The sequence below is a fragment of the Paramisgurnus dabryanus genome, chromosome 3 (genome assembly GCF_030506205.2).
Source record: "Paramisgurnus dabryanus chromosome 3, PD_genome_1.1, whole genome shotgun sequence".
NCBI lineage: Eukaryota > Metazoa > Chordata > Actinopteri > Cypriniformes > Cobitidae > Paramisgurnus > Paramisgurnus dabryanus.
The window spans coordinates 46,481,103-46,625,281 of record NC_133339.1 but is presented as its reverse complement, the minus strand read 5'-3'; the positions used below and the strand labels follow the sequence as shown (position 1 = coordinate 46,625,281).

Here is a 144,179-nt window from a genome sequence, read left to right as displayed (position 1 = left end):
TGAGTCAATAATGCCCGTGACTGTGGCAGTATTTTACCACCACGGTGGCTATTGAATGTGTGTGTAATGTATGTGTGTGGAAGCGTATGTGCATGCGATCACTGATCCATATAGGCTTATATATTATGCATACATATGTTTTAAAATATACAAATGTAAATGAGAAACATATGTACATTTCATAAATAAAAATGCATGTTCATAGGCGCCAATTTCTTTTTACATCGGTGGGTGCTCATCACAATGTCAAGCAATTCTTAGTTTATTTAGCAATGACAGACGCTATGGAGCACCCAATGCTTAGTTTACTTGGAGCACCCAATCGCTTTTTCCACGTGGTTTTAGATGGGAAATGTGAAGCAATTGAGCATATGTGCTTGGCCATTTCAGTGGGTGCTCAATCCAAGCCTCGGAGCACCAATGGGATCGGCCCCTATGTGTGTGTTAATTGTAGCACTTCCAACCATGAAACAACAAACAGTTTAAGTGAGGGTTATAATGTTTCCAGTTGCGCTAAAAACACGTTCCGATGATTGCAGATTGATACTTTTTTGCAAACTTGAGTGACCAAGAGGGAATATCTACCACTGCGATGGTGCTGCGGTGGTTATGACAACCGTCACAGCCCTAGAGCCAAAAACTGTGACTGAAATCTGAGCTCCACAGCAAAATTTATTATAGAATTATATGTACAGAATACATTACTTTTGTCGTGCTATCGTTGTCCTCTTATGATCTTTGAACTCCCTATTTATTTCCATGAATTTGCGCCTTTATATTATTTGCTCTTTCACTTTTATTGAAGTGCAGCCTTTTCCGAGTAAAGCCGGACTACTTGGATTTTCAGCAATGGATTTACTTACAGTAAATGATTGACTGGTTGCCTACCTTGGAATTTTTTAGTAACGCAGCTTTTTCCACGTGAGGGTGTGTTTGTGAACACTAAACAATATTCTTCATGCTTCAAAGTGATGGATTTTCTTTTCATCGCATTTAAGTGCTGTAGCATAGATGACCTTTCCTTGACCTACTCTTTGGAGGGCCGTAACATTTGGACATTGCCTTAGAGGTTGTTAACACAATGCCCTTCCTATCCGTAGGCGATAAGAGCAGAAACTGCCTCTGTTTAGGCAGATAACGTCCAAGCACGGTCCTTAGGTTCCACATCACTGCCTGATTTTCAGCCAGTCGAGCCTCTTGAGTTCTGAGTGCTCAGCTGGGCTGAAACCAGAGCCGACTTCAGGTGGATGAGCTGACATCGGATAGTCTTGAGAGTCACGGACAGATTGACACACATGAACCCCCCCTTCCTTCAGCTACGAGGTCAGGTGTCAGTGTTACGGAGATCCTTTCATTTTTATTTCAGGTGTCCCCCATTTTTAGGATCTAGCATTGGTTTCTTGTGTCTCTTTCAGCCCACACATATGTGACGTCACTTTCTCGTCTCTTTAAAGGTGCATTGTGGCATTGGATTTCTTAGTCTTAGTAATGGCAGAGCATCAGATTACACTCGTTCATTGGATTATCATACATTCAAATACCTGCGACTACTGCCGTTGAGTCGTGCTTGTACCGTGGAAGTGCTGAGCAATGCAGAAATGCATGAGCCACACCTTGAGGAACCGTGCATCTTATTGGACGATGCAGGTGTCATCGCCTCACAAAAGTCATGGCCAGATAAGATAAGGTCATGCAGGTTTAGTCGGCATTTGTGTTCGATTGTGATTGTTATCTTGTCACCATACCAGTGCAGGAACAAATGGCACTAAAAATGTGGTAGTGAATAATGCAAGTCACTTTAAAACAGGTTTGAATGAAACTCGGCCTGTTAATGCAGTCGACATTTAACAAGTGACTGCATGAAACGAAATGCTTTTTTTGACTACAAGTGTTGCCTTGAATCTCTAACTTTTCATTGAAAATTAACTGAGTTTGATCGCTTTGTTGCTTGGCTACAAACGGTTGGCCAGAAATGACACTGTAGCCAGATGTTAAAGCAGCCATTTAGGATTGTGATCAGAACGATAGCACCCTGTTCAGAGGTGGTCTGGAAATGTTACCACATTATAAATCATAGTTATTTTTTGGATTATGCCATTTCTCCTTTGCTGGTGTGTGAGCAGATGACAATGGAGATTTATTGGAAGCGTCAATGCAGTTTAGTTTAAGATATCTAGATACTATCCAGATACAATGTGAATTTTATTGCACAATGTACAGAGGGTCAAAGTGGAAGATCTGAACAATGAGTTTCTGATGTGACTTCAGGACACTTCATCCAAGCATGTTTTTAGGTATCAGATCGCACCTGCAGTTTTCACCTTTCGGATTAAAAATATTTTTGCACTTAAATTTTAGAGTTTGATAATCTAGGGTTTACAAGTCATTTCAACTATCTTGATAAGTGATGAGTTGCTATAACTTCAAGTTGAATTTGCTTTAGTTATGTCTTTATTTATGTATTTTTCACGCCATTCCAGCATCTATGGTTATATTAATTTCGAGAACTGGTTAAGGTTGGGGAAGGGGCCATTTGGTATCCCCAATTCACCTAACTAGTGATAGACTGATATATCGGGCCGATTTTTGCGAGTTTTATGTGTATCGGCAGTTTATTGACAGTCTACGGTACTTAAAACATCTCGATCAATTAATTGCATCAAATGTTGTTACCAAGCATCTTTTTTCATCTTTTATGGAGACAGACATTCTCCCCTTTTCTATACACATATTTAGACTGTTTCAGCAGTAACAACATAAACAAGCAGCTTTCGTGGTATCATGTAACTTCTGGTTAACTCCGCTAAAAATAAATAACAAGTAGTTTATTTATAAAAAAAAACAAAATAAACAACACGTAGATTACCTAGGAAAACCAAAACATTAGTTATTTTCGACAAGGTATTTGTTTTAGAGTTCAGTTTAGCAACTAGTTAGCCCAATAAACAAAATTTGCTTTAGTTATGTCTTTATTTATTTATTTATGTATTTTTCACGCCATTCCAGCATCTATGGTTATATTAATTTCGAGAACTGGTTAATCCATACACAGGTTGGGGAAGGGGCCATTTGGTATCCCCTATTCACCTAACTAGTGATAGACCGATATATTGGCCGGCCGATATATCGGGCGGATTTTTGCGAGTTGTATGTGTATCGACATCGGCCGATCATAGCTGATCATAGCTGGACAAAGCAGGTTTTTATTTCTCATCTCTCAGTATATATTTGTAGTAGTAAAGTGATATCGGCTCAAGAAAATCGTCAGCCTGTATCGGTCATCGGCTAAGACTGATGAAACAAAAATCGGCATTGGCACTAAAAAAATCCACATCGGTCGACCCCTACACCTAACTTGCATGTTTTTGGCCTGTGGGAGGAAACTGGAGTACCCGGACTAAACCCAAGTTGACACGGGGAGAACATGCAAACTCCACACGGAAGGGCCACCTGACCTAGCCGGGACTTGAACCAGGGACCTTCTTGCTGTGAGACAACAGTGCTACCCACTGAAGCGCCCTCCTTTAGTTGTCATCTTAATTTTACATCTTAAGTTACAGCAACTCATCACTAGTCAGTACAGTAAAACTTACTTGTAAATCCAAGTTGATTAAACTAAAAAATGTAGGTGCAAAAAGATTTTTTTGATAAGTGTATAGTGTGTTCTGTTTTTTCTTTTGTGTTTTCTGAATTCCCTCTGGCTGCTTTTGTCCCAATAAACTCCCTAGAGATGTATGGCGACATAACTCAGCGTTCCTATTAATGAATTTATACAAAGACATTTTTCCCATGAGTTTTATGTCTAAATTTGAGCCATTAAAACTTAAAAATGCTGCTACCGTCTGCAGCACAAACACAAAGAGCCTTTTCTTTATTAGAGGATGTTATGCGTCATTAATGCTGGATCCACACTGTTTATTGACAGTCTACGGTACTTAAAACATTTCAATCAATTCATTGCATCAAATGTTTTTACCAAGCATCATTTTTCATCTTTTATGGAGACAGACATTCTCCCCTTTTCTATACACATATATAGACGGTTTCAGCAGTAACAACATAAACAAGCGGCTTTCGTGGTATCACGTAACTTCCGGGGGAACTCCGCTAAGAATAAATAACAACAAGTAGTTTATTTATATAAAAAAACAAAATAAACAACACGTAGATTACCTAGGGAAACCAAAACATTAGTTATTTGTTTAAGAGTTAGGTATTTCTTTAAGAGTTCAGTTTAGCAACTAGTTAGCCCAATAAACAAACAGAATCCGGAAGTAAAGTTCGGACCAGACGCGCAATCGCGTGACCGTACGATGAAACCGTCCGATTTTATTTTTAAGGCACTGAAGTGTTCCTTGAAATGTGCAGCCATGTTTCATGTGGTGAAGTCTGTTAACTGAAACTGGAAGTCAGAACAGAACTATCGATAAGACCCACCCACCTTGAAAAATTATCTATAGCGTTTCATTTATGGCACAGTCCAGCCAAGACGTACTATAACCTGGAGGGCGGGATGCTTCAGCATCTAAAGAGCATTTTATTGGACAGGAAATTAGATGAGAAGCTAAAGTGTAGTTTGATGTCATAAAAAAATCTACACATCTGTAGGTTTGAATGCTTATATCTTCTGTATAAGAATTTTGTCAGTGTTTTGATACCAGTTTATATTTATTCTTAAGCCTAACACATTTATACTAAAAGAAAAGAAGTTTAATTTTAATATCATGTGGGCTTTAAGTTTAAAGTGTGTCAGACCATTTTCACTTTCTCATGAGCATTTGGTTTAGTTCACTCCACCTGTTGCCAGGAATCATGTTGTTCTGTGGGAAGAACACAATAAACAAAGCAGGAGTGAACCACAGCCAGAGAAGATGCAAATCAACCTCTGTGTTTTTCTGGAGTGACGGGTATCATCATTGTGCAGCAGCGCTCTTAGCATTAGCATTAGACTTTAAGCCAGTTCAATGTTTCAGGCTCGTATTAATAACTGGAGTTGGGAGTTAAGATTCATTTCTTTCACAGTTTGATTCGGTTGAATTTTCTTGATTATATTGTATATTGTCACTCCAGTGAGTAATAGGGTGTGCCAGGCATAGAGGCAATGAAATATATCAAAGCCCAGGTCCAGCTCATTGTGCAAAAATCCTTATAACAATGTGAAGTATAAACGCTGTAATTATTGCTACATAATGAGCAGAATTTCAACTGACGCTCGCTCATCATAAATGTTTGATAATCCTGTATTGTATTAAATTTTTCCCTGTTTTTCTAAAGACGGTGTCTGTCAATATGAATTCAGCAGTCAAAAATGGTTATGTAAACAGACTGTAGACAATGATCATACTCCATATGCAATCATGCAATACTAATATTAGTCAATAAACAATGCTCCAATGCCCTACATGAAAGTATTTGCCGTTATCATTGTTTGTTTTTGTTTGTTTTATATGCAGGGTACATTTCCATATTATTTATGGAATTATTTTTTTTGTGGTATGTTTCCAACTAATATTTATTTTAGCATCTTGTTGAATGTCTAATTAAGCATAAGAGTAAAATAGGTGTATAGAAAAGATATGTAATTAATAAAGAGTTGATATTTATGTGGTCATACTCCAGATATCTCTAGCACCACCCACAGTGAAACCTCACTTAGCATAAAATATTGCTGATATCACATAAAAGCCAAAACTAACAAATTATTCCTCATACTTTTTATGTTAAAACTTGTTTTTGAATCATTACACAAGCCAATATACAGTATGTTCTCTTTTCAACTTGTTGATTTTCTTTTATACATGTTGTTGTGCTTCCTGCATTAGTGCCGACTGTCCACACCCCTGTTGCTTGATTTGTGTAACTGTGGCTGCCCCCCCACACACGTACACTCCCTCACTGGTGTTACAAAGAAAGCTTTAGTTTTTACCAGGACGTTCTGGTGACCTTTATTCTCCGGTGTTGTTTGAATTATGCTTGGCAATGCTGGCCACAGAACGGCAATCAAAACATACAAGCGTTGCCAGCCAGATCAGCCTGTGGTTGAAGAGTGTGAGAAGGATTGAATGTTGCTATCAGTAGCCTGTTTTCATTACAAAAGTTGGTTAACAAAACTATTGCAAAATTTTCATTAACCAATGTTGTGTGACTTAAAAGTCTTTTTTAATAAGTCCATAAGACAATGGCGAAGGATGTTCAGGGCTCAACGCAAATATTTTTTTATACCGGCCCGGTCGGGCAAGTGGTTCAGGTTTTCACTTGCCCTGCCAAAATTTTTACTGGCCCCAATAAAAAAAAATGTCAGTGTCACATATTTAAGAATAATGATTCAAAAGTCAAATATAATTGTATACATATACAACAGACTTGTTCCAACGAAAAAAGGCTCCCAACCTTTCTGCTTTACTTTATTTATTTATTTATTTATTTATTTATTTATTTAAGGATAGCCCCTTGAGATGATCCATCTCTTTTTCGAGGGGGTCCTAAAGCACAGAGATAGCTGTGTCATATACAACATCACAATACGTCCCACAATATACAACAAACTCATAACAATAACACATACACAATAAACGAATAACAATTGTCCTGCTTAACACGTCCCCCAGCCCTGTTCCCTCAGAATCCTCACCTTTTAATGGTGACATTATATTTTACATTAGATACATTTACATTAGATAAACATTAAGTCACTATCCTTTGTGAAAATTTGACATAAAAAAAAAAAAAAAACATGACATTTATAATATAATATAATATAATATAATATAATACATCAGTAACAAGTACAAGGCATATTTAAATAAAAATATAATGAAGATTTATACAATTTTTGTGTCGTTATAGAGCGAAGAGCAGCTGGCAAATTATTCCAGTCTGACGCAGCCTTAAAACAAAAGGCCTTCTTTCCCGTTTCTCTTTTAACTGAGGGAACTTGAAAGAAAGGAGATGTTAAATTTCTGAGAGCATATGATGATCTATGTGGTACCAGGTATTGTTTCAGATAATAAGGGAAATCATTATAAATGCACTTAAAAATTAAAATTAGCCAATGGAATATTCTCCTTTCTTTCGGCTGCAGCCAATTAAGAGAATTATACATTAAGCAGTGATGAGTATTGTAATGACACTTTAAAACAAATCTGCATAGTGAGTTAGTTAATATAGTTATAGGTTTAAGGGCAGACTCTGTTGCATTTTGGTAAATTACATCCCCATAATCAATTATTGGCAGAATAAGTTGCTGTACTATTCTTTTCCTAATCAGTTGTGTAAAGCTATTGATTGATCTATAAAGCTGACCGAGACATGCATAAACTTTTTTAGTTATATAATCAATGTGTGGTTTAAATGTAAGTTCTGGGTCAACCCACACCCCCAAATATTTAAAAGAGTTTGTACTTTCAAGTTGTTTTCCATCTGATAAATATATGGTCATGCTCTGCAAATTTAGATCCAAGCACTTTGAAAAAAGCATACTGAAAGATTTTTTATTATTTAAAATAAGATTATGCTGAGTGAGCCAAGATTGTATTTGATTAAAATCAAACTGAAGTGACTCTTGTATATTGTATATATTTTTGTTTGAGCTATAAATAACAGTGTCGTCAGCATATAAATGGATTTTACATTTTTCTATTATTTTAGACATATCATTTATATAAATTGAAAATAGTAAGGGCCCCAAAGATGAGCCTTGTGGAACACCTTTCGTAATTATATTAGTCTCTGAAGATTTACCCTGTATCGTAACAAATTGTTTTCGACAATGTAGATATGAATTGAACCAGAGTAATACATCTCTAGATGCACCAACTGAATAAAGCTTGTCCAGCAAAAGATAATGGTCAACAGTATCAAAAGCTTTAGTGAAATCTATAAAAATTGCCCCAGTAGACTCTTGCTTATCAAAACCTGTATATATATCATTGGTAAGATTAAGTAAAGCTGTTGTTGTTGAATAATTATGTCTAAACCCTGATTGACAGGGAGATAGAATATTATTATTGTTAACATATAATGATAATTGATTAAAAATTAATTTTTCAAATATTTTTTGGACAGCACATATAATTGAGATAGGTCTATAATTGTTAATGTCTGTAGAATCCCCCCCTTTAAACACTGGTGTTACTCTGGCACATTTCCAGATAGATGGCAGTGAATTGGTTATCAGAGACAAGTTAAAGAGCTCTGCCAAGGGATACATAAGAATATAATCAGCATATTTTATAAATTTTGCTTCAATGCCGTCAGGCCCAGCACTCGTATCGGTTTTCAACCTACGTATAACTTTAAGCACTTCCTGTGGTGAAGTCAATTTAAAATAAAAAGAATGTAAGGGTGTTTCATTTTGGTAAGTTGCATTCCAATACGGTGTTGGTCGGGACTGACTAATATTTAAGAAATGTTCATTAAAAATATGGGATATTTCTTCTGGTTTAGAGACAAAATCATCATTTACACAAATCTGTTTAATCAGATTTTTGTTGTTGCGATTAAGAACTGCATTTAGCTTTTTCCAAAATTGCCTTGGGTTATTGGTTTCTTGGGACAGGCTATTTTTATAATAATTGGATTGAGCATTTCTAGTCTTAGTTTTGCAGTCATTACGTAAGCACCTATAGATCTCCCAGTCATCAGGGTGTCTACTGTTATGATATTTATCCCATGCTTTATCTCTTAGTTTATACTGGCTCAGTAAATCAGAGCTCAACCAAGGCAGAGTCCTTCCCTTAACCCTTTGAATTTTATATGGAGCATGTTTATCAATCACATTCATTACTTCAGAATAAAAAAATTCCCAGGCATCTTCAATTGAAGGAATTAATAACATACGATCCCAATGTATATTGAGCAAGTCATTTCTAAAGTGGTTTAAATTAAATCTTTTACATTGCCTAAATTTTATAAATTTAGGCAGTAATTTTGGTACTCTAATTTTCCATACACAGTATACAATGGAATGGTCACTCATACAATCCGACATTACCCCCGATGTGATTATTCGTTCTGGATTGGTGACCAAAATCCAGTCCAAAAGTGATGACGATTGGCCATTAACCCTGGTAGGCTCATTAATTAGCTGTGATAGATTTACACTTTTAATTAAATTTTCAATGCCGTCATTTTCCTGTAAACTGACAGCAAACTGTGCAAAAGATTGCATAGTTTCTTTTGTCATGTTTTACCCAAGTAAATGTCTGCTTCCAAGATGTTAAATTATATACATTGATGAAAATATATTTTAGTGACTGAGGGTAAAGCACTGGCCCGATCGGGCAAGTGACAATACTTTTTACTGGCCCGAACGTCTCTCACGCTTGCCCCGGGCCACCGGGCAGTCCTTTATGTTGAGCCCTGAATGTTTGTTTGTTTACGTATATCAACCCCCTGCACTAGCGATTTTTTTTTTTATTATTTATTGAATAAATTCCGGCATGATATTCAAGCACGTATTTGGTGTTTCTGGGAGGTTATAGACCTAGTATGCGATTTTGCAACTAAAGAATGATTATGTGACTTTTACGAACAATTTGAAGGGTAATCGTAACACAACTAGTGACTTCTAAGAAGCACATCTATGCATTCATTCCTAATTTCTTCAAAAAAAAAATTTTTACCACCGCAATGGTAACGCACCAGTTCACTGCGGTGGTTATAGATTGTGTGTGTGGGGGGTGCATGCATGCGTGTATGTGCATGGGCACATTGATGCATATAGGTATTATATATAATGCGTACATATATTTTGAAATATAAAAATGTAAACAAGCATCAGATATACAGTTCTTAACAAACGTGCATGTTCGAAGGTGCCGAATTCTTTCTCTGCCGGTGAGTGCTCATCACAGCATCAAGCAATGCTTAGGTTACTTAGCAATGAAAGACGCTCCGAAGTGCCAAAGCGCTTTGAACTGGAGGAAAGCAGCGTGGTCACGTTTTTCACATGGATTTAGACGTGAAATGTGAAGTCAATGTGAAGCAATTGTGCTTGGCCATTTTGGTGGGTGCTCGAGCTGAGCCCACCCATGGGTTTTATGCATTTTACAAATGCGAACTCCATAGGCTGCAGCCTTCGGATTGAGAAACGACCAATATCTTGCTTGATTGTTCCGCCCCAAATCCAGCGGGTCATCACTGATTTCAGTTTCCTTCCCTTGCAAATAGCGCATTAACTCCATGTCTGCTGGTCATTTGCTTAAACACAAACTTGAAGACACCTCACCTGGCGAGAGTCTACTTTATATTTTTTATAGTTTTTGAGGTGCACACCACCACAGAGCACACTTCCGCACTGCGGGTCGCACTTCACCACACACAACCATCACAGCCCTAATGCACAGTAGGAGTGGGTATCGCTTACCTTCTCGAATTAAAATGCTCACAGTGATACCATGTTTCGATTAAATGTATCACAATATCATAGTTGAAATGAAAAACTTCAACAAAAGACCCAAAGCTGTTTCACAGCTAGGACTGCACTGATAAATAATTTGTGCTTAAATTGATGACCTGCTTCATTACTGGACTGTGTCATATGACAAAAATTGCACAAATTATTTTCGTTTTTGAATATTAAGTGTGGATAAAATAATGGGAAAAGTATTGCAGTATTTTTTTTTTAAGAAACAGGATTAGTTGATTGTATTGCCACATAGCCTGTACATAAATAGTATATCTAAATGTAAGCATTGCTCTGTGCTTAAATAAGTGCAGCACCCATTCTGGAAAATCTATCTAGAAATGAATCTAGCAGTGAGCTTTCATTCATCGCAGATACACCAGATCTCCATTTCATGCTCATTGTAGTCGGTATGTTTGCTGTTGTGGTCTTTGATAATACAGAAGCGTTGGGCAATCTATTGTATCAGGGAGAGTAACTGTCTACTGTAGAGCTCTGCTAATGTCTCTGTAGTCATTGTCTACCCCACCCAGCCCACAGCTTTTGTTCTTAACAGTGGAAGTTTCTGTGACTGACTGGGTCGCAGCTGTGATCAAAGACTCTACTGTACATCACCCATCCAATCACATCTCAGTCTTAGTTTAACTTCAATAACTGCAACACGATTTAAGGAATAGATTTTTCTCTTGTGGTCATTTGTAGCTTTTTTTCTGGTTGTCCAAGGTCACATGACTTAAATGTTTCGTATGACCCTAAAAAAACTTTCTTTTGTCAGTATATAGCCAGGTACACACCAAGCCGATGGATGGCGGTCAAGCAGGTTTTGAGTGTCATTTGACTTGGGGCACGCTCATGTTATACTTAACCGAACCAAACCATACCCAAGTGCGATTGTCCCCCCCATTGATCTGCGCTCACACTACACTTTATGAACCATACCCGAATACGTTTACATCATTAAAATGTCATTGTTACGAAGAAACAAAGATATGTGTTATGGAGCTCATTGTTATTCTGAGTTAATGGCTTATTAGGTATGTTTGAAATCATGTGCGCTGCGTTTAGCATATGACATTAAACCAACACAAGAGCAATTGTAGAGCAAACTGCTCCTAATATGCTTGTTAAATGTTTGTTTAATGTCGTAAACTAATCGGTCCACACAAGGGGAGCGTTTGAGATGCGGTGACACGCAGCTGCATGTATTTGTGCTGCGCGTATCAGAATGTTTTACACTGGCGGCTAACGATCAAATCTTTCTGATCATTCTGATTGGCTGTTCGGTACAGTATAGCCAACCAGTGTACAAGAAGATAAACAAAATGTACATGAGGTCAGACGTAAGCTTTCCAACCAGCTTGCATGTTTTGCAGTTGTATATTTTTAAATATGGGGGATTTTTTAATCATATGCTATTTTAATAAAGGTGATTGTGACATCTCACGTGAGGCTTTGATTTGCATGCTAACATTTATTCCACTTTGTAGAAAATACTGAGATATTTATCATTGACCGAAATAAAGGTTAGTCAGTATCGCCCAGCCCTATCACAGATTTGTGTGAAACAGGTAAGCGAGCACTGCTTTGTTTATGTTATTTTTATCCCAGAAGTTTCCTGTTTTGAGTAATGAACACCAACTACTGCCACCTGCTGGTACGGAAAGTTGCGTCCTTTTGATGTGCCAACTTATTATAGTTTGTTGGCCGGAATTAATTATAGAAGTAGTTGTCTTAACTCAAAATAATTGATGCAAACTGTTGCGTTAATTTTTTTGTTGAGTCCAAGCAATATTTTTTAGAGTGCACAAAGCAATGACCCAACCATAACTATTTTACTTTTAAGATTTTTTGTAGGGAAATGCCTTCTGACAGGGTTCTGTACATGATGATTTATGCTTTAAATGCCGTGATCTTTATGGTGTTGCCATAGGCACACACAAACAAACAAACAACTTTAAACATGTATGGATCGAAGTTGTTGATAATGAATCAGGGTCAGAGAGCAGATAATGTTTAAGTAGGTCAGCTGAGGTAGACAACTCAAACCTGCTGTTCTCAGCTGGCCTTGTGACACATGTGACTTAAGGCAATATTTGCCCACTTGTACCCTTGAGTTGATTTTTAGGTGCATGTTTTTCTTTCAAGCACATTTATTTATAACCATACTGTATAAATCATGGAGAGTCACCCTGTACCTCTTCGTCACAATTTGTTTTGGCTAAAGAAAGATTTTAGACTTGTGTGAATTTAAATGAATTTCTTTCTTTTTGTAATTTGTATAATGTTTATTAAATGTTTTGTAGATGTTCATAATAAAATAAAATGTCTAAAAGAAGTAAGAATTACTAAAATGTTCCTAATTAACAAGAAATCTATTAAGTTTTTTTGCCTTTGCTATTTAAATATCTAGAACATTTTGGTTTTATTTATGTGGCTTTACCTTGACTTTATATTGTTCAGAAGCTAAACTTTGCAACACAGTGTGTTTAGTACCACATGTTCATAAACTTTGATAAAGATTTGTGTCTAAGGGGATTTGTGCGTTGCGATTAGCAAATCGTGAATGGATGCGATATGATTCGATTTGAGAAATATGCTTTGTGACCGTCTAACCAATTGAGCGAGCGCAAGTATGGCTGTGCTTTTTCCGTGAGATGCACGTCAACCAAAACACAGCTTCTCCTAAACTGACGAGGGGTTTCAATTTAAAGCATGCGCGCAGCCTGTGTCTCTCAATGCTTGTTAAATACTCCCGCCTGTTTCCGCATTGCAAGACTTTGCGCGCGCGTCTTCCACAACAACCAAGGTGTTTTAACTTCACGCACATGCGCAGCCTGTGTCTCTATGCTTATTAAATACTCACGCCTGTCTCCGCAAGTCCGCATTGCAAGACTTCACGCCCGCGTCTCCCAAAACGGATGATGCGTTAAAACTTTACACACACACACACGACCCCTTATTTAAAGGTGCAGTGTGTAATTTTTTGAAAGATCTCTTGACAGAAATGCAAAATAATATACAAAACTATATTATCAGGGGTGTGTAAAGACCTTTCATAATGAACCCTTATGTTTTTATTACCTTAGAATGAGACGTTTTATCTACATACACCGAGGGTCCCCTTACGTGGAAGTCGCCATTTTGTGCCGCCATGTTTCTACAGAAGCCCTTAACGGACAAACTTTTGTTACTAAGTTGTCTCCGACGATACATGTTTTTCCGGCGTTGACTACCGTAGCTTCTCTATACGTTTTAAAAGCGAGGGTTGAACAGTGGACTGAGCCATTGGTTGCAATTCGCATCCTCACCACTAGATGTTGCTAAAATTTACACACTGCACCTTTAACTGGGTTGCAAATGTCACTTGAATGAAATGACATGAGATTGAACGCATTTGGATTTTATATTCATTTTAAAAATCCCAAATGTAGCTATTTAACATTTTGATAGTTATGAAGTTGAGTATTACAGTTCTTTGTTTACAAAAAAAAAAAAACATGCATACAAATCTTTCCAGTCACCCATTTAAATATTTTAACTTGTTGTTAAAGTTTCAGCTGTAATGAACCCACTTATTTAAATATTGTTACAGTGTTAGTCCAAGCTAAAGACCATTTTACATTTCATACAATAAGAAGTGTTAATTATATTCTTAATTTCTTTGTATTTGTTTCCTTATTTTCACAAAAAAACTAAAAAAAAAAAAAAACATAAAAAATGCAGTTAAATCACCAGACCCATAAGCAGTATCAGTAAGATCTAACCATCTAAAGAGGCAGATGCAAATTAAATTTAATCGCAAATCAAATCACAATTCCTGGCAGAAAAAGCGCAATTAGATATTTTCCCTAAATCGCACAGCCTTACTACTGGTACAATAATATGTGCAATGGACAAAACATAATTATTTATTTGATTAACAAAAACTGTTGCCGTGTGTAATAAAGATGCACCAAACGATTAGTTTGTTATTCGATTAATCTATGGGTTATTAGGTCGATTAATCTATTGATCATTAGACAGACTAATTATCTAACGACTAATCAGTACATTTTGAAAGATTATTCAGCTTTTTTAATTAGTTAAAACACCAAGTTATACATATTCTAGCTAATCAATAAAAAAGAAAATCGCTTCAGCTTTTAAATTAGTTGTTTAATGAACTTTGAGCAGGGCTGCGTTCTCCGATAACGTTGTCTCTTAGCGCGCTACGAAGAGTCTTAAGGTAAACCTTAACTACAGGTATACCTTTCCTACGTGTGTTCTCCGAACTATACCTTAGGATGTTGCTTAAGGTAAACCTTCTTAAGTTCGACCTTAGCGGGTGCTGTCCATGATGGAGGTGCTGAATAGGTTGATATCGATCGCTCGACAATCAATTATTCACTTTATGTAATAAGTTTCGCTGCGTTGTGAGATAGCGGTGTTATTTAAACATTTTAGAAATAGTTAAAGTTAAATTCATTAGCAATATCTGGTAAAAAATATTTCAAATTGCAAACAACTAAATTCAACCTTCTATATTTTATATCAAACCCGTGCAAAACCCGCAACTTTATTTCCAAACGTATCATGTTTAAAGTGCTCCAATTCATCCGCTATGCCTTGAAAGGATTATTTATTTTAGGGGTTCCCAATAAGTGCGTTGCACAGGGGAAGGTGGGTCATGCAAGTACTTGGCTGTGCATTACACTTAAAATATAAAGTACAAACTGTTGTTGTTCATTAGTTCACGCGTTTATTGTGCTTGGACACTGGATGCGCAAGCAGCATGGTTACAATGCGGATAAAGCTTAACGGACGCATTTCTGGAGCCTCTCTGTCTAAATATAACATATAAAATATTATATAATAGCCTATATAAATATATAGTATGATTGCTGTAGATTTTAGCTTTGATTAGTTTTAATGTGGAAATTTTGTTGACCTTAGGAGACTATACAAGCAGTAATCAAGTGCGCAGTTTATTTTGAATGTTTATAAAGAATATGGCATGCAGTTGCCTCAAAGTTATAAAACATTAAAAAACTTCGATGCAAAGTCGAATTAACATTAATAATCATAATTAGTTTTTTTTGGAATTTTTCCCGATTTATTTATGCAGCTAAAATAGCCGGTAGACTAAGATTTAACGGATATGAAATGCACAAATGAAATAGTAGGATTCGCTGTATAGCTGCCAGTATCACCCAAAATATATATTTTAAATAGTTTAATCCTGTAGCATTTAATAGTTCGCAGCTGATGACGTCCCTTTGGAAAACATAATGAAAAATCTAACAACCATCAATGTAATGATGTCTAATTATTTAAATGTTTTATTCTTTAAATATAAAAATATTTGCCTAATTAAACACGAAGTGTATTGCAACTTTTTTAACACATATTTAGTCGTATTACATAGACTGCAATGTAAGCTTTTATGAAAGTGATGGCCCCTAGTGGAGTCATGTGGGATAAGGTATAGCTAAGAGTGCTCCAGACCAACCTTACGAACGTATGACTTACAGAAGGTATACGTAACTAAGAACGTTTCGGCAAACACGTATTAGCGATAAGGTACAGCTTAAGGTACAACTTAAGAACGACGTAGCGTTAAGGTAGTTTCGGAGAACGCAGCCCAGGTCATTCTCTAAGTTTTCGGATTTCTGTCCAACCTAAATTACACACAAATGTGCATTGTTTAAATATTCTGTTCTCTTTCAATAGAAAAAACTAAGTAGAATTACAAACAATTTTTAACACAAACATTTCTTGTCAGCAGTATTAAGAGCTTCTATTCTAAAACAGACTATAAGACCTAAAAGTGTTACTATAATCACACTATTTACTATCACTATCCTGACTCCTGATTAGGGATGCATAACGATTAATCGCGATTAATCTATAGCAGAATACAAGTTTCTGTTTACATCTATATGTATTTGTGTGTACTGTGTATAATAATTATGTATATATAAATATGCACACATGCACATATAATAAAAAAACATATTTATATATGATATGAAGTATTTATATATAATATAAATTAAACATAAATATACAAATGTATATACGCATGTAAACATTTCATAAATGTATACATGCATGTGTGTGCATTTATTTATACAAAGTTATTATACACAGTACACACACATATATGATGTCAACAAAAACTTTTATTCTGCTATAGATTAATCGCGATTAATCGTTATGCATCCCTACTCCCGGCTTTATTCTATGAAAAATAAATCATCACATAATCACTGTAATTATATGGGTAACACTGTATAATAAGGGTCCATGAACCATCTCAATGAATTCTGATCTAAATGAATTCTTACTTAAATATGAAGTAATGCTGAGTTAAGGCATGTACTAATCATAAACTAATGAAGAGTCATCATTAACTACAACATGACTCATGACTCAACACATGAATTCATTGTTTATTAATACATTAAATAACAACTAAAAAACATGTCATGTTGTACTTAATAATGACTCTTCGTTAGTTTATGATTAGTACATGCCTTAACTCAGCATTAGTTCAGGCTGAAGTAAAAATAAAATCTTGAGGCTGAAATCTTTTCACCGATGTCAAAGTAAATCAACTCCCCTTTGAAACATCAATTTCTTAAAGTTTGTTTAAAGTGTCGACCAAATGCTTTGTGGGCTGGTCCTTTATACAAAGTGCTGTGATTTTAATCCCTGTTTGATTGTAGTGGGAAGGATCATGCTGGGAGAAATATCACTGATGGGTTTTTTAATTACAGTAGCCGCTCTGAGGGACCATCGTTCATGGAAAACAAGGCTGGGGAGTTTTATTAGTCGGGGGAATTCTGTGCGCTATTAAAATAAAAACAAGGCACGTGTTAATGTCATGTGTTAGCGTGTGAGATGTTAATAAGCGTTTCTCTCTCTCTCTCTCTCCTCAGGGGTTGTTCTGATGGAGATCTCGGACGTCCACAGAAAAGTGAATGTAGAGCTGGAGGAGAACGTGAGTTTGTCCCTGTTCAATGACGAGTGTTTGTTTGTTTGTTTGTTTGTTTCCGTTCTGTAAACATAACCTCAGGCTGCCTGAACACAGGCTTGCACACACCCAAACAAGTAATCCCCGTCCACACAATCTCATAATCATATATCAAACATCTCATTTCCCATAAACTTCATGGAGACTGATCTCATTCCTGTTGACTCACATGCGGTATAATGTTGAAGTACACAGAGAACTAGTGTAGGAATAAGCCAGACACACCTACTGTGTGTTGGACTGTGTTTTTTATCAGCGCAGGTTTGAACATGCCCGCTCATGCACCTGAGCCCTGCGCATAATTATGTTCCTGCAACACCACATCAACCGCATCCAACATTGCCGACTAGGAACTAGATGGCAGATAATAGACAGGAAAAGGACACTGATGAAATCAACTTTTTCTCATGTTCTTCCAAACTCTGACCTCATGCACACGTGAACATGTGATTGAAAAATATAGTCCGGCTTAAAAAGTGTGCAGTGATTTCTAGCTTCAGTCTTAGTAGATTGCGTTGGTCATTATGGAAATCAGATGTTGCATCTGTGTTATTTAATTTGCGCTTTTTTTGTAAATAACCTGCAGGTACAATCCCCTAAACTCATTTTTGGAATTGCGCTTGCATGCTTATTTGCCCCGTTTAGTAAATCTGGCCCTATATACAGACTGATGCCTTACCTCACGCAGTTATTCCTGTTAGATGTTTTATTTTTCAAAGACAATGATGATGCATTATTAATCAAGCAAGCAGTGTTTATCTTCCCATCATAGTTTCATCAACATTAATTTCCGTAATGGTGTTTTAATTAAAATATTTTCATTAATGCACTTTTATATCCTTTTCTTCACAATAGGTGCATTTGGCAAATGCTTTTATGCAAAGTGACTAACAGTACATTACAACTAGGGCTGGGTATCGATTCAGATGTTGCAGATCGATTCAATTTCGATTCACAAGTAGAGAACGACCAATATGGATTTTTCAGTGCCGATGCTGATACCGATTCTTGTTTCATCAGCCTTAGCCGATGACCGATACAGGCACATGACACAATGATGATGCAAAATGTTAAAATTAAAAAAAAAGTAAAATTTATTGAAAAATCGGCAAACACGGCAGCCACATATCGGCCGATACACATAAACCTCGCAAATATCGGCCGGCCGATAAATCGGTCTATCACTATTCACAAGCTATCAAATCGATTCGATTTCGATTCTCGATTAAATTTTCGATTCTGGTTCTCGGGTCGTTTTTTTTTTCTCGATTCTCGATTCAACTCAATGAATACAGATTTAATACAAATACTGTATTAATAAAAAAGAACAGTGAACATAAGTTTACAAGTGGGTAATTAATAAAAAAAAATTAAAAGCCACAACACTATCGTCATCGTCTTGCTTGCGAAATCTAAAATGTTTCCATACCTCTGACTTTTTATGTGAAGGTGGCATCAATGTTGATGAAGCACCTAAAGCCGCCATTTTAAGCACTGAATGAAAGAATGGCAGGCTCGCCTCGTGCAAGGCAAAAAAGAGGGTGACATCTAGTGAAGAAGACTAGTAATTTGATTAACATTAATCTTATGTTCAATGTTTGCAGAAAAATATAGGGGGGAAAAATCGATTCTGCTCTTTGAGAATCGATTCTGAATCGGCCATGTTTAACCCTCAGAAACCTAATCAATCGTCGACGATTGAAAACGGCACCTCTGATTCATATTTAAATAACTTAATAACCGTAAAACATAGCTTCTTACCGTTTTTTTCTGCTAATAGCTGAGGAGTTAGGCATCACGGGGATATATTTGGTGTCTTTCTAGCTTTTACAGAAAGTTTTTTATCCAGCCTGAAACTTGTCCCTCTTTTCGGAGTTGTTCAGCAATGCATCCAAACTCTTACATCCTAGATGTATCCACTTGATGTCCATAATTTATCGATTTTTCTATCGGGTTTACCGCTAGCTAAATGCTACAATGTCCACTGATGCTTTTTGTTTGTGTACGTCATCACGCATGTGTGCGTCATGACGCATGTGTGCGTCATCACGCATGTGGCTTGAGGCTTTGCATCAATAAATGTAATGAAAGCGCCTGGACTTTTTTTGTAAAAATTTAAATAATTTTTGATCTGTATAATTTATAATGTTCATTTCTGTGCTCAAGGACTCCAAAGACATGAGACAACTGTTTTACAGGGGAAAAATGCTTAGCTTTTATTATTTTGTGTGTGATTACAATAAATATATAATTGATTCAATTTCTGTTTTATTTTTTTATTTGTCTTTATGGTCCCATAACTTATTTTACATTCATGTGACATCAATACAACACACATATTCTGACAGTCCAACTTGTCCTGAAAAAAAAGATGTTTGTAGATTGTCTGTGCACTACAGGGTTGATGTTTTACAAGCTTTTTAAGAAAATAAAACCAGACGGACAATACATTGTAAAAATGACCTTAGGGCTCTTAGGGTTAAAAAAAAAACACGATTAATCGAAAAATCGACTAAAACAACTATACATTTGATCAGTGTTTGTATTCCCTAGGAATCAAACCCATAACCTTTCTGTACCAATTCACCTATGGCTAAGCCATGCCCCCAAACACGATAAGCAAATCACAGTGCGCTAGCTAACCCAATACACTCGGACATTCTCTTCTTCCACGTCCATTGAAATGCATTGCACTTAGTCTGTTTTCATTCATTTTTTCTTGTCATTTTAAGTTTGATTCGGTCAAACGGTATGCATGGGGTACATGTAACTCCAACATTAGGTATCCTGAGAGGCTGTGCGACGTTGTGTATTTTTTACCCTTTCCCAAGCCAAATCTCAATTGAGATAAGTGTCTGCTCTGGATTAAGTTATGTGGTAGACCACAACACCAACTAAATGTGGATAAATTAAAGGATTAGTCAATTTTCTTAAAAACAAATCAATTTACTTACCACCATGTCATCCAAAATGTTGATGTCTTTCTTTGTTCAATCGAGAAGAGATTATGTTTTTTTGAGGAAAACATTGCAGGATTTTTCTAATTTTAATGGACTTTAATAGACCCCAACACTTAACACTTAACAGTTTTTATCAACGGAGTTTCAAAGGACTCTAAACGATCCCAAACGAGGCATAAGGGTCTTATCTAGCGAAACGATTGTCATGTTTGACAAGAAAAATTAAAAATGTGCACTTTTAAACCACAAATTCTCGTCTATCTCCTGTCCTGAAAAGTGCCAGCGCGACCTCACGTAAATGCGTAGTGACGTAGGGAGGTCACGTGTTACATAAATGAAAACGCACATTTGCGGACCATTTTAAACAATAAACTGACACAAAGACATTAATTATTATCATTCGACATACAACAACGTCGGAACGGTCCTCTTTCTCCACACTTGTAAACACTGGGGCGTAGTTTCGCGTTCGTCCTCTGTGACCTCTTGATGTGATGACATATTGCATAAGGTCGCGCTGGCGCATCACAGGACCGAGAAGTTGTGGTTTAAAAGTGCATATTTTTATTTTTCTTGTCAAAAATGACAATCGTTTCACTAGATAAGACCCTTATGCCTCCTTTGGGATCGTCCTTTGAAACTCTTAACTTGAAAAATTGTTAAATGTTGAGTTAAATGTTAAGTTTTGGGGTCCATTAAAGTCCATTAAAATGAGAAAAATCCTGGAATGTTTTCCTCAAAAAACATAATTTCTTCTCGACTGAAAAAAGAAAGACATCAAACTTTTTTGATGACATGGTGGTGAGTAAATTATCTGAATTTTTCTTTTAAGAAAAAGGACTAATCCTTTAAACAAGGATGTCTACATCTGTTCTAATCTAAGTCAACAACGTATTTGAATGTTATCTTTAACATCGCTAATGTTAGCGTTAGCCTAACATTAGACAACGTTAACGTTAGCTTCTAGCTGCATCATGTCACTTAGCTTTATTAACTTATCTGTAAATAACCGAGATAACAAATTGTTATTTGTAATAGCAATGTTGTACTGAATGATTCATGTAAATACTAACACTGAGCTACTCTTGGTAAAAAGGCTTGTCCTGGAAACGTATGCAACTAAGACCTGTACATATTTAATTTGATCATGATGGCAACAAGATGCAGTTTATCTTGTTAACACTGTGACCTGTACATTTTTGTCTGGAGCTGAAGCTTTTCATCGACCTTCTCAACAATAAAATTTATAAAATAGCCCTCCAATGCATAGTTAAGGCCTTTGAGATGATATATAGTCTTTCTGTCTCCAAAAATCATCAATTGCCTCCTGTGAAATGTGCCTTTACTGTGACAGCTGCCATAGCGCCTGTCACCGAATGTTGATCGTTTGTCCGAGTGAGTGGAGGGGGCGTGGCTTAACCATAGGTCAATTGAGCCACACAACCAATAATCCACATATAATAATCATTTATCAAACATCTCTTGAACTTTATGCATGCCAATCTAAAGTTGCTTTGTTTTGTTGTAGATACAAACTAAAAATATATCAATACTTGTTATATTTATAAGTCGCATCTGAATTCTTTCAGTATTCAGATTCCTGCGGATTCATCTGGCCGAGTGATTTCTCTCTAGGAATATTTTTTTTTTCTTGAATAAAGACATGCATTAATTATCTGTAGGCCAACACAAAGTGTGGGATCTCACAGATTCCCTCTAAAAACAGATTACTGGAGCATAAAGATAAAGACAGGGGTGAGTGGGTGGGTGCACTTATACCCTGATGAGGTGTGTTGATGTAAGCACTCTCGTTCATTAGGTTGATGGGTTCGTCTGCGTGTGTGTTTGGGTATCCCACGGTTTGTCACTGACTCATCTCCTCTAATAGCACTTTAGGCTTATTCAACAACAGTAAACAAAATACCGCCTCATTCAAGTGTCTTATATGTTGTGTGTGCGTGTGTGTGTAGGTCATCCACCAGTGATATTTCACACTTTAATTATTTGTTTTATTTTATTCGTTTACTTACTGTCTTCATTTTCTGTCTCTACAGTTTAAACGCTTTCATCGGGAAGTTATTGCGGAGTTGGAGAAGAAAACAGACATGGATGTGAAATACATGACGGTGAGCTGCCGTGCATTTTCTGCTTTGAATATAAACTGGCTTGGCAAGCTAGTTTAAAGTGATTAAAGTTAATGTGACATTGAACTTCTTTATTTATACAAGGCAAGTTTTTGCGGTTGTTGTGCGTGTTATTTTCAAAGAAAACAGCATGCTTGTTTTTGTAATTTCTAATCGGTTATGAAGGATGAGAAGATGTCATATGCAACCTGTCCATGCTGGCATTTGCTTACTGTAATTTGGCTAATTTTAACTGAGTAACAGATAAACCTGTGCCAAAATACCAGAGACATCTCAGCGACATCTAGATATGAAAAGCATTTTCTCTTCTATTATGAACTTTTTTATGTATGTAAAAGCTTATGCTTTCATAGCTAGGCAAAGATATTTTTTTGCATTGATCACAAGTGTGCTGGTTTAAAAAATACTAAGATAAATGTCAGTTTGTAACAAAATATTTAATCATGATGCTTTTAGTTGCCAAACATTGCTTGTTCCTGCAAGCTTTATCCTCAATGCTGCCTATTGAAAATGTGTGCATAAAATGTCAGACATGCTTATATAACACCATCTTATTTTCATGTCTGCACCAGCACAGTGGTCAATCAACCCGCTGCCACACTGCGTGCATGGACACGTCTTCATCTCCTTGAGGGACACTGATCCAATGTTGTCTGTCCACAGGCCACGTTTAAGCGATACCAGACGGAGCACAGAATGAAACAGGACTCGCTGGAGAGATCACAGTCAGACCTGAAGAAGCTCAAGAGGAAAAGTCAGGGAAAGAACGCCTCAAAATACGAGAGCAAAGAGAACGAGGTATGTGTGATTGTGGGCACTGTTCAAATCCAATATAATTTTGTATCATTCATATCAGGTGTGTGTGTGTGATATTTTGCAGTTGAGTTGCATGCCCACACCCTGCAATAGTCTGTCACTTCACAATATCGAAATTAAGATTGTGTTTTTATTTGCAACAATTCATCAGGGAGGTGAACGCCCTCAAACGCCCACTGCCGCCATCATACACTCAATACGATTCAGTGTTATCACGGTGGATGATATAAAGATATGATTTACTACCAAATATATGCACTTGAAATCTGATCCCAGTCTTTCTGTTTGAAAACAACAAGCCATTGTCACCATCTTTATAGTACAAGCCCTGCGTTTAGCCCTGATCCAATGATATGTTGTTCATCAGGGTTACCTACAGAGATTAATTGCTTTTCTCTGCAGTCTGTACACTGATGGCTAAACTTTGAAAGATTGCTCTCTCTCTCTCTCTCTCTCTCTCTCTCTCTCTCTCTCTCTCTCTCTCTCTCTCTCTCTCTCTCTCTCTCTCTCTCTCTCTCTCTCTCTCTAACCTGTTGTTGATGGATGGATGTGTCTGCAACACTGTTGTCTGTGATGAGACATAACTCTTCTCTTTCATCCCGACGGCTCATCATTGGCAGCTTGACATTTTACAGCTCTTCTGCTTTTTTTAACCTCCCCGTTCATCTCCACAAGCTTTTGTAGTGGTTGTCACCAAATAAACTTTGCTTGTAATATAGAAAATGGCTTTATAAAAATCTATATTTTAAAGTATTATTTTACCTTACAATAATTCAATATCAATATATAATTTAAATGTTTGTTCATTATTATACTTAAATAAAAAAAAACTCAACAACAAAAAAATAATACAATGACAAACAGATTATATTAATTGTAATTTTATTAATAACACAAATTTGACGGATGATATGGTATTCGCAATGTTACACAAATGAATAAAGACATAATTCTCCATTACTATGGATGCTTAATATTTGTTTATTATTATTATTTGGATTAAAACAGAACAACAATAAATTAGTAAAATCAAATGACTTTCTTATATTAAACAAAAATATTTTGATAAAAATAATAGATGGATAACATTCTACCCACAGTAGGGCTGTCACGATTATGAAATTTGACTGTTAATTGCCTAATAAATTGAGACAGTTATGGCGATAAATTGCCTCTTTTTTTGCGGCGACATTTAATTCTCATACTTTTTGTTTGTTTGTTCATGAAATAATTTTCACACATTGTTGTAATTATTTAAATTAAATATTAAAAATATAAAAATATATATATTGCAAGGTTTACCTGGAGTTAATATTAACACACACAACACATATTTAAAAGTAATTATTTAATGAATTTATCTTTCAAAAACTGTTTTTTTTTTTAGAAATAAACACAATAAAGTATCTGAAAAATAACTTAAAATAAAAATGCAATCAAAATACACCGACTATATCAGAACAGGCCTTAGATAGTAGTCAATCCTACTAAGGCCATATTAGTACCGGACCAAAAAAATCTATTCCTTACAGATCCTTAAGAAAAGCGTCTTTCATTTCCCTAAATTTGGAATTGCTGTTTTGGAAATGTATGTTTTACCTGGCAGTTCATACTACTCAAAGTTTTGCAGCGTTTCTTTAAAAAGTTGTTTTTCCACTGTATTGAATGGCTTTGCAATGTATCGCGTTACACACCCTATACTGTCTCATTCATACAGGCGCTGCAGCTCCCCCTTGTGTTATTTAAAGAAATCTGCAATCATTGTGGTGATTTGAAATCATCGCGATGAGGTCAAACAATTGCGATGAGACTAGAGCCCGACCGATATGCATTTTATTTTGGGCCGGTGCCGATATTAGGGAGTAAAAAAACACCGATAACGATATATCGGCCGATATTCGTGGTGTATATTATAGTACAGTACACATATACTTAAGCAATATCGCTCGAGTAGGAGTGTGATATAGCTCTATATCATCACGGCTGTGATTAGGCCAGAGGCACGAGGCCGTAGGCTTCGCGCGGGTCCTGATCACACTGTCGGGGCTTATTTCCCGATAACTACCGGCTGACTCTACATTATCCCTTACTTAATTTACACTATCACCCCCAATTTTTTATATGATTTAATATTCACATATTTCATGTTTTTCAAGTTTGACAAATATGGGCCAGTCATATATCAAATGAAAGCTAGGTGTTTACTGTCTGCAGTCTGCTAGAGCACCCAGAACCAGAGTTATTCACTTTCAAAGACAGTGTTTACAACACAAAAAAAGAAAATTTGGTGTTTCATCATATGAAAAACAACCTAAATAACTAAATTTGTCACAAACAGCAGCTTTTTATGTAACTTCAATGGGTTTTCTACAAAATGATATAAAGATATTGCATTTATTCCACTATATGTGGTTATGGGGAGACTTCAAATATTTAGGGCAGAAATTGAATACAAAAAGGGTATTATTCCTCCCTTCAGTTGGATTAAAATACATTTTGCTTAGATTATGATAGAAAAAAATCCTTTTTCCTCTGTCAGCTAACAATAGCTAGAATTAAACAAAACTGTCTGCAGGTTGCTGGAGCACCCAGGGCCAGAGTTATAAAAAACATCCAAAAGCACCTATTTATTTTTGTACTGACAAGCATGTTAAGCACTTTCTACAGTGTTTTATGTAATTTCAAAGGGGTAAAATGATACCAAACTTTTGTATATGCACCTCTGCATGTGAGTATGGGAAGCTTTTGAAATCGGGCAGGCCAAATCCAGGCAAAAATCCCCAAAATAGCCTCAGGGTGTAAGAGGTTAAGCAAAGAAATTAAATATTAATTATTAACCCCATCCTATGTATTAACAAAGCTTTTTGACATTCCAAACAATTACACCGTATGAACGTAGTATAATGTAACTTTTTCAGTCGAAATCTGTGATTCGGCACAATACATACCGACCATATTGCACCAGGATTTGGTACGTAACTGTAAGCACTGAGTCTACCTGTTGACCATACATCACCGTTTAAAATAACTAAACAGTAAGAATAGCAATACTGTTATAACTACTCAGTTATTGATATAATGTTATAATATCCCCATTAGATATCATTGTGCAGTTTTGCTAGTTTATTTTGCTTAAATAATATATAATATTTATTTTTATTCACACACACTTTGCTAGACATCAGGATCGGCTTTTCTGAATCTTCGTGTTTGTTTTTAAGTAATAAGAATGAGCAGATTTATTAGGTGGCATTCCCTGTATACTTAACAGCGAAGCAATTCCAGATAAGTCGCTTATGAGGTGTCATGATGATTTGGATGTTATCCTAAAAGACAGCGAAGCAGCTCACACCTTTGGTGTGTGTGTGTGTGTGTGTGTCTTTTTGAGGTTTCCCATTTAGGTTTGTCTTCACCCTCTTGTCGACGTCCTCTATATCTTTTACTATTCTCCACGGGGAGGAATGAAGGTGTCCATAGCAACAGGCTTTAGCCTAGCAGACGTCTGTGATGAGTAACAGGACATAAAAGCTCTCTCGCACCACTCTCCATCACAGCACCTAAATGACACGTTTTACTGTTTTAAACTCTGTATGTGTTACAGAAATGTCTCTGTTATCACAGCTGAACAGACTGTTTGTCTATACACGTGTCTGTGTACATGTGTTCAAGAGAGTGGCTTTCAAAGCCATTGACTTCACACACAAACAATTTAACTAGTGGACTAGGTAGTGCAGTAGTCGTCGTAGTGTTGAGTCTGGATAAGGGTCATGTAATCAATGTGTGAGTTTGTTTTATTATGTCGGATCATCTCTTAAACTGTGGTCCACACAGGAAGTAGATGAAATAAAGTCATATACTACCCTCCCTATTGATGAAGAGGGGCTGCCCCTGAACCCAGCCGTCACCCAGCCCTTCCTGCACCACCAGCCATTGTTTTCATTTGCCATTAATAGCCTGTACCTGTGCTTAAAAACAACTGAATAACAGACAGGACCTTTCACTTCACAAACAATCCATCTAGAGGTTCTGATGGAGACAGGAAATGCAGTGCCGGGTGTGATGTATAGATTACAAAGTTGTATTTAAACAAAGTATGGACTACAAGGTGTGACTATAAATAAATATACTGCATATACTGCAATAACTGAATTGGGTCACTTTTCAATTTAAGAAAAATAGGAGCTTGTTTGCCTATTACTCATTTGTACTATAATTCCCATTTAAATGTGTAACACCTTTGGGATGTTTTAAACACGTTGTCAAAACAAAAAAGTTTTGTAGGAACATGAAGTAAATTGAGTCATACTCTACCTGTCTCTTCAGCCTAAGGGTGGGAGGGGTAAAACAGAGACACAGACAGACAGAAAACACTAAAGGCTCAGTAAAAGCAAAGCCATTGCAACTTAGTGCACCAAACCGGCAAATCTCCTTTTTCCATGACAACCAGCGAGAGGAGGAGGGGAAGCAGCGATCCGAGAGATCAGAGTGAAGACTATAGACATAATAAAACCTGCCGTCTTACATCACCTGTATTATTTTGTAGGTGTGTCACCTGTATAAATACACCTGCATAATGCAGCTACCACTGACCACATGTTTAACATGTGCACCACAATGCGCCTGCCAGAGCTTTCGAATCGTATTCAAGGGAAAGTTCATTCTAAACTGAACAATCTTTAATCTGTTGAATATTAAAGGTGCCGAAGAATGCATTGAAAAAAACTTAAATGACTTTGTGCCAACTTTGCATAAAAATTGTCTCATTTACAAATGCACTACAACCTGAGTAGTCTCACATTTGATGTCGATGTAATCCTACTGTTTCAGTCAATGTTTTATTACGTTTGGTCATGTTTAATCAGCAGTATATGTCCAGTATAGTACATGATGAACAGCTGGTTAACTGATATAAATTCAGCTGGCTTTGACACTTGTTTCAAACACAATGTAAAACAATCAAGCTGGACTATCTTGACTTGGTCACCTCTCAATGCCTTTACGTCTTTACACAAGAAAGCACAATGATCTCTGCCTTTACAATGTTCTTCTTGAATGTTGAGAACACGTCGCCTGTTGGACCGCTGATAAGGCCATTGTGCCCTCTCTCTCTTTGTTTTTTTTGGTTTTCTGCAGTGTATAGAGACTCTCACTCACCGTCAGATGGACATGCAGAAGTTCATCGCTGATGGCTGCCGTGAAGCTCTCCTGGAGGAGAAGAGACGCTTCTGTTTCCTGGTGGACAAGCACTGCAACTTCTCTTTTCAGATTTCAGCTTTCCATGACAAGGTTTATTACATTATTTTAATACTGTTATAATTATCCAGGATTCATTTTAGTGGATTCTCTTTTATTGTTTACATCAAGATGGTGTATGTACAAAATATGCTATGTATTAAAATCCTCAGAGTAGACACCATATTTCATTTATCGTGAATGGACATACAGTTCATCCAATATGCTGAACCGTCTCAGGTGGTTGGTCACGTGCTATTTTTTGCAGAAAATTTTTGAAAGTTTCATAAGCTGAGTGATCATGAGTGGCATATTAAATATACTGTACTTATCCCTCACTGCCTCAATCATGTCAATTAAATGTCTACTCTTATTCATGAGAGAGAGATTGCTGGTCTCTTTCTTAGTGATTGGACAATGGAAAACCTTTTAATATGATGATTAAATGTTTTATGAATATGTAAAAAGCATACGAAAAAGATGAAATTACAAGAGAGTTTACAACAAAAGTCACACTGTCTGTGGGTCTGTGTACTGTTTACGCATGATGCAATTTTCATCATCGGAAGAGTGTGCGCATACTCCTAATTTTTCAAACCCCACGTACATTGTATGCATAGGTGGCGCATGCACCTTCAAGAGAATGTAGTATGTAGCCTAGGAGTGCACAGTGCGCATGCATCGAACATATGTGTACACGTATGAGTCAAATAAACTGTCGACTGTGCGTACACGTAAAATAAAACAGACTATACTCCGGGCTAAAGAATCAACTTAAAATTTTACATCTTAAATCATGTTTAAAATAACATCTTAAGGTCAGGATATCCTCACAGGTGTGTTAAATCTCAGAATATAAGATGTTTTATAAGTTAATTTAGTTAAAAATATACCAATTTTGTCGCAGTTTTGACTGTTAACTTCCCATAGATAGCAAATTGCAACCAACGGCTCAGTCCACTCTCTCTTTTGAAGCATAAAGAGAAGCTACGGTAGCCACGACAGGACAAACGCATCATTGACTACTTAAACATGTACACCAATAATGCGATTATTTCCCAATAACCAGAGTAAGGACTTAATCACAGTAAGATGTTTACATGACTGGAGGTAACCTCTTAACTCCTGTTTACATGCAGTTTTATGTTCTGATTATTCACACAAAGCCCAATAACAAAGTGATGAAACGCTCTGTAGAACAGTTTGTTCGTTTAGGGCTAACATGACAGCGCAAAATGGCACCTTCCTTTGGTGTATATAGATTAAAACGTCTCATCTGAGGTACTAAAACAATACAGTTTATAAAATAGAGAATTGCACTTGTGAATATTCTTATAAACTTATAATTAGGGCTGCAAATAACGATTATTTTCATAATCGGTTAATCGGGCGATTATTATTTTATTAATCGACTAATCTGAGAAAAAACTAAATATTTACTCAATTAGAATTTTTCACTTATTATAGCTAAATAAAGCACTAAATTAGGGTATTCATGTGTAGATGTGTATTTTTAAAGTGCAACAGCCACACATTACTACACAATTTTACTAATATAATTTGATATTTTAATAAAAGTAGCCCAATTCAGAACTCAGCCAAAAGGCCGCAGACCTGGCAACACTGGCTTATTAACCAAGCTGGTCGTGTGGTGAGAGAAACCCAGCAAACATTTGGACGTCCGATTACCTTTGAAAATACGTCACGTCATGGTTGAAAAATAGTTCCAAAATGAAAATCCAACTGACGTCTTTGATGTCATCTGACCATGAATCACACGTCTTTTCTGCACGGTCCCTGCACGTCTAAAAATGTCATCTTCTGGACGTTAATACATAAAACCTGTACATAAAATTTTTAATACACACAATCTCAGACACATATAGACATATACAAATGTATACAAGCGTATATAAATGCATTTTAGGACATGTTGTGCATTTGTGCCGTCCAGCCGCGACTAATTTTGGACGGGGAGACGACGTTGATTTCAGACCAATAGTACAACATTTGTGCCGTCCTGCGGCGACCCCTTTTGGCTGGGGAGACGACGTTGCTGTCCGATCTATGTTTGCTGGGAAGAAGCGCCTGATTAAGGTGCATTTTGCGCTTTATGAAGCAGACGTGTGTCCACGCTGTCTGACGGATGGTGCGGGAGCATGTGACGTCACAGACCAATGAAATTCATTGACAACTAAATAATTTTAGTTTTGTTTGTTGTTGCTGTTATGTTATTATTTCTTGTCCTAAGAATATTTTTGTAAATCCGGACCCTGCAAATATCAGCCTCAAGTTGCTGTCTTATAAAAAACAGAAACTAGGGATGCACCGAAATGAAAATTCTTGGCCGAAACCGAAAACCGAAAATGAGGAAACCAAGGCCGAAAAACCGAAACCGAAACACCGAAATAAATTATTATGCCAGTTATTAGTACAAGTGCATTTATGGCTATCACTGTGTACTAACTTTACTAGGGGTGTGTGACAGATCACAAAACTCACGGTTCAGATCACATTACAGTTTTTGAGGCACGGATCGGATTATTTTTCAGATCAGCAAAAAGGGGGTGGGGAAAATCTAATAACAAATAAAGAAATTACAAACATTTATAAAAAAGAACAAAGCTGCACATTAATAAGGGCTAACATTAGCATTAGGTACAGAAATCGAATTAAATGAGTCTTAACACTGTCTTTATTGTATAAATTAGATATATTATTATTTTTAGAGCTATCTGTCTCTTTAAATAAGCAGAGACTGGTTTATGACTGTAATCTATACATACACTTAAGACATAAACAAATGTTTTTATTAGAAAAAGAATATTTTGGAGATAATTTTGTTTATATGTGCCCTGTCAATATCAGAAAGATTTTACGTTCGCTTGTTTGCGTCTTACTCGTGTGTGCACTATTGAGGGCACTTAAACGCCCGCCTTAACGCACAGAGAACGAAGGCGAATCCCCAACAGCGCAGCATAAAAACGTTACGTTGTTTTTCATTGCTTTATTCGGCACATGTATGTTAATGGACTATACAGTATGAGACACATTAGCGTGACTCTCTCTAAAGTTTACACATCAAGAGTTCTGATCTTTGAAGGGCGTACTCACTGTGGTGATCACGTCTGGACCGGACACAACCGCATGTGCCTCTGTGCGTACTTTAGCGCCTTTTGCGGTTAAATACATCCACGCCGCATACATGTTGCTTCAGACAAGCACGTGCAGGTCGCGGTTTCTGTTTGCGTCATCACAACATTTCGGCCGTATTGTTTCGGTGATAAAAGTCTTTCGGCCGAAAATTTTCGGTGGCCAAATATTCGGTGCATCCCTACCAGAAACTAAAATAAACAGTAAGAGGGTGCTATCTTGGTTGTGGGGCATTTTAAATGAAGCCCTTTGCTCAGACGATAGCTGTTTATATGAAGGTGTTAAATACAGATGTATTGGCCAATCCGAAAGGCAAAAACCCAGAAGTGTGAAAAAGTCTAAAACTGAAGTCTTTTGGTTTCTTGAAGGCTCGAGAGCTGATGATGGAGAACCTGAACACCTGGCAGGACAAATGTTGTGATGCAACCAATGTCCCAGATAGCGTGATATCCATGATCGAAGGTCTACGCACTCCAGTCTTCAACACTCCTCAGGCATCTCCAGCCCCCCAGCGCCACAGCAGGGTAAAGACACTGCCTCCTATATCAAATGACTTTCAGTGTGCTTATCTGAGTGGTGAGATTTTACCTGTGGTTATTTTTCTATACGTGTGCAGCTAAACCCAGAAGCAATGATTCCACCTCCAGCACCTCCTCAGACGAGTCCACTGGCCAACATGTTTAATCAAGAAACCCCCAGACAGGAAAGAGAGTCAGGTGATAACCATTACATGCCATATTATGTCTTATCACGGTCAAATTTAAATTCTGTTCCTATAGCTAAACTGTAGAGCATTGCGTTAGCAGCGTAAAGGCCATGGGTCCAATCCATACAAACTGATAAAAATGTATAGCTTAAATGATAACATTACAGTCGTGTTTGAGTTCATTTGACAAATGCCTGTCTTTTCTTTTCTAGACCGCAACAATGAGGACAATTTATTGTCCAGATCTGTGTCGATGGCCACTGGTCTCAATCACATAGACAAAAGACCTAAAGTGCGCACCATTTTCCCCCACAAGTCTGGAAATAACAGCACGCTGCTGAGCTTTGATGAGGGTGACATTATCACGCTGCTGATCCTGGACGAGAAGGACGGCTGGCTATATGGAGAACTGCAAAAAAATAAGCAGTGAGTATAACTCTTACCGTGGGTTCACACCAGCCTCGTTTGAGGTGTCAAATTCACGTTTGCCGCTTGAACAGTTTAGTTTACTCTCCTCAATCTTGCGTGAAAGCGGACGAAAAAGATGAAATTTTTCCGCCATTGTTCAAAATGTTCAACTCGCGCACGAACTAGACGCACGAATGAGGCAGAATTGCATCTACCGCACCATGCTAAACGCCTCATTCACGCCGTGAGACTCCAGACGTGCGTCAACGTGTATTCAAATTGACTTAAAGCAACACTATGTAGTTTTTCAACCTTTAAATAATGTCTCTAAAATTATTTCAGTGATAGAACAACTCTTAACTGGACAAATTCTACTGCTGCTGCAACCTGAGCAGCCTCCTAGCTGCTACAAGCACACTCTGAAAGTCGAGGTGGAGGGTAGAGCACACAGCCCCGCCCCTCCCCCTGCCTGCAAAAGAGTGTCTGATACCAGGCACTGTTGCACTTTTCAACCACATGGGGGAGCCGTAAGTCAATTTTACATGGAAACTACATAGTGTTGCTTTAACATTGAAATCACCCGCGCTTGACACCTCTACCGCGGCTGGTGTGAACGCAGCATTATTGGGCATACACACCAAACATGAGTTCAGCAAGTAGATTACATACAAAGTCAATGCAAAGAAACGTTAAGACGTGTCCTCGCGAATTGGGCAGCGTGATTGCCGCGAAAACACACGCTATTCGCCTTGAAAATATTCAACAAAATATGACAAAGTTAAATCCTGTGAGTAATCTAGAGCGAGCAACGTGATGCTACGTGTTTGGTGTGTATGTAGCATAAAGCCATCTTTCCACTGTACACGACTGTCGCAGTTTGGCCCCATGTGTCAGTTGTAATTAAGTTTTAGTTTAATCGTAACTAGGGAGAAGGGAGAAAAGCTCTTTCCAGCACAAGAGGCTTCATTCATAAGGGAGTCACACACCGGATGAGAAGAGCCGCACAATGAATCTAAAAACAGAACACATTTTTTTCGAAGAAATGTACGCCTGGTGGCGGCTGTCCACTGTAACTTTGAACACTGCTCAAATCCCTGTCACGCCACAGAGCGCCACTCACATAGTTTAACATTAAATAACATCATATTTGTCCAAAAAATCGTTACCAATTAACATTGGCTGCTAACGTATATTTTGCATTTTGAAATAGACGTTATCTTACTAAGCTCGCGCTATTTAATGTGCACTTCCGGTGTACGATACCTCCGAGTTGTCCTAGACGCGACAAGACGTGGCGCAGCGCTTCTCGTCCGGTGTGCGACCCTCTTTATATTCATCATAGTGGAATGAATAAATTAATGCAAATTAATAAAACAATAAACAGCTATGCATATATGACAAAGACTGCCAATATTTTTGGAGAAAACATATTTTGCGACTCTCAATAGAGATTGAATGACTTTTGGCTTATCGGCCATCATTTGCCATGAACTGCTGTTGAATGTGCGGTTTTGTACTATTGATTGTACAACCAAAATATAAAAATTTTAAGCTATATCCTCCGAAGTGTCCTGGTAACCATAGTGGTAAACACCCGATATTACTGCATTACATATGTTGATGCAAATATACAGTGGTTTAAAGGCAAATACTAGTTTGAAATAAACAAGCTGTAGGTGAAACTCTGGTTCAGACCAAGCAGTCGAGTCAGAATTGAATGAGTTTTTGTTTAATTTTTGAATAGACCTGTGATTTGCATACTAAATTGTAATAAAAGACATAACACTGAGGTAAAGTGGTTTGGCTAGCCAACACGCAACACCACAATCATCCAGCTTAAATACACAGAAGTAGCTCAGAAGCTGGAGAGCCCTCGTGTGTACACAGCTGTTGGTGCCGTTTCCCAGACCAGCTGTGAAGATCTCTCACTTCATCGCGTGTCGATCAAAGCGACGTGAAGCCCTGTTAAAGACAACAGCTTATCTAAGATGAAAAACCCTCCACGAGGGTTTGAGGTATTTCAGCAGGTGCAGAAGCTGTAATCAGAATAGCACAGTTATGATGAAGAAACGCTCTGAACACAGTGACATTCCTGCCAAAAAATGGATGATGTTGATTTAAATGAATCCTACCAGATCAGACAGGATTCATTATGTGAGCTCATAGGGAGCACTGAGGTTTGTTGGTCTGGACTGCTGAAGTGATGATTTGATTGCGTTTCTCTGTTCCTCTTTTAAAATCAATGCGCTGTCGATATCTTCTAGAACAGACTCAATGGCAGAATCTTCACAACTCAATTCTCCAGTGGCAGCTGTCTTTGCTGTAAACTGATTAAACACAAGCGCTCTTTGGTGATGTGGTTGATTATGTTACTGTTGATAATCTGTCCATCATCATATAACCCCCCCCCCCCCCCCCGACAATTTGGTTTGTTCCACCAGTTTTGGGTCGAGCAAAGTTGCGCCACAACGGAGCAACACCAGACCGAACTTCCTAACCTAAAATGTTGTGGGCCTGGCTAAGTTCAGCTGGCATAAGCGCTGATTACCTGAGGTCATTTTATGCTATGGACCTCAGCAATGAGCTTCTTCACAGTGTTATCTGTCTTTTCTAATGTGTGTGCACTAGATTTGATTTGCTGTCAATGGTTTATCATCAAGTGGAAAAAATCGCTCAAAGTGATCCCAAAGATATTTTTAGTCCCCGCCTCCACTCATTAACTTCAGCTTGGACCATCGATATAAATATGTGAATTAGTCCATGTCTCTACTCTATCACATAAGCTCAGACCATAGGTTTAAATATGCGAATGAGTCCCCACCTCCACTCAGTTGCTTCAACTCGGACTATAGATATAAATCTGCGAATTGATCTCTGCCTCCACTCAATTGCATAAGCTCAGACCATAGAAATAAATATGCAAATTTGTCCTTCCTCCACTCAATTGCTTCAGCTCAGGCTATAGATATATATATGTGAATTAGTTCATGTCTCCATTCTATTGCATAAGCTTGGACCATAGGTTTGAATATGCGAACTAGTCCCCGCCTCCACTTATTTGCTTTGGATCAGACTATAGATATGAATATGCTAATAAGTCCCCACCTCCACTCGTTTGCTTCAGCTCGGACCATAGATATAAATATGTAAATTAGTCTCCGCCTCCACTCTTTGCTTCAGCTCGGACTATAGATATAAATATGCGAATTAGTCCCCACCTTCACTCGTTTGCTTCAGCTCGGACCATAGTTATGAATATGCTAATTAGTCCCCACCTCCACTCGGTTGCTTCAGCTCGGACTATAGATATAAATTTGCGAATTGGTCTCCGCCTCCACTCAATTGCATAAGCTCAGACCATATATATAAATATGCGAATTAGTCCCCACCTCCACTCTTTTGCGCCCGCTCGGACTATAGATATATATATGCAAATTAGTCCCCACCTCCATTCATTTGCTTCAGCTCGGACCATAGATATAAATATGTAAATTAGTCTCCGCCTCCACTCTTTGCTTCAGCTCGGACTATAAATATAAATATACGAATTAGTCCCCACCTTCACTCGTTTGCTTCAGCTCAGACCATAGATATAAATATACAAATTAGTCCCCAGCTTCACTCTTTTGCTCCAGCTCGGACTATATATATGCAAATTAGTCCATGTCCCCACTCTATTGCATAAGTTGGACCATAGGTTTGAATATGCGAATTAATCCCTGCCTCCACTCATTTTCTTTGGATCAGACTATAGATATGAATATGCTAATAAGTCCCCACCTCCAATCGTTTGCTTCAGCTCGGACCCTAGATATAAATATGTAAATTAGTCTCCGCCTCCACTCTTTGCTTCAGCTCGGACTATAGATATAAATATGCGAATTAGTCCCCACCTTCACTCGTTTGCTTCAGCTCGGACCATAGTTATGAATATGCGAATATATGAATATATATATATATATATATATATATATATATATATATATATATATATATATATATATATATATATATATATATATATATATATATATATGCGAATTAGTCCATAAGTTCGGTTTCACACAATGCATAAGTGAACTGTGCGGCATAAATGTTAACATGTTAGAGCTTTCACAATGCACGTGTTAGCATCACAGAAGTAAAGCTGAGGCAACTGTGCTGTGATCGTTTCAGCGCAGAGTCACATTATGAATCATCCAGACATAATGTCTATGGCACAAAAAACTGATCCACTAGTTCAACTGTATTGATGTGGTTTCATGTTTATGACGTAGGAAACCAAAGTGATTTCACACTATTGGAATGAGACTTTCTTTGGAAAACTTTTTGTGTTAAACCATATATAAAAAAACACGTAAACCTAAATAAATATAAAAACAACAATTAAATGAATTGATTTTCATAATATTCAATCTCTATTTAACTTCAGCACAATTATCTCAATAATATCTAATATCATCCATCTCTTCAATTGCTATGTTCTGCTGAAGTTGTATAGGTTTGTGTGAGGAACAGATGAAAAATGAATGATTATTTTCATTTTTAAATGTGTTTTGTGGCCGTATGGTCTACATTTAGGGTCCTTTTATGGCGTTATTTTGAGCTTGGAAGCATATGTCCACCACACACTGCCATGGCATAGAAAGAGCAGCGTGAATGTTTTTCAGACTGTCTGCTTTTGTGCCGTAATGGACTGTGAAGTGACATGAGGGTTAATAAATGATTGTGAAATGTCATTTCTTTAATCTCTAGGTTATATGCCTGACATATTTTTATATTGGTATCGACATCAAACCCATTTCAATTCTATTGGGAACGTTATAGTCAGATCTGTCACCTAGCAACACACTAATATGTACCCGAATTATGTGCAAGCACTTTTTGCTACAAGGAGCATTTAAGTGCACTACATCAAGCTGTTCAGACAGGCCGAGTTTCTCTTTTTAAAGCGAATCTCAGACTCCTTGACCGTTATTAATATTAATACATAGCAAGGTCAGTGAATGACCAGACATTGGCATAAAACTTTCCAGTCTGTGGGTTCTGATCCCTGACTATAACAGCTCCTCAATGGTTTCTTACACCGGTTGATTTAAAGTAAATAGTTAATCACAGATAGGCAAATATTAACATTTCTTTACATGCTTATTAAACATGTACTGGAACAAAGGGCAAATATGTAAAACATATTTTTTAAGTGTGCATAGTCCAGACATAGTTTAAACAGGCGGATGCGCTAAATGAAATGCAAAACACAATGTTTTTGTCTTTCCTTGTTCCTTATGTGCCGGAGTTGATATAAGTAACCAAATATGCCATTAATATTCACATTCCTGTGGATTTTAAGAACATAAAGTCTTGAGGGAAATGTCACACCAAGACAAACACTGTCATTGTGTTTCATGTAATGACAGCCTGTCCTGTGTGGATTTGATGTAATGTTAACATCACACCGCTCCAGGTGACAGATGCGGCAGGTGGAGAAATCCTCCACTAGCATTGGCTTTCTAAGAATACAACGCAATACATTAATGTTCAAATTGCTCTTAAAATGCAGTCCTGCAATTTCAAAAAATGACTCCGCAGACATTACTGTGAGGTTTTAGCCCTGATAAAAGCTTCTGGTCCTTTATTTCTCAGTGTAATTGACTTGTTCGCTCTGTATTTCCTCAGGCGCGGCTGGTTTCCATCCTCTTACTGTCGTGCATACACGGAGCCAGCAGTAAATAACAGGTAAGCAGACACCACACGCACATTAACACGGCCTTTTGTTGTCCTGATTAGCTGCGATAGCGCTCGCTGTGAAGCTGAAGGAAGCTTAAGGAAGGCGAAGCTCAGTCACGCCTTATTTTAGGACTATTACTATCTTTATAACACCACATTAAATCAGCATAAGACATCAAAATGTAGTATAACAAAGCCTGGTTTATTAAAATGCGGTCTGATGAGGACGAGGCAGGCCTGATTATAAAGGCTCTGCTTCTGAAATATAAACTTACACCTTTACATGAACTGCGACAACCGCAGCTTATTAACCGAACATTAACCGTTAACTTATACGATTTTAATATTAAATTGTCATTGAGTAGAAATACGGTTGACCTGGTAAAAACAAAACATTTTATTTCATTTGAACGTGCAAACAGCAACAACAGTTCAACAACAGAACCAGGATTCATACATTATCAGATATTCACGCAACATTACCTTATCAAAGAGCATGTGATCAGTTCAGATGATTAATATCCAAAAAGGGCAGATTGTCTCTTTTTCATCTTCCACAGTGGCCATTTCTAAAGCAGGACGCATTTCAAAAAGTTTGTGCAAAAAGAGAGATGTTTATGATCAGCGAAGGTCTGTCCAATTGCAACCAACCGCTCCGTCCACAGCTAACCCCTCCCTTTCAAAACACATAGAGAAGCTACGGTAGCCGCCACAGGACAAAAAAGTCATCTTCTGAGACAACGTTATGACAAAACCAACTCTATAGAGCAGTTTGTCTGTTTTGGGTTACTGTACTGACATGACGGTGACTTCCATGTAAGAGGACGCGCGGTGTATGTAGATAAAACTGGTCATTCTAAGATAATAAAGATATATCTGTTTATTATGTAAGGTCTTTACGCAAAACTAAAAACACGGTTATGAATCTCATATTGCATTTCTGTCCTACGATATCTTAAACTGAAGTCAAGTTTCCACTGACATAGCCGAACATCATAAACTATGTGGTTTTAGGGCTTAGTGCATAAGTTTAAATACTAGGGGCCAGATTTACTAGACAGGGAAAATAAGCTTGGGAGCGCAATTCGAAAGCGCTAATGGGAGTAGTAATATCTGTAGGTTATTTACAAAGAAAAACGCAAATTAAATAACACCAGCGCAACAGCTAATATACATAATGACCAATGCAGAGCTGATGAGGTGCAGGTGATCTACCAACGCATGATGCGCTTGAGTTCAGCACCACGGACATCGCAGCTGAAAATTCAGGGTGTGTAATCTCAGCCAACGAAACCATTGTAAACCGAAAAGAACTGGAGGACAAAAAATGAATGTTTACAAGAAGTTTTAACACTTGGTATTGTGTAACTCCTCTATCATTTCCTCCAGCAAATAAAAAACATGGCTTGGCAAACAATATTTTTGAATAATATGTTCCTCTGACATTCCAAATAAACTGTTACCTTCAAGTGCAAAATTATTTAAGACATGATTTTTTCTGTGTTAAATAATAGCGCAACTACCATTTATATCACACACGTAAACATTAGTAAATGAATCATTTAAATAATCTCCTTCCATAAATTTTGCGTCTTAAAGGGAGACTCCAAGAAATGCATATGCAATAAGGTCAGTTGCAAAAATAACTAGACCACATCTTTTCAGCACTAATCCTTCACTGCACGTCTTTAGTAAATCCCGACAGTTGTTATTTAACACCAAAATGAGTTAGCACTGGCGCAAGCTGTTTGTAAATCTGGCTTTATATATATTTTTACTATTAATAAATCTTTTTTTTTTTTTTTTTTTTTTTGGCTTTTCATAAACAGGGAAACATTAACAAACACAACCTGTTCAATTATATGTGTCAGAAATAATAAATAACTGAAATAAAAAAATAAAAATTACACAAAATGTATATATACATATTATACATACATATTTAAATAGAAAATATATAATATAAAAAAAAAATTAATAATGCATGAATATTTAAACATAGGAGGAAAGAGATATAGATATAAATGACTTTGATAGTGTATACAAATGTTATATACCTTTGTATATATCATACCTGAATATACTCCTACCTTTAAAAAACAATGCATATACCTACATAATAAATCTGTGTTTTTAATTTAAAGATTTTATTTAATGTTGAAATTAAAATATCTCTTAAATGTTTTGTGTTTGTGTAAAACTGACTATATACGAATTGAACAGCATTCAGTTAGTGTCACGGTAGTCCCCATTTTTTTCCTTAATGCCTTTAATTCATTCTTTATCAATATTTTTATGCTTTACACCAAGAATTTGTTGAACTGACTAAACTGTAGACCAAATACAATAACACTAGCAGAGAGAGATCCTTTCAGTATGGCGGCGCCACCTCACCAAACAGTAAAACATGCATGATGTCAGCTCTTATAATGATTTATCAGTTGATCTGAGTAATCGATTTAGTGGAAAATGTCAGTTTGACGTCATTTAACCAATGTAAAGATAAGTATGTAAAGTTACCTGCAAATTTAAATTTCAAACAGAGCTGGCGATAAGCAAAAGTAACAGCTTTCTGTCTGTAGTTTCGGTTATATAATGTCTTATAGACCCCTTAAAAGTTTGTAAACATTGTAAGGTCTCCAGGTGGGCGGGGCTTAGCTGGAGGCAAAAAGAGCAGTGGAGGAAATGTTGACAAGCGTAAGCTAGCACGTTTTAGGATAGATTTATTAAACATGGATGCAAAAGGTTCGGAATTGGCCGAATATGTACAGTCACTGATTCTGCGGGACCGTGACAGCTATTTTTGTAAATTAACTCTTGCGATTTTAACCAGGTTTGGGATATTTCCTAGACAACATATAAATTACTTTCGGGTGGTTTGGGAATTTTGTCAAGGCTTATTGTCTACTGTAACCTATCGCTGGGCTAACTATGATTAGCAATGTGGGTTATTTTAGGAGACCATTCAAAGAATGGCACACACATCTATCGCTGTATGTTTGTTTGCCTTTTAAGCTAAACAATAGCACTGAATTCAGGTTGGCAACTTTTTAGATAAAACAAAAACACCAGTACATTTGCATAGATTATTTGACCTGATATGAAGTGTGCACTGCAAACACAAGCATTATTTATGATCGTCTCTGTCCAGTCTGTAGCCCGTATTGCTTTTAAACACAAATGTCTTCTTGATTTCTGTGAAGGAATGTCTGCCGGGATCCAGTAAAACTTTAGTTTTGAACCAAAAGTGCTGTTCCTTCTATTCTGGCAGGCAAAAACACAACAAGATGACATTTTAAAGTCAAAACCTCAAACTTTAAGCACCCTGCAATGGGTTCCTACTAATTTTTTGCCTCCAGCTAGAGCGGTGACATCACAGTGACGTAGGCGATTAAGGGGTCTATATGATGTATTATTTGACACTAAGGGCCTGCTCTGAACCGTACCGGAGTACGATCGTACCCCCCGCTCGTCTGCACTCACACTACACTTTATGATCTGTACCCGTGCTCGATTACGTCATTAAAAAATGAGATTGTTTTGAGGAAACTTGAAAGATATGCACGATGAGTTCATTATAATTATGAGTTTATGGATTATTAGGTGTGTTTGAAATCATGCGTGCTGCGCAGATCATTTGGTGTATGACATTAATAACCACAAAAGAGATTTAAAAGCATATTAGGGAGCAGTCGGCTATCCAATCACTCTCGTGCTGCTTTAATGAATGCGTTAACATGCACAGAATAAGATTTGTTATACAAGGTTTGTTTTGCTGGATATAGTTGATGTTTGAGGGTGATGTGATTTGTGCGTTGTAGTATGGATAGCAATCCTCCCATGCGCAGTAAGAGTGTGGTCAACCTCATGCAGTACAACACAGAAGATGAGATGATGGTTCTGCCTCCAGCCGACTACAGCGACTCTCCTGCCAGAAGAAATTCCACCGCGAGTCTGAATCCAATGTACACACCTTCACATAAAAAAACAGTAAGTCTTTGTCATCTGACTCTCCTCCCACTATAAACAATCCAAAACTTGACTCCTTGAACAGTCTCGACTCTTTGCATTGTGTCCTTAAATTCATGTAAAGATCGGATTTTGATAGAAGCTCTGTGGGTTACAATACAGGTAGAGCAAGGATGTGGGAAATTATCTTACAACTTATGTGTGATTATAGTCCTCCCTACTAGTTAACAAAAGTTGTTGGAACATATTGTTCATACTTTGCATGAGGGTTTTAAATAAATAAAAAAGTATTAGCTGAACTCAAAGACTTTTTGTATGTACACTAAAGGCCTATTTCTCTCAAATATTGTTCGCAAATCTGTCTAAATCTGTGTTAGTGTTAGTGAGCACTTTTCCTTTGCCGAGATAATACATCCACCTTACAGGTGTGGCATATTAATATGCTTATTAGACAGCATGATTATTGCACAGGTGTGCCTTAGGCTGGCCACAATAAAAGGCCACTCTAAAATGTGCAGTTTGACTGTATTGGGGAACTGGAACACACGGTCGTACACGCCGATCCAGAGCAACCCAAACATGCTCAATGGATGACATGTCCTGTGAGTATGATGGCTATGCAAAAACTGGGAAGTTTTCAGCTTCCAGGATTTGTGTGCAGATCCTTGCAACATGAGGCCATGCATTATCATGATGCAACTGCCTAAGGCCAAATTACAGCTGCTTTGTTATTAGTACAACAGGACAGACAGATCATCGATATAGAGTATGGTGTTCGTAACTTCACAGCTCAAGCTATCTGTATATTGTCGAACATCCCAGCCTTCTTCCTGCGTTCTTTATTTACATGCATGCAAAAGCATGAGACAAAACTGTGGGCAGTGACTTATAACTATCGATGCATGTAAATGATGGGATTTTGTTTATTCCCACAACCTGCATTATGTCGCACGTACAGGGATCGGCGTTTTATAAAGCCTGTCTCGTCATGCAACGCAATACCAAAACTCTGTAACGTCATTGTATTATACCCATGTTCATTTTAAAAAGTAGGACTAGTCGGATGTGATACATGATCTCACTCCAAGCCCTCTTTTTAGGTTAATGAGCTCTAATGATGTTGATAGAGCCACCTGGCTATCTAGGTTTAGCACGAGCACGCACGTTGTTTGGAGGGAGCCCTGATTTGTGGGGTTGAAGCTTTGAATGGCCGGCTGTGAAAGAGGATACGCCTCTCTAGACACTGTGAAATATTCATTGCTCACCAAATACCCGGACGAGCCTCCGCCTCCCGCACATCCGGGCTACGGCTCAATCTTTCTGATGGAATTCAACACGGATTTTAACCTGAAACCCGCACCGTGCATGTCAGAAATACCGCCCGTTTGTCATATTTTGCACACAATAGAAGTACTCGAGCCAAATACTGTTGATGTAAAACCCTGTTGTTTGGCACCTGTCTTCTCCACTGAGGGTTGGCTCATCGCGGTGGTGAGCGAGGGACCTGTGCCATGCAATTACTCAAGCAAAGCTTGGCTCTCTGCAACGAAAAGCCCTGGAAAGCCGGGGTAAACATGGTAACTCTTCATAAAAGCCACCTGTGTTAGAAGCCGTCGAGCAGGAAGGGTGTTCGAAAAAAGCAGAGGCTGTATTTTTCCCTAAACAACATGTTTTATCAGTGAAGGTCAGCGGTGGGGGAGGACGAATTTTGAATGCTCGCAGTGTGAAAAATGCTCCCTGTCTGATTTTTGTTTGCACAGAACCAAGACAGATAACAAATCTCGTATATGTTTATCTCAAAAGAATGCAGTAATGATGAATGGCTGCAGAGGTTTGACATTCAGTTTAGAAATATAAAGCTATAAGCCTAAATGGCGTTTTCTTTGGTGTGAATGTGAACAGCTGCCCACCGCATGAATTCAAAGTTCATTTAGTTGTCTGTCTGTGTCTCCTACAGTATGTACTACAGTATGTTACTTCCCTCTAGTGGAGAGACCGAGTGCTAAACAATATTCAGTAGTGCAAGCATCACAATTATAAAAAAAATCCAGATAATTTACTCACCACCATGTCATCCAAAATGTTGATGTCTTTCTTTGATCAGTCGAGAAGAAATAATGTTTTTTGAGGAAAACATTCCAAGATTTTTCTCATTTTAATGGACTTTAATGGACCCCAACACTTAACACTTAGCTCAACACATAACAGTTTTTTTCAACGGAGTTTCAAAGGACTCTAAACGATCCCAAATGAGGTCTTATCTAGCCAAACAATTGTCATTTTTGACAAGAAAAATAAAAAATATGCACTTTTAAACCACAACTTCTCGTCTATCTTCAAAACGTCATCACGTCAATAGGTCACGGATGATGTATGCGAAACTATGCCCCAGTGTTTACAAGTGTGGAGAAAGAGGACCGTTCAGACGTTGTTGTATGTGGAATGATACGAATTAATGTCTTTGTGTCAGTTTATTGTTTAAAATTGTTTCATATAAGTAACACGTGACTTTCTACGTCACAACGCAATTACGTGAGGTCACGCTCGTGCATCACAGGACCGGAGATAGACAAGAAGTTGTGGTTTAAAAGTGCATATTTTTTATTTATTTTTTGTCAAAAATGACAATCGTTTTGCTAGATAAGACCCTTATGCCTCTTTGGGATCGTTTAGAGTCCTTTGAAACTGCGTTGAAAAAAACTGTTAAGTGTTGAGTTAAGTGTTACATGTTGGGGTCCATTAAAGTCCATTAAAATGAGAAAAATCCTGCAATGTTTTCCTCAAAAAACATAATTTCTTCTCGACTGAACAAAAAAAGACATCAACATTTTGGATGACATGGTGGTGATTAAATTATCTGGATTTTTTATTAAGAAAGTTGACTAATCCTTTAAGTTGAATCAAGTTATATTTCACTTTTCTTGGAAAATGCACAAGCAGTACCGTGATATACTGTGACTTGTGTGGAGAACAGATTAAATGTCACATGCACATGAACGCATTCGCCAGGTATGTTTACCCTGCAGTCTGGAATGTAGTTTAGATAGACAATGAGGTTAAAGGTCATTCCAGCACTATTTATGCAATCCTGTATCCTTTTAAGAGGTGTGCTATCATCATCCTCTATTTGGTTTTCAAGAATGGCGAACAAGAAAAATTATTAAATAAATCCAAATGCTTTACCTCAAAGATTAAAATATTGGGGCCTGCACCTTCACACTTTAATAACACCCAAAACTCCATTGCTTCATGAGCCAAAAGCCATAAACTGTTAAGTGTCACAACGGTATGCAAGAACAAAAAAGACGAGGACCTGGCAACAAGACGGAGGTTTATTGCCAAACATAACGCTGTAAATTTATTTTGGTCAAAGCTGTGAATGATAAGCACGCAGGACTGTGTCAATCATGGAACGATCATTAAGGGGATTCACTCCTGCATTTAGGCCCCAATCCCCGTCTTACCCCTACCCCTTAGTTTTGCACGTTCACGTGAGAGTAAGGACCAATTGGGATAGCCCTTTCGCTCTCATGAACGTGCAAAACTAAGGGGTAGGGGTAAGGGTAAGGGGTAAGACAGAGAAATGGGATTGGGCCTTAATTGCAGTTGTCACTCCTGAAAATATGCAGTGTTAATGGGGTCTATGTGATCAGTATGAGGTTTTGCATTGAAGACAGAGTCAGATGTTTGATTGTTATTTCAGCTTGGACACAATAAGATAATAATATAAACTTTACAGGTGTCTAATTTAAAAGTATAAATGTGTATTCAAGTGGTAAATTATGTTTACACTAAGAGAAAAGATAGAAAGTGAAAGTGTTACATACAAGATTAACCTGCATTATTACTTATTTTACGTCACAAACACCTTACATCGTTGCATAACTACCACAGTAAAAATATGCAGTTTAAAATGCTGTTGTGTTATTAACATATCAATGAAGCACAGCCATCTGATGCTGTTTTACCATGGTAAAATGAGTAAAATCTTTCAAAAGCGACTGCAAGTAAACGTACCATAAAATAAATGTTCAATAACAGCTAAAGCTGAACTTTTATAAATATGTTTAAAAAACAAGTTACTAAACAAAACTCCATGATGGTTTATTTGTATATATCATGTTGCCATTACAAAGTCTTCCATTTAAATTAATATTTTAAAAAGTGTTTCATACATACCTGTTATTCACTTTGTGGTTTGAGTTTGCAGATACATTACTGGTCAAAAGTTGACTGAATGTTTCACTGTGCTTAAAATTATATTTGTAGAGAAAATATACTTGTGCCAAACATTCATTTTTTTTCATTGGAATTTTTTTATTTATTTTAAATCGATGAATTGAATATTAAAGAAAAGGCAGCATACAGGCCTTATTCAGCCTGCTGCCATGTTTATTTTAAAACAGGCTGTGAGGGTGTACTAAACCTATTGTTTTGTAACGGGATACTTTTCAGGAAAGAAAAGTAAAGAAATAAGATATTAGCCAACAGGCTACAGATATGTACACAATGCGCTATTCTCATCTCAAATTGGGTCATATGTTAAGGTAACCAGATGTTACAGTTTTTTCCCTGGAAAGTCCCCATATTACAGCACGTCCTGAACAACCAGCAAATACACTGAAAAAGCCCAGTAAACATTTAGCCTGCAGAGAACCAGACCGGAGCAATCATGTGATGATTATTTTCACCAGCAGAGGGGGCTGCGAGCTACACCCATTACTTGATGGTGCATCACTGCTTTAGCGATGAAGAATTTATTACGAGACACATGAGAAAGCGTCATCAAGTTATCATCAATCAAGTTATCAAAACATATAAAAAGAGTCAAAGTTATTGGGTTAAAGGTACTAAAGATTCCAAACTTTGGACCGGTAGTGTAGTGAACATTTCTAAGAGTCTGCAAATAAAACATATTGTCAAACATCTACACATAAACATATGAAACACTTCCTGTTTCCTGCAGTCATATTTGACAGAATCACATGGTGTTGGCTTTCATACTCAATGTCTTTAACATGAGCCGACATTTCCTGTTGGACAACATTTAGTGCCATGATACAGCATCTCTGATGTTCCCTTCATAGTTCAATGCTAAACGTGTTGAAACATTGTGAGATCAGTGATATATTTGCATCAGGGTCATTCTACGGAAATGTCCAATTTTCTGTCCCTAGCCTTTACAGAAATATTACACTTGAAACACCCTTTAGGGTTACAATTTTTTATATTTTAAAATGAATCAATCTGTTATTTGAACAATTACACCTTCTTGAGCCATCAATGTAGCAATATTTGATTTTTATTAATTAATTAGAATTCCAAGCACCACAGAAGTGCTCGTCCCCACAGTCATGTACAGAGGAAAAATACTTTATTTTCTTCCATTTAAAATACAATAATGTGTCCTTAACTATCAAATATATGATGTAAATTACATTAAAAGACAAAATCTCAAATAAATATTATGAAATATATAATGGTTGTCACTGGTGTTACAGTTTAACAAAAAAGCTCTTATTTTTAAATAAAATTCATACTGATGATATCACTTGACTTCCTTCTTTCAATTTCCTGGAGATCTATGAAGAGACGCTCATATAAGTCCACTGTCTCTTTTCAGTTATCAGAAATCTTTTCATTTATCTCGCATGATTTCATATGAAGCTTTTAGTTTAAGTCACTGGTATGACCTCCTTTATTGTTCGGGAATTGCAAAAAATTTGAATACGAATGGATTAAACTACTTAATTTAGTGAGTATACAATGATTGACAACATGTGGTTTGATACATTTTGTAAAATGCAGTTTTCATGAAAATTGTCACTGGTGTTACCTTCCTTATGGGTAACAGCAGTGAAGATCTGTAACACCAGTGACTGGTGATTTTTTTGTGTCACTGGTGTTACTGTGTTTTGTTTTTTTCGCATTAAATAAAATCTTTCACATGTGACATGATGATAAATTTTAATTAATTGAATGCTGATATAATTAAGAATTAAGCTTTAAATCTAAAAAAATTAAAAAATAATATTTCATAAACACCTTTAATATTGCTAAAGAAGTAAGGTAACACCAGTGACAAAAAAAGGTCTATGCAGTCTTGAAGTACATGCACACAAAAAATTATAAATCATTAAGCTGTCATTTATGTGTACTTATAAAGTCAAAGAGTAATCTAATAATGTGGTCTAAGTTTAAATGTTAGAAAAATAAATACATTTTAAGACATCTTGCCATACCAAAAGTGGACGTTTCTGTAGAATGACCCATCACTATCATCAAAAAATAAGAGGCGGGAATTTGTTTTTAAATATTTTATTTATGAAAAAATATGAACCACTTATATTGGTTATTCAGGGTATTACACATTTTTTGTAACTGTTAAAGTAAGATATTTATCAAAAATGTAACCAGTCCTGAGCGAGATTTAAACTCGGACACTTTTCCTTGGAGTTCCCCTTGATCCTAACGGCTGGTCTCATCCTCAATGGTAATATTTCTTGAATTTGTTTTGTGATGGTCCTATAAAATACGATGATATCCTGCGCAATCCCTCTCATTTATTATTTGGTTTTCGCGCTGAAATAAACTATTGGTGCTAGGCGACATTTGGAAAATCTGCGCATGGATTAAAAACGGATCATGACACGCTGTCAATTATTGTCACAGGAGTGGAAGTGCTGACAGTAATACTTGTTTGATTATCATTACTCATGGGGGGGTACATTTTGTCCCCACCGTGGATATAAAAATTTACGCATGGATATAAAAACGAGAGGGGGGATAATCCTCCCTATCCCCCCACCAAATCTCACCCTGACTATCAAGTAAACAACATCTACTGTGCTTGTTTTTTTCTAGTCTAACCACTGATAGAAAGGTTATGAGTACTAGAGAAACTAGGGCGGTGTGCTATTTACAGCTCTTAAATATTTTATGTGTATTCACCCGTGCACTGAACCGAACACATTCCTAATGTAAACAGCATTTCCTAAATATTTGCTTCAGTCGCTGCTCTTTATTTCCAATAGGTGCCTCAGTCAAACGGGCTGCCAAAGCATCCAATATTAGGGTGAGTAGTATTATTCAGTGAATCATTTGTCCTGTTACATATTGATCGGATTTACGAGATGATGAAGCAGCAGCTGGAATAACTGAATATTTTGTCTCCTTAGGGGAGGGAATCCATTTACTACGGTAAAACTTCGACCCACAGTCACAAATGACAGATCCGCCCCCCTCATCTAACCAGAGTTAGGCCTTAATGCATTCACAATGCAGTTAACAATGAACTGGGCTCCCTTAAACATGCATTTCTACAGGGATGGTATTGGACGGAGAGAGCGCACCATATGCACACATGCACCATATACTGTTGAACCACTTTATTTATGTTTATTGCTTTTAGTACTTGGCCTAAGAGAGACTCTGAGAGGTGATCCAGGTACATTTGGTCGTAAGTAGTTGTTGACTTCCAGTTGTTGGGAGTATCGTCATGTAAATAACACAATAGTGGCTGTGATCTTAAAAATAATAATAATGTCCTCGTATAGTTCCAAAACCATACAATGGTGGCCATTCACTTTTAATGTATGGCATTGAGCAGCCATTTTGCTAGATATCTCTGAAAGTTTGAGGGCGAGTAAATGATGACGAGATTTCAACACGTGCACGACTTGACGGGAATGCAGAAAATTCCTGATGATGGTGATGTGAAGTACTGAATATTAACCTGGACTCTGCTCTTTAACTCTTGAGCTTCATTATCATGGGCTTGGCTTGACCTGATGGACTCTCTAGAATGATAAAGAAAGTATTATGAAGCTTATAGATTGGAGACAGTAGGATGAAAAAGCACATGCTTGTTTACTAGAGTTAGCTGGCTAACTCGGTCAGCTGGCCCATTGAAATAAAAGCTCTTTTATTTGAGCTTTTTAGCTAAAACTGTCTTTAACAAGTCAAGTGATCACGTTCTTTTAGAAAAAAAAATTAGCTTTTATCACCCTAGTTTTAAAACTCAATTATGATTGTTGGTTAATATACAGTACTTTATTTATCTTAATGCTTATGGGAAACTCTTATTTTGGTTTTGATTGTAGCAATGCACCTTCATGTTGACAGTGGCCTGAGATCTCAATCACTGCTGTATGAAAATAAAAATATTTTATTTCTAAACGTGTTGTTGTTAAAAAACATATTTTTGTCATAACAGAGAACAAATTATTTAAGCCATTTAAAGTTATATTAAAATAATAGCTGCAAGTATTTCTGTAAACAAGTGGTCAATATTTAGACACCCCTACATATGCTTAACTTCTGATCAAGAGCAAACCAAGCTGTACAAATATCAAGTTTAAAGCATTAGTCCATTTTCTTATAAAAATCCAGATAATTTACTCACCACCATGTCATCCAAAATATTGATGTCTCTCTTTGTTCAGTCTTGAAGAAATTATGTTTTTGAGGAAAACATTCCAGGATTTTTCTCATTTTAATGGACCCCAACACTAAACACTTAACAGTTTTTTTTTCAACAGAGTTTCAAAGGACTCTAAAAGATCCCAAACGAGGCATAAGGGTCTTATCTAGCGAAACGATTGTCATATTTAGCAAGAAAAATAAAAAATATGCAATTCTAAACCACAACTTCTGGTCTATCTCCGCTCCTGTAATGCGCCATGGAACATCACGTATACGTCATCACGTCAAGAGGTCACGGACGATGTTTATCGAAACTACGCCCACAAGTGTTGAGAAAGAGGACTGTTCCGACGTTGTTGTATGTGGAATGATACTAATTAATGTCTTTGTGTCAGTTTATTGTTTAAAATGGTCCGCAAATGTGCGTTTTCATTTATGTAACACGTGACCTTTCTACGTCACGCAATTACGTGATGTCGCGCTGGCGCATCACAGGACCGGAGGAAGAAGAGAAGTTGTGGATTAAAAGTGCTTTTTTTATTTTTCTTGCCAAAAATGACAATAGTTTCTCTAGATAAGACCCTTATGCTTTGTTTGGGATTGTTTAGAGTCCTTTGAAACTGCAATTTTAAACTGCATTAAAACTGTTAAGTGTTGGGGTCCATTAAAGTCCATTAAAATGAGAAAAATCCTGGAATGTCTTCCCAACTGAACAAAGAAAGACATCAACATTTTAGATGACATGGTGGTGATGAGTAAATTACCTTTTTTTTTTAAGAAAATAGACTAATCCGTTAACATGTACAGTAACCTAGTTTTTTTTAAAGTAACAGAGGCTTCAGTTTTAAGTAAATTCCCAGCGATGCAGTTCCTGTTTATGACGCACTTTATCTGAGTTCACATCATGTGCCCTGCCTGTGTAAACCCATCTAAAGACATTTTTTTTTTTTTCATTTTACTGTTGTCTATAAAATCATCCTAGAACATTTAAAGATCGTTTTATGTAAATATAACCTTGATTTCTTGACTAACTAAAGCTTTAAAGGAGCAGGGAATCAAGGAATCAATTTGAACTTTTGTTATATATGAGGTCATAATACTTGAAAGAACTTCAGAACTGAAAACATCCTTGTTACCGAAATATCAATGTTATTGACACCAAGCCCAGAAAACACCAACATGTGCCAAGTTATGACGTAGTCGTCGATTTTTAAACACTGTCTCCAATTAACGTCTACTTCGGAAGCCCCACCCACTGGTTCCTGCAAACCGGATATCGTCTTGAGCAACAAACGTGTCGTTAAAGACTGCAAAATATTGTTGTGGAAGAACACAGTCGTTTATGTGTATCATGTCTTGTGAATTGCATAATTTGACATTTTTCCACATCGGAAATTCCGCATGTAATGATGCAGGATTGAAAGCTAGTTCGCTACAAAAAACCGTATCCGTAGCAGTGGGCATTTGCTTCCAAGTCTTCAATGCGGCCTGACGATCAATACAGAGCCTTTCTCCAGCCAGCCTTAAAACGAGGGTACAAAGTAGCTATTACAATTTTTTTTTAATGTAAAAACCACGTAGACGTCAGATGACAGTATAAACAATAAAAACGACAGATTCGCTGCACCTTTAACACTACCAGTAAACCATCAGGAAATGTAAGGAGGAGCATCTATACACTTATTTTTAGCCCAGCTTTGGTTTAAAGAGACACACCCAACCTGTTTCTTTGTAATTTAACCTATGCTGGGTCAAATAAACATTTAACCCAACAGCTGGGTTCGTCCCGTTCACATTTTCTTTCATCGCTCCGTGGTCCAGTTCTGATGCTCACAAGCCCATTGTAGATTGGGCAGAGGTCATCATGGTCATCTCTCCAGAGTCCATACGCAGCAAATGCACATTTTAAAAGGGCTTTTTGAGCTCTTCTGTGTGATCACCCTAAATGGACAAGCTTTCATTACCCACATTTATCAGGAAACTTTGGGTGTCCATGACCCTGACTTGTCTGTCCAGTGTCCACCATGCGCAACTTTTGGTAGATACTAGCAAATGCATACCGAGAAGTTACAATAAAGGAAGTACAGTACAATTAACAATGAGACAAAAGACAACACTTGTAGGATTTACTTACAATCTCATAATGTATAAAAGTTAGATGCGATTATAACAGCATGCACATACAGTATGACTGAACAAACATCACAAATAAAAGACACGCTCAAGACTGATTGTCAATCACTGGAAGAATAAAGGATTTCATTGTCAAGAGTCAAAAGTAACAGCGTGTCTTATATTTTTTAGGTGCCAACTATCTTGGTTATTGCAGGTCCGTTTTCAACCTGACGGAGTAAAACAACTGCACAACTTTCAGAAGACGTCGACATTGATAATCAGTGCAGTACAAGAAAAAAAAACATGGCCCCCATATAACAGACCTCGTCAAGAAAAATCAAGATATACAAAAATATCGCCGTGTGTACTGAAATAAATCACAAAGATAAATAGTCGAGAAAATAAATGTGACGCATTTTGATCTTGTCCAGACTAAGACAGATGATTGAAGAGCACGTTACTGTCAGCGAGTCCACGCTTATTCAGTTTATGGTTTCTCTGCCATCATAAAGGCACTAGTGAATAATGACAAAAAAGTTTATATAAAATAACAAAAATGAGCAAATAGTGCTTGCGAGGCATGTCAAAATTAAAAATATGAATAACTTGACTACTTCTTTCGATTATAATAGTACTGTATGTAAGCGACATTTGGCATTATTGATGTGCAGTGATTACAAATGACTTAAAACTGGGCTAAAACAAAAAATGACAGGGTTTTTGGTCCCTCTAGCCAAACGTGGCTCCACAGTTTGGACATCTTCTCTGACGCAGGGCCAGGCAGAAGAGAATTCCCAGAGGAAAGAAGAATATGGCACACATGATTCCCAAACAGGTGAAATCATCCTCCAGCACACCGACCCTGCAGAAACCACAACACGGTTATCAGTCATTTATCAGCATTAGTTCATGTTTGTTTCAGACTATTAAGTTTTAATCTGGAAGTTGCCAGTTGACGAGTTATCTCGTCAAGTGATAAAAACGTTTGCATGAAAAAAAAACGTGTCCCTGATGAGGCTAATAAAGCGACTCAAAAAAATGATTCATTGGATTAACTCAAAATTGTGGGCAGGATTTCCATCCAATGTGAATGTGTACCCCTAACTCGTTAAAAACTGCTTTACACAATAAAAATATATTGAGTTAGTCCAACTCAATTTAAAGTAAATGGCAATAATCAATTAGTTGCCTCAACTCAATTAAGTGTAGTCTGAAGAACTCGATTTAGCATAGTTTGAATAACTCAATGTAGTGTAGTCTGAATAACTCAATTCTGTTATTTTATATAAAACGTTTTTATGTCATACTAATTAGCATAAGCACATGTTAGCATGCTAATAATAATAACATATCATACTTTGGATGAGCATGTGTGAAGAGACTGATCTCCAAACAGGCATTAACACAGTTAGTGCTCATTGAGAAAAATATGTCACATCCACAACCTAACCACAAGCGCAAACCTATAACACAAACGCTTCTAAATCAATAAGATAAACGGACATTAAAGACTATTAAGTCTTTCTCTTTACCTAAAAATGCATAAAATAACACTTAATTATAAAAATTACTTTTCAAAAGCAGTTGCATGCAAAGCATGCTGGGAAATTATTTTTCCAGAACCCAAACTCAAACTAATTGTGTTAACGCAATTAAAAAGAAATCAATAAATTATAGTACATATTCATTTTGTGTTAGACTAATTAAATATATATACTTATTGCTCTTAATGAGGTATTTTAAATTAATTGAACACAATTTTAATGTGTCATTTCTAAGAAGGGCTTAAATAATTTTTTTGAGTGTAGATTACCCAATTTATAGAAAAAGAACTGAAGCAAAAAAAAATATTTACTAATTTTAAGTGTATGTTTTGATAATCGTTCTGAATCTGAACTCTAACAAAATTCCTTCACAAAAATGCAATTATTTCACATTATTATTATTTTTAAGAAAAATACCCATATTTAAGAGTTTATAAGCAGATAAAAAAGTATAAATAGGATGAAACATTTTTCCCCCATTTTGTTTGTTTGGTTGGTCGTCGAAAGCAGAGGGTTGTTTCTTTCATTTGATATATTTGTACGTTTATATATTTTTAGAAGAAAATTTTCCTGGAGGGAATTTTGTGAAAATCACAAAAAATGCTGGTAGGCAACTTTTCCAAAAAAAAGCTGACGGGGAATCAGTTAATTACTTACCTTTTTAAAAATTAACTAAAATATTTTGACCCTGTCTGTGATGTCATCCATGCTAAAGTATTAGAGTTTTTGATGATCTTACTCAGTCAATATTAAAAATATCAAGGTTAGATTTTCACAAAGATTGTTCTTTACATTTTGTGAGATGAGTTTATATAGGAGTAAATCACCTAAGATCGATTTATACAGACTGGGTCACATTTATTGATTAACTAAAACTGATACCATTACTGAAAAAAATATTTAAAACTCCAACACATTGACAAAAATTATAAAACTAGATAACAAATATTTTGCAGGAGATTTGACCCTGGCTTTTTTCTCAAAGCATGTGAACATTACACACTTGGTTATACCTTGAAATGAGACATTAAAAGGGAACAGTGTGTTGTTTTTAATGGAGATGTTTGTGGTTATGTTTGCTGTAAGGGGTCATGCAACACTGGACTGCACTGACGAATGAGGCAAAGTTCAGAGTCATGACAGTCATGTGCTTTTCTGATGTCACCTCACTCACAAGCTGCGTTTCCATTACAGATTTGCGCAAAACTTTTGTGTTATTTTCTTAATGGCGACAAAAGACTATTGCAAAATGACAGCATTTCATTAATCAATGAAAGCAGACACGTATTGAGGTGCTTCTGGGAGGTTTTAGCTGCACATACAGCTTTATCTTTAAATAATGATTAGACGACTTATTTGCATCAGGTGACCTGAAAATGTGAATAAACTGATTCTATTGAAGTTTTGCGAAATTCACCTTTTACGAAATTCCTAAAAAAAAAAAAACACCTCATGCGCCGAGCATAAAAACAGTTTGGTTTTGCAAAATTGGCGTGTTTCCATTTTCAATTTGCGCACTTTAAAGGGTAATGGAGACGCAGTTACTGACTCTCTCTCTCCCTCACAAAAGCAGGAACTGGTTGTAGATTAAAACATGGTCAACAACTAGCTGATCAAAGTCCAATTTAAGACCAAAAACACATTCGTCCTGTACGGTTTTAATATATAACACTGTCTGTGTATATCATTTGATATCTTTAATAAGAAGTGAAGATTAAAACCTAACTTTGATGCTCCCCATCATCACATTGTTAGATTATGAGACTTCAACCTGAATTTCTGGTTTTCTATATATATATATTAAAGGTAAATGAAACTGAAAGGTTTTGGTTTTTTCATCTATATGGCCCCTATTTGTGGCAAATGATTACTGAAACTAATGCAAAACAATGCCTTAAAGAAGACTTGCAGAAGTAAAGTTATGCCTCAGTCATGTGCTTACAGGAAAACACCAAAAGCAAGGCGGATATAGACACCACTGAGGTCACTATGAATTCTCTAGAAACTGTTTCTGCTTTATTCATTTCCCTTCATACACACACAAACCCATTTTATGTAACGTTACACTGCCACATATTATTGGCATATATGTCTTATATAATAAATACTGACCTTGTGATGCTGTTTTTAAGCTGATGACATCACTGTGACAAACCTAATGATCCCATCATGACTTGTAGGTGTTATCATAATGATTTGCGAAACAGAGAGAAACTTAAGTCTCACCTGCATGCCGGACATCCGCCCACCACCACCACAGATGGTTGGACGATGGTGTAGGTGCTGGTGTAGGCTGGCTGACCTGCTACTGCAGCAGGGTGACCAGGCACTGCTGGATAACCTGGTGATGATGCTGGATAGCCTGGTGATGATGCTGGAAAACCTGGTGATGATGCTGGAAAACCTGGGAGACACAACACACACCTATTTATCACTCCTCTTTTTGCACTCGCTCGCTTCAGGTGCTGTATGATGAGCAAAAGTGTGATTTTAAGAGCTTTCACAACTGTAAATATATATGCAAGCAAACATCTGGAAGGATTTAAAGGGATAGTTCGCCCAAAAATGAAAATTTGTCATCATTTACTCACTCTCATGTTGTTAAAAGTTTCTTTGTTCTTATGAACACGAAGGAAGATATTTTGAGGAATGTTTGTAACCAAATCGTTTGTGAGCCCCGTTTACTTCAATAATAGGAAAAAGGAATCCTATGGAAGTGAATGGGGCTCACGAACGGTTTAATTATGAGTAAATTATGACAGAATTATTATTTTGGGGTGAACTAACCCTTTAAGTTGTGGGTCAGGCTAAAACATTTGCGAATATATACTTAAGGTTCCCAAAAGTTTACGTCACGTTTATAATCACGGTGTGCACGTGACTAAACCTTTGTGAACATATGACGTGTTTATGTATTGTATACGATCTAATGTATTGACTTACAAAAAAATAAGTTAAGGAAGAAAAACACAATTAAATTACAATTCATAAAAAACTAATTTTCTTGTTATTTTAAGAATTAGGTTGAAATATGTATCTTGCAATAGATGTTTTTAAGTTATTAAAATATTTTGATGTCATTGAATATACATTTATATTTACATATTTATATATACACTTAATGAATATAGATTTAATATATATACATTTAATGAATATACATTTAAAGAACATTTATATATGTATATAGGATGGTACTTGCACCGTAAAAAGACCATCAGTGAAACTTTACAGTGATCATAACATCACCTGTACATTATAAGACAACACTGTAAGAGAGTTACTGATGGTTATTAACAGGTTAAATAAACTAAGGTCTTGCCTTGATAGGGCGGCGGGGCTGGTTGAGGCTGAAAGCCCGCCGCGGGTGGAGCGGCCGCGGGGATCGCGCCGTACTCATACGTTCCCGGGACCGCGTTATACGCTGGAGGTCTGTCCTGAAGAAGAGGTTTATTATCCATGTCCGATCTCGGTCGTCCTGATCACTTCACCAAACTGACATTAAATCCTCGTCGGCACTTTTTACACGAACCGTCAGCGGAGTTTAGACACAAACCAAAACAAAGATGAGATGAAAGTTCTGCGCTCTCTCCATGCGACAACTTCAGCTCGCTCCCAAAGCGATAATAAGAGTTATTTATCCGTTTATAGATCCGCCGTCGCCATCTCTACCTGAGTTCTCTCGTTTATAAGAGAGAAATCTGCATTAGTTAGCGAATGAAACTCTTTATGAAACTAAAAACGACGTTTTTCCTGCTGGTAGCTGCACTATCACGAGACTCGAGTCACGTGATTGAGTGGGACGCACCTGCGGGACGCGAGGGGGCGGGGCGACGTCTTAAAGAAACAGGTGCTCATTTAAGGATTTTCCATACAATGTAGTTTTGGTTATGTATGATAGCTTCATGGGCATATGCTAGTGCAGTGTTTCTCAAACTGGGGCCTGGTTGACGCCAGTTTAATGACATTTTATAAAATACATTTATTTATCATAAATTCTGTGTAAATAAATCTCAGCAAAATAAGGCTACTAGCCAAGAGCACCATATTGTATAATCATTGTATAAATATATGTTTTGTTTAAATAAAATTGTAAGTTTTGAAATGTTTTATGTAATTTTTTAGGGGGGCTATGAAGGGATGCACCGTACAAATAGGGGCTCATGTCAAAAACGTTTGAGAACCACTGTGCTAGTGTACTCACTTGACAATGCTACAACACATGGGGATTATTACAGAGGGTCCTCCAAATATTGTTGGAAATCAAATAATTGTTATTTATTTTATTTATTATTATTATCATTATTATTATTATTATTATTATTTTATTTTATTTTATTTTATTTATTTTTTATTTTATTTTATTTTATTTTATTTTATTTTATTTTATTTTTTAAAATTAATTTTAGGCATCAAAAAAACAGAACTTCCATTATGCTATTAAGACCACATTTTCCAGTGTTGGGAATTTGCAGAGACGAGCGGGAGAATCGGAAACATCAGTCTACAACACAGTCACGTTGTATTCATTCAGTGAAGTCTTTTAGGATGTATGTTGACATACAGTGGTAGCATAAAGTTACCTGAACAAAGATTTTCAGATGGAAGAGTAGGGGGAGCGGGGCACAAAGTAACGCTTTTTGACATTGGCTCTATCATTAAAAAATATTTAAGTTAGATGACTCATTTTTTTACACAAGCAACTCTCTGCTACAAATGAACACTTAAAGTTTGTTTGTGGGACCTACCGTTATAATAATTAGTTACATTTATATAGCGCTTTTCCAGTGCTCAAAGCGCTTTACATATGAATGGGGGAATCTCCTCAACCACCACCAATGTGCAGCATCCACCTGGATGATGCGACGGCAGCCATATTGCGCCAGAACCAAACAAGAGAAAACGCTTCTAAAACCTGTTGCATTCCGTTGCACACCGTTTCCAGGAAACATGTCGTTCAACCCGGAAACCGTAGCAAAACGTGTGTCAGAAATGTCAGCCCAATCAGCGGCAAGATGTATAAAACCACGCGATAGTAAAGAGACAGCTCTCTCAATGGGTTCAAGTTGGAATGTTGTCTTTCATTTTGGACAGCAAGGTCAGTGATTGTAACATCGAGGGTATTTTACAGTATTAAACACACATTTATAACGATTTCATCAGGCTTTAGAAACATTTAAAAAAGAACACAAAGAATGCCCTCTCAGCTACCGTAGTTGCAACTCTTGCGTCATCACAACAGGGTGTTCAATGCATCACCGTTTCTGTTTAATAAACGTTGTGCAACGTTTTGTCGGGGCTGAACGCAGCCCAGCTTATTAGTGGAGAGGATACAGAGTGATATAGCCCAGTGGTTTTCAAACTGGGGGCCGGGGCCCCCAGGGGGGCCGCGAGATGGTGCCAGGGGGGCCCCAGTTTTATGACATTTTATGAAATACATTAATTTATCATGAATTAATTAAACCTAAAAAATAAGGCTACTAACCAAAAGCACTACTTTTTTGTATAATTTTATGTTTTTTTTTTTTTTTCATTAAAATGTTGAGTTTTAGAACAGTTTTTTGTCACAAATTTTCTTTGGGGGGCCGCGAAGGAATGCACCGTACACAAGGGGGGCCGCATGCTGAAAAAGTTTGGGAACCACTGATATAGCCAATTAGTATGAGGGATGATTAGTAGGCCAATGGGCAAGTTTGGCCAGGATGCCGGGGCACACCCCTACTCTTTTTCGAAGGACATCCTGGGATTTTTAATGACCACAGAGAGTCAGGACCTCGGTTTAACGTCTCATCCGAAGGACGGGATATCGTACAATTACACCGAAAGTCACAGGAGTGCAAATGTTACAACTTACCCAATAGGATGCATTTATTGTAACTAACAGAGGGTTTGATGTAACACCCACCAGAAAAATTTGCACAAATCATTCAAGAAAATTTGGTCTATATAATAAAGGTGGATACTGTTTATATATTTTCCTATAATCCACACATTCATCTATCCATGATCCTTCATCTAAACCATCCTTGTTTTAAGCATCAATGTGTTTTGAGTGGTCAGATCAACCAAGATGTTACTACCAGGTGTAAACAGGGTTGACAAAAAGCGATGTCTGCGTTTTTTGTGAGATTCACAGTGATCAAAGCAATAGGCAAAATCAGTTAAGTTTAAACACTCTCTTTAATCTAATCATGTGCTGCTTTCATTCAATGCTCACATATTCAGCAACACTCACATTATATGAAACACAGAAGACCAACTGATCCTAAAGGGATAGTTCACCTATCATTTTCTCAAAAGAAGATATTTTAATAGATGACTTCCATGACTTCCATAGTAGGAAATCAAAGATTATGGAAGTATTGTAATAAATGATGAAGATGATATTTTAATAAACGATGGATGCCGTTAACGGTACCCATTGAATTCCATTGTATTTGTTTTTCCTTCTATGGAAGTCAATGGTTACAATCAGCTGTGTGCTTATCATCATTTATTAAAACATCGTCTTTTGTGTTCATCAGAAAAAAATTAATTCATACAGGCTTAGAGCATGTTTAATTGGTCCAGATGTTCTGCATCAATACTGTAACTGTCAAAGAGCCCAATTTTGACTACTCATCAGTTCACAGTGGAATTTGATATCGACCACATTTAAAAGAATAATGTGAACGGCATAAAAAAACCGGATATGAGTTATAATTCCGTTTTGAGGATTAAGGCTTGCAGTGTGAACGAAGTCTTTGAGGGAGTGCAAGCCAATATCGTAGCTAGTAATTTATCGCCACCTATTGGTTTAGCGATGTAACATCAGCCTGCAGACACACAAGGGTCACTGAACGAAATGCTTTTAAATCATTATTGTTAGCATGCAAATTATTCAAGTGACCGAAATGATTTGGTATTCATCACTAATTCTCAAATGCTCAGAAGCACAACTGGTTTACTACCGCACATGCTGCTATTATTGTTCTTTAATTTTACTTTCCAGACGGTTGGGATGCTGATCTTTATTAAGCACAGGGGTATTAAATATAACCTTAATAACAATAAATGTCACTCAGCGGCCTCATAGTGCAGCATGCAGGGCATCTGATTGTCATAACATGTGAATTATTTACCTGAATGGCATCACGTGAATGTACTTAGTTATACGGGCTGTTTCTCAATCCGAAGGCTGCAGCCTCTGGAGGTCGCATGGCTCCATACGTCATCAAGCCTAGTTTATTTAAGTTATCTGAGCATTACATTCGCAAGTCATAAGCATATTACAACAATTTATGTTTAACTAAATAACAGTCAAGTTTAAAATTGTTAATATTCTGGAATAAGACAGTCTTGATGACGTATGCAGCCTGCGAACGCGACCTCTGAAGGCTGCAGTTTTCGGACTGAGAAGCGGCCTTGGTAACGCGACTAGGATGGTGAAAGCACTACTAACGACTATTAACGACGAAAGAAAAACAGCTGATGCCCTGTATATTTAAGCACTAAAGCCATAATTCAACATATATGGGTGTAACGTAATTACTACAGCTTTATTATAGAAATACAGAGTTGCGAGGTGATATAAAAGAATAATTATTAAGTGTGAATAATTTATAACAGCGATAATATTGTTATTTAACATTGCTAACATGCACAAATAAATAAATAAAAACATTCGTAAAACTGCATTTCTGCATCTGAAAAAAAATACTGTAAGTTATTCTGAGATTTTAAGACTCACTAGCATAAAGTAAGTCAAGTTAACAAGTTAATTATAAAACTTAATACTCGTGTATCACCCTTAAGTTTCAATCATTTAAAGCGTAATGAATAATAAATCACGTAAACTAAGATTTCTGTCCGACGGAAAAACATACGAGAGCACAAAGTTTGTCCAATCAGAAGCTTGGATCACTGCACTTCCGTGAGCACTGACCAATCAGAGCGCAAAAACCCCGAACTTCCTGCTTTGAGTCTCCGAGTCCTGCGACGCTGACTGAATAATGTTGACAATAATAATAAACGCTTGAGTGATGTTTATAATGTCCGAAATATATGAAGACTACAAACACAAGACAATATAGACGGTGAGTTTTTATTATACGTGATTTACGTGCAGCACATTTCAGCAGAATCTGTGTTGGAATGTATATTCGTTATGTTTTTGACCATCATAGTTTTTTATTTAATTTACATGACCCAAAACAATGCGCACAAATAATTTGCAATATTTTTTTGTGTTTGTTATTTTTTTATTTTGTTTAAATGAATTGGAGGATAATGCAGCAGCAATAAAAAGTGTTAACGTTATTGAGACTGGTGCAGGTGGACCATCGAGGTGTCCAATTACACTCAACCGTTTCATCTCCCACTTTACAAAAATGCTGTTTAAAATGCTTTTGAGTCATAACATATCAGTTAACCTCATATAAGGTTACAGGGAATTTAGATTATTAGCAAACTTAATTTAATCGTGAATTTTTAATATTGATCTATTTTATTTGCCTATATATTGCATTACTATGTACTGCATAAGTATATACAATGTACAGTGCATGTAATTATATTGTAGCTATATTGTGTATATTTCACAGGGCCCATGATGGCCGTGTCTCTGCTGTGGGCAGTGGATGTGTACGGCCGCGTCTTCAGTGTGTCTGCCGCCAGAGGGCGCTGGACACGCGCTGCGGATCTGCTGCTCGAGCTGAAGCGCGTGACGGCCTCTCAGCAGTGTTGCTGGGGTGTTGGATGCGATCATCTGCTTTATCTCAATGTCTGTCCCACTGATGTACCTATACGCCACCAGGAAGAGACCTATGAAAACCAGGTGTGTTTCAAATGTCTTTATATGCAATAGTGAAAAAATAAATGGCAAAGTAAAATATTTAGTAAATAACACATCAATAAATAAAGGAAAAATTAACAGTTAATGTGTTATTATTAAATAACATAACAATATTATTAATATTAAATAAGTAAAATAACATTCACAAAGCAGTGCAACTAAATAAACTTATTTAAAGTCCCCATGAGTTAAAAATAGAGTTTTTAGTGTAAATATGTTAACCTTAAAGGGGACATTTCCCAAGACTTTTTAAAGATGTAAAATAAATCTTTGGAGAACATATGTGAAGTTCGAGCTCGAAATACCACATAGATAATTTATCATAGCATGTTAAAATTGCCACTTTGTAGGTTTGAGTAAAAATTTGCTTTTTATTTTTATTATAAGATCCCCTTCTGACATCACAAGGGGAGCCAAATTTCAATGACCTATTTTTTCACATGCTTGCAGAGAATGGTTTACCAAAACTAAGTTACTGTGTTGATCTTTTTCACATTTTCTAGGTTGATAGAAGCAATGGGGACCCAATTATAGCACTTAAACATGGAAAAGTCAGATTTGTATGATTTTATGTTCCCTTTAAGGATATTTATAAACTAGTGCGCTCCAAAACTTAAGATATAAGCATTTAAAACACTTTAAATGTGAATAAAATAATTAATTTTAAAGTAGTTTATTCATAATAACAATATGAATAAACTACTTTTATGACGTCATTTTTGAATCTTCGGGTTATTGTCAGATTCCAGGCTGTAGGGTAAACTAAATGCTTTTGACTATTTTAAAAGGGGGAGGAGCCACCCAATATGCCCCACCCTAAATTCTGTTTCAGTGGAAATAAAAACTGCATGTTGTGTTCACTTGTGTCATCTTTGACTAATATTCAAGTTTGTTTGGTGATCTGAAACGTTAAAGTGTTACAAATATGCAAAAAAAAAGAAATCTGGACGGGGTCCAACACTTTTTCACACCACTGTAGTAAATACAACAAGAATTAGGATAATATTAATTTGTAAAGTATAATGACAGACACAAGGACATTGCAGATGACATATTTCTTAGTGTCCTGTTGAGCATCGTTTTGTCTCTATCTGTTATACAGAGATGGAACCCAGTTGATGGTTTCACAGACACACTTCTACCGACAGACCGCTGGTCGTGGACAGATGAGTCCGGCTTGAATCAACAGCCTCTTCACAGCTTTCTGTTACCTTCGGCTAACTGGGAGTGGGAGGGTGATTGGTACGTGGATGATGAAAGCTGTGGAAGAGAATCCACAAAGACGGGGGTGAGTGACGCAATCGCCAGATTCAGCCCATCCCAAACTTAAACCACAATTTTAGTCCACCTTTAGTGAACTCAACCCATCTTATATTTAAACTAAATTAATCTCAAACTCAACCCTTATCACACTTGCAAATGCAAAAATTATCATTAAACTCAAATCATTTCAAAAGGACTTGTGTAATCTTAGTTTAATTTGGTTAATTTAGGGTTGGGAGTATGCAGTGGATTTCCCTGCCACCTTCACTAAAGAAAAGAAGTGGAACTCGTGTGTCCGTCGCCGGCGATGGCTTCGCTATAGGAGATATAAAGAACTGGGATCATGGGCCAAGGTAGTAACATGACTAAACACCAGCCAGTTTGTTGATTTTTAAAACGAAAAAATGTACTCTCACCTAAAGGATTATTAGGAACACCACACTAATACTGTGTTTGACCCCCCTTCGCCTTCAAAACTGCCATAATTGTATCTGGCATTGATTCAACAAGGTGCTGAAAGCATTCTTTAGAAATGTTGACCCATATTGATAGGATAGCATCTTGTAAGTTGATGGAGATTTGTGGGATGCACATCCAGGGCACGAAGCTCCCGTTCCACCACATCCCAAAGATGCTCTATTGGGTTGACATCTGGTGACTGTGGGGGCCATTTTAGTACAGAGAACTCATTGTCATGTTCAAGAAACCAATTTGAAATGATTTTGTGACATGGTGCATTATCCTGCTTGAAGTAGCCATCAGAGGATGAGTACATGGGGGTCATAAAGGGATGGACATGGTCAGAAACAATGCTCAGGTAGGCCATGGCATTTAAACAATGCACAATTGGCACTAAGGGGCCTAAAGTGTGCCAACAAAACATCCCCCACACCATTACACCACCACCACTACCACCACCAGCCTGCACAGTTGTAACAAGGCATGATGGATCCATGTTCTCATTCTGTTTACTCCAAATTCTGACTCTACCATCTGAATGTCTCATAAGAAATCGAGACTCATCAGACCAGGCAACATTTTTCCAGTCTTCTACTATCCAATTTTGGTGAGCTTGTGCAAATTGTAGCCTCTTTTTCCTATTTGTAGTGGAGATGAGTGGTACTCGGTGGGGTTTTCTGTTGTTGTAGCCCATCCGCATCAAGGTTGTGCGTGTTGTTGTTTCACAAATGCTTTGCTGCATACCTCTGTTGTAACAAGTGGTTATTTCAGTCAAAGTTGCCCTTTTTATCAGCTTGAATCAGTCGGCCCATTCTCCTCTGACCTCTAGCATCAACAAGACATTTTCGCCCACAGGACTGCCACATACTGGATGTTTTTCCCTTTTCACACCATTCTTTGTAAACCCTTGAAATGGTTGTGCGTAAAAATCCCAGTAACTGAGCAGATTAATTGGATTAATGAGAAATTGAACAGGTGTTCCTAATGATCCTTTAGGTGAATGTATGTGTTTAATAGTTTTGTAAAACAACCAAGGATTTTTCTTAAAGCATGTGATTTAGTGTTTCATCTTCTTTTTTGTGCAGGTGCCTGTGGACAAAGCCAGACCTCCTCCAGAGCCATTCACTGACATTAGCTGTGGAGGATGGGGCATGAGTGACAGTCCTGAGAAGCACATTTACCTGTGGGCTGTGTCCCAGCAAGGAAAGGTACCGTAAGACATTTCTTCATCCGAATCTGTTAATATTGGTGTTTCAGACATCTGTGATAGTAATTGATTTTCATTTTACAGTTTAGATAAACAAACAAATTTTATTTGGTTTGCATCTCCTTTAGGCTACAAATACAAGGTGCATCCCAATTCAGGGTCTGGATCCTTCTAAGGCTGCAGCCTCTGAAGTTAGAAGGAGCATTCGAATTGGGTCACCCTTGGCCTTCAAATACGGCCTTCGAAGGACGCAGCCCCTGAATTGGGATGCACCCAAAGATGCAGTATAGATTTCTCACCACTAGAGGTCAGCGTTGTCCTCTTATGTGTTCCACTCCTGCTGCCTTATATCACTTGCTCACAGGAATGCGTGTGCCCACCCTAGAGGTTAATTTAAACGCTCGCCGAATGTTTTTGTGTTGTATGTTATGTATTGAGAAAGCGTGCGTCTGTCTTCACAGGTTTGGTTCCGTACAGGTATCAGGCAGCAGAACCCAGAGGGAACCAGCTGGGAGTCTGTCCATGTGCCTAGAGAGGTGACTCAGGTTAGCGCAGGCCCAAAAGACCTGATGTGGGCCGTGCTCTGGGACGGACAACTGTTGGTCAGAACAGGCATCAGCAGAGACTGCCCAAAAGGTCTGACGCTAAGATTTATTGCTGGACTTTAAATTCACACATACTGTATGCATACAGTACATGTTTGGAATGACTTGTTATTTATGGTGAAATCATCATGGTCACGGCAATGTCATACAGTGGCCACGGAAATGATTTGGATGCCTAAGTCACATTTAAACATGTGATATGATTTTCTCAGATCTAACTTTACTTTTTTGAGACTTGAGATGGTCTGAACTATAAATGAGAGGTTTTGATATTCTCAGGGTGGTCAATTGGGAGGTGGTGGAGTCTCCGAATCAGAAAGGAGTTGCTCATATCGCAGTTGGTCTCAGTGTGGTTTGGGCCATTACTAAGGACAACAAAGTAGGATGATTTTCAATGATATATTTAAATGATACATGTTGTATACTTATATTATGTGTAAGTATATTTTTCTATGTGATAGGTTTGGTTCAGGAGAGGGGTGAATTCACACAATCCCACTGGCTCTGGCTGGATTAGTATTGGTGGAGAGATGGTGATGCTAAGTGTTGGGCCCAATGACCAAGTAAGAATAAACACTGCAGTATGGGATATATCAGTGTACTCCTATTTACTGTCATTCAAACTATACAAAAATATTTAACATGCTTTCTTTGCACAGCACTTCCTCAACAAGGTGATTGATTTATTATTTCACAAATGATGCAGAATAAGATACGCACCAAAGTCCAATACTTAGGGTTAATGTTTAGTTTTTTTTCAAATCCATAATAACCCAAAATATGAACAACAGTGAGGCTTGCTTCATGAAACACCACTAACCTAGTGATAAACTAGTTTAGTGCATTCACACCATGCTTGGTGATATCATATCTCATCTCTTAATAATCATTTTCTCCTGTGTGGACAACTCTAGCGGGCTTAGTACTTGCCCTTGGGGGACACCCATCCGTTGTAGGCGGGGAAAGACGCAGATCTGATGACACTTGCGTTCTCACATGTAACTTTGGGGATTAACCAACATTAGATCCTCAGATCCACAGACTAATATATTCATTCGGCACGACAGGCCGACTGTATTCACTGTCTATGTTTATATGCATAAATGCCCACCATCCAATCACCTTCTCCAGCTTACACTTGCCCCTCCTCTTGCACAGTCAGGACAGGCATGAACTGTAAGGTCTGGCGGCGTCAAATTGCCATGGGTGTTGACTTTTAGAGTCTCAGTGTGGAGTTTGCAAGCGATGCAGACTTTTTTCTCTCTTCTTTCTCTCTCTCTCTCTGAAATTTGACCCGAAGACTGCCTGGCTCTTCCTGTCGCCCACTGCCTACCCCAGCCATATATATACACCTCCATTCCCCTCTCCCACACACAGCCATATGGGAGTATATCTAATTTGAGTTTGGCTTGTGCCCCATCATTCCATACCTCACATTTCAGTTCTGACCGCCGGGGTTGTTTGCATGTGTGTTAAACTCAGCTGCATTGCTAGTATTTTATCATCTTCCTCAATTTTGCTTAATCAGAAACATTATTCTGTACATGAGAATTATACTTTCGAAAAAGTCTTTTTAAAAATTTAAAATAAAAATGTCAAAATAAAGGGAATTTTACTACAAAGGAACACAAATAACTTTAGGAAATAAAATTAAAAATAAATCTGTGTTATATAATATTTTTGTCTCTTCAGTGTAGTCACCACTAGTAATACAGTGAACTAGTAATACAATCCTAGTTTCTTTTTTGAAAACACCCATAAAACTGTGTTTAAAAAGTGTTTAAGAACATAAAATAAGACTTTGATGCTATTTTAACCCACAATAAATCTTGCCATGGTGCTTGAGGTTTATCTGATGTTAATATATATATATATATATATATATATATATATATATGTGTGTGTGTTTATGTATATATGTGTATATATATATATATATATATATATATATATATATATATATATATATATATATATATATATATATATATATATATATATATATATATATATATATATATTAAATAATATAATAATAAAATAAACATATGCATTGTAGAATTGATGTTGTTATAATGCAGGTATGGGGGGTTGGCAGCGATGACCGGATGGTGTATTTTCGTCATGGCGTGACTGCCACAGAGGTCATTGGCAGGTCGTGGGTCACCGTCTCTGCCCAGCTGGACTGCAGTGCAACCACAAATCATTCCAGGTTGTTGAAACAAATTTGCATTGAAGTTTTCTTATGTTTTTTCCACAACAACGTCATATGTGTCCAGTAGATGGCGTCCTGGTTCTGAAAACCTCTCTGTTTCACATCACCCTCAGTGTCTGCACACCTACTGATGCTGCTGTCTTCAGTAGTGAAGTCACGACTCCTTCCCAGGGTTCTGTTCTGGGCTGTGATGACACCGACATTTCAAAGGCATGCCTCCCAAAGATCACGAGCGACAGCTTTATCTCTTCTCTGGTGTCTGATAGTCCTGTTGCCCATCCCAATGTACCTGAGGGAAATCAAGTGATGAGTGAAGGGCCCGATTCGTCTATCATGACCCCGACACTTCCGTGCAGCCAATCAGATGGCGGCGATACACCGTGGAGTAATGTCGAGTTGGAAGAGATGAAAGGCTCGGCTCCCAACACTGTAGCCACGTATCCCTTAGAGCTGGAGCAGCGGGCGGTGGATCAAGAGGAAGTGCCGCCCTGGGCCTGTGTCGCCGGTGGAGGATGTGACATAGACTTCAGCCTACCTATCCGCTGGCTGAACACCACAGGTGCAGCACTGTTGAAGTTTAATTTATACTTCTGCATCGACTGTAAGCTCTAGCCTGATGTGCACCTCCCCAAAAGTGTAACACCTAGTCAATGATATTCAAGCGCTGTGATTGGTCCGCTAGAAAAAATCCATGTACGCATTTCTGCATGCCAAAGTACGTCAGTACGTCTGACTTAGTAAACAGTGCTATCTGTGCCTGAATATGTTATGAATTTTTAGGAAATCATATCTATTCACTTCAGACCCAAAGGTACCAGGGCTGTAATCACCTAATGTTGAAATTAGTGATCAACAAAAATGAGTTTTGCAAAGTTTACACCATTTTCTCTAATCCTAAATATGTTGTTATCATCATCATACAAGGTGCCAGTAGTTATTTATTGTTTTTTAACTTGAAACCTCACAGCTAGGGCTGTCATAATGATTAAATAATCGTCCCATCGGGATTGATTGAACTTATCGCGATAATTTCAGATCACCGCAATGATTGTACATCTCTCTAAAAAACACAAGGGGGAGCTGCAGCGCCTTTATAAATGAGTACCGTAATTATATTTAATGTAAATAATCACAACAATGTGTGAAAATGATTTCATAAACAAACAAAAAAATGTATCAGAATTAAATGAAAACGTCACAATTTATTAGACAATTAACCGTCAGCCGAATTTCATAACCGTGACAGCCCTACTCACAGCACAACAGTATTTGAATTCAAAGCTTTCTGAGATGAAAATAAAATAGGGAATTATGGCAGTTTTTACTCAGCCTTAGACAAAAGTCACATTTATAAAAAAAAAGCATATTTCTTGATTTAGAGATCTAAAATATATACTGTGAAAACTATTCTTTGAACTTTTTAAGGGGACTTATCATAAAAAATCTGACTTTTTCCATGTTTAAGTGCTATAATTGGGTCCACAGTGCTTCTATCAACCTAGAGAATGTGAAAACATCAACCCAGTAACTAAAATTTGGAAACCATTTTCTGCAAGCATGTGAAAAAAGAGCTCATTGAAATCTGGCTCCCCTTGTGATGTCAGAAGGGGAACTTATTATAATAATACCGCCCCTTAATCTGCACTATCCAACCACAGCACTGCTATTTAGTGCAAATAGAAAGAGACAGCGCAATTGAGTTTCAATTTCAAAAAACCAACATCATGGCGATCAGTGTTTGCACTTCATCCGCTCATTTGCATTTAAAAGGACACACCCAAAACGGCACATTTTTGCTCGCACCTACAAAGTGGCAATTTTAACATGTTATAATAAATTATCTATATGGTATTATGAGCTAGAACGTTATATACGCACTCTGGGGACACCAAAGATTTATTTGACATTTTTAAAAAAGTCTTGTGAAATGTCATTCTTAATGTATTAATCACAGGAACAGTGCTGTTTCTTGAGAATGGTTATTTAAGTAAAGTAGAGATAGAGATATTTGTTTCTTCATCATCTTTTTCTCTCTGTTTTTCAGATGCAAGACCGATCTCTCCATCCATCAGCCCTGCTCTCAATACTACAAACACACAAACACAGACTGAGAAAACTCAACATGAAAAAGACTCGACCATAGAGAAGGTAGGCAGGGGCTATTTACACTAAGTAAAAATAGTCTTTGATACTATTTACACTGTGACGATATCAGCTTTTTCTTAGTGATGTGCTATCTACAGTAGGTGAAAATAAGTTTTAATTAATAAATAAAACGAATTGAGGACGGTTGTTGATGCCCTATGTCTTGTTAGAGGCAAAGAGGATTAAACTAAACTAAAAAATCAAATTATTACATTTGTAATAAGTGAAAATAGTAATTTGATGCTATTGTATCTATACTTTATATTGGCAGACACTATCTTCACCACGGTCGTTTTGTAGATTAATAGGATGCAATAGCTAATAATTCAGGTTTTCACTTGCCCTGCCAAAATTTTCATGGGCCCCACCAAAAAAGACTTAATTTTTATTGTAAATAAATCAATTAAAAGTATTATGTCGCAATATGTCAATTTAAACCAGCGATATCACATTAAAATCCATTTCCACAAGCCACACGCTCTACTGTCTGCTCCACTGAATCATCTTTTTTCAATTTTAGTTGCCCAATTAGACATTCATGGGTGGAGCTAGTGTAAATAGCATTTGCCAACAAGTGACACTATTAAATGTGCTGTTTGTGAACAGATGGAGGTCAGTGGGCAGTAGATACAGTACTATGATGTTGTGTCATGATGTGTGTGTGTGTGTGTGTGTGTGTGTGTGTGTGTGTGTGTGTGTGTGTGTGTGTGTGTGTGTGTGTTTCAGTGTGTACGTGTAACCAGAGGTTGTATGTATTGGTGGAGGGATTGGTCTCCTTATCAATGGGAAGATGTCAGTGTGATGCTGGAACAGGTGAGGGGTGATGGAGCTCAGACAGATCACATCCTTTACCTCTACTACACTGAAAACCAGCAGAAGAAGGTAAAACACACACACACACACACACACACACACATTCTGGTTTCCATGTTTTGTGGGGACATTTCATAGACGTAATGCATTTTATACCATACAAACTGTATATTCTATTCCCCTTACCTGCCCCATTCCCTAACCCCAACCATCACAAAAACCTTTCTTGTACCTTAGATTTTCAATAAACATCATCTTGTTTGATTTATAAGCTTGTTTCCTCCCCACAAGGTCACAAAAACACTGGTATTCCTATCTTTGTGGGGACAATTGGTCCCCACAACGTGATAATTACCAGGTACACACACACACACACACACACACACACACACACACACACACACACACACACACACACACACACACACACACACACACACACACACACACACACACACACACACACACACACACACAGACTAAAAACATGCATTTACCTTAGATGAGCTCATAGTATAGCACTGGATTTCCCAAACTACAGCAATTCATTAAATATAGCTGCAAGCAGCGATGGCAGTCCTCGCACATTTTTATTGCTATACGGTGCCTCCCAGAAAACAATGCATGGTGGGCAAGTGCATCAAGTGGGTAAATATCAGTGGACTATTTTAGGTCATTACTGTCCCATTTGGGGACTGTATGTAAAAGTCACCCCACATTTTAGATGAATGGGGTGCTAGTGAGCCACCAAAGAGACTCGCCTTTGTCTGACCTTTTTGTCCACACATAACAGCCAACAAATTTGATGTGTGTGCCAATATAATCATGCCAAGAGCCTTAAATATACCTGAAATAAAAGTAAACTTTGATGCAATGCCATTTTACCATCTACAATGTCTCTACAGCATTTCCATTACTTTTGGGGACAATCGCATGTTAAGTGGCCCTTAGTGCCAAAAAGTGTTAAAAATAAATAAATAAATAATCCTAAGGAAAACAAAAGGGTTTCGCACCTATCGGTGCAGGACATTCTGGCCTGCTCTTCCGTGCTCGGGCCCTAATTATACAACCCCAAAACAGAAAAAGTTGGGACACTGTAGAAATTGTGAGTAAAAAAGGAATGGAATAATTTACAAATCTCATAAACTTATATTTTATTCACAGTAGAATATAAATAACATATCAAATGTTGAATGTGAGATATTTTGAAATGTCATGCCAAATATTGGCTCATTTTGGATTTCATGAGAGCTACACATTCCAAAAAAAGTTGGGACAGGTAGCAATAAGAGGCCAGAAAATGTTAATGTACATATAAGGAAAAGATTAAGGACTAATTTGCAACTTATTAGGTCAATTGGCAACATGATTGGGTATAAAAAGAGCCTGTCAGAGTGGCAAGTGTCTGTCAGAAGTCAAGATTGGCAGAGAATCACCAATTCCCGCAATGCTGCGGTGAAAAATAGTTTTCTGAGTTTCTCAGAGAAAAATTGCAAAGAGTTTGAAGTTATTATCATCTACAGTGCCTAATATCATCCAAAGATTCAGAGAATCTGGAACAATCTCTGTGCGTAAGGGTCAAGGCCGGAAAACCATACTGGATGCCTGTGATCTTCGGGCTCTTAGATGGCACTGCATCACATACAGGAATGCTACTGTAATGGAAATCATAACATGGGCTCAGGAATACTTCCAGAAAACATTGTCAGTGAACACAATCCACCGTGTCATTCGCCGTTGCCAGCTAAAACTCTATAGGTCAAAAAAGAAGCCATATCTAAACATGACCCAGAAGCGCAGGTGTTTTCTCTGGGCCAAGGCTCATTTAAAAAGGACTTTGGCAAAGTGAAAAACTGTTCTGTGGTCCAACGAATCAAAATTTGAAGGTCTTTTTGGAAAACTGGGACGCCATTTCATCCAGACTAAAGAGGACAATGACATCCCAAGTTGTTATTAGCGCTCATTTCAGAAACCTGCATCTCTGATGGATTGGGGTTGCATGAGTGCGTGTGGCATGGGCAGCTTACACATCTGGAAAGGCATCATCAATGCTGAAAGGTTTATCCAAGTTCTAGATACATATGATCCCATTCAGACGTTGTCTCTTTCAGGGAAGACCTTGCATTTTCCAACATGACAATGCCAGACCACATACTGCATCAATTACAACGTCAAGACTGCGTAGAAGAAGGATCTGAGTACTGAAATGGCCAACCTGCAGTCCAGATCTTTCACCCACAGAAAACATTCGGCGCATCATAAAGAGGAAGATACGACAAAGAAGACCTCAGACAGTTGAGCAACTAGAAGCCTGTTTTAGACAAGAATGGGACAACATTCCCATTCCTAAACATTGGTCCTCCTCCAGCTGTTCCTTATATGTACATTTAAATTTTCCGGCCTCTTATTGCTACCTGTCCCAACTTTTTTTGGAATGTGTAGCTCTCATGAGATCCAAAATGTGCCAATATTTGGCATGACATTTCATAATATCTGACTTTCTACATTTGATATGTTATCTATATTCTATTGTGAATAAAAAATAAGTTTATGAGATTTGTAAATTATTCCATTCCTTTTTTACTCACAATTTCTACAGTGTCCCAACTTTTTCTGATTTGGGGTTGTAAATAAATCATGAAATGTAAAAGATTATTTTGTTAAAATCTAAATAAAACATACATTTTATTTGTAAAATCTGCGACCATTACACAACACATATACAATATATCAGAAAATTGAGAGCTCATGAAAAATGGACAGATAAGTTTTATTATGTACTGAACAATAAAAGATAATAATCAGATCAAGGTCCAATAATAATAACAGGTAATAATGGTACTATATGTTAAATACTACTGATAAAGACTTTTTTAAGATGTAAAATACCTCTTGGTGTCCCCAAAGTACATATGTGAAGTTTTAGCTCAAAATATCATATAGATAATTTATAATAACATGTATAAATTGCCACTTTGTAGGTGTGAGTAAAAATGTTTTGGGTATGTCCTTTAAAATGAAACGAGCTGATTTCCGCATTAAATGGCAGTGTCGTGGTTGGATAGTGCAGATTAAGGGGGGGGGGGTATTATCCCCTTCTGACATCACAAGGGGAGCCAAATTTCAATGAGCTATTTTTTCACATGCTTGCAGTGAATGATTAACCAAAACTAAGTTACTGGGTTGATCTTTTTCACATTTTCTACATTGATAGAAGCACCCAATTATAGCACTTTAAAGACAGATTTTCGTGATACGTTCCTTTTAAAACGAATGAAAACTAAAAGTCTTTGCTAATGCTATTACATTGCTGAAATATTTACCTAAAATCTTAGGTGGTACTTGAAGGAAATAATTTAGGTCAATGTGGTTCAGCTGATTAAAAAGTTAAAAAACCCCAAACACAGATTTCTATATGACTTTTGAGAGCTTTTAATAAAACCTGTTTTTGCTCTACAAAACATACTTCTCATTCAACCCAGATCATTTACTGAAACTAAAAACAGGCCAATCAGAAACCGAAAGGGTAATGATGTCACAACCGTAGTTATCCTGTTGTGAACTTTCCGTAAACATTTCTCAATGTTAAATAACTAATTCAGGGCAGGACTAAACCTTAATTTTCAATATTCCGCTTTATTTTTCAAAATGTTCAGCATGTTTCAGATTCTGCAAGGTGTATTTAAATGCCTTAACTGGTTTTTCACAGTTGTGTTCATGTGCGCATCTCTCCTTTTTGTGTGACATCACAACCTGTGAGAAACCTTACCTTCCAAATCCAGTGTAAATGCAGTTTTGTGTATAAACGTTACTCTGGCCATTGTCTTTACATAGGCCTATATGCACACACATTCTTTTATGAGTGTCATTCGCACCAATTAAAGAAATATTTTGTTTATTTTAACTCATTCCCCGCTAGCCGATCAACATTTTTTGTGATTTTCACAAAAGTTTCACTAAATGCCTTCCAGGAAAATTGTATCAAATGAAAGAACAGACCCTCTGCTTTCAAACAAACAAACAAAAGGGAAAAAACGTTTCATCCTATCTATGTATCTTTTTTTCTCTGCTTATAAACTCTTAAATATGGGTATTTTTCTTCAAAAATAAATATTATTTAGCAAAAAGCTGAAATAATTACATTTTTATGAAGGAATTTTGTTAGAGATCAGATTCAGAACGATTAATAAAAAAAAATTTGCTTCAGTTTTTTAATAAATTGAGTCCATCTAGTGGATAATTGCGGTATTACAGATAACCATAAAAACTCATCAAGAAAACACGTTTTTTTCATGCATGTTTTTTTTATTTCTTAATTGACGAAATAACTCGTCAATGGCGGGGAAAGAGTTAAAAGCTAAAATTGTCTTTTTACCCAAATCCTCCAAGGGTTCAATAATTTACCTTCTCATTGTCATGCTAATGCTGCGTTTACACCACCCACGTTTCAGGCGTCAAAATCGCGTCTAGTTTGCCGCTTGAGCAGTTTGAATGCATTCGCGCGTGTAGAGCGAAGTAGATGCGCGGAAAACGCAAGCATTTGACGCGCTTCAAAGGCAAAATCCGCTTCTTGTGGGAGCGGCAAGTGCTATGCGGGTGTCTGTTTGCAAGATGGCTGATGTTGATTGTGCATTTATCATGAGAAAGTTACCGGTTTGTATTTAGTCACCTTACCATAGGGGGAAAATAAACGGCGCGGGCCGATAAACATCACGTGACTCAAAAGTGAAATGTGTATTACAACTTACCAGGTTGCCCAATGTCCTCACTGACACTCTTCCAAGCGAGGTCCTTTTTATTCCTGTCTCCTCTATAGAAATAAGAACTTGTGTCGTATAGCTCCAGGTGACTGCTTACGGACAATATCAAGCGCTGGTTGAATGAGTGACTCCGGGCGGGGCTGCCACCTCAGCAGCAAGCAGGCTCCTGATTGGTTAACGCGGCACGAAATTACGCCAAAGTTCAAATCTTTCAACTCGGGCGTCAGCCGCAAATTCGCATGAGCCGCAAAATGCACAAAAAGCACCATTCGCACGTACAGCGCACAATGCTTAATTTGCGCGAACTAGACGCACGAATGAGGTGGAAATGCGTCTTCCGCGCCGCGCCAAACGCCTCATCCACGCCGCGGGACCTCCAGATGCGCATCAACGCGTCTTTACATTGACTTAACATTGAAATGACTCGCGCTTCACGCCTCTACCGTAGTTGGTGTAAACGCAGCATAACAGCTCACAATGAATTCAGTTTATTACACAGTTTGCCGGGGCATTGTAACCTGCAGTCAGTTCCTACTAGACTAAATCAATAAAGCAGAAGTTCTTATATTTTGTCTTTCAGTATTTGCACGCTTCGATAAAGGAGGTGACTGCACTGGTGCCTGTGTTTAGAGACTCTCTCTACACTATGGCTGTGTACACACCAGAACGCACCCGACAGAGACGACCCATTTTACTGGCAACTCGCTTTCTACAGGACTTCAGTACTTGGGTAAAAGTCATCCGAAAATGATGATGGCATTTTAACTTTTTTTTATAATCTACGACGATGATTTCTGGATGTGTTAAATCACTGCAGTTGTCTCTGCTGAACGAGTCGTGCTGCGAGTCCAGAGGTCTTGAAGATCGTATATCTAAACAGGCCATGTGGGCTGTGACATCTAAAGGTGATATCATGGTCCATGAACCGTCACCGTGTCTGGAGGCCGCAGCGCAGTATTTACCATGCGATCAAATGTAAGAACGGCATCATCATCGTCACACTTTACTTCAGCCCTGCTCCAAAACCTTGTGAGCTTCCTTACTGTATGCTGTTTAAGTGTTTGTTTCTGAAGTGCACTTATCTATCTACCGCAGGTAATGTAGGTGAGCTGATCTTTTAATATAAGACACCGTTACTTTTAAATATTTAGGCTTGCATGACTGTCCGAAGCAATTTGGTTCACAGCTTGTCATTCTAATGTTGTATCACTATTGTTACGTTGATCTGCTTGGCATGCATCGTGAGCGTCTGTGTTTCTGTGTTTGTGCTGTACGTGTGCGCCTGCTGTTGGGTTCAGGTTCTGGCGTCAGGTCCCGGGTCACCTGTTCTGTGTGGAGTCTAACAGTCTGGGTGTGGTGTGGGGCGTCGGTCACGATCACACTGCGTGGGTTTACACGGGGGGCTGCAGGGGAGACTCGACTCAGGGTAAAACTGTTGATAACTGCACCGCTCCTACTAATCTGCATGCTTCAGCTAGTCCTGGTCCTGACAAGCCAGCATTTAAAAACTAAAAAAAAATTCTACTTTGAGATCAGTCAGCACACTTTCCAGCAATCATGCTGTTTCTAATGTTTAAGTTGTCATAATTCCAGGAGACGAAAATGTTAAGCAGACAATAACTGACATCAGGAACGTCTACATCTTTGAGAACCAGCGGTGGAATCCCATGACAGGATACACGGATAAGTAAGTGTCCATGAACTCCTTAATGACCTTTTAATGATGTCTCATAATCGTGCTGTCTCCTCTCTCTTTCACAGGGGTCTTCCGACAGATCGCTACATGTGGAGTGATACTTCAGGTCTCAAAGAGTGCACCAAAGAAAACACCAAGCCTCCGACACCACAGTGGACATGGGTAAACCTTTCAGTTGTGAAAGTTTCACCTTATAGCAAAATATTGATTCTCACTTCTTTTTCAAGCCCTCGGGAAGTCTTGTAGCCATCAAAACAGAATTCAGTTAATATGAAGCCACAGATGTGTGGGTATCTGTAGCTCAATCGGTAAAGCATTGCATTGGGTTCGTTTTTAAGAGGTGCATACTCTGATAAAATGCATGGATGAAATGCACAGTTTAATGCGCTTTGGACAAAAGTGTATCCCAGACAACAGACGACTGCAGATCTGGCCCATACACACGTACAGAAAAGATTCGGCGATCGCCGAACACAGCACAAAAGCAACAAAATGTCTCATTTTTCTGCGATCCTACATAATTTGTCATTTTACGTAACTTCCGGTAAACTCCGCTAAGAATAAATAACCACAAAATCCTTTTTGAGTGCTGATAACAAGCAAAATAAACAACAACCAGATTACTTTACTTCATATTTCATAGCTAAAGCTTATAAAAAACAACACTGAGCTTACGTTGCTGTTTAAAATGTGTAATATAACGTATACAATGTTAAACCAGCTGCCCTTACATTGCGGTGATCCATGATTGCCGTCTCCCCTTGTCTTTAGGAAACCAAAACATTTGTTATTTTTGACGAGATATTTGTTCCAGAGTTCATTTTAACCACCAGTCAGACCATTAAACAAACAAAGTCCCATCCAGACGTGTAACGGTGACACACATGTCTATAGGCTAAACCGCCTTTTTATTGTACACTACATTCGATCGGAGTTCACCCCCTAGTGGCAGTCGCAATGTATAAAAAAACTTATGAAACTTATGTGTCGTAGTTATGTCAGAGTTTTTATAAAAATAAACAACAAGTTATAAAATTACTTGTTATAGAAATTGTTACATTTTGATGTATATACATACATAACTCTTTCCCCGCCGTTGACGAGATATCTCGTCAATTAGGAGAAAACGCTTCCCCGCCAATGACGAGATTTTCCGTCTTTCCGCAATACCGCTATTATCCACCAGGTGGCGCCCTTCCGCAACTTTTTAAAACCGGAAGTATTGCCCTATGGCAAGTTGCTGCATGTCCGTGTCTGTTTTAAAGATCGCTCTGAATGGGATCTCTATGAAAAGTCCGTCACAAAAATGGAATTATTTTTGCTTTTTGCTCAAAATATGGTGTTTTTGCAGAAACCTACCCATATTCAAAAGCTGATTACAAAAGAACCACTAAAGGTAGGATGAAACGGTTTTTTTTGTTTGAAAGCAGAGGGTCTGTTCTTTCATTTGGTATATTGTATGTTTATTTATTTAAAGAAGAACATTTTCTGGAAGGCATTAAACTTTGGTGAAAATCATGAAAAACGCTGGCGCTGGCTGGCAACTTTTTTTAAAAACGCTGGCGGTGAAAGAGATAAAAGAAGCATATGATGCATACAGTATATTCTTCATATCAGTATATCGTGTACACAGGTTCGGGCACCGGTAAGGACCCTAGCTCACTTCACATTGGGACAATGTTCACTTATTTTTCTGTCACGTGGCTGCTTAAGCGCGTTGTAATCACTCACAGCTGTTACTCATCAACAACCGGCAAAACCAACATCTCTCTGACTTAATTTTAAAAACAGTACATTGTGAAAAATGCTGTCATTATTCTCTTACATATCTGTGCATAAAATTGGAGGCATATAATTACATTTTAAATGTAATAAATATATTTACAATTTTAAATAAATATTATTATTTTAAATATTGAGTAGATTGTGGTCCCTTACTGTGTAGCAATGTGTGTTTATATTTACAACGTTTGTCTTTATAAAAGTTCTGTAACATTTCATAAAGTTTATTGAGTTGGATCACGTGACGTTCGGTTGGCGAGCTTCAGTAAAGGTCACGTGATTTCCGGTTAGGGAACATAGGGAACATCGATGCTCACTGGGTTTTGCGTTGCATTGTGGGAATTTTTAGGGAACGAACGTTCCAGTGCACTGAACGGATTTTGCGATTGAGACAGCCCTTAAAATGGCCGACTCCCTGATCAGTGCCCTGACTACTGAACAAGGGAGCTGATTGAGACACACGCTTTGTGTGTCAACATAGGAGAGAAGCTCATTTAAGCGCAAGAGCATTCAATCTACGAATATATTTATACTTAATAATTGACTTTTTTTTAAGGATTTAAGTGTTACTGATAAAGTTAAATAAAAAAGAATTCATAATTTTTACCTTGCACACATTTATTTTCTGCGTCAGACAGAATTACAGCACGCACAGAGATGATAAAGGTATGGACTTATCTCACTCTGGGGGATACGGTGAATAAGCTAAATTCCCAAAATGTGGGCGTGTTACTTTAAAGGGTACCGTCCCCGTGAAAGCTTTTGTACCTTTTATTCTTAGAGGTGTAGGGCCCAAAATTTACTTAAGCCCAGGGGCCCCCAACGGGTAAGTCCTGGAAACGTGCTATCCAAATAAACTTGCCTTGCCTTGCATACAGTGTTTTGATTTGAACACACTGAATTACATCACTTCCAGTCGACATTTCACATGTGGTGTAGTCGCACAAGTTTATTTTTTCAATGCACCAAAAAGCGCAAATTGGATCCGCAGATGGTTGGCACACATCGCAGCCCCTTTTCGACTCTACTTCCGGTTTATCGGCCGTCATTTGTCATGTATAGTGGAAAGGCGGCTTTAAAGTAACCATGCTTATTTTAAATCAGACAAAGATGATCGGCGGGCTGGATAAAGATGATTGGAGGGCAGCATTTGGCCTCCGGGCCGCCAGTTGACTATCCTACTCAGAATGAATCAAAATGATCTTGGGTTTTAGACACGCAGTCCCCCTGTGCCTATTGAGACCCCCATCAAACCGCAAATGACATGTTAACAGGCCTATTATTCCACATGTTACATCAAAATAGTTCACCCGTCGGCATACATGCGGTACGTTTGGCAAACATCACCATATTATCTGTATATATTTCTAAAGTTTTTAATTGTAAGTTATAATGCATTGTTTTCATAAGGATATATGTGAATGAATAAAAATCTGTTCAGGGCACCTGCCGTCTTAAATAAATGCCAAAACCGAAGCAATATCATAATGCCTTACAGTTTATTGTTTTGTAGTCCTTGTAAGTTGTTGGGAGACAAAAGACCATGTGCGCATGCCACCACGTTTCAGCGTGCAAGGACCGAACTCCTTTCTCCTTTTAGGCTATGCACTTGAACGGTCACATACATGTCAAAATGTCTATCATCAAAAATGTATGTAAACAAAGATGGTTATATAACTGAACACACAGTTTAGGGGAAATTAATGATGTCATTTTGTTCGCAAAAATCACCAAAAAAAGTCGCAAAATCCTGGTGAGGATCATAACATTTTTGTCTTTGGGGTCTTTAAAGGTCTTCTCATTACCTTGTATTAAAAAAATAATATTATATAGTAACGTTATTGTACAGTGGAAAACTAGTCAGTTGTGTGTTGTCTATATTTACAGATTTCTGATTGGACAGTAGATTACGGTGTCCCTGGAGGTTCAGACAAAGAAGGCTGGCAGTATTCTGCAGAGTTCACTTTGTATGTTATCTCTCTGTATGATCATATTAAAGTCACCTATGACCTAAACTGAGAGCTACATGTCTTTATGTCTTCATCATACAGGACCTTTCACGGTTATAAGACAATGAAGGATTTCGTGCGACGCAGACGATGGGTGAGGTCAGTTCAAATGCCACACCCCAATGCCGAGCGTAGTAAAACGGGAAGTGATGTAAAACAGCTGTGGTTTTTCACAGGAAGTGTCAGATCAATCTCACCGGACCTTGGCAGAAGGTTCCACCCATCCGGCTGACAGACATCACCATCCTGCCGTGTCTGGCTCAGTGCAGTCTAGAGCAGGTTCCTCTGTGGGCCATCAGCGAGAAAGGAGACGTGTTGTGTCGCCTGGGAGTCACGGCCGACAACCCTGCCGTGAGCATTAAACTTACGTGCTTTGAAAAGTGCATTGCATGTGTGACGTCCTCTAACCAAAACTGTGAAACCGCAGGGCGACTCATGGCTTCATGTGGGGACGGACCAGCCGTTTAAGTCCATTTGCATAGGAGGTGGTCACCAGGTGTGGGCTATTGCCAGGGACGGTGCCATCTTCTACCGGGGCTCTGTCTCTGCCCACAACCCAGCCGGTGAGACCACAGAATCCTGATCATGGAAAGTCTGACCATTTCAACAAGGGCAGGACTAAAACACTGCTGGATTTAAAGTTGTTTTCGAGCTCTATACTATATTAAAGGGGACAAATCGGACTTTTTTCATGTTTAAGTGCAATAATTGGGTCACCAGCACATCTATGAACCTAGAAAATGTTAAAAAGATCAACACAGTAACTTAGTTTTGGTTAACCATTCTCTGCAAGCATGTAAAAAATAGGTTATTGAAATTTGGCTCCCTTTGTGATGTCATAAATAATACCGCCCCTTAATCTGCACTATCCAACCACAGCACTGCCAATAAGTGCACAGAGAGAGAAAATATTTGACAGCACAATTGAGTTTCAATTTCAACAAACCACTATTATGGTGATCAGTGTTTGCATTTCATCAGCTCATTTGCATTTTAAAGGACACACCCAAAAACGGCACATTTTTGCTCACACCTGCAAAGTGTCAATTTTAACATGTTTTAATAAATTATCTTTGAGGTATTTTGAGCTAAAACTTCGCATACATCTTAAAAAAGTCTTGTGAAATGTCCCATTAATTGAAATTGAGTTGTATACATGTGGGTAAATGTTATTATTCTTTTTTTTTAATGCAGGCGAGTGCTGGTACCACATCCCCTGTCCTCCGAGACAAACGCTCAAACAGGTGTCGGTGGGCCGCACCTCGGTTTGTGCTGTGGATGAAAACAGTGAGACGGTTTTTGACTTGAAAAGAGACGGTTTTTGACTTAGAAATCATGAATCAACAAAAACTTTCATACAAAAAATTTATTTTAAATGTATGCAAAAACGTAGACCACACGTGCGCAGTTGCGCACGTGTGGTCTACGTTTTTGCATACATTTAAAATAAATTTTTTGTATGAAAGTTTTTGTTGATTCATGATTCCGAACGCACATTTCATGAACAAATTTGTGCGTATGCTTGCTTACTGAATGAGACCCAATATTTGCAAATAGGCTTTTGACACAGACTTTAATTGTAAATCCGATTGTGTTTGTACAGATAATCTGTGGTACAGACAGGGTTTGACACCCAGCTATCCTCAGGGCTCTGCGTGGGAACTCATCTCCAGTAATGTGTGTAAAGTGTCTGTTGGACAACTGGATCAGGTCTGAAAGATTTCACATTGATGCACAAAAACAGACATTAATTAGTTAATGTGGGATGTAAGGTATAAATGATTTTATTTGTCCAGGTTTGGATCATCGCCGATAAAGTGCCAGGTTTTCCATCGGAAAGTTCAGGAACTGTGTGCCACAGACTGGGAGTGAAGCCCATGTACGCTAAAGGCCTGAGCTGGGACTTTGGCATCGGGGTGAGTCCTTCAATTTCCTTGTACCCACTCGACCATCTTTAAAGTAACACTCGAGGAAGTCTATACAACCTGGACAAAACTACATTTTTTTCAATGCTTTGTAAAACTTTATAATTGTGAAGTGGGGTGTCGTGACTTTCTCCAATGCACTGATTCAGGGCGGATGGGAGCACGTGTCAGTGAGAGGAAACTCCACAGAGGCTCAGCGGGTGACTCCACGCAGTCCACATCCCAGCCGGACACAGAGTCAGGTGAATGGGAACATCATGAGCTGCTAGACAACCCTCCATCAGCCCATTTTCTCCATGTCTGCCCCCCAGTGTCCTTTAACCACATGTGACTTGTTTAATTGTTGAATGCACACGACCTTTTTGAATCTGAATGCTGGGCATCTTTTGATTTCTGTATGTTTAGATCTCATTATTTTATTGTTTTGAACAGGTCACATTTTTCTAGTGTGGTGTCATACTGTATTTCTGTCATCTGTATGGGTCTCATTCACTAATAATTGCATATGTTTTCCACACAATTGAAATATTTCCACCTAAAGGGGCGGTCACTATAGAATTTCAGCATGCAAATATTTTTTAGACATTACAGCGAATATGGGCAGGGAGCGGTGAACGCCCCATTAAGCATAAAGAACTGTCATTATATGCATCTTCCTTTACATGGGTAGAAGAAATGAAAAATATACAAATATATTTAATTAATATATAAAATTATAATAAATAAAATATTAAATTAAGAGTTTTGATTTTAATCATCATTTCTAGATGTTTTGTGACCATTTTAGTCCAGTTTCTGTCCAGAAAACCTTGGGAGGGACATAAAGTAAAAGCATTAGTATTTTGTTGTTGAGAAAAAAAAATTCCCCATTTAAATGTTCTGTAATTAAATCCAAATAAAAACAAATTTTTATTTAACAAATTGCCAGAAAAGTTGTCGGTAGTTGACAGAATAAAACAAAAATATCATTTTACTTAAGACGGTTTCATCGGACGCACGTCTGGATCTGAACCTTACTTCTGGTTTTGTTGTTTTAATGGTCTGACTAGTTGCTAAACTGATCTCTTGAACAAATGCCTCGTCGAAAATAACAAATGTTTTGGTTTCCTAGGTAATCTTTGTGGTTTTTTTTGGTTGTTATATAAATAAGTCCTTTGTTGTTATTTATTCTTAGCGGAGTTTACCTGAAGTTACGTGCGGACCGCGACAGCCGCTTGTTTTTGTTGTTACTGCTGAAACCATAGATATGTATAAAGGCTAGATGGCTTACCGGCGCTGAGAGCCAATGGGACCCGACGACGTCACACGGCGGCCATCTTAGGACAGGACCGCTCGTCCAGTTATAACATTAAAGTCTATTGTGCATGTAGTGCTGAAATAACTATATTTTGCTCAATTTTCAACCGATTTTCAAACGGCTTGGTGTGTCATAAACGTCAGGGATGCGGCTATTTAACTGCATACTTGTGAAAAATTACAATTTAAACATCGGCATCAGCACAAATCATAGCCACGTTAATAAGGTTTGTAATACACCAAACCGTTTGTAAATCCGTCAAGAATTCAGCAAGTTACGAGCATTTTAGTTGGCGTATGTCACTCACCTTCCGTCCACAGCAGCAGGGAGCAGCACTATGGCAGCACTGACCTAAGATGGCCGCCAAGTGACGACACAGCTGACTCCGCCTTGAGCCATCTAGCCTTTATACATATCTATGGCTGAAACCGTCTATAAATGATACATTTGTTGAAATGGTCTCTTAATTTTTTTCTGCAGCTGTATACCGGTATATTAATAACATATTATTATTATGTAGCGCATGTGATTATTGTGGACGTGTGGTATTAGTTGTTTTTGCACTTTTCTTACATTTAGAAGAAAATTTTAGTATTTAAGTTTTTCTTGAATCAGGATTTGTTCGTGAAAACATTCATACGCACATTTCACAACAAATTTGTGCATACGTATGCTTAGTGAATGAGACCTAATGTTTGTGTTATTGGTTTGATATGAATTTGTATTTGCAGACCATTTTACTTTCATTCTTATGTCATTATTTATGTTATTGCATTTATTACATTAACAAACATTAAGTTACTGTGTTACATATTGACAAGATTTTAGACTTACAACAGTAGCCAACTGGTTACTGGCTATTATAACATTATACAATAACCCACATGCTCACCTAGGATTTTGTGATTTCAGAAATGTATTTAATTTAAATAAATAAATAAAGTATGACAAGCGACTGATAAATCATAAACGGGTCAGATTTCATGATGCTGTGTGAACAACATGGACACAACTTCCCTACTGTGATGTTATGCTGTTTTTGTTTTCAATAAAGATGTGTAGATAAGCACATACTTTGCTTGTTGAATTGAAATAATGATACAAAGAGACATAGAAGTTCATTTTCATTTAATAAACAGGGTAATTAATTATAAACCATTCCTTCAATGACACCAAGCATGATCATCATCAATATGAAGTAAAAATATCACCATTTTTAAAATGTACAAATTATAAGGATGACCTGCATTTCCCCATTTCATTCATTTTTAATCGTTTTTTTTTTTTTTATATATTTTAATAATTTCACACCCATGATATGTCTCATTCTTTCGCTTTACAAATTGAATCGTACGCTTTACATCATTCCCAATTTACAGACGAAATTAAACATTTATATACACAATTCAACATTAAGTTACACTTTAAAGATGTGCAAGATTAAGCAAAGTATACTGTCAAATAAAACCAAAGAATTTACAAAGTGAACTGAAATCGCGTGCTGGTAATACAGACAGTCAACTCGTCTAAAACATACAGCTTAATGTACTGAATTACAAGGGGATGTACAGTAGGTGTACCCGATTATTTCAACGATAAACCCTAGAAATAAATAAATCTGTCTCGCAATTTACACAATACAACAAAATCAATGTTCTTCATCATTGAAAATATTCAGTGGTATCAAAAGTTCATCTCGCTGATTATTTTAATTTGATTTATATGTACATTCGTTTTTCTAATCTCGAATTATTGTCAAAAAAAGAAAAAAATCTGAGCAGATGGATTAGCAAATATAAATGATTCACAAATGAAATGACCTTTGAGGTACACTGAATAACACGTAAAAAAAAAATGAAAATTACATTTCATATAAGTGATCATACTGGAATTTCCTTCTTAACGCTACGAGCAGCCGTCACCTTTAGAAATTTCTGATAACATTCACATTTCAGTCTCTCTGTACAATCATCTGTGTTTTCATAATTAATCAACAAGAAGATTTATTGTTTTGGTGAAGGTTTAGCTGAAAATATGATTTCTGAATAATAATTATTAGCTGTCAAAAGATTAATCCCGATTAATTGCACACAAAATAAAAGTTTAATTGCATACAAAATAAAAAAGTTTATATATATATATAAATAAAAGAAATTCTTAAATGTATACATGTATGTGTGTATTTTTATATACATAATAATTAAACACAATACACAAACAAATATATTATGCAAAACAAACTTTTATTTTGTATATGATTAAATCGCAATTAATCTTGACAGCTCTAATAATAATATATAAATAATAAAATGTTTGGGTCATATTTATTTAAAAGTCAGCCATTATAATTTATGCAAGTATCAATCAAAGAAGTGACTAGCTTTATTATGAAAATTTGCCATACAGAAAAAAAACTGCATCATGCAAAGCCTCATTTCTTCTTAATCTTGGCTTAAATATGACTCAAACATGTTATTCACAGGTTTTGTGAGATTAATCTTTATACCGAATCTACTCAAGTTCAAGAAGCTTTGCTAGTTGAAACACAGTTTTCTTCACATAAACACCCTGAAGTGCCGCCATTAAGATTTACAGACTCCTACTGAATAAACTTGAACGATGAAAACTGCTCATAATTTTAAGACTTTTATTAGTGTTTCATGTCCTGATTCCTCAGCTGCCCAAATTCGGACTTCTTTCAATAACAAAAAACACTGAACCTATGCGTTGTTCGGGTGAATGTGATGCACTATTAAACACTGTACAAAAATATCTGTGCAGGAGAGGCATACTGATATGACTCTTGCTTCTAGAACCATTCGAAACCATCACACCAGATTTCACGTTAAAAAAATTAAAATCCAGTGTAAAAGGCGATTATCGTACAATTTGAATTGCACGAGCCTGTGAGCTCATTAGTGTTTAAGAGAGGATCCACTGGTTGAACCATAGATTTCAGCTTAACAGCGAAGAGAAATGCATGAGCAAGAGAGTACACATACAGACGACAAAAGTGAGGCAGGACACTTAGGAAGCGTGTGAAATTGTCTGAAGCAAAGTTCCTCCAAAGTGCACAGATGAAAAACTTTTAGTGGAAATTTGGATCTCATCTGCAGAATACAGGAAGTGGTCACAGGGCATTCAGAGGCATTGATGCCACGAGCTCGGTCTCTGTGCAGCCCCCTTCATTTCTCCAAATAAATACCAATTACCAAACAAAGCCTTCGACGCATGTGTCTTCAACATATAAATATGAATCTAAAACATTAATCTTTTTCTCCATCTTCACCGCTTCCTGAAAAAGAAAAAAGTGCAAAGAGACGTTGAAATTCACTATGATGTGTTATTGCTCGCTCTAAAGTGTTGGCTTATATCTGGATCAGAGTGCTTGACTTACCCCCTTGCTCAATGTCAGAGTCTGTGAGGTGGGTAAGAGAGAAGCTAGCCATGCTGGCTGGGGAGATGGAGAAGCGGGAGTAGTTTGAAGGGCTGTTCCAACTCTGTTCCAGGGTGCGATTGGCAGGAGGTGGGGAGAAATACTTGGAAGCCGCAGAAGAGCCGGTAGTCCTAGTGGAAGAATGATCGCCGGTTGCTTTGGAAAGGAAACTGGGCTCTGGAGATGGGAAGTCATCATCCCACTCAAATGCACCACCTATCAAATATATTTGAAAGGTTTGGCAGAGGTTAACTAACAACTGGGGCTGGGTGGTATATCAAGTTTCGGTTATATATTAGTATTTTAAGAGATGATATCATCGATTATCTGTATGGTCTGATATGACCCTCATTCTTTGCAACAGAAGCTCTGCTAGAATCGCTGAGCCATACTAACCAAATTTTATTCAAATTTCAATAACACAGCAAGAATTAAAATGGAAATAGACACCAAATAGTTACCTTCTTCATCTGTGGAGCTCTCAGAGTTAGCAAATCTATTAAGGTAGCTGGAAGAGGCCACTGGACTGCTGAATTCAGACACTTGTCTACTGGGGTCAACAGTATGATCACCAAGTTCCTTTGTTGGAGTTTCCTGTTTAAATAAATACAGGTCAAATGCAGTCTCTGCTAATAGACATAATCAAGATGAGCTTCTTAGTGTGGATGCAAGGAAAACATCAAACCTGGTCGAAAAGGTAGACAGTAACATCATCAAAGAAGGACACTCCACGTCTGTCACTGGCCTCTTCCATTGTCCGTTTAGCACTTTGGGGGGATTTGGATTTCAGCAAGCTTTTGAGGTTGAGAGAACTATTGTTTTCTGAAATAATAACAGGTACTGGGTGCACAACATCATCCTCACTACATTCCGAGCTGGAACTATGCAATCGGTAAGCACGCATGTCCTCATCTGATTCATCACTGTTTTCATCTTCTTCATCAGCATCCATTCCATCCTCTGGCCTGAACTCCAGTGAAGAGCCGTCAAGCTTTCCTAAATACCTCCCCTCCATATCCGACTCCCTCTTTTTCACATCCCCAGCATACGTTCTTGTTAGTTTAGCATGAACCATGACATCTGTAGGGGGCGGCTGGGTTGAGGTAGAGGATGTCGTTTCATGTTGTGGGCCTGGAGTTTGGTCTGACAAAAGGTCAGGAAACTCAGAGGCATCAACAGATGCCACATTTTCCTGGCTCCAGTCCTCCTCCGTAGTGAGAACCAACTCAGGAAGAGGAGTCCATTTGACCTGTGCATCACCATTAGTTGGACCAGATTCAGGTGATGTAACGGTCTCGGACACCAAAGGCTCCTCAATAACAGCTTGCAATGCTTCCCCTCCATCAGCTTCTCGATTGCTCTGAAGCCAAAATGAAGCATCTACCAGATTGCTTCCATTGATGTCATCACTCTTCTTATCAAGCTCTTCATTGTCTGAGAAGTAAGCGGAGTCTCTGTAGTTTCCACTCAAAGGAACTTCACCAGGCTCTTGCTGGTGATCAACTCCATCACCATTTTCCTGAACATCAGGTACGCTGTCTACCTCAGACACAACAATTTCTGGAGGTACAAGTGCTGTAGGCTCCACAGCGAAACCTATTCCACTCTCTTCAGAGGACTCCCTCATTTCAGTTTGAGAGTTCCACTCTGGTGATTCCAGGTTTTCGGTTTCATACCCACTGTCAGCAGCTTTGTACGGGGGTTGAAGCTTATTCACGTGATTTTCTGATGACTGTCCATGCACCACGTCTCTGTGCATGTCCAAAGAATCTAATGAATCAGGTGTTTCGGCAGAGTTCTCAATGGTATGAAAAGTGGATAAGGTGCTATCTTCTAGTAGGCTGTCCTGACTTAATCGGTCAAGAGACGATTCTGACACCAACAGTGCGGACGTGTCCTGAGTTGCATGGTTGCCCAATAAAGTTTCATCTTGATCGATGGCTTCTGATGGTAGAGTATCCTTGGACATCTTGTCCAGCTCCATTATATCCCTCTTTGGGTCAGTACTTAGAGCTTCAGTTAGGGAACCTTCACCAACGACAGATGAAGTAATAAAGCTAATCTCGGTTGACTCACTGACTCCAACATACTGGCCATTCTCCTTAGAGGCTCCAAAACATTTTTCAAGGCTGGGGGATTTGGCATCTATGAACAAAGTATCGATAGTGGCACTTTCAAGAGACCGATGACTATCGGATGGACTGTCAACAACGACCTCGACACTTTCAGAGGTAGACTCGGACGAAGAATAAGCCCCAGCTTTCGGAGAAAGCAAAGAGCCATTTGTATCTGGCAGCTGGTTGCTACGGGGTTCTCCTGGTATTAATAAATCAAAAGGCACCATTGATTCATTTCCTTTCAAAGGCGAGAGAAAATCTTCTAGGATTGGGTTGACCAAGTCCAAGAATTCATCCTTAAGCTGATCACAGTTCTCAGCAGATTTTAACGACTCACCTGTAAGGTTTACACTATCTGAGACATCAGTCTCAATGATGGGGCCGGGCAGAGATTTGTCCTTCATTAGGTTGTGATCTTTGAGGAACAAAAAGTTTTCGGCAAGACTCTCAGTGTTAAGAAGCTTCATCACATCTGCACTCTCTTGATCAGAGACCCCCAGATGACTAGCTTCTGGTCCAAACCCTAAAAGAGTCTTTTGAAACGCATCACTCGCCTCTCTACTATTTGTTTCTCCATCAGGATCCCTCTTCGGTACGTTCATCTCTGGGAGATCCATAAAAACTCCCCCAAATGGATGAGAATTGTCCAGTTTTGAATCACCCTCACCAAAAATGTTTGCATGGTAAGGACTTTCATGTTCACTTGAGGACCAAGTGTGGCTATCTTGAAGATAAGAGTCTTTTGAATCAATGCTCTGATGGAAGAAATCGGCATCTGTGCTGGACTCATCGAGCCTGACATCCTGTAAGACCACGTACTGTTGATGTTCTGATTCGTTGGAACCATCGGCACCTTGACTCTCCCCCATCCCAACTTTTCTTTCATCCAGCTCCTCCAACTTAATGAAATACTCATTTTCAGAGGATGCTTTATGTGCGTCAAACACCGGCAAGGTCCCTGGGACTCTGCTAACCTCAGCTTGAGCTTCAGCGTCAGGGAAGTGAGCCTGAATATCTTGCCGTGGCACTGCAAAGAACATACTGTGATAATTCAGAGTAGTGTCCATGGCAGACCGACTGTGACTGTCATAATGGTCATGCTTGGCTGCCTCCCACACGTACTCGAAACTTAGGCCATGACTTGTTTCGGTGACCGTGAGCACCTCGTCTGGTTCTCTGCCATCGTCAAACTGCTCTAGGATGGGGAAAGAGGAGTGACTGATGGTGGCTTGACGGGTGGAGGGATTGGGTTTGAGAGAGCTCCAGCGCTGCTCAAAGTCATCTTCCACGTCTTTCTGGCCCTGCATACGGAGATAAGTAAGCAGGCGGTGGACCTCTTCAGCAGTTGCTCTCTTGTCTGGAGGCAGCCAGCAAAACTGCAGAACCTCATACCTGTAGACCAAAGCACATTGTTAAACTGTAATGTTGATTAACTCATCTTGTTTCTACAAATGTGTGTCATTTTTAAAGGACTAACCATCTTTCTGAGTAGGGCAAGTCCAGCTGTGGCTTGAGAAGTTTGACTTGTCGATCTTTGAGCACATGATGGAGCACTTCCCTATCTGACAGGTGAGGATATGGCTGCTTCGCGCTCTCAAACAGCTCCCACAGTGTCACTCCCAATGCCCTAAAAACACAAATCTAAATGTTATGGACTTATAAAAATTAACACTTCACAGCATCACTTATTTCAACAATAACCAATACTTATTTATTTGTTTCCCTATTCATATCTAATGTAGTTCGATATAGACAAATTAACATAAGAGCGATGTGTGTGTGAGCTGGATTGATGTATCAAACCCAATACTTATTTTAGATACCTACCAAACATTGCTGGGTTTAGTCTGTTCTGATGTAATCAAGCCTCCATGTAGCTCACCAATCAGCTCGGGAGCAAGCCAGCGGAGAGCCACACATTGGTCATCTTCTGTGGTTATGTAATCCTCCTGTGAAAAAGAAACAGTTTAATCAACTAATTATAATTAATTTATTATGATTACAATAATATTTGATGTATCCTACAATATATATTAATAATTCTCCCATTTTCTGTAGTTTCTTTTCATGTAAAGCTGCTGTATATGCATTAAGTGAAGTCTTTCTTCAATGGTATTTACAAAATAAAACCAAATTTAAGCAAGTGATGCCTTTAAATAGGGTGACCATACGAGCCATTCTTCCCGGCCAGGATTTCGGTGCGTCTTCCGGAAGTCCTATTTGTTGACCGCATACTCCATTTATTTAAAAACATAAGACATACAATTGTAGTTTAATTCTTACCTTAAACTGTAACAGTTGCTTTTCTGTAATAATAATAATAATCATCTATGACGTATGCTGTCGACAAATACGACTTCCTGAAGACGCACCGAAATCCAGGCCAGGACGCGTCCAGGAGACTGGCACGTATGGTGCCATTCTACTTTAAATAAATAATTTTTTAAAATGTGAAATCCTGTAAGTAATATTTTTGTAAGCTTTACCTTAAAACTAGTCGATCCGATCCCATAGTCTCCTACTTTGACAGTCAGGTCAGTCGTAAGATAGCAGTTTCGCAAAGCCAAATCACTGTGAAAAGAAAATAAAACAAATATTTAAAAATGCATGTCACATTGATTGAATACTGACTACATCTCCTAAACTCAAACTTATAAACACCTGTCCACATATAAAAGGTTTCATCTGAAGAACGTGCGTTGTCATGGTTACATGGTCTCTGTTTGCAGCCAGTTTGTAAGTAACGTTGTATACATTATAGTACACATTTTAAACAGCAAATTTAGCTTAGTGTTGTTTTTTTATACGCTTAAGCTATAAAATATGAATTAAGGTACCGTAGTTTCCGGACTACAAACCCCCTCAACAGTCTCACCCCCTCAACAAAGATATTGGACTTCCTTCTTTCAATGATGCAAAATGATGATTTTTACATAATTGAAAGAAGGAAGTGCAACACTGAAATCTGTATTTCTCCTGTCTCAGAGGCAACTGAGGAAATGATGCACGACCATTCAAAAACATGACTGGGGTTCTAACTATACAAAGCTTTATGCAAATGGATGAAGTGTCCCTTTAAGTCTGGCTGGCACATCCAATTATCTTAATAAAGATGTCATCACCTATATTCACATCCATGTAATACAAATGCATGCTGACAGTGAGGACACATCATTAATAGGTGACTGAGTGGCTGTTTTGTGGTTAGGTTGGGTCCGAAGGTTACAGACTAACAGTTGTGTGTGTGTTTGTGTGCAGCTTTTGCTCAACCCCAGCGACAAAATCACTAACGCTGGAGCTTTTCCCAACCCTGGCTGTCATACAGCATCAGGATATTGTTCCCAGTGAGAAAGAAAATGCCCACTGGGACAGGAAGTGAGATGACAGGACATCTGGTGTCTCATTCAGACTGAGATTTCTTGTCTAACCAGTGTCTCTTTTACCCTCTCGCGGGATATCGCTGACACCGGAGCTGTTTGCACACAGAGCGCTGGCCTACTGTCATGCTCACTGAAACAGTCGAAAGATAAATGGACAGATATCTGAGACCCTGCACCCTGCCCCAGGCAAAAGAGGCCACTACAGTACTGTTGGCGGGTCACAGAGGAGAGGAGCTGAAGTTTTGGCCGTACATGGAAAATGAGCGCGCGGACGACAAAACGGAAACAGGCACTGCTGCTGTGGGCGGCAATATTATAACTAAAATATATTATTTTAATATCTGTTTTTTTGGCATACATCTTACCGTCCACACTGTCCAGACTGAATATCCATTTGCATAAAATAAATTATTTCTGTACTCCATCTATGATACGTTTCCTTATTATGTGTATGGGACAATATAAATCATGTAAATGTTATCATATTATTTTGTTCAAATAAATCAAACTAATAATAAATTGTATATAGGTCACGGTCACTGGGCAGATTCCCCCCAGATTTTAAAAAAATACAACTTCGCATCTAAAGCAATCATATTAGTACCTTTCGAAAGGTACTTCAAATTGTACATTATATTCGGTTTGTACACGCATACACATGCAAAAGCAAAACTGACCAACTTCCTCTGATCTCGCAGCTGTTTGGACTTTACACTCATGTAAACTTGCTCATAACAAATGGCTTTGTAGGAGTGGCAAACAGTAAATCAACTTTCAAAGCAAAAATCTAAGAGCCAAATTATTTTCATGACGGGTCACAACAAGACGGAATCTCCATGCCTCCTTTGGAGTTGTAGCCCGGATAACCCCACCCACCAGCCCGCCCTGTACTCCAGGATCCTCTTACGCACAAACCGCAGAATCAACATATCCCAGCAGCGGAGGACAGCCAACACCCCGTAATCCAGGAGAGCGGCGCAATCGGACACCTTTCGGCATATTCTGAGCACGCGGCAGGGTACAGGCGAGCTCAGCATGGCAAGACACCCTAGATAACCTAGCCTAGATCCATAAGACCGCAAGGGTAAGAATGAAAGTGCAACGTTGCCATTCTCAAATCCGTGGCCTTTTTTGGGAAAAAGAGAGCCGGTGCCAAACAGGAAGGCTTGCACGTGCAGGCTGCATATATAAATGACACGCATGCTTATTTGCATGAAGGGCAGGCAATGTCAAACCCACACTAATGGCAAAGTCAAAACTGAAAGTGTCTGACCTGTGCAGGAAGTTGTGTTTGTGCATGTGTGTGACTCCAGCGGCGATCTCGCAGGCCATTTTCTGCAGCTGCAGGAGTTCACCGTTGCTGTACAGCCAATCATGACGAGACACGTAATTCTTCAAATCGCCCTGCAAAACAAAACACAAATGTACATTAAAGCTCCAGAAAAAAAATGTACAAGCAATCACAACAAATACATTAGGTGAAGCTTTTTAATACAAAAGAAACTGCATTTGGACTGAAATGGTATTGTGTTTTCAGGACGTGTATGTAAAAGCTATCAGTCAGAGACGGCCACTGAGGGGCAGTACTTTCTCTCTCTGAACAGATGCTTTACTGCCACCCATGGACTCAACCAAATAAGGCAAAGGTTGTTTAGTAGAGACTACTATATGCTGTGTCACAGCAATTTAAAAATAAAAAAGCAGTGGTAAGGCAGGCCGCTCTGTTGGGTATCTGGACTTAAAGACGAAAGCCAAGTTTAGGAGACAAGACGTGACCCTGTGTGAGACGGGTTTCATTTAACTGCACAAAACAGAAAATGTGACAGAGAAGTCACTTGTAGTTTTTTTTTTTAATTCTTGCATCAATTAATAAAATTCATCTTAAATTCAATGTTTTAAAAATATACATAAGAGACTTTTCTAATCAAATGCAAATCAGCGTCCAGGAGCATGGGGCATGTATAAAAAAGATGTACAATTTACTTGGAAGAATCTTTCCACCATTTCAAGAGTACGCTCAACGACTCAACGGTTTTATTTCATAAGTCTCAGAGGTTGTGCACGCTAGCCCTTAGAGGATCCTGATATCTCCTAGTGACAAAAAGCAAAGAGTTCCCACTGGAACCCTGCTGGAGAAACAGGGTTACCTGCAGTAACATATTCGGTTTTGGTAAAATCAGACTTCCAGTTAGGCAAAGCATAAATTAAACGTGACTATGATGAAATAAGTAATTGTTCTCCCTTTCATTACTACTACGCATTACCTTCCATATTGACTCCTTTTGCCCTTAGCAGTAAACCTGGACCATAAAACCAGTCATAAGGGTCAATTTTTTAACATTTAGATATATACATTATCTAAAAGATAAATAAATAAACTTTTCATTGAAAACATGAGGACTGGACAATGTTTGGCTGAGATGCAACTTTTTGAAAGTCTGGAATCTGAGGGTGCAAAAAAATCTAAATATTGAAAAAATCACCTTTAAAGTTGTCCAAATATAGTCCTTAACAACTGAATCCACTCATAAACAAAGTTTTGATAGATTTACGGTAGGAGATTTACAAAATACCTTCATGCTACATGATCAAGGGTTCCTGTTCCAAATCAAATGTCAAATTCCCTAACTTTCACTGACTAATTTCCTTGACTTATGTATGTCTGAGATGCCGTGAGCCTGATAATGTAGTGTACACCGTGAGATTATTTATTTTTTTTGCTGAAATGCATGACATAAATAATAAATGGCTGTTTAGATTGTATTCTCACTTGAAATCAGTGGAGGCTTTGACCCAACAAGCGTTTTACATTTTGATAAATGCAAACTAAAATTTACAGTGATAAACAAAAAAAAAAAACGATATTCCATGACTTGGACAAAAAAAATAAAAAATTCCCTGACTTCAATGTCTGAAAAAGACCTGCATTTTTCCCCGCTAGCGTTTTTCAAAAAAAAAAAAAATTTGCCAGTCAGCGTCATGATTTTTTATGATTTTCACAAAAGTTTAATGGCTTCCAGAAAATGTTCTTTTTAAAATATATAAACATTCAATAAATTAAATGAAAGAACAGACCCTCTGCTCTTAAACAAAAAAACTAAAATACCACATTTTTATTTGACATAATTCTATTTTTGTGAAGGACTTTTGATAAAGATCAGATTCAGAGCTATCCTGAAAACATACACAGAATTTGAACTGTTTGTCCTAAGGAAATACTTCCAGTTTTATAAGTTGGATAATTGCACCACCTGATGGATAATGGTGGAAAAACGGATTGCCGGTAAAACTCGTCATTGGCAGGGAAGTGTTTTCTCTTATTGGTCGAGTTAACTTGTCAATGGTGGGGAAAGAGTTAAATTCCTTGATATTCCAAAAATTCCCTGACTTTCTATGTCTGGAAAGACCGTCGGTGTTTCTCAATGTCAAGGAAGGATCCTAGGAAGTCAGAATTTTGAGGATGCTGCATCATCTACATCAGTCGAAGGACTGTTCCAAAGTCAAGGATCCTCAGAAGTGCAACCAAAGACTGAGTCCTTTGTTCGAAAAATATCCCATATACAGGAAAGGATGCATATGTGTATCATTTGCGCTCTTCGCACTCTCAAATTACCCACAATTCTATGCGCGCGACGCCGAAAGCACACATTTTTACTGACGTAATGACGCAATGATGTGCACTTGCTAGCCTATTCCATTAACATTTTCCCCAAAGTCTAAAGCCTCGCCTAGCCTCTGAAGGAAGTGACTTGAAAAGACCAGTCCTGCAAAGGAAGTATCCTCGACATTGAAAAACGGCCCTTTAACTCCGCCAGCCTTTTTTTATGTTGCCAGCCAGCGTCAGCATTTTTTATGATTTTCACAAAAGTTTAATGGCTTCCAGAAAATGTTCTTCTTTAAATATATAAACAAACAATAAATTAAATGAAAGAACAGACCCTCTGCTTTCAAACAAAACAACTAAAATATCAAATTTTGATTTGAGATAATTGCATTTTTGTGAAGGACCTTTGATAAAAATCTGATTCAGAGCCATCCTTAAAACATACACAAAGTTTGAACTGTTTGCCCTAAGGGAATACTTCCAGGTTTTATAAGTTTATAAGAGCGCCACTCGGTTAATAATAGCAGACAAACGGATTGCCCAAAAATCCTGTGATTGGCAGGGAAGCGTTTTCTCTTAATTGAGGTGTTAACTTGTCAATGGCCGGGAAAGGTTTAAAATTCCATTATATTCCAGAAATTCCATGACTCGTGGGACCCCTGTGTAGTGTACACCATGGGGTGGTTTTCCGGACAGAGAATAGTTTAAGCCAGGACTAGGCCTTAGTTTAATTAGGAAATATAACTAGTTTTAACAAACATGCGTTTCTAACAACATTATTTGTGTGCATTTTGATGCAAAACAAAGGACACTGATGCGTTTTAAGACATGTTAGTGCAAGTTGTTTTCAGTTTGGACAGCTTGCATTTATTTTAGTCTAGGACTAATCTAATCCTTATCCGGGAAACCGCCCCCATGAGTAAATGTAGCTTAAAAGTAGGGATGCACCGATACCACTTTTTTGGAATACGAGTACTTGCATTTCAGTACTTGCCGATACCGATACCGAGTACTTAATAAAAAAAACATGATTTAAATTTACAGGTAACAGCTTTAGTCATATAATTTAACAAAAAAATAAAGGACTAGTTTTCCAGTTTGTTGTAAACTCTGCCTCTTTGGACAACACATGAGGCATTAACCCCTTACACGCCACTCAAACATAGACATTTCTCAGACCGTGGTATCGATTCCAGGTATCGGGGGACTTTTAACAAGTACGAGTACTTTAGAAAATGTGGTATCGAGGCCGATACCCGATACCAGTATCGGTATCGGTGCATCCCTACTTAAAAGCGTGAAAAGAATAAACAATAAACAGCTGTTTAAATTGTAGTGAGCGGAGGCCTGGACCTGGAAATGGTATTTCTTATGTCACAACTTAACAAACTGATTCTATTTTTTGATAAACGGAAACAAAAATTTAAAGCAACAAACAAAAACCCCTGATTTTCCATGACTTGGACAAAAAATATATAAAATTTCCTGATATTCCAGAAATTCCATGACCTGTGGGAACCCTGCACTCAAAAATAAAGATTTACATAAAATGCTTTACTTATCATCCTTATTAGGGATGTTGCGGTTAAACCGCGTGTCCCATTAAAAATGCCTTTCGGAATTCGATTTTAAATCGCAAGGCTGCGATTCTGTGTTTCATGCACAGCTTGTGCGTGTACTACGGCATTTGGTCAGTAGGAAGTCCTTATCAATTTAAAATCATTATGAGTCGGAGTTGTTTATAACATGCATTTAAAAAAGCAACACTCGTTAAAAAAAATCATTCAAAATATTCTTTATCATCATGAAAATACCTGAAACAATTTGAAGAACAGCGTATAAATATTCCTGTAGACATTTCCTGGGATAGCGTTTGCTATGTTACTTCTTCTGTGGCACAAAGGGAGTTTCTGCACGAGAGCGCCCCCTGGCGTTCGGATATGCTGGGATTTCACCGTAATTCATTCAAATTCATTCATTTGCACGGTTAATCGCTACACCCGTAATCCTTATGTTTTTTTTACACAAAAGAAAATGTATAATTTGGACCCATACAATATATTGTTGGTTATTGCTACCCGTGCGACTTAAGACCAGAGGTCCAGGCTCACATTTAATGTGTCCCTGATGTTGTAATCTATCTGAATGTCTTCAATGCCTAAAAATAAAGACGAGTAAACTAATCCAACATTTCATTAAACAATCTCCCTGTACAGATGAACTGTGGCATTTTAGGGATTTTCTTTATCTTTCATTATCAAGCATTTGAAGAAAGACCAATCTTGTACAGTGAGACAATTATGCCCAGGTCTTATTTCATCACCGAAACAAAAATATACATCATCAAGTAAAGTGTTCCCAAGCTGTCACTGGGGTAGTACCCATTAAAAAGATCTTCATTTGTATCATTTAGGTCCAGACATGTATGCATTCAGTACCTTTAGGTGCAAAGGTGTACATTGACCATTTATATAGACAATGTTTCTGTTTTCTTTAGTTCCTGACATTTAAATTTCACTTTACATTAAATTACAGGTATCTGCTGCTTTCAGATATTCACACACACACACACACACAACGCATGGCAGATCCCTAAAGACCGCCTTTACAGAAGAGACTGTCACTCAATCAGAGAGCAACTGGCATTCTGTAAAGCAGCTCCAATTGCACACCACAGCTATATTTCTATCCAGTGTGCACTGTGTCAGGGTTACTACTGGTTACCAGCCATACACACTTTGAGCCAAACTATACAAGCATTTTTATAGAAAGTACACAATTATAAAAGTCCCAAAATCACGGCATGAGGTGGTGAATTAAAAATACTGCATACTTCACACAGTGTATACTATCTGTCCTTGTCCTTTTATTACCTGGTTGATATTTGCTACATGCAAAAAAATCACTTGTATAAAATGTGCACTTGTATACAAAGCAGCGGGTCACACTGCACACTAATCATGGACCGTATACAAACATCATACTAGTCCGAGACAGCCAAAATTGTGCAGCTGCCATTAAATCACCCAGGCTTCTGCTTTGCTCTTGTGTAAGATACTCCTAAACCGGTCTTTGTCTTGGCCTCTGTGAAGCCAAGCTCTTAGACTTGGGTAGGATCGGATTGGGTCGAAACCCGAGCCGCAACCCTGGCTAAGTAAAGGCCCAGACTGCATTACGCAACAGCGGTCCGTAGTGAGCTCACGCTCTCTGGAGACGGGCGGCATGGCTCGAAGCCATCCACCTGCTCGGGCCCAGAGGAAACCACAGGCATTGTCACTAACAACTGGTCAGGTGTGCAAAATGTTCCTACCCGCCAGCGCTGTGGGACTATCATCATGCTAACTAATTACAGAGTACTAACATGATCTACATCAGCACAAACTGAACCGGGGAATATATGAGATGTCAAGAAAAGTAAACTAGTCAGCACAGACAACGAGTAAGCTTCATAAGCTTTATTGTTTTGCATCTTTTAATGCAGGTTAATGTGCTAGCAAGGAATTTTGTACGTGATGATGACAACCGTTTAGTAAAACGAATTAAAACCTCAATATAAAAGGATCTGTGATCTACAAACACCATTTCTTTTACTTTTCATGTTGTTAACAGACTGTGTGTCATGTATAAACTCTTCTTCACAGTAACTTTTGCAGCATGCTGATAAAATGCACCAACACAGCGAGATGTGAGAGTGACAGTGTTAGTAAAAGAATCTTGTTGCTTTTTTGGGATAAGAGGGAATCTGAGAGCTACCTACTGCAGGCTGTTATGCGGCTCATATCCTTGTCGGGCACAAGCAGCGCGCCCGAAATAGATCAAGAAAAACAGAAAGTAAATCAAGGCGCAAGCAGCAGTCCACTGACAGACAGCGGCTATATAACTTATGATGGATGCTGGCCTAATTAAAGCCTTGGGAACAAATGAAGCAGTGAAGGATGGCGGGTTATCTTTTCTTTCATCGGACATGTTTGATATGAATTTGACAAGCCCAGTGTGACACAAAGACAAGATCCCAGCAAGTGATTCAGTCACTTACAAGGGTTAATAGCATTTGGTGCCGCCTTGCATTGGGCCCTTGCTGACACAAAGGCCAGTGGTGGGTGGGACTTATGTTTAATGATAAGAAAATAAAATGACTTCTGTTATTCAATGCTCTCAAGTGCCACAATCATCTTATAGTTATCTTCATCTAGTGGTGTTTCTCTTTGATTATGCAAGTCATTCATTTATTTACTTGATTTAGAGGAACTTTGGTGTCTATGTTGGTGTTGATTTTTCTGACAGTGAAACCCTGCCTTTCATGTTGACCAAAGATGTGACCTAGAAAATGACCAGTATAACACTTTAAACACACGGTTCTTCTATACAGCCTGGTTTTATTCTGCAGTAAACATGTCATCTCCTCTGACTCAAGTCTATACAGTCCTCATTACTTTTCTGCTCTCAGACACTGGGGTAGGGCTGCTTGATTATGGGGAAAATCATAATCACGATTATTTAACACAATATCTTAATCACTGTATGGTGGCAGTTTGAACACCGGAGAAAATCAATGTTAATATTTGGTACAGTAGCCTTTGTTTGCAATTACAGAGGTGAAATGTTTCCTGTAGTTTTTCACCAGGTTTGCACACACTGCAGGAGGGATTCTGGCCTGTCGCTGAGAAACACAGAGTTTGAGCTCCCTCCAAAGATTCTCTATTGGGTTTAGGTCTGGAGACTGGCTAGGCCACCCCAGAACCTTGATATGCTTCTGTGTGCTTTGGGTCATTGTGATGTTGGAAGACCCAGCCTCGACCCATCTTCAATGCTCTAACTGAGGGAAGGAGGTTGTTCCCCAAAATCTCGCAATACATGGCCCTGGTCATCATCTCCTAAATACAGTGCAGTCACCCTGTCCCATGTGCAGAAAAACACCCCAAAAGCATGATGCTACCACCCCCATGCTTCACAGTAGGGATGGGGTTCTTGGGATGGTACTCATCATTCTTCTTCCTCCAAACACATTTAGTGGAATTATGACCAAAGTCTTCTGCTTTGACTTTCTCCCATGACTCCTCTGGATCTTCCAAATGGTCATTGGCAAACTTAAGACGGGCCTGGACATGTGCAGGTTTAAGCAGGGGAACCTTCCGTGCCATGCATGATTTCAAACCATGACGTCTTAGTGTATTACCAACAGTAACCTTGGAAATGGTGGTCCCAGCTCTTTTCAGGTCATTGACCAGCTCCTTCTGTGTAGTTCTGGGCTGATTTCTTACCTTTCTTAGGATCACTGAGACCCCACGAAGTGAGATCTTGCATTGAGCCCCAGTCCAAGGGAGATTGACAGTCATGTTTAACTTTCTTCCATTTTCTAATGATTGCTCCAACAGTGGACCTTTTTTCACCCAGCTGCTTGGCAATTTCCCCATAGCCCTTTCCAGCCTTGTGGAGGTGTACAATTTTGTCTCTAGTGTCTTTGGACAGCTCTTTGGTCTTGGCCATGTTAGTAGTTGGATTCTTACCGATTGTATGGGCTGGACAGGTGTCTTTATACAGCTAACGACCTCAAACAGGTGCATCTAATTTAGGATAATAAATGGAGTGGAGGTGGACATTTTAAAGACCGACTAACGGGTCTTTGAGAGTCAGAATTCTAGCTGATAGACTGCAGCTGTATCATACAAATAAATAGTTAAAAAATCTTTTTAAAAAAAATTGATTTCTGGATTTTTTTTAGATTATGTCTCTCACAGTGGACATGCACCTACGAAAACAATTTCAGACCCCTCCATGATTTATAAGTGGGAGAACTTGCAAAATAGCAGGGTGTTCAAATATGTATATTTTGGAAAAGAAAAAAGTAAACGAGGATTAAACAAGTGAGCATATGTGCTTGGCCATTTCAGTGGGTCCTCAAGCCGAGGCGCCTATTTGCTTGTTTGTTGTAGTACTTCCATCCTTGAAACAACACACAGCTCAATTGAGGAACCTTATTAGAGGTAATGCTCCCAAAATGCATTCTGAAAGTGTACTAGTCTATACTTTTCACACCCTTGAGTGACCAATAGAGAATATCTTATTTCACCCCCAATGATCATCACTGATATCAGTTGCCTCCCTTTGCAAATAGTGCACTAACTGAGTCTGCTGGCCGCCTGCATTCACACAAACTTGAAGACATCTTGCTGGTCGAGATTGTACTTTATATCTATCATAGTTTGTGACGTGCACACCACAGAGGGTCGCACTTCACCATGGTGGTGCAGTGGTTATAGCAATTGTCACAGCCCTAATGAGGCGCCACGATGCAGCTGATTATATTTTAAACAAGAGAAAGAGTATGCCTCATGTATACAACTTGACAAATACATAAGGATTACTACTTTGTGTTCGGATTTCAGACAGACACGAGAGCTCCTGCATGTGCGTGCGAGCGAGTGACTGAGTGAGCGAGAGAGAGAGAGAGGGGCGCAGCAGTGCAGCTGCTTATGACGCACTGGATTTATAACACAAAACAAAATGACAGAAATGGAATGTGGCACACTAATCGAATTACCTCGATTATCTTGTTTTTGCAATTTAAATGTGCAAAAATCTAAATACTTTAATTGCACAGTACTACGCTGGGGTTGTTTAAGCTGACGGTTCTGAAATCCCGCCCACTCGCGGGAAACTTTCAAATACCGCTGCAACCTGAATGGATGCTTGAGATTGTGTTAGGGGCGTGCGTCATCGAGGCACTGTTTAAGCCCCGCCCAAAAATCCTAAACACAGGAATGTGGAAAAACGGTGTAACTTCACAATTCAGTATTACACACTTCAAACTCTTTATAATGTGTTTCAGCAATACATTTCTAACATTTATAATGTGTTTAGATACAATTATTTTTGTGAAAATTTCATTTTCTCTTTAACTTTTAGAAGTTAAACCTTGAGATTATGTTACATGTGGGGATACTCTCAATCTTTGCCCCATAAACCCTAGTTTAAACTTCTCACATTTCCTTAAAAGACCAAGGCATTGGCTTTGTTGTCTTGCCTTCTTATGGAAGAATCCAACATTACTTTCGAAATTGAGTTTATCATCATAGAGACTGAATTATGAGCGCCTTTAGTGTGTAAAAATACTAGACGACACAAAATAACAATCTTACCAAATCACAGTACTCAAACACAAGGAGGAATGGGATGGCCTCCACACACTGACCAAGACACTGCAGGATATTAGGATGCTGAAGAACTCTGTGAAGATAAAATAATGCTAATTGGACAACAATTCTGAATAAGTCACATTATTTGCGGTTTCATTCATGCCCAAAAATGATCCAGAGTATGTGTGACATGAATATCTCACCTGTACGGGTCTCCCTGCTGAAGAAACTCATTCTGTTCTTTGGAGCTGGCGTTGGGCTTCAGCTCTTTGACCACAACTCGGGAAACTGCGGGTTCAGCATAGATCTCACTGAGCAGGACCTGTTAAGACAGACAGACTGAGTAAAACGAAACCTACAACTGACCAATCCTGTTAACCAATTCAAACAGCCACAAAATCGAAAACAAGGCCTGATTTCAATGCAGCAGAAGACCACGTTCCCATGGCTCAGGTATGCAAAAAAAGAACCAGGAAACATGTTTTTCCCTCAAGTCCTAATCTTAGTAAACACATCTACACACAGGCTGTAGGAGGGCATCTTGAGTGCCACATTACTATCCCTTGTTCACGTCAACCATTGGCCCCTAAGGGCCCCGGCAGTCGGCATAGGGACGAGAGCAAGTACCAACAAGAACATGAGCAACGATTTCAAGATTAATCCTCGGGAGAAAATGTATATTTGGCGTTAACAAATACAACGCTTTGCCTTCACACAATGCATTTGCACGACTGACACATACGTTGGAAAGTTAAAGGCGGCAGTCTATCGAGTCTATCTTTTATACTTTCAGTGTGAAATGTAAACAGAAAAACAGACTTACCTTTCCAAACCAGCCGCTCCCAATCTCCTGAATGTAACTGAGAGAATGTCGCGCCAAACGAAGACTTGATGAGACGTCTGCAAGGGCAAACATACCTCTGGATTAATGCCAAATTATATACTGTAACGCTTCAGTTAGTCTGAATACATTGGTAATAAAGAAGCTTTTAATGCAAAACCCACAGAAGAACCACGTCCATAAAATCAATTACTTCTACAATTACTAGTTTTTTTTATTTCTTTGGATTCACCAATATGTTTCAAGCACCACTACACTAGAACTTTAAAACAAAATTTGACATTCATGTCCATGAAGTGTGCAGCTAGCACATATGAGAAAGGGACTTGTTATAGGTGGCACCAAAAACTTGGGACATGCCTTTCAATGGTTGAAATTAGTGATGCACCGATCAACCAACCCGAGACCAGAATTGGAAGATTTTACGCACAATTAACCTGACCAGTAACCGCCCGTTCAGTCTTTATTTTACTTATTTTTGTACTTTCAAAGATGCAATGATGCAGTAAGGAAGATCTTTCTGACCTGCTACACGGGGCAATTCAAGGTGTGGGGGTCCAGGTAGGGGCACAGGTGGAACAGCCAATGTATAAACCTCAGCAGGAGACTGCATAGAGGGCGTGTCCTCCGCCGGGGGTGTGAAATCAACCTCATCTTCAAAGTGGTCGTCAAACTCCTGAAATCATATTTCAAATGAGAGACATTCTTGAATTGTTTGGAAAGAAATTGTTACATAAAGTATTGAGACTTCGGGGAGGAAAGGATGACATTTTCCTTACCTTAAAGTTGATCTCTTGCTCTTTGCAGCAGGAAACACAGTTGAGCAGCACTAAGACGAGGGCCAGCAGCGCAGCTAAAGACAACAGCAGCGAAACACTCAGAGAGAGATCTCCTGCAGACGCTCCTGGACACACAAACACCTGATTATTACCTAATGTGTTATATACCGGATGAATGATAATCCATTTGATGGAGTCCCTTGAGTGTACTTTAGCAGATTTATTTATAATCATCAAGCCCACGCATGCATTTCATCATTTGTGCGCTTAAGACACAGCGTAGCCATCTAGACTAAACAACACATAACACAACATATGACAGACTTAAAAGAAGCTCTATCCAACAGCTACACAAAAAATATTCAGCAATGAGGTTTTGTGTGAATTAGTTTACTCATTCAAAAATAATTGCAAAAAAAAACTTGCATTATGATTTCAGGCCGTCAGGTCTAGGACAACGCGGAGGTATCGTACACCGGGAGTGCACATTAAATAGCGCAAGCTTAGTCAGATAGTGTCTACTTCAAAATGCAAAATATACAGTAGCAGCTAATGTTAATCGCTAAAGATTTGGGACAAATATTTAATTTAATGAGTGATGCGATAAGGATTTGAGCAACGTCCAGAGTCCAAGCGGACAGACACTGCCAGGCGTCATAAAAAATAATGTTCTGTTTTTAGATTCATGGCGCAACGTGACGTTTCTCGTCGCATCAAGTCGCATTGGATGAAAGGTTATTTTTTGCCAATGCATAAATAGCCATGTTTCCATCTAGGTTTAGCGCTGTTTTTAAGTGAATATGCATAAAAAAGTTCGCGAAATTTGCTGTCTCCAGATCCGCATGTTTGTGTAAAGGGCATTCAAATATTGATTAATATTAAGAGTGTCACGGTTTCGATTTTAAATCGAAATCGATCGAAATTAAGCCACAACCTCGAACTTCGAATTAAAAAATGGAATCGTCGATGCTGCCACGCCCCCATGGCATGCCCAATCAGCTTGCCAAGCTTTTGTAGTGTAAACGCACATGTGGTTGAATGTGTTCGAACAGCCACAGGAGACAGCCTTCTCTCCGCCCATTTATCTAATCTGAGGTACTGTACAAAATGTTTTACGTGTTTTCTGACTTCTGGCGTGAACACACGGTGTACATCGATATTTTTATCCTTTCCTTGATAAAACTAAAGCGGCTGAGCAAAAAAAGGTAAAAAACGAGAATCGAATCGAAACGTGACCTTAAAATAAAAAATAAAAATTTTATTGATTCAAGGATTTTGAGAACCGTGACACTCCAAATAAATATTATCAAAACTATCAGATATTATTTAGACCTATATTTTAATTGATTTCAGTTAAAAGGAAATGTTTTAAATTATACTAACCCTACTATGGTAAAGAAATTAATGAAAGTGAACAAAGCAGCTAGGCAAAGTTTCAGGCTGAACGTTTTAGAGCGCCCAATCTTTCTTGTTGTTCCCTTCAGAGGTTGCAAGTGAAGATCTATCATGTGACATCACATTTATTTGCGTTAAAGTGTTTCCAAACTACTTTTTTGCAATATTTGAAGTATCGACATTAAGTTTAGCGCATGAACACAAACGGAAAATAATTTTATCGACATTTGCAACATGTAATTGACAATAGGGCTGTGTATCGACATTACGCATTTCCATCAGCTATATCAGTTAACTTTTTTTTTTTTCGCAAAAACACCTTGGATGAAAACTTGGCTAATGCAAATGCAATCCAGAACAAAATTTTAGTAGGGATGCACCGATACCACTTTTTTGCAATACGAGTACGAGTACTTGCATTTCAGTACTTGCCGATACGGATACAGAGTACTTAATAAAAAACATGATTTAAATTTACAGGTAACAGCTTTAGTCATATAATTTAACAAAAAAAACAAGGGACTAGTTTTGCAGTTTGTTGTAAACTCTGCCTCTTTGGACAACACAAGAGGCCTTAACCCCTTACATGCCGCTCAAACATAGACATTTCTCAGACCGTGGTATCAATCCCTGGTATCGGGGGACTTTTAACGAGTACGAGTACTTTAGAAAATGTGGTATCGAGGCCGATACATCTCAGTGTTTAAATGCTTTTTGTGGTATCTAAAAAATGTACTTATGGTTATGGGTTGATAAGCATACTTTGATTTGAAAAGAAAAGAAAACAATTTGTAGGTGAATTTTTGCATGTAAATACTTTACAGAAACACACTGTTCACCATTGTTACTTTGTTGTGGCAACACTTGGTATGAATAGGCTTTTACACTGTAACTCAAAAATATAAAAGAAACACTTTGGAAATTTAGTCTCTTTAATGGATTACAGGACTCCCTTCTCTCAGCAGCCTACAGCCGAAGCATTTGTTGAACACTGAGCTCTGGATGGTTCTGAAAACAGTTCAGATATCAGTGTTGAAAGGCCGGATGTGTATCAGCACCTGTTCTGTCACCACACCACCATTAACACTGCTCTCTATTCCTCTCATCAAAACAAAACCAACCCTCTGGGGTTTACAACAGCAGCCAGTATAATTGGTGGCGAGGAACAAAAATCGGATCGGGGGGTTAGTAACACAGATCTGAGATCAGATGAGAAGGACGTGATTTGCCTGTTGTATGGGCGAGTGTTAAGCTTGTGGCTAGCATGACAATTTGTCTTTCGCAATGAGATGACTAGGATACGCTTAAAAAATGATTGACATCTCCAATTGTAGTAATTGGTGGTCGACTGAAATAAACCTCAATTTGTGAGTTTGCAGGTTTTTTTTATTAGTTTATCTCACATCTGCCTACCCGCTGAAGCAACTGCTGAGCAGCAGATCTCACACCTTTGTTTGAATAATGTTGCTGTACGTCTTTTGCAAGTGTTGTTTTGTGTGCCGTTTCTTAAGGAATAAAGTGGCAATTCACTTATATGGTAGTGAACAAACATCTTTAAAAATGCCAAAATATTGGCCAATATATCAGCCACAGCAATATTATCCAGGGTTTCCCGCAGCACATTTCAGTTCAGGTGCCCCATACGGCTGAAATGAGAAATACGTCACCCAGACTGTCACTGTCTGGAGGATAACTAGCCAGTTGATAAAACATCTCGAAGAATAGCGCGGCTGCGCTTAAAATGCGAGCGTGTACGCGCGTTAGGCTGTTTGAGCAACCTGCTAGCTAGGTTTTACGTGCCTGTTGATTAGATATAATTGTTGATGAGTGCTCTTGTTCACTTTATTTATGTGCATTATTTACATGCTACAGTAGTTACACTCCTTTAATGTTATTAATAGTGGGAAAAATCAGTTATTACAATTTTTTTACGATCTATCATCGTTCGCCAGACGTTCCACAACATCTGCTTCAGCATACGCCCCGCCCCTTTGATTGCCACGCCATCGGCACAATACTGTGGAGATCATTTTGTTTGTATGTGTCCTGTCAAGAACAGAAAGATTCTGTGTTCGCTTGCTCTTTGAAATGCGTCTCTCCGTGTGTGCACTTTTAAGTGCACTTAAACCCGTGCGCATAGACAAAGGAAGAATTCCAAACGGCGCTTCAGTAAGGAGACTTAAACAATCGCTCCACATAGTGAAAATTACGTTGCTTTTCAGTGCTCTATTCCCCAAATGTATTTAAATGGACTACAGTATGAGACACAGTAGCGCAACTCTCTCTCTAAAGCTTAGCTTACACATCAAGAGTACGGACCTTTGAAGGGAATAGGGATAATCAAGTTTGATTGGAGTTAGACCAGACACATTCAACCACATGTGCGTCTGCATGCAGAAAACTGCTCACTTTAGCTCCTTTTTGCGGTTAAATTGTTTAAAATCACTTGAGTGTTAACATTTGCAAGCCTTTGAAACACGTGCAAATGATAAACTTTCTCTATTAAATTTGCGTATTAATCCGCAAATCGCATTCGAGCCAAAACTTTGTTTTCAACTGCGATCCGGTACACCACTAATTTGCAGTCTAAACTAAATGTGATGAAGTTATTTTTGCAAGCAGCAAACACAACCAAACATACATGCTAATACTAATAATAATCTTGTTGTAAGGAAGATAATGAACTAATATTAATAAAACTAATATTAAAAAATTAAAATATTAATTAATATTAAAAAATTTTTATTAATATGCTGTATTGATAATTCCCAATTTACTCAGAAATTGATTTTTTTACTCTAAACCTTGGGTTCAGCAGACGAGCATGTGTGAGAGTATTGCAGTAAAGGGTTAGAATCTAGCCAAGCCCCTCTGAATGAAATGGATGCAGATAAACTCTTAGGAGTAAAGTCACATGACATTAGAATCTAACCCCTCCAATTACATGGAAATCTTGAGGATGTAGATCAGACATCTGTTGCTAAGCAACCAGTAGAGATGTGACTGAGGGAAATAAGACAAACCTGAGGTAAAATCACAGCAGTAACACTGTAATGTGACAAACTGCTGTGTGAAAGAAACATTTTATCTCACAAATAAGGTATGAAGTAAAAACCACATTTTATGTAAATCATACACAAAACAGCCATAAACAAAAAAGAATGATGCAAAACAATGGAAAGGTGGTCACAAACATCTGTTTGGTATAATATTTATGAACACAGCACCGTTGTGCAGCTTGAAGACTTTATTGTTTATTGTTTTGTTTGTTGTTGTTATTATTTGTTAACAGACTGCCGTGATTCAACAACCACTTATTCATAAATTACAACAATTCAGCTATGTCTGTTTATTAATATTCCTGTGACATGCTCAATTGAAATAAAATTGAAAATAGAAAATGTTTTAAGAGCATCAACGTTTTGATTCACAATTTTACATTTCCTGTGGTGTGTAGGTGTGCTATGTTAACGCTATGCAAAGGGTAATACCCCAAAGTAAACGATGACGCGAGTTATTGTCTCCAAGGTAAATCTCTTTTCCTGGACTACAACAAACACACGGATTGTAGGCACCATAGCAGTATTGTATTTGCAATTTTAATGAGACATAAAAGATTCAGATGTTATAGAGTGTCAAGAATACTTAGTGAGATAAACAACTAAGGTATCAATAACTGACATTGATGAATAGAAGAGCAATGAAGGAAAACTAACCTGTCATTTATGGATGAATCTAAAGTCATTAACAGTACATTTGTTACAAGAACAATCCACCAGAGTAGGGCTGCACGAATAATTGTAAATAGATCACAATCTCAATTCAAGCAACCACACAATATCATTCCTAACTTCTAACGACTCGTCTGTCCATTATACCTTTGACAGAAATCTTACTTGAACATAAAAATATGCGTGGGCACTGTCGTGGAGTCAGAGCAGTCCTCACTAAATTGGGATTTTTGAACAGTGGGTTGCAATGACAATTCCTAATTGGTTTACTTGCAAGCTTCATTTGTTCATATTTATTGTGCTTTGTTTTCACGGATGCACCAACGGTGTGTTTAAAGCCTGGATGAAGCTCGCATTCACTGTGATTTGCTTTCACGGATGCGCCAGCGACACACTGCGGATAATGTTTGCATTTATTGTGCTTTGCTTCCACGGATGATCCAGCATTTTTTGCGGATGTGCCAGCGGTGCGTTGTGGATAAAGTTTGCGTTTATTGTGCTTTGCTTCCACGGATGCGGCAGTAGGGCTGCACGATTAATCGTTTTAAAATCGAAATCGCGATTTGGATGGGTGCAATTATCGAATCACAAAAGCTGCGATTATTTCGATTCAGAACTATCAAGTATAACAATAATCTAGTACGCAGCTTTTGACAGTTCGCTTCATGCGCATTTTACGTTTGATGCGGTTTAACCAATAGAGGGCATTAACACTGAGGTGTCAGACTGAACAACGTCAGATAATGCCATTACGCGAGCAGCAGTTCAACTCCCCAACAAAGTGTACGGCCATATGATTTCCGCGATGCGGAAAACACGGACAGAATTGCGAAATCCAATCATACAAATGGAATTAACTGCACAACACAGAATGTCATGGAAGTTGGCAGATTTTGGATTCAGACATTTTTAAAACCCATTATAACTTATTAACCGGCAAATGAAAGGACAGAAATGCGCGAAAACATTTCCCTTTTGTGTAATGTTGGACTTAAAGAAAGGTGTATATACGTCCGTTTCTCGTCATGCATCGCAAACAATGACAAGCGCCTCATCAGACTATAAGCAGGTTTCATTAAAGCCCAACAGCACGTTTAAAGCGTTCCTGTGGTGTGTAGTTGTGTTTTACTATGTTAACGCTATGCAAAGGGTAATACCCCAAAGTAAACGATGACGCGAGTTATTGTCAGACTTTGTGGATGCGCCAGCGGTGCGTTGTGGATAAAGTTTGTGTTTATTGTGCTTTGCTTCCATAGATGCACCAACGTTTTTTTGCGAATGCGCCAGCGGTGCGCTGTGGAAAAAGTTCGCGTTTATTGTGCTTTGCTTTAGTGATCGATGCCGATTTTAGCAGGTTTTAGGTGTATCGGCATCGGCCGATACGCGACTTGCGTTCGCCGATAATTTCCCCCCGGCATTAATTATAGACAGGCGTCCACAGTTTCAAGTTTAAAGTCAGGTATAGTCAGCTATATGTCTAACTACATCATCAAGCCAAGGCATTACAAGAGAGTATAACATTACTTATTACTTGACTCAGAGCAAATGAATAACAACCTTGCATCATGTGAACTGAAAATTAAACAAGCAAAAGTCAAAGTACCCACAAACCTCCTGAGACCTAGTGAGAACAAAATATTTCAGTAACATTACTGTTAAGGGTTAGAAGCCAACAAATGGTTCTTCAATGTCTGCATTTTTACTGTTATGTTACATTGATGCAAAACTAATAATTGAGCTAAAACAAAAATGAGGTCATTGGGTCAATGGTATATTACATCCATGTGGTAACAAAATTATGTCACTTTAAATAAGGGCTGCACAACTAATCCATAAAATCAATAATAATCATTTATGAAAACATTGAAAAGTTCTCAACGAATGTCACTAAATCTAACACTGAACAAACTTTTTATTAAAGGCATAAAATATTGGCTTTGCACTTTACACATAAATACTTGAATTTAAGGTTTTATTTAGCTATAAAATAACTGTCCAATTGATCAATTATAAAAAATAATCATTAGTTGCAGTCTAAGTAATTTATGTCACACGTCAGAAAACATGAATGATTTTGAACTTGGAGTTTGCTGTCCATCTGGAATTCCCCACATTTATCTCATCACATCAAATGTGAGCTCTTTAAGAAGCAATATATTACATGTTGTCATTAACAATAAATGAGATTACACGTGAATTTCTTCCCATGTCAATAATTCTGTAACTAAATGTTATCATAAAGGTTTGTGTTAATTATCTCCCTGGAACAAAAGGTATAAAGGACACTTTCAGCTCAAGTTACTCAGTACCTAAAATTTTAAAGGATGAATTCCTGACTGCTGGCTCATATAACAATGTAGTCATAAAATAGGGCTGTACTGAATTTTCACCAAACAAAACTATTTGGCCGAAAAATATGTATAAATTTCACAGAACAATATGATGTTGCGGTGACAATTTTTCCACCGTTTAAGCAGCGTGTGACATACCGGTATCACCGGGTAGAAGGGGCTTATAAATGTGCATGCAACTGTGCCCATTTAATGGTTATATTTCTTTATCCATGCAGGAGCATTAGACTGAACTGAAGCTCCTCTGATGAGTATCAAACAGTCAAAAATCACCTCCCTTTTTTTTATCTGACTCAAGGGCTTACAGTATATCAAGACGTGACAAACAGCTCCTTCTCAAAGTAATAAACACCAAGCTCCCAGCTCTTATTTCGGTTCCCTTGCATAATAAAGTGAACTTCACTCACACTGAGATAGAGACGACCCAGTTGGAAATGGTGTTGTACTCTTAATTTGGCAGGTTTTTGGACAGATTCGGGTAGTTTTAAACCATCCACTTAAAACCAAGAGGCTGTTTACACTTGGCATTAACATGCGTTTTCGACAATCGGATCACGAGTGGACGACGTTAATGCCACGTTTTGAACGCGTCCACTTTCGACCACTTACAACCACATTCAGAGGTAGTCGAAACCCCTTTTGATCGGATTGCTTTTGTAGTGTAAACGCACATGTGGTTGAATGTGTTCGAACAGCCACACGCAACCTATTTATCTAATCTGAAGTTCTGAGCACAAGTTTGACGTCTTTTTTGACTTCTGGCGTGAACAGATGGTGAACAGTGCTATTTTTAGCCTTTCATTGATAAATCTAAAGCGGCTGATCTCCGCAGTTTCATTTCGCTAGCGTGTGAAAGTTGCGCGACCCTATTTCATCAATTGCGCTGAAAATTCAGCGAAAGCTCTAACATATACTGTAAATGTACAAAACAATGTGCAGCATGTTTACTTGCTAAACAAGCAGTGGACTCTGACATAACATTAGTTCACCTCCATATAAACTTATCATTACTCCCGCTAGCGTTTGAATGACAGCAGAGAGACTCGCCCACCGCCTCACAGACCACCCCCTCACAGTATTCAGGACAGAAGCGATCGAAAGTGGACAAAAGAGACGGATTTAAATACCAGGTGTAAACGTGATGTGTCTCTCTCGTCCACTTGTGATCCGATCGATGAAAACACATCTTATTACCAAGTGTAAACAGACCCCAAGACACATCAGAGAGAGTCTAGATGTTAAACACCATGAAATCAATCATGTTTCATTTTTAATCAGCCTATAGTCTGTTAGCTTTAAGGCAATATTTATGCTATACTTCTAATAGTTTACTAAACAAATGCATTTCAAATTCAAACACTTTGTCTTCCTGGAAAACAGACCAAAAATACTGATGACTGATATGCCTGTCCTGAAACCCTCTCCAGAGATGTTGTGAATAAATAGTGCTAAGTGAAAATGACCTTTCAATGCAACATTTTTAAGATTATAAAGATTTGATCTGCAAATTCAGCCTCTTTAAGGTTCCACTACAGCCATCAAATTGTAACAAATTTACCACCTTTAGCAATAAACTATTATTGCCTCCCGATGTGCAGTTAAAAGTCACACATGACTCCAAACAACCACTAGATCAACTAGATGTTTAGGCAACCTAATTGTTCTCTAGTTTCAAGCCATTTTCCTTTAGATGTCAACCATTAGTACAGGTGTAATAAATCATTTTGGGCTGTGAACAGGTTTGTTTCATTAAAAATGACTGTCTAACTTTAACAGGATTACTCATACAGAATAATGACAGCATGACACTGCAAGAGCCCAACTGAAAATAAACAATGATGATGATGATAATGATGATGATAAAGTCACCATGTTGTCTGTGTATAGTAACTTCATATACAAACTGCAGGCAGAGGGTACTTGGTCACCTTGATGTTCAAGTCCATTACAGGAAATAATATCAGAGGAGCAAGTTGAAACAGTCAACTATCAATAACACCTCTTAAGGGCTCATTATAATTGTAAGAAAGTCCTACGGCGTAGCCTTGAGGCCGTATGCTTTGCGTCGGTTTTCATATATTTACTTCTGCGTTAGGGGTGCACCTATAAATCAGCCGATAAAGCTTGCAATGCTTCTCAATGAATTACGGTGAAATGCAGTACATCCAAAAGCCAGAAGGCGCTCTCGTGCAGAAACTCTATATAGGCCAGAGAAGAAGAAACATTACACATGTTGGGCCAGAGAAGAAGAAACATTACACATGTTGGGCCATATCGCATACATATCGCAGGCGATACGTCCGCGATAATTAATGCGAAATTGCCCCGATTGTCAGTGAACTACGGCTCTGTGCAGTTAATGCCGCGCCATCTGAAAGCAGCTGATGGCGATTTAATACTAATCAAGGAACCGGAATTACTGACGAGATGCGGGTGAGAATCACATGCGATTTATCGTGCAGCCCTAGCATTTATATTGCTGTTTTTCAAACTTTTTCAGGTATTTTCATGATAATAAAGAATATGAATAAAATAAAGTGTTGATTTTTCAAATGCATGTTATAAACGACTCAAACTAACAGTGATTTCAGATCGATAAGGACTTACTGATCAAAAGCCGTAGTACATGAAATAGCTGTGCATATTATCGGGTGTACGAATCTGAATAGTTATCACCCAGGTATTATTAGTGTATATCGGCATTTATCGTCGCATCCCTATTCTGCGTGTCATCCACGTTGACATGCAATTAAACGTACAGAACGCTAGTAGGCAGTAGGGGTGGGCGGAATGACCAAAAATCTATTCCACGGAATGAGTCATTTTATTTCACGGAACGGAATATTTGACGGTATACATGTTTTTCAGTTTATATTGTTTTTTGATAATAAAAATGTACAGAAATACACCACTCACTATAGCTTTTAACTAAATGCTCACCACAGTTTTAAAATATGAGCAATTTAAAGTTAATAATGTTAAAGTGAAAATGCCCAGAAGATAACAACAGCTAAGTCTTGATTAGACAGAATCTTGTTTTTAATTGAGTTATTAATTTCATAGAGTATTGAAGCTATAGTATGGCTCCATTGTATTTTGTATTTATGCATACATTACATTAAACATATGCAATATGTAAAATGAACAGGTATAAATATATGCGAAAACCTGCAGACAGGATAAATACCTATAGCCTATATGAGAGACGAAGCTCTATAAATGTGACAGGTGCTATGATGTGATGATCATAAAGTTTGTTTTAAGATCTTGACGCCCTTTACTTTCTATTATACCTTAACATTTGCATCTCTTGTCTTTCCGATCAAATATGTTTGTGCAAATGGCGCGTCAAACTACGTCGCTCCAGCAGCGCACATCACTGATATAAACGCGAGTTTTGACTTAGCTTGCTTAAAGTTCAGAAAACTTTACAACTATTAGCATTATGTGCGAGAAGAACTCTTTATTTCGTGTCGCAGCTCCTTGCGCTTGCCTAGAGAGACCTCTGCACGCGAGAGGCCGGCCGGCTGCTGCATGAGGAGAGAGAGAGAGAGCGCGCGAGAGAGAGAGCACGAGAGCGAGCAAGACAAGAGTCTCGCTGAGTGACCCGCGGTGGATTCACTGGCACTTATTATAAAAATTACACAAATAACTCGTTCATTTTTTATAAGTGAACTATTTTACATGTTTCTCCGTCACACTCAGTCAAACATGCTGGAGGCCAGAGTTAGCTACGCCCACTTATTTGCATTCCGCGGAATAGACGAAATAGAAAAATCTGTTACGTCTGACATTTTATTCCGCGGTAACGGAATATACCGTCATACCGCCCAGCCCTAGTAGGCAGTATACACCCGTGTAACAACAGAAGCAATGAAACAGCCAAAGAAGCAGCAGCTTGGCCAGTAAACCCACAAATGAAAAAGAAGTTTGTTGTGTATGATTTGAGAAGACCAGCAGTAATGGAGGTAAATAGACAGCAACTTTTGTTGCAGTTCCAGTTAAATCATTCCTCAACTTGGCCAATCTCTGTTCTCATCGTCACAAATGGAAATTTACGCACGGCTATAACTTACACTTTACAAATTTAGGTACACTCATCTGTATGAAACAATGTGCAAATTCAACCAGATTTACAAATCAAAAGCCATATGCACAACCAAGAAAATGACAAGATAGTTAGTGGCAATGAAAATCTTTATAAGGGAAATTGAATACATCCCTTATAAAATATGTCAAAAAAATTATAATTGCTAATAATATTACCCAATGATTTATGCACTTATTTCCTGATTGCTGTAATACAGACTTTAATTCTCCCTCCAGTGACAGTGGTGTCTACACAGCACATTTTTATGACTGTTATGGATTAAAATTAGATTGAATCATTACACAAATATTATAATGCTTCATATCAATTTACGATGGAACTAGACCTGGCCGGTATATTGAGTTTGGGATATATATTAGGGCTGGTCCGAATACCATTTATTGAGCTTCGCAGCTTCAGTAGTAATCGAAGCTTCGATGAGAGGGGTTGAAAATTTTCTTTAATAAAAGAAGGAATCTCTGTGTGTCTGTCTGTCTGTCTATCTGTTTTTATTATGTCAAAAACCGTTCTTCCTATAACTTCACGTATGGCGGGTGTATTGCTGTGGACCCAAGCAAGTAGTGTTACTTTTCGTGTATTGTTCCACATTCAGAATGAATAAATCTGTAGAACAGCACGAGCAGGAAGAGGAGTGCCTCCCAAATCAGAAATTAGCAGCAGAGTAATTATTGACAGCATAAAGGGTAGGCAATTAAAAAAAAAGAAGAACAAAAAGTTCAATGAACTGTAATAAATAAAGAACACGCCACGGCAGCATTAGGGGTGCAAAATAATTTTGATACACTTGTGTATCGGGATATTTTCTTTGCTGATCTGAATCGATTCTCAAAAACGCAGTATAGATTTTTTTTTACCATACAAGATTCATGGCAATTGTTTTGTAAACAAACAAAAAAAAACATCCCGACCGTAAGCAGTCTTCTTATCTCTAAATTCAAAGAGTGACAGGAAGTAAATATCTTCATGGAGAACCCGGGCCTTGTACAAGACCCGTTATCCGATTCACGGTTTTACATTTCCTTTGTGCGTAAAGATTTATTAGTACATGTTAACGATAGGGCTGTGTATTAGCAAGAATCTAGCAATACGATGTGTATCCCTGTACAAGGGTCACAATACGATTCAATGCAGTACATTCCGATACTGCAAGCAAGGCAATATACTGAGATATTTCTTATTTTAGGAATTGAATTGGATATAACTGTAGATAAGCTGTCATCAAAAACACACCACTATATGCAAACCATAGCAAAAACCTATTTGACTTCTTGTGTGAACTTGCTCTAGAGTAAATTAAAAACCGATCCGGACCTGTGCAGAACCAAAAACCAATGCCATAAATGAAATACTCAGGATTCTCTTTTGTAAATTGCCTGACATATGCATACAATCTATATCAGGGACGGGCAACTTCGGTCCTGGAGGGCCGGTGTCCTGCAGAGTTTAGCTCCAACCATAATTAAACACACCTGAAGCAGCCAATTAAGGTCTAACTAGGCATACTAAAACTTTTAGGTAGTGTGCTGAGGCAAGTTGGAGCTAAACTCTGCAGGACACCGGCCCTCCAGGTGCGAAGTTGCCCATCCCTGATCTATATCCATAGAGGCGTGTCGTTATATTTGTGCTGCCTACTGCTGTGAAATCATACAAGTGAGAGCATCGTTCATTCCCATACATTTATTTATTTCTCAGTCCGCCATAAAATTAAAATTGGCCACCACAGATAGATGTTTGCACATCGTGTTTATCACTACCTCTGAATCACATGATAGTTTCTGTTTAAACACCCGTGGCGTCAGCCGACGGCGCTCCGCTGAGCCTCATTGAAGTTGCATTTAAGCATATAACGTTATAATGCTGACGTGCTTGTCGCGAATGTGCCACCACAAACTGCAAGTCTGGAAAAAGTTATGGTGTCCCTGATTCTCAACCTGTGGATGTTTTTCATCGCTAAAAGGTAGTTTGGGAACTTATAGCAGAGCACAGATGACAACATGTTTGCTCAAGACAGCGCAAGCTAGCACTAAAGGTAAAGCTAATCTTTTACATTATAGCGATGACGCTGGTAGTGATGATTCTCTCAGACCAATCAGTGATCTACAATGTTTTCGCATCACGTTTGGTAGGGATGCGCCGATTCCACTTTTTTGGAATACGAGTACGAGTACGAGTACTTGCATTTCAGTACTTGCCGATACCGATACTGAGTACTTAATAAAAAACATGATTCAAATTTACAGGTAACAGCTTTAGTCATATAATTTAACAAAAAAACAAGTGACTAGTTTTCCAGTTTGTTGTAAACTCTGCCTCTTTGGACAACACAAGAGGCATTAACCCCTTACACGCCACTCAAACATAGACATTTCTCAGACCGTGGTATCGATCCCGGGTATCGGGGGACTTTTAACGAGTACGAGTACTTTAGAAAATGTGGTATCGAGGCCGATACCCGATACCAGTATCGGTATCGATGCATCCCTAACGTTTGGTATCAGCTCAGGTCGATTGGAACCCCGACAGAGGTGGTACGAAAAAAAGTGTCGGGTACCACGTACTGCACCTAATGGAAGAGCTCCCAAAAGTAAGCTGACCCGACCCAAACTAAACCAAACCAAACCGTGGGGTACTATGCAATGGAAAAGTGGCATAACTCTCTGAGCAAATATTTTAGATATAAAAAGACGGTTCATTCAAAAAAAAAAATGGGAGAAAAAAGTGTTTCGCGTGGTCGCAACTTTTAAAACAGGAGCCAGATGTTGTCAGTCGCCGTAGAAACAGGAGGACTGCAGTATTATTATAAGATGATCCCCTTCTGACATCAAAAGGGGAGCCAAATTTCAATGACCTATTTTTTCGCATGCTTGCAGGGAATGATATCCCAAAACTAAGTTACTGGGTTGATCTTTTTCACTTTTCTAGGTTGATAGAAGCACTGGAGACCCAATTATAGCACTTAAACACGGAAAAATTCATGAAAAAAAACATGCCCCCTTTAACCACGCTAACATATTGTATTACACCAAATACACAAAATAACGTTGTTTCTAGCAACATAATAGGGGCTCTTTAAAGGCTGCTGGTCAAGCCAGTACATATTGTTATTTTAAAGTCATACAACAGGACGCTGATCCCGGAAAAGTTCCATAAAATTGCCAGTGTGCCTTCTTTGTAAACGCAAACACTTCCAGTAATTGTTTCTGGGATCGACCCAGTAACATTGGCGCTACATTTACAGAATGCCAAGTGCAAGATTGTAAATTCGTCACGTGTCTATACGGGATCTTTACGGTATGTTTGTGAATGCATGCACAGATTGCAGCGTAAATGAACCAAATCTTGTGTATTTTCCATAATCTGTGTGTATAAAGGGCTTACGTTACTGTAACTTTAAATATGGTCATGTCTTACACAAGAAACCAAAGCAATAAGACTCCATTTGGTAAACATCTATTAATCAGCACTGACTGCCTTATGCTTTCATATCTGCTACCTTGACTAAATTATCATCACTACCAGTTTAACACAGATTTGTTTACCGAAACACAGAGGCCAACTGGACCTTGAAAGTGCTTTTTTACTCATCACATGACAGCGATCTGTGATTAACTTGGATTATAAAATGCTTGTGATTAGTAAATCATCTTACTTAGAGTACTTTTTCAACAAGTCAATCATTTACTACTGATAAGAACTAGAATGGGTTTATGATTTGCCTTATTGTAACTCTTGCTAACCTGTAACGAGGACATGCCCACATCTGACATGTCATTCAAGAGAGACCTGTTTCAAGTACATCAAGGCCCTTTTGTACACTTGTAAAAACAACATATGGTATTAACACTATGAATGTGATCCGGCACAATAAGATCAAATTTACAGTTTAATAAAAATCCTGCTGGTTTAAAAGTCATTATTGATTCAAATATTGAAGTGGTTTGTTTATGGATAAGTCAACTATTTGTTCACCTGCTGACATCACTAACTGTAGCATACTAATACCATTGCATACTAATACCATTGTGTTTTAATATGACCTGCATTGCTGAATGTTTTAAGTGCTTTGGAGTATTCATGTATCCACACTACATTTTACAGAGATATCAGCTGTCAACACAGATTTCTAGGTAGGCATCATGTGATGCACCCATTAGCTCGCTTTTGAGATAAAACAACATGACAAAACTGTTCATTGCATTGACAGTGCTCGACATCTTACCTGAGTGTTCATATGAGACTGGAGCAGCTTGTGTTAGTGTGACAAATCCCAGTAAACACAGACACACACCTCCACGGAGAGCCTCCATCCTCAGCACTGCGGCTAATCCACAACCAGAGCTACTGTACCTCAATAAACAACGCAAATGACGCCTGAAATCGCACATCTATATCTTTATACATCTATATTGGTATACAATCCGTGTCAAAGACTCATTTTGTACGATTCGCTTCATGTGTTGTGTTATTAGCTTTAGCTAACAGGACAGTTCTGTGACGTTCATGAAGCTAAGCTAAGGCTAACCGCTACCGGCGTCTTAGTTACGGTTAATTTTCATCGTTCGCCCTCGCTCGTTTGTTTACTACCTCTCCTGGACGATTAAATGAGTAGATTTGTCGTTTCCCAGCATTGTAAAACTCCTGGGTTCGTATGAAAATCAAAACCGCCGTAAACACAGTGGTCCAGCATCACCTTTCCGCACGAGCGCCATGTTTCATGACGTCAAGCGTCGGTGGCGTCGCATCACGAACGATGCACGCGCGGGTGGTGGTGACTGACAAAGCTGACGGTATTTAGATGACACATCGTTTGCTCATGTTATTCCTGTAAATTTCGTTTACTTTGAGAGAGAGAGCCTGCTTAAACTGTTATAATATTCTGTCACATTGAACCCAAATATTATTATTACTATTACCATTGTTATTATTGTTGTTGTTATTATTATTTTGTTATTCATATTTATTATTATTTTTTGTTATTCCTATTACTATTTGTATTATTTCTATTATTATTATTATTTTGTTATTACTATTACTATTTTTATTATTTATATTATTATTACTATTATTATTATTATTAATTACTATTACTATTGTTATTATTATTATTATTATTATTATTATTATTATTATTATTATTATATTGACCTATTTGAATGGTTACCAAAAATCATTTTGCTTGAAAACCTTGACTTGTTTATTTAAAAATAGGTATTGATATTATTGTGTTAAATGATAAAATATAAAGCCATGGATTTTAGTGGATGTATGCAGTCACCTTTCATATTTAAGAAAATGTTTGCAATTTAGACCTGTTGTCTATGAAGGCAAATCATAGTGGAAACCGAGAAAGAAAATATTTATAGCCATCAACTATCATCATTAAAAGCAATACCAATTCAATTAATTGTATAAAACAATGATATTTAAATCATTTCAGATAATTGTGCACTTACATTACTAAAATGTGCTGTAAAGTAACAACAAACTACTGACCGATAAGTTGCCAGCAATCTACCGTTAATTAACAGCTCTCCTATATTAAATGGTATGTTTATTATTTATTAATACCCTGAAACCTAACTCATTTTATTTGGGAAACCAGTTGCCTTGAAACATTTAAGTTTAGGATGCAAAGATGTACATTTCTACAGTATTTTACTGTTTTGTTGAAAACAGCATTTTCCTGTAGATTCTGGCCGTTTTTTCACAGCACACTGTAAAAATATTCAGTAGAAATTACAGTGTTACTTGCAACTGGTTGCCGGTAACTTACCTTAGATTTAAATTTATGTTATTTACTGGCAAGAGTTTGTTCAAAGTTAAATACATTTTAAATATTAACAAGTCTTTATCTTTACAGAATAAAACTAAACATTAACAGCCTCATGCAAAGCATTCTGGGAACCAGAAATAATCATCAACCTTTTTCTATTTTTGCTTCAGATTTTGTTTCCCATAATGCTTTGCTTGATGCTGTTATTTTAGTTTTTACTCTGTAAAGACAAAGACTTTTTAATTTTTAATGTTCATTTAACTTTGAACAAAATGTTGCCAGTAAATAACATAAACTTAAATCTACGGTAAGTTACCGGCAACCAGTTGCAAGTAACACTGTAATTTCTACTGAATTTTTTTACAGTGCAGTTAGTTGTCAGCAATCTAATGTTAATTTACAGTTCTACTACAGTTAATAAGCTCCCCTATACAGTATTTAACAGTATGTTACCATATTAACATCCTGGAACCTAACTTATTAAATTTGGGAAACCATTTGCCCTGACTTTAGGATGCAAGGATATACATTTTTACAGTATTTTACTGTTTTGTTATAAAACAGCATTTTCCTGTAGAATCTATCTGTTTTTTAACAGCAGCTTTTTTTATTTCTTTGTGATGTGATTATGCCGTTTTTTATCCCTCCTACACAAATGAGAATAAAAGCAGAGTGATGTTTGCATCCTGCCAGCATCATTAGATGTCCCAGTGGTACCTCAGAGCCAATGACCTCCGAGCTCACCTGAGTCCTTCGTGAGTATATGCAAAAATCTCATCCTTTCAAACCAATAGCTGTCAGATATTATCCGCTCTGATTAACTAATGAGGAGGGAGGTGTTTTGTGCTAAGGAAGGCCTCCTTGGGTTTAAGGGGAACCATCGTGACCGTCTCTGTGCACTTTTGATCACAGAAGTGAAGGAGAGGGTCTCTGTGTCTTTATTGTTCCAGAGGATACGGCTGAGGACGGGCTGCGGTCACGCATCAATTTTTACCAGCGGACTTGAAGGTGAGTGCCTGTTTTATTAACATGTAAACAGTTAAACCTGCATGCTATTCTTGTCAGATTTTAATTTTTATTGTCAAAATTAAATTTTTCATTGCCTCGTAGGGTTTCTCAGTCGAGGAAGTACTTTGAGGATTACTTTGAAATGCATATGTTTAACCTGATGCTATAACATGTATCTGTATAACAAAATGAACAGAAAAAGTTGGTAGACGTTCTCAAATGTAAAGTTTGCTCTGTTTGCTGATAAAATATGCAAGTAGGCAGATATATAATGTATGTTCCTGTGTTTTTGTGCTCCTCTATTGATTTTAATCTATATTTCTAGCGTTTAGTAGGGGAACATCATGGCACTTGCAGGATTACTGAAAAAAGACGACATCACAGCAGCCGTCCAGGCTTGCCAAGGTGAGCGATATAGCTGCACACACTGAATCACTCATTAACATTAACGCATTACATTTACATTCATCTTCACTGGGCTCATTCGTATGTGCATACAAATGCACGACAACGGCATAGACACATTTATGTGTGCACATCTCTGCCGGCAGAGAGACTCCCATAGGCCTGTGTATCAGGGTTGAGTAGCTCCACGTATCCAGGCAGCCATTGAGCTGGGGAACGTTGCCACCAGGATACCAGTGTGTTTGTGCCAAGCATCCAAGACCACACATGAGCACCAGACATGCAAATTTCACGTAAAAATCGTGCTTAAGTATTTTTTCCATAAGATGATGCCCAATGCTGCAGGCACACACACAACGTCCAGCCGAATGCAAATATCAGTGTTTTTATTCAAACACTTGTCATGGCATGTACAATTTGATACAAATCTATTTGAGAATACTATATAGGTTTAGCATAAATGCAGTTATGTTTATGCAACTATTCATAATAATTATTTTTCATTAGTTGTTTGGTCATATCTGTTGATTTTCAGCTCCCGGAAGTTTCAACTACAAGTCTTTCTTCGACCAAGTTGGATTGGTCGGTAAAGCCTGTTCAGAAGGGGAGAAGGTTTTCAAGACTCTAGACCAAGACAAGAGTGGATTTATTGAAAAAGAGGAGCTGAAGTAAGACTTTCCTTAAATCAAGTATAATCTTTTTGAAGTGAAACATATCATGAAGGGAACCTAGACTCATTCGTCTGATGCCGCTCCTTGTTTTGTGTCTCCAGACGTTTCCTCCAGAACTTCTGCTCAGGGGCCCGAGAGCTCACCGAGGCAGAGACCAATGCTCTCCTGGCAGCTGGAGACTGTGATGGAGATGGCAAAATCGGGATGGAAGGTAAAGCCACATCAGCAACAAGTCCTTCCGAAATTGGTCCTTTGGGACTCTTCTCCTATAGAAACCATAGGTCCCTCTTTAACTGTTTGGCTCTTGTTTAACCTAAGGGATTAATCAGTGGTACATATGAGATTTAGACCAATTTCCAGTCATTGAAACACATACAGACAAACTGTTTGCTTTGAAAGATCCCGAATTCTCTGATGGGAATTCTCCAATGGGAATTCTCTTCCTTCCTCTTCCAGTCAAATTAACACATCTTTCATTCTGGGTGTTTAAGTCTTTGATATTTATGTCTCTCTCTTTCTCTCTCTCTCTCTCTCTCTCTCTCTCTCTCTCTCTCTCTCTCTCTCTCTCTCTCTCTGTCAATTTTACAGAATTCTGCGACTTGCTGAAATGAAAACGTGGCCTGAACTTCCAGCTGGATTCATTTCATGTTTCTGTCTTATTTATTTTGCATTTATCTTCCATGTGTTGCTTTTCATGTGATTTGCTTACGAAGGTTTGGATAAAAAGTCCTTGTAATTGTTTAAATCTTATTTGGGATTAAAAATAAACATCAAAATTAGCTTCTGTAGCTGATGATCATGAAACTGCTAAATAAAAGTCAAGTAACACTTCTACCAACCATTGCTTAGTGTGGTCTTTTGTATTGAAGTGTGGAAAAGCAACAGTACAAATAAAAATCAACAAAAATGAACAAAGAAAGCAAAGCATTTAAAAAGGAAAATATGCTTTTAGATTGTTGAAAGACAATCGCTGTTAAGAGTAAAGGTGCTTGAAAATGATGAATCTTTTAAAAAGAAATACTTAACTTACTGTAGATTTATCTAATTTATTGGTAACAGTTTGTTTAAAGAAAAAAATAACATTAAACATTAACAAGTCTTTGTCTTTACAGAAAAAAATGATAAAACAGCCTAATGCAAAGCATTCCGTGATCAACCTTTTTCTGTTTTTTTATTTTTTATTTTGGTTCCCAAAAATGCGCTTTGCATAATGCTGTACTTTTTATAGTTTTTTTTCTGTAAAGAGAAAGTTTAATGTTTATTGTTCATTTATCTTTGAACAAACTGTTGCAAATAACATACATTTAAATCTACAGTAAGTTACTGTCAGTAATACTGTAATTTCTAAAGAACAGTGTTTATTTTGGCTAAATAAAAAACTTTATATTTGTTTCCCAAAGGTTTTTGTAGTTGAAGGTTAAATAAATATGTAAAAGATTATATGATTATGATTATATACACTGCAAATAATGACTTTCTTGATGAGCAAAATGACCTAGGAAAATAAGTCTAGTTTTTACACTGCAAAAAAATGTTTTTCAAGAAAAGATTTTCTTAGTATTTTTGTCTTGTTTTCAGTAAAAATATCTAAAAAGTCTTAAATTAGATGCATTTTCTTGATTACATTGTCACGTATTTCCACCATTTTACGTGCCCCTACCACGACTTTCTTTTCCGTGACTGTTTTTCCGTTTTTTAAACAATTGTCACTTCGGTTTGGGGTTAGAATAACTTTCTGTTACATAACGTGACATTCTTACCCAAACCCAACTCTAACCCTAACGTCAGGCGACAATGGTTTAAAAAGCATACGTAAAAATTGTAAAAAAAACAATACTTTAAGTGACCTCCTAACGCAAACAGCAAATCTTACTCCAAACCGAAGCGACAATTGTTTAAAAAACGGAAAAAACAGTCACGGAAAAGAAAGTCGTGGTAGGGGCACGTAAAATGGTGGAAATACGTGACAATGTCACGCAAAACTGAGCAAAATAATGCATGACTATTTCACAGAAATTTGTCAGATCATGTTAAAGAGATAGTTCACCCAAAAATTTTAATTCGGTAATCATATATCATTTGTTCTGATGAACACAAAGGAAGATATTTTGAGAAATATTTATAACTAAACTGTTTGTGGACCCCATTTACTTCCATAGTATTCTTTTTCCTACTATGGAAGTGAATGGGGTCCATAAACGGTTTGATTACAAACATTCCTCAAATTTTTTTTCCTTTGTGTTTATCAGAACAAAAAAAAAAAAAATGCAGGTTTGTAACAACATGAGAGTGAGTAAATGATAACCGAATTTTCATTTTTGGGTGAACTATCCCTTTAACAAAATAATAAACTTTAAGTAAATTAGTGCTTAAAACAAGCAAAAAAAAAAAAACTGCCAGTGGAATAAGAAAAATGTTCTTGAAATAAGTTTACTTTTTAATAAACAACTTTTTTGCTTGTTTTAAGCACACATTTGCTTATATTTAATATTTTTTTGTCTAAAAACTAGACTTATTTTTCAAGGTCATTTTGCTTAATTTTAATTAATCTTAATTTAAGAATTTTTAGATATTTCTACTGAAAACAAGACAAAAATACAAATGGGATAGTCACTGAATTTTTTGCTAATTTTTCTGTGGAATTCTCACGGATCTCCGCATTTTTCTGTGGCCCTGCTACGGACTGTGTTTTTCCGTGGCATTCCCATGGATTGGTTACTGAACTGCTTTTTCCTATTTTCAAACCATTGTCGCTTCGGTTTATGGTTAGATTTGGTGTTTGCGTTAGTATGTCACTTTAAGTATTGGTTTATACTATTTTTTCTGATTTATTCTTTTATATTTTCTAAACTTTAAACAAATGTCGCCTGGCGTTGGGGTTAGAGTTGGGTTTGGGTAAGGATGTCATTTCATGTAAATCTAACCCTAAACCGAAGCGACAATGGAAAGAAAATATGACAAAACAGTTGAGTAACCAATCCGTGAGAATGCCACGGAAAAATGAGCAAAAAAATTCCGTGACTATCCCACAGAAATTCGTGATATCAAGAAAGTCATTTTTTTGCAGTGTAAAAATTAATTTTGACTAAATGGCTCAGTCAAGCACCTATGTCTGTCATACTGTATGTAAATAGTGTAATGAAGGTTCATAGCTACAAAACGTGTTAATTAATTCTGTAATAATTCACCATCACTATTCACATGCTCCGTATACCTAATCCAACTTATGCCATAAATACTCATGAATTATACTTATCTCTCAATGACATGATTTACAGCTTTAAGGCATGCTTTACGGCAAAGCTCTTGTCCAAAGTTTCTAACCTGGAAAAAACCCCACCCAATAAGTGATACCACTTTTCATTCATGGTTATCAAAGAATTTTGTGATTTAAAAATTTTAAGAGTTAGTGGTGGAAGCAAACACACGGAGGTCCTCCAAAATGTTGAGTCGTAGGAAAAGGTGAGAACGGTCGGTTCACCCGAGCTCTTGCTCTGAGAGGAGGGCCTCGAGATGTCTATAGGGTCCCACACATGGGTCTAAACATCATTTGTGGGACTAAAAATAGCCTAACTTGACTACTAGACACATTTTTTCAACCTAAGCTAGTCCTACATGCGGTATCTGTTACTGGGCATTAAATTCCTGTAAATGGTGAGCCTGAGGGTATATAAGCAGGGACACACGGAAGCCTCGGTCACACCTCGACTAACTCCTTCGGTTTTCACTCGCCTAAGTCAAGCGCAAGGTGAGTGGATGTGGATGAAGTCAACTACAGAGTGTCGCCAGCATGTTATTACATTATGAAAAAGCATCGTCGCATCATACTTTGGAATATGTTATATACTGGGGATGGATTGGGCCACTGAAGAACTTTGGAAACGAATTGTCAATGGCCAACCACTAAGGATAACTAGTTGTTTGAGTGAAACATACTTAGGGTTTTACTTCTGTCGACATGTGCAGGAATATTTCACCCGCTCATACATGAAGATGAAACTGAGATACTGATTTTTAAAGATCAAATGCTTAAAAAATTGATTGATAGCACAGTCCATGTAAAGATGTTTAGTGGAAATGCTGATTTTTTTTGTGTGTCACTTATTTCATTGAAAATATTAAGTGTATTGAATTTGATGGATCTCAACTATTTTGCAGCTTCATCAGAACCAGAAAAGATGGCCGTCGCTTCCTTGCTCGCTGCCGCTGATGTGGACGCAGCTCTTGCTGCCTGCTCAGGTAAGATATGAGACTCCATGTGATATTTTATGTTTATATCAAATTAAAATGCATTATATGGTTATACTTAACAGATCAGAAGTCAATCTGTTTTTCAAACCATGTTAAAGTCTTATTATGTAAACATGAGATTTGGAGCATCATTGCTGGATTTCATTAAGTGATTTCAATCTTTGACAGGATCTTAAAGATATTAAAGTTATATTTTCACAAAATGTAATGTTATATTATTGTTTAGGATGATTTAATGTACAAAACAGTAAATCACAAACTGCAAAACTTATTTTCTTACTTAGTATTTTTGTCTTGTTTTCAGTACAAATATCTAAAAATTCTTAAATCAAGATGCATTTTCTTCATGAGCAAAATGAACTAAGAAAAACGTCTAGGATTTAGACAAAAAATATTCAATTTAAGTAAATTTGTGCTTGAAACAAGCAAATTAAAAAAATCAGTCAGTGGGTAAGAAAAAAAATCTTTAAATACTTTTTTCTTAAACATTTAACACTTTTTTCTTTTAAGGAAATGTTAGATAGGCAGGTTTTCCCAGGCAAGGTCACATTTCTAACTTTATGAAAGTGTTTTAGGCTACCTAATGATATGCATTCAATCTTAAATAATTGAAAACACTTTAATAAGACCAGATACAAATCCATAAATAATATTAGGACACTTAAGAATCTAATAATAAAACTTTGTTACTTACAACATTAATAGTTCATATTCATTTTAGAACTAACATGAACAAATGCATTGGCATTAACTTATATTAACAAATATTAATAAACTCAATGTAAGTTGTTAGCTAATGCATTGTTAATAAATACAACCTTACTGTAGATGCTTAAAAACAGATTTAGAGTTATTATATATATAAGTAGATATTTAAGAGTTTTAAAGTAAAAAATGCATATAAAAATTATTTTCAAGAAAAAAATTCTTAGTATTTTTGTATTGTTTTCAGTAAAAATATCAATTTTTTTTAAATTAAGATGCTTTTTCTTGATGAGCAAAACGACACAAGAAAATAAGTCTAGTTTTTAGACCAAATGATCAAATTTAAGCGTTTTTGTTCATAAAACAAGCAAAACATTCTGCAAATGGGGTAAGCAAAGTTTTCTTGAATTTTTCTTGAATTTTGTGTTTAAGAAAAATATTCAAGATTTTTTGCTTACCCCATTGTCAGATTTTTCATCTTAATTTAAGATTTTTTAGATATTTTTACTGAAAACAAGACAAAAATACTAAGAATTTTTTTATTGAAAATCATTTTTCTTGCAGTGTGGTTTATATGTCATCTTTTGATCTGTGCTTTAAAGTGTATTATGACTTTAAAACCATTGAAATAAATGTAAATATCCTTCATCCTCACAGCTGCTGACTCCTTCGACTACAAGGCCTTCTTCGCCAAGGTCGGCCTTTCCGCCAAGTCCGCCGATGATGTCAAAAAGGCTTTCGGCATCATTGACCAGGACAACAGTGGCTTCATTGAGGAGGATGAGCTGAAGTGAGACTCATAATCAATCATATATAAAATCAGCATTAAAAACCCAAACCATGAACTGAGTCACATGACTTTGTTCTTTGTTTAGGCTGTTTCTGCAGAACTTCAAGTCTGGTGCCAGGGCTCTGACCGACAAAGAGACCAAGGCCTTCCTCGCCGCTGGTGACAGTGATGGTGATGGCAAAATTGGAGCTGAAGGTACATAAGAAATTACATTTTGATGCATCTTAAGGTCCATCATACTGGACGAGTGAGGTCTTCACATTGACTGCTTTGTTGTCAACAATACTGCAGAATTAAGTGTGCTGTAGTAACAATGATCAGAGATCATCGTCACATTTTTTACCATAGTGAAGTTTTATTTATGAAAGTCAAATATATCCTTATGTCTTTGCTTCAAACATCAAACAGTTTATTGATAATATGATAATATTGATCAAATATACTTAATGGGCAATTATGCCATCACATAGTAAATATGTTAAATGTAACAAAAATATTAAACAGTTGTTTTGGCTTACAGAAATAACACTGATTTGGCATTCTGCCCGTTAAGAAAAAAATCTACCTAGCTTCATTATGTATAGTTCATACTTGTCTAAAGGCTAGTGTTGTTTTATTGTTCTTGCTTTTATACACTGTCAGAATTTTTTTTTTTAATTATATATCAAATATATCCTGTAAAAAAATATCCTGTATAGGATATAAGGATATGTATCCTTATATGTGCCATTTAGGTATAGATATGTATGCATTTGGTACTAATATACTGCAAAAAAAGACTTTCTTTCTTAGTATTTTGTCTTGTTTTCAGTATAAATATCTAAAATTGTTTTTTAAATTAAGATGCTTTTTATGATAAGCAAATTGAGCTAAGAAATAAGTCTAGTTTTTATATAAAAGACATACAATTTAAGTAAATTTGTGCTTAAAACATGCTTTTAAAACTTTGAGGACTTCTTGAAAAATCTTGAAATTCTAGAAAAAATTTCTTACCCCATTGGCAGATTGTTTTGAGCACAAATTTACTTAAATTGTATATTTTTTCGTCTAAAAACTAGACAAATTTTTTAGGTCATTTTGCGCATCAACATTTTTCTTGAATTTTAAGATTTTTCAAGAAGTTCCCTTTTTTTGTGATCGTTTTAAGCACAAATTCACTTAAATTGTATATTATTTGTCTAAAAACTAGACTTATTTTCTTAGGTCATTTTGTGCATGAACATTTTTCTTGAATTTCAAGATTTTTCAAGAAGTTGCACATTTTTTTTGTGTTTGTTTTAAGCACAAATTCACTTAAATAGTATATTTTTTGTCTAAAACTAGACTTATTTTCTTAGGTCATTTTGCGCATTAACATTTTTCTTTAATATCAAGATTTTTGAAGAAGTTCCAAACAAGCACATAAAAATTGGAACTTCTTGAAAAATCTTGAAATGAAATCTTGAAGGAAATTCACTTAAATTGTATATTTTATGTCTAAAAACTAGACTTATTTTCTTGGGTCATTTTGCGCATCAACATTTTTCTTGAATTTTAAGATTTTTCAAGAAGTTCCCTTTTTTTGTGTTTGTTTAAAGCACAAATTCACTTAAATTGTATATTCTTTTCCTAAAAACTAGACTTATTTTTAAGGTCATTTTGCACATTAAGAAAATGCATCTTGATTTAAGAATTTTTAGATATTTCTACTGAAAACAAGACAAAAATACTAACTTGGAAAGTCATTTTTTGCAGTGTAAAATGTACCCTATATGCACTCTTTAGGTGCAAATGTGTACGTTTGCAATGGTGTAAACCCCAGAGACAGATAGGGACAATTTTGTACCATTTTTTCTGACAGTGTACCCAAGAGCTACTACAAAAATATAATGACGTTTATATTTTAATTTTAGGCTATGAATTTTAATCATTTTTAAAATGAATTTTTAACTAATGATAGTCTCATCTTTGTCTCACCTCACAGAGTTTGCTGCTCTTGTAAAGGCTTAAATTTTCATCCGACCAAGACCCTTCTGTATTCAAGGAACCAGAACTCACGACAGCTCACACCTTTCTCAGCTTACCTTTTTTATATGCATATCTTATTTATAAAAGACATTTAGACGGTTCGCTCAATTGTGAGTCGGCCGTCTGGATAGGGGTATTGCTTGTGTTAGTTGGATGTTTTATTTTCAGGCCCTTTGGCTTGTGCAAATGTACAATCTCAAATGCACTTATGGGGAAGAGTGAAAAACAAGGAATAAATATAGTTTTGGTGTAATAAGTCTTTGAAGTGAACTCTTTTTCGCTTTGGATGGGAAAACGCTCATGATCATGAACCGACAGTCAGGGATGTCCTGTAGGAAGTGGCGCTCTTGGCACGCGGCTGGGCGAGGGAAGGCCAGGAGATTTGCCGAGATACACAGGAGAGGATTTGCAGGGGATAGTTTTCGCATGCCCAATTAGAGTCCATGGCAGCTTCCTAAATGCTCAGAATAGCTTATCAAGCTGGGGAACAAAGCACAGGCCAAGTTTAGACCTCCGAAACCTGTTAAACGCCCTGTGCCGCCTGTCATTTAATTAAAGCATTGGCAATGCACTGTCAGTAATGTCCTGCTAACTATAATGGTTTTGAAATGCACCAAGAGTAGTGGGTGCTTTTATCCAAAGCGTCTTAGAAAAGAAAGCAATAAAGTGATAACTAGCCACATTTCTCATGGTAAAAAATGAAGCACAGATGAAATACAAGAAAAGCAGCTTTATATTTATTTATTTCATGTTAGCTGGCTATGCACAAGTGAAACGGAGCAGAACCCTCTGCTTCCACCTGCTGTTTAAAATCAGCATACAGTGTCAGGTGTAAATGATATGATCTTATACTTTATACTTATTATATATTTGAACATTTACAATAATAGCTTAAGTTATTTACAAAGGTTTGCATTAATCTTTTGCAATGCATTTCATAGAAATGTGTTTTTATGTTAATAACTGAAGCAAAACATAACAAGTCATGATGATATACTGACTATAATAGTATCAATCTAACATGGCTAAAAGATTGACATACTCTAGCTCTCCAAATTCGCACAAAATGTCATGCAAAATGCAACTAAGCACACAAAAAGTTTTGGTATCCATGTTTACACATCACCAGATATCTAACCAGACTTTATAAATAAATTTCAAAAACCAGACTCCAACCAAAGTCCATACCCAGTACAAAAAGCAGAAGACTATTCTACAGGAGATAAGCGTCCCATGTGCCCAAAGTTCCTTCATGAAGTCCTTCCAAGCGAATGACCATAAGAACGTATCCATGCACTATCAGCAGCGGATATTATTAGCATTGAAGTATATGATGGACTTTTCTCAAACGCACCTTTTAAGCATCATCATTTTCAAAGATAAATATAGTACAGGGTGTCTACTGGGCGCATGTCATCTGGCCCCTCGTCCGGCCAGGGTGTCTATTACATTACGATTCATATTTGGAGTCACCACTGAAGATATATAAGGAAGAGATCAGGGCCCCGGAGAGCACTGCAGTCCACAGCTCGAGTCTTCTCAAACTACCTTCAACACCGAAAGACAACAGAGGTGAGTTTACACTGGGACACTGAGTCTGTCTATATGGACGAGAATTTCTCCTGAATTTCATTGTGGAGCGATCAGTACAAGCAGAAAATGGAATCTGATTTTAAAAATCGGCCCTGGACTGTCTTTGCCTGCTGATTTCTTTTAAAGTGGACCTCATGAGGACCTTTTGGGATTTACGTCCTCATAATTCACATCCACATGTGAAACACTGCTGTATCTGCGGGGCTTTTATGGCTCAACCAAGTGCATGACCAACATGATAGAAAAGGGCACAGATTATGATTGTAAGCTTATGCATGTTAAACATCGAAAGAGAGGAGATCAGTTGGGCCTGCACTTCAGGTTTTGCAGACTTAGTAATAATGCATGCTGTTGAATCATGCATAACATTTCTTGATGCTTTAATACGATGTGTTTTATCATTCAGCTAAAGATGGCATTCGCCGGAGTCCTGAGCGACGCTGACATCACTGCAGCACTGGAGGCATGCAAGGGTGAGATTCCCGAAGTCATTTAACACCTGCAATGGGTCTGTTAAAGTGGGGTGTCTATTTACCCGTTGTATATTTCACACACAGCTGCTGACTCCTTCAACCACAAGACATTTTTTGCCAAGGTCGGCCTGTCCGGCAAATCCGCCGATGATGTCAAGAAGGCTTTCGCAATCATTGATCAGGACAAGAGTGGCTTCATTGAGGAGGATGAGCTTAAGTAAGAGCGAGCATTATTCATACTTTTCAACAGCATTCATTCATAAAATACAAAACATTGTGGTTCATAAATGAATGAAGGACTAACTGTTGATACTGTTTTATATTACAATGCAATAATGGCAATTATAGTGCTAAAATGACTTTCTTACTTAGTGTTTTTGTCTTGTTTTTAGTACAAATATCAAAACATTCTTAAATCAAGATGTATTTTCATGATGAGCAAATATTTTTTCTAAAACACTTAATTTCAGAAAAATTCAAGAAAAAATGTCTTATCCCATTGGCAGATTTTTTTGCTTGTTTTGCACAAATTCACTTTTTATATTTTATATATTTTTTTTGTCTAAAAACTAGACCTTTTTTAGATCATTTTTCTCATCAAGAAAATGTAAGAACGTCCTTTTTTGCAGTGTACTGTATTATATGGTATATTTGGTATATACGCACTGCAAAAAATGACTTTTTTAGTTAATATTTTTTTCTTGTTTTAAGCACAAAAATCAAGTCAAGATGCATTTTCTTAATGAGCAAAATAACCTAAGAAAATAAATCTAATTTAAGTGAATTTGTGAATTAAACAAGCAAAAAATGTAAAATAAAAATCTGCAAAAAATGATTTTCAAGAAAAAAATTATTAGTATTTTTGTCTTGTTTTCAGTAAAAATATCTACAAATTCTTAAATTAAGATGCTTTTTCTTAAAGGTGACATAGAATAATTGAACGGGGTATTTATCCTTGTTCTGTGATGTGACATGTTGACAAAAATATTTTGTTTGCGTCTGTAATGCCTTCCTAAAAACCTCTCTTAGATAGCTCTAATATGGTGGGGGATTTTAAACAAGTGGTTTTGCACCTATTTGGCTCCCCCTACTGGCTTAACTTGCAATCTCATTACTGATTGGCTGACTTTGCTGCCACTCAAAAAATTTAGCCAATTATTTTAAAGTGGAGGGGCAGTGAGATGCCTGTGATGTCATAAGCATCAGTTTTTCAGATTGGGCTGTTTTCTGGCTGACATTTCTAAAAGAGGAATTTCTATGAGACTGAGATGTTTAGCATGTTTAGCACTTTTTGTTTGTTTGTGAATGCGGGTAGACTACCATTATTCAACAAAGACAAGGTAAAAATGGTTTTTAATTTTTTTTGCTTGTTTTATGCACAGAATCACTTAAATTTGATATTTTTGGTCTAAAAACTAGACTTATTTTCTGGGGTCGTTTTGCTCACCAATAAAAAGCATCTTAATTTAAGAATTTTTTGATATTTTTACTGAAAACAAGACAAAAATACTAAGAATGTTTTTTCTTGAAAATCATTTTTTTGCATGAAAAAACTTTTCAAAAAACTTTTTTCTTTAACACTTAATTCAAGATTTGTTTGCTTGTTTTATCCACAAAATTCACATAAATTTGATACATTTTATCTAAAAACTAGACTTATTTTTTGGCTCACTTTTAGATATTTCTACTGAAAACAAGACAAAAATACTAAGTCATTTTTTGCAGTGCATTGGCATCCTATTTTACATTATATAATATTATAAATACTGTATTGAAATCCCCAATGCACTTGCTACCACTGTTTCATTGCAAAGCAGTACTCAGATGTCACAGGAACTAAATTAAATCTTGTTATTGGCAAGTGTCAAGCAAAACTGTTCATATAAGTGTAGCATTACATGATGTAGGATGCTCATAATTAGCTTCATACATTTTGTATTTGTGTTTGACAGACTGTTCCTGCAGAACTTCCAGGCTGGTGCCAGGGCACTGACTGATGCTGAGACCAAGGCCTTCCTCAAGGCTGGGGATACCGATGGTGATGGCAAGATTGGAGTTGATGGTTAGTTATTTTTACTACAGTATAAAATACACAGTAGAAAGTAGAAGTTGGATCAAATTAAAAAATTACTTCAAATAACTTTATTGAAACATTTTAGTTGAAAAAGTTTTTTAAGTAGAGCAGCTTTTACTTTTTACACTGCAGTTGGTTCAACTTAAAAAATTCAACTTCAATTAGTAACACCTTTTTTTCAATTTAACTTTTGTTTCAAGGGGAAAAATAAAAGTTGAAACAACTTGCAGCAATCGGATTCAAAATCTGACGCTTTATTTTTTTTCTTTTGACAGAGTTCGCTGTCTTGGTTAAGGCATAAAAGGTTTCCGACCAACAACACCTCTTGCTCTGAAGGAACAACTTTGCCCAAGACCTCCCATTTTCAACTTACTATAAATAATTTTTATATTCATGATGCTTATGAGAAGTTTCCTCCCATGCAGCACACTGTCAAAAATGATGACTGTGAATGTAGCAGTTGTGTCTCCTGTCTTAAATATGAATTTTGCTTACTGTAAAATCTGATGCACTTTTACGGGAACGGACGATAGGAAAAGAATAAATATTCTTTTGCAATATCGACTTATTTTCCTTTCTTGTTCAAAATCGGAAGCGTTTTTTGCTGTATACAAAAGGTTTCTAATAAGAAATGGACTAATAAGGAACTACATTGTGAACTCGGAAAATCCATCACTATCATCAGATACACCACCATTACCAATTGTTGTTGACAGTTGTTGGCAAATAATTATTTAAGATGTCTGTTTGTTTATTATTTAATAAACACAATTTAATAACCTAAATGATTTGGTTGTTTTTACATTCATTCATAAATTTAAGATAGATGCACTGTAAAAAGATTTGTTGGTTCAACTTAAAAAAGTTAGTTAGCTGGTTGCCTTAAAATTACAGTTCATTCAACTTACAAATGTTAGCTGACTCAAAAAAGTTGTGTAAAAACTAATATTTTTAAGTTAACATTAACCAGGTAACTTACTTTTTAAAGTTGTACCAACTGTTTTACAGTGTAGATAGATATATTAAAAAAGTTGACATAACTTATAAATTAAAGTGAGATAGATAGATAGATAGATAGATAGATAGATAGATAGATAGATAGATAGATAGATAGATAGATAGATAGATAGATAGATAGATAGATAGATAGATAGATAGATAGATAGATAGATAGATAGATAGACAGATAGACAGACATACTCTGACTCAAGCCTGTCACTTGTCCACTAGATGTCCCTACTTTCCAATGAATAAAATGCTAGCACTCCCAGTATTGTCATTCTTATGGCAAACATGCTGGGTGATTTTAAAATAATTTTAAACACTAAATAGGGAAGCTAAAATCAACCACTGAATAACTCTCTGCAGCAAAATTATACTGCGGTATATTATTGTACCTTTGTCCATATACACTTGTCTCTCATGGTGACATATATTTTAATAATTTTGCAATGGATACACAACATGTACCCAGCTGAAGGGTGTAAAGTTCAGTGTAGTGTAACTGTGTGCATGCAAAGAACGTAAGCAAATGTAAATGAATAAATGATCGCTCAGTAACCGTATAGGATGCGAGGTATCATTATAGCCCATTGCATCAGCGCTGCTGGGTAAGCAGCACCTCTGGATCCGGTGTCCTCAACCCATGGGGCTCTTGAGTTTCTCTTCATCTTGTTGGGTTATCCCACACCTGGAGTGTCCCGAAACATTTCAGAAGTGCTGCTGACCCACATGTGCAATGCAATGCAATAGGCAAGCCAGCAACGTCTTCATGTAAATGTGACACTAACTAGCAGGTGTGCTGACCTTGCTTTAATCTCCCTGGGTTTTGTAAGTAGTCTTTGGGATCAAGAAAAGACTCTGGTCCGAGGACTGGAGGACACGGCCTGGGGAGTAGTGGGGCAATAAATCAGCATGTATTGTGGGGATGTATTGTGGGGACTGACCATTTAAAGCTCTAAAATCGATATGAAATTTGATGGGTAGCCAGTGTAGGGAGGATAAAATGTGTGTGATGTGTGTCCTTCTGCCAGATCCTGTTAAAAGCCTAGCCACCGCATTTCAAACCATTTGAAGACATTTTAAAGCAGATTTGTTGAGATAAGTAAAAAGAGAATTCCAACAATCTAAATTTGAAAAAGTAAAAGCATGGATAACCATCTCAAAATCAGAGTCCAATAAAATCGCCCTCAATTTTGCAATATTTCTTAGATGGTAAAAACAATTTCTAACCAAAAGTCTTGAATGGTAATCCAAAAACATTGATTGGTCAAACCAGACGCCAAGATTTCTGAGGCTCGACTGGACAGATGAGCTCAGAGAACCAATGTGTTGGAGGATTCATGGGATTTTGCTGTCTGGGGCAACAATTAGGGCTTCAGTCTTTTCCAAATTTAATTGTAGACAGTTACTAGCAAGCCACGATTTACACAAGAAATACTATCCAACAAGTCTGTTAGTTTGTGAGACTCAGAATCATTAAACGAGCAATACAACTGTAAGTCAGCATACAAATGATATGAAACATTCTTAAAATGGCTCAAAGAGGGCTAATATACATTAAAAACAAAAGTGGACCTAAGACAGAGCCCTGGGGAACACCACACACAAGTGGTGCAGCTTCAGACAGTATACCATTTATATATACAGAAAATGTTCTGTGACTCAAGTAAGAGGAAAACCATTTTAAAACAGACCCAACAATACCATACTCTTGTTTCAATTTGTTCAACAGTATTTTGTGGTCCACTGTATCAAAAGCTGATGATAAATCCAATAAAAACAATACAGAGTACTTTCCAGAGTCAGCAGCCATCTGTTTTTCTGTAGTTTGTACATCTGTAATTCTTTATTTATAAATTTACATTTTACCTTAAAATCATATTTTAAGGGTTTTGCATCACCAAAAAAAAATGTAACTTTATTTGAGCATAAACCAATTTAGATCTCTTTATATTGCAGTTTATAAAATTAAAAAAGCAGAATAGTGCAAAAACGTAAAATATCAATATAACATCATAATTTTATTTCTTTTATACACATATGAAGGATGTTGCGTTTAAATTCTGTCATCATTTATTCACCCTCATGTTGTAAACCTGAATGAGTTTTTATTCTGTTGAACACAAAAGAAGATATTTTGTTAAATGATGGTAATCGCACAGTTGATGCTATCCATTAGTTGGAAAAACAAATTCTCTAGTAATCAATGGTAACGTCAACTGTGTGCTTATCATCATTTATTGAAATATTTTCTTGTTCAACAGAAGAATTAAACTTTAAAATAAAATGAATTAATTATTTGGTAAAAGTTAAGTGCTCTGAAAAAAATTTCTGCACTTGAATCCATAAATTGCTAACTATATTACTACTATACTATATTGCTTCCTCTTACATAATTCATGCATCTAGCAGACACATTTTAAACATTGATCACAGCGTGCTAAACTGCTGCTGTTGGGCGCTACCCAAAAGGTGACCTTGCGTCTCTGAATCAGCACCCAAATGATATCTTGGTGTTCGCCTGCCTATGTTGGATGAAATGAGACGGATAAACTTTCCTGACGTTTTCCACAATGCATACAGACAAAGTGTGTGCGTGTGTGTGTGCTGGGTGTTCATAACCATACCTATGAATTACTTTGCATCTGCTGAGCAGTGGATTATGTGTTCCCATCTGTTTACAGAGTCAAGAGAAACACTTTAAAAAATAAAAATGTTGACCCAGATTAGAAGACGATTTATAAAAAAAACTGCCGTAAATTGACGTTTACATAAAGACAGGTGTTTTTTCCACTTCCCCTCCCAATGCAAACGTTTAAGTACTTATGTAATATTATAATAAGGCATTTAGGATGACCTCATGTAAAGCATGTGGAAAAAGGGAGTGGAGAGAGACAGACAGGTGATCCTGAAAGAGGGATTGGATGTGCATGAAAGAGATGAATGAGAATGTGGGTTGTTTTGTGAGGTCTGTATTATGATATAGGAAGGGAGGGCCGTGATGCGGTGGCACAGGAGAAGGCAAAGCATTTATTACTTAATTTGCCTTTTTACAAGGGCGTCACAGATGTCTGAGGGCTGGCCCCCCACACACACACACACACATAGAAGTCAAACCGATATAAATAGTACAGGTTAATTAGTTAGCCAAGTAATTTGAGCTTGGGCCTGCCAGTTAGAATTTGATCCACAGACAGGTAACTTAAGAATTGCCCATTGTCACTGCATTCAAATCTATATAAATCGCACCTGGACCGACTCGCACTCACCACTCAGCCTTACTTCTCTTCATTCACCTGCCAGGAGAACTTCAACGAGGTAAGGGCTCGCACTTTCCGACCAAATCGGATGGTTTTGCTCTTTGATGCTGCATTACTAAATACCCGTTTGGTAAATTGCATACATATGTGAGCTTGCATTATACGAAACATTTATTTTGGATGAAAATAGCATTTGAAGAGCATGCATATGCATGTATTTTTAACTAAAAGTTGATTTATAACGGCATACATGCATGCATGTCAATTTTTGATTAGTTACGCTAAAGTTATGGCATAATAATATTTTTTTTAAATAGCAATAGTCATTTAGTGGGTCAGGGTTTGACTGCTTAATTTGCAACATCCTCTGATGGGAAATTATTTATTACTTTGATAAGCAGGGGTTAAATTTTAACTTTAAAAAAAGGGACAACACGGCTGATGAACCTCATTTTAGTCTAGTCTAGTTGTATTTGAATCTGATTTGTGTATGCAAATGACTTTGGTATTAGTGGGTTGACAGGAAAAAAATGATTATTAATTATTTAAAACCGTGCCTCCGCAGGACCATGTCTCTCTCATCTATCCTTTGTGCTGATGCCATCCAAAACGCGCTCAAGGACTGTCAAGGTAGGTGACACCGTCTCTCCCGTATCAGCAGGTTAATCACCACATAATGGGTTATAAAAATTACGTAATTTCATTCATTAACCCATAGTTTGGGTATTTGTTTCGATCATCCGTGCAGTTTTATGAAAACTCATCGAATATTTCATCTTCTTATCATAACAGCACCCGACTCCTTCAATCCCAAAAAGTTCTTCCAGCTGTGTGGAATGACAAAGAAAAGCCCTCAGGATGTGAAGAACATCTTTAACATCCTGGACAACGATGCCAGTGGATTTGTTGAGGAGGAGGAACTCAAGTAAGAACTTATGCATTTCTGTTAAAATAGATAACCGAATGTTTTCATTACATAACCTGAATAGTTTCTATCTGTGACATGATTTGGCCAATGCATGATCATTTTAGCACATGCATGTGAATAAACTTTTAAAAACAGACAGGGAATGGACAAGGATAGCCTTTTGCATACATAGTATTAATAAATACTCAGACTCTGTGTATGCTGTATATTCGGTGTCTACCACTGGTATTGTATTCTGTCTAAAAGGGTCAATGTGAAAACCAGTTGTTGTTAGATTCGGTTGTAATGATGATTTTTGTGCTTTTTCAGGTTTTTCTTGCAGCGGTTCTCAGCTGGTGCTCGTGTACTGACTGATAAAGAGACTAAGGCTTTCCTAGCGGCAGCTGATGATGACAGTGATGGCAAGATTGGAGCAGATGGTAATTATGACTGTGTTTACAGCATTCATAATTAACACAGACCGGTTCAGCCTGTTGTAGTTTCCATTACATTTCTATTCATTCGAAAAAGAGCTGGATTTAAATACTCCATTCAGTTTGGTCGCACTTGTGCGTAGTATTTACATATATATACATCCTACAATTGACAGCCTTTACAAACCTGAAATGAAATAAATATATTTGACTGTAAAGCAGCCAATAAGTGTCCTGGAAAGTATCCCAGAATGCACTTCATCAAGTCGGGCAGGCTCAAGTTACTAGATATATAAATGTATTTAGGGTCATTCCATA

General features: G+C 37.5%; 8 protein-coding genes and 1 long non-coding RNA gene across 10 annotated transcripts in view; 6 read left to right on the top strand and 3 right to left on the bottom strand.

Moving 5' to 3' along the window:
- baiap2l1b (BAR/IMD domain containing adaptor protein 2 like 1b) overlaps positions 1 to 50,079 on the top strand; it is a 57,365-nt gene extending 7,286 nt beyond the window's left edge. Inside the window, exons 4-14 of the mRNA XM_065290064.2 lie at positions 17,326 to 17,387; positions 22,435 to 22,506; positions 23,188 to 23,322; positions 28,474 to 28,626; positions 32,094 to 32,249; positions 32,342 to 32,441; positions 32,644 to 32,857; positions 38,516 to 38,575; positions 42,388 to 42,556; positions 49,570 to 49,610; positions 49,714 to 50,079. Coding sequence (XP_065146136.2) covers positions 17,326 to 17,387; positions 22,435 to 22,506; positions 23,188 to 23,322; positions 28,474 to 28,626; positions 32,094 to 32,249; positions 32,342 to 32,441; positions 32,644 to 32,857; positions 38,516 to 38,575; positions 42,388 to 42,556; positions 49,570 to 49,610; positions 49,714 to 49,786 — 1,235 coding nt within the window. The 3' untranslated portion in view covers positions 49,787 to 50,079. The remainder of the gene's footprint in view (positions 1 to 17,325; positions 17,388 to 22,434; positions 22,507 to 23,187; positions 23,323 to 28,473; positions 28,627 to 32,093; positions 32,250 to 32,341; positions 32,442 to 32,643; positions 32,858 to 38,515; positions 38,576 to 42,387; positions 42,557 to 49,569; positions 49,611 to 49,713) is intronic.
- Positions 50,080 to 53,071: 2,992 nt separating this feature from the next.
- bri3 (brain protein I3) lies at positions 53,072 to 58,421 on the bottom strand. 2 transcript variants are annotated; one of them, XM_065263138.2, is made up of 3 exons: positions 57,941 to 58,421; positions 56,845 to 57,001; positions 53,072 to 53,936 (listed from the first exon to the last, which is right to left on the bottom strand). In XM_065263138.2, the coding sequence occupies exons 1-3, from the start codon at positions 58,077 to 58,079 to the stop codon at positions 53,804 to 53,806; spliced, it is 429 nt and encodes a 142-aa protein (XP_065119210.1). In that variant the 5' UTR covers positions 58,080 to 58,421; the 3' UTR covers positions 53,072 to 53,803. The 2 variants fall into 2 exon arrangements, with proteins under 2 accessions (XP_065119210.1, XP_065119209.1); XM_065263137.2 differs by having other exon boundaries at positions 56,845 to 57,022; positions 57,941 to 58,419.
- Positions 58,422 to 62,568: 4,147 nt separating this feature from the next.
- Positions 62,569 to 85,277, top strand: tecpr1b (tectonin beta-propeller repeat containing 1b). Its single transcript, XM_065263363.1, has 25 exons — positions 62,569 to 62,693; positions 63,201 to 63,433; positions 64,554 to 64,739; positions 64,945 to 65,067; positions 66,259 to 66,381; positions 66,842 to 67,016; positions 67,249 to 67,364; positions 67,447 to 67,548; positions 69,067 to 69,197; positions 69,314 to 69,759; positions 71,245 to 71,348; positions 72,072 to 72,227; positions 77,499 to 77,648; positions 77,736 to 77,893; positions 78,217 to 78,344; positions 78,512 to 78,605; positions 78,680 to 78,776; positions 82,284 to 82,363; positions 82,448 to 82,504; positions 82,582 to 82,756; positions 82,833 to 82,968; positions 83,600 to 83,692; positions 84,009 to 84,115; positions 84,202 to 84,321; positions 84,480 to 85,277. The coding sequence occupies exons 2-25, from the start codon at positions 63,206 to 63,208 to the stop codon at positions 84,597 to 84,599; spliced, it is 3,405 nt and encodes a 1,134-aa protein (XP_065119435.1). The 5' UTR covers positions 62,569 to 62,693; positions 63,201 to 63,205; the 3' UTR covers positions 84,600 to 85,277.
- Positions 85,278 to 86,740: 1,463 nt separating this feature from the next.
- Positions 86,741 to 123,228, bottom strand: lmtk2 (lemur tyrosine kinase 2). Its single transcript, XM_065290382.2, has 14 exons — positions 122,728 to 123,228; positions 106,921 to 107,045; positions 106,667 to 106,817; positions 106,124 to 106,200; positions 105,504 to 105,622; positions 105,304 to 105,391; positions 95,834 to 95,964; positions 93,667 to 93,751; positions 93,008 to 93,129; positions 92,658 to 92,807; positions 89,749 to 92,572; positions 89,525 to 89,657; positions 89,025 to 89,279; positions 86,741 to 88,922 (listed from the first exon to the last, which is right to left on the bottom strand). The coding sequence occupies exons 1-14, from the start codon at positions 122,891 to 122,893 to the stop codon at positions 88,894 to 88,896; spliced, it is 4,455 nt and encodes a 1,484-aa protein (XP_065146454.2). The 5' UTR covers positions 122,894 to 123,228; the 3' UTR covers positions 86,741 to 88,893.
- Positions 123,229 to 124,967: 1,739 nt separating this feature from the next.
- On the top strand, positions 124,968 to 127,177 carry pvalb5 (parvalbumin 5). The gene is made up of 5 exons (XM_065291007.2): positions 124,968 to 125,289; positions 125,615 to 125,694; positions 126,230 to 126,362; positions 126,467 to 126,576; positions 126,954 to 127,177. Exons 2-5 carry the CDS (start codon positions 125,634 to 125,636, stop codon positions 126,974 to 126,976), a joined length of 327 nt encoding a protein of 108 aa, XP_065147079.1. The 5' UTR covers positions 124,968 to 125,289; positions 125,615 to 125,633; the 3' UTR covers positions 126,977 to 127,177.
- A 2,797-nt stretch (positions 127,178 to 129,974) lies between these two features.
- On the top strand, positions 129,975 to 134,374 carry LOC135779660 (parvalbumin beta 3-like). The gene is made up of 5 exons (XM_065290494.2): positions 129,975 to 130,113; positions 130,524 to 130,604; positions 131,979 to 132,111; positions 132,197 to 132,306; positions 134,075 to 134,374. The coding sequence occupies exons 1-5, from the start codon at positions 130,017 to 130,019 to the stop codon at positions 134,098 to 134,100; spliced, it is 447 nt and encodes a 148-aa protein (XP_065146566.2). The 5' UTR covers positions 129,975 to 130,016; the 3' UTR covers positions 134,101 to 134,374.
- Positions 134,275 to 135,432, bottom strand: LOC135744952 (uncharacterized). The gene is made up of 2 exons (XR_010530892.1): positions 135,307 to 135,432; positions 134,275 to 134,598 (listed from the first exon to the last, which is right to left on the bottom strand). It is a non-coding gene; the product is annotated as an uncharacterized lncRNA (long non-coding RNA).
- Positions 135,433 to 135,550: 118 nt separating this feature from the next.
- On the top strand, positions 135,551 to 139,043 carry LOC135744948 (parvalbumin beta). The gene is made up of 5 exons (XM_065263330.1): positions 135,551 to 135,690; positions 136,118 to 136,184; positions 136,269 to 136,401; positions 138,137 to 138,246; positions 138,534 to 139,043. The coding sequence occupies exons 2-5, from the start codon at positions 136,124 to 136,126 to the stop codon at positions 138,557 to 138,559; spliced, it is 330 nt and encodes a 109-aa protein (XP_065119402.1). The 5' UTR covers positions 135,551 to 135,690; positions 136,118 to 136,123; the 3' UTR covers positions 138,560 to 139,043.
- Positions 139,044 to 142,428: 3,385 nt separating this feature from the next.
- pvalb8 (parvalbumin 8) overlaps positions 142,429 to 144,179 on the top strand; it is a 2,711-nt gene continuing 960 nt past the window's right edge. Inside the window, exons 1-4 of the mRNA XM_065263331.2 lie at positions 142,429 to 142,578; positions 143,086 to 143,150; positions 143,313 to 143,445; positions 143,758 to 143,867. Coding sequence (XP_065119403.1) covers positions 143,090 to 143,150; positions 143,313 to 143,445; positions 143,758 to 143,867 — 304 coding nt within the window. The 5' untranslated portion in view covers positions 142,429 to 142,578; positions 143,086 to 143,089. The remainder of the gene's footprint in view (positions 142,579 to 143,085; positions 143,151 to 143,312; positions 143,446 to 143,757; positions 143,868 to 144,179) is intronic.

Coding starts and splice junctions, on each gene's coding strand:
- bri3 (XM_065263137.2), bottom strand. CDS start 58,079: ATGGATAATAAACCTCTTCTTCAGGACAGACCTCCAGCGTATAACGCG. Junction 57,023..57,940: donor AGCCCCGCCGCCCTATCAAG/GCAAGACCTTAG, acceptor TGTGTCTCCCAG/GTTTTCCAGCATCATCACCA. Junction 53,937..56,844: donor GGCGGATGTCCGGCATGCAG/GTGAGACTTAAG, acceptor TGGTTTCTGCAG/GGTCGGTGTGCTGGAGGATG.
- tecpr1b (XM_065263363.1), top strand. CDS start 63,206: ATGATGGCCGTGTCTCTGCTGTGGGCAGTGGATGTGTACGGCCGCGTC. Junction 77,649..77,735: donor TACAGGACTTCAGTACTTGG/GTAAAAGTCATC, acceptor AAATCACTGCAG/TTGTCTCTGCTGAACGAGTC. Junction 82,757..82,832: donor TCACGGCCGACAACCCTGCC/GTGAGCATTAAA, acceptor GTGAAACCGCAG/GGCGACTCATGGCTTCATGT.
- lmtk2 (XM_065290382.2), bottom strand. CDS start 122,893: ATGTGCGATTTCAGGCGTCATTTGCGTTGTTTATTGAGGTACAGTAGC. Junction 93,752..95,833: donor AAACACAACTTCCTGCACAG/GTCAGACACTTT, acceptor TTCTTTTCACAG/TGATTTGGCTTTGCGAAACT. Junction 93,130..93,666: donor TCGGATCGACTAGTTTTAAG/GTAAAGCTTACA, acceptor TCTTTTTCACAG/GAGGATTACATAACCACAGA.
- pvalb5 (XM_065291007.2), top strand. CDS start 125,634: ATGGCACTTGCAGGATTACTGAAAAAAGACGACATCACAGCAGCCGTC. Junction 125,695..126,229: donor AGCCGTCCAGGCTTGCCAAG/GTGAGCGATATA, acceptor GTTGATTTTCAG/CTCCCGGAAGTTTCAACTAC. Junction 126,577..126,953: donor TGGCAAAATCGGGATGGAAG/GTAAAGCCACAT, acceptor TCAATTTTACAG/AATTCTGCGACTTGCTGAAA.
- LOC135779660 (XM_065290494.2), top strand. CDS start 130,017: ATGGTGAGCCTGAGGGTATATAAGCAGGGACACACGGAAGCCTCGGTC. Junction 130,114..130,523: donor TCGCCTAAGTCAAGCGCAAG/GTGAGTGGATGT, acceptor ACTATTTTGCAG/CTTCATCAGAACCAGAAAAG. Junction 132,112..132,196: donor ATTGAGGAGGATGAGCTGAA/GTGAGACTCATA, acceptor TTCTTTGTTTAG/GCTGTTTCTGCAGAACTTCA.
- LOC135744948 (XM_065263330.1), top strand. CDS start 136,124: ATGGCATTCGCCGGAGTCCTGAGCGACGCTGACATCACTGCAGCACTG. Junction 136,185..136,268: donor AGCACTGGAGGCATGCAAGG/GTGAGATTCCCG, acceptor TTTCACACACAG/CTGCTGACTCCTTCAACCAC. Junction 136,402..138,136: donor ATTGAGGAGGATGAGCTTAA/GTAAGAGCGAGC, acceptor TGTGTTTGACAG/ACTGTTCCTGCAGAACTTCC.